The sequence below is a fragment of the Lytechinus pictus genome, chromosome 18, assembly GCF_037042905.1.
Source record: "Lytechinus pictus isolate F3 Inbred chromosome 18, Lp3.0, whole genome shotgun sequence".
NCBI classification, from domain to species: Eukaryota; Metazoa; Echinodermata; class Echinoidea; order Temnopleuroida; family Toxopneustidae; genus Lytechinus; species Lytechinus pictus.
Window position 1 is genome coordinate 22494932 of NC_087262.1, and position 139508 is coordinate 22634439.

At 36.2% G+C, this 139508-nt stretch overlaps 3 protein-coding genes and 2 long non-coding RNA genes across 11 annotated transcripts; 3 read left to right on the plus strand and 2 right to left on the minus strand.

Moving 5' to 3' along the window:
- Window positions 1–1111: 1111 nt before the first annotated feature.
- On the minus strand, window positions 1112–19015 carry LOC129281756 (matrix metalloproteinase-17-like). The gene is made up of 9 exons (XM_064113236.1): window positions 18824–19015; window positions 10452–10575; window positions 9460–9707; window positions 8758–8977; window positions 7691–7849; window positions 5969–6079; window positions 5075–5214; window positions 4461–4602; window positions 1112–3580 (listed from the first exon to the last, which is right to left on the minus strand). The coding sequence occupies exons 2-9, from the start codon at window positions 10534–10536 to the stop codon at window positions 3204–3206; spliced, it is 1482 nt and encodes a 493-aa protein (XP_063969306.1). The 5' UTR covers window positions 10537–10575; window positions 18824–19015; the 3' UTR covers window positions 1112–3203.
- On the plus strand, window positions 12349–17527 carry LOC129280614 (uncharacterized). The gene is made up of 3 exons (XR_010296490.1): window positions 12349–12405; window positions 14798–15199; window positions 15315–17527. It is a non-coding gene; the product is annotated as an uncharacterized LOC129280614 (long non-coding RNA).
- A 15423-nt stretch (window positions 19016–34438) lies between the features above and the next one.
- On the minus strand, window positions 34439–63759 carry LOC129281231 (SH2 domain-containing protein 4B-like). Of its 7 annotated transcripts, none has more exons than XM_064113613.1 (10): window positions 63597–63759; window positions 59586–59779; window positions 58627–58783; window positions 51138–51203; window positions 48359–48614; window positions 47397–47559; window positions 44965–45145; window positions 42986–43116; window positions 41876–42096; window positions 34439–40658 (listed from the first exon to the last, which is right to left on the minus strand). In XM_064113613.1, the coding sequence occupies exons 2-10, from the start codon at window positions 59755–59757 to the stop codon at window positions 40539–40541; spliced, it is 1467 nt and encodes a 488-aa protein (XP_063969683.1). In that variant the 5' UTR covers window positions 59758–59779; window positions 63597–63759; the 3' UTR covers window positions 34439–40538. The 7 variants fall into 7 exon arrangements, with proteins under 7 accessions (XP_063969683.1, XP_063969678.1, XP_063969682.1 ...); XM_064113608.1 differs by having other exon boundaries at window positions 51138–51215; XM_064113612.1 differs by having other exon boundaries at window positions 59586–59809; window positions 63597–63729.
- Window positions 63760–66566: 2807 nt separating this feature from the next.
- On the plus strand, window positions 66567–100803 carry LOC129281359 (probable ATP-dependent RNA helicase DDX46). The gene is made up of 23 exons (XM_064113127.1): window positions 66567–66690; window positions 71054–71335; window positions 74751–74954; window positions 75917–76118; window positions 76674–76877; window positions 78113–78367; window positions 78808–78930; window positions 80596–80764; window positions 81235–81355; window positions 82323–82498; window positions 83319–83440; window positions 84765–84843; window positions 86726–86808; window positions 89439–89603; window positions 91108–91302; window positions 92687–92820; window positions 94863–95025; window positions 95400–95549; window positions 95844–96143; window positions 97508–97684; window positions 98199–98322; window positions 99419–99492; window positions 99983–100803. Exons 1-23 carry the CDS (start codon window positions 66674–66676, stop codon window positions 100028–100030), a joined length of 3567 nt encoding a protein of 1188 aa, XP_063969197.1. The 5' UTR covers window positions 66567–66673; the 3' UTR covers window positions 100031–100803.
- A 3025-nt stretch (window positions 100804–103828) lies between these two features.
- On the plus strand, window positions 103829–108478 carry LOC129269366 (uncharacterized). The gene is made up of 2 exons (XR_010296496.1): window positions 103829–104058; window positions 106422–108478. It is a non-coding gene; the product is annotated as an uncharacterized LOC129269366 (long non-coding RNA).
- Window positions 108479–139508: the final 31030 nt, after the last annotated feature.

The following is a 139508-nucleotide window of genomic DNA, read 5'->3' on the forward strand; positions in this document are numbered from 1 at the left end:
GCATGTGTTCTATCTACATACAGCAACACCCATCCATCTTCTCAGGGCATTCTCCCCTTTTTTTTTCCTTTTTTTCCCTTCTCTTTTTCTGGGGGGGGGGGTGGTGTGGGGAAGGGTGGATATTTTTAGGACGGGTTGTTTTGTCCTTTATCTAACTGTATATTTTTGATAACTTTGTATTTATTTTGTGAGTATTTCCCTCTCAGTTATTGATTTTTTTCTCATTTGATTATCTGTATTTATACTTTGCTATTTTGTTATTTGTTGTGTTATCTATTTTTTGAGGGGCCCACATTGTACAATCATTGCTTTTTAGTGGGTCCCTCCATTTCCATCTTAATTTAATTTCTATTGAAAAATAGTATACTTATCTAAAACCTACAATGTGTTGCACAAATTGTCTAAGTGTTTTTTTTTTTTTTTTCACAACATATGTATCATTATTTTCTTTTTTTGCAACGTATACAAATATTTATGTTTATATATGGTATACAATTCATGTATGTACAATTGATGGAAGTGAAATAAATAAATTTGAATTTGAATTTGAATTTGAATTTGAATTTGACAACTACAAAAAAAATAACAGCACAACGATTCCCATAATAAAAAAGTGTCCGAAAACTAAAAGAAAAAGGGTCATTAAAAATTCTTTCAGGGGCACTGTCGTCACATACATGGGGGGCATAGCCCCAAGAAAACGACAAAGAAAAGGAAAAAAAAAAGAAAACTTGAAAAAGGGGGAAAACTTTGTATGCTCGGTCCACTCACTCGCCACTTTTTTTTATAGAAATTTTGCCACGCACATTTACCATGTACGCCCCAGCATATCATTATAGAGGGGGACCGCCACTTTCACGCCAGTGTCTTCGGTCATAATAGCCTTTATCAAAATATAATAAACTTTAAACAAAAAAACTTAAATCATTTCATAATTGGAACCAAAAGTATGAGACTCGATGAATGAATATGGTTCATCAAATTATTTTATATATAAATATTTTACAGTCGCCATTTGTGCTTTTAAATTGTGTTTGATGTTCACATTTTGTATTGTTGCAATCAATTATGTGCGAAATACGAATAATGCAATGGGTAAAAGTAGAGAAATTGAGTTTTTAAAGTTCTATATTTTATTTCTTCCTCTTGAAACATAAAAATTTGTAGAATAAATCATACATAACAATTAATCAGTGAAAATATATATAGCAAACTATACATGGTTTTTGTTTTTCCATTCAATACTCAGAACATATATATTATTTGAACTTCATAAAGTTACTTTAAAGTTACTTTACATCAATCACTAAAATCAGCTCAAATCTAAATTTCAGATAAGATTTTCGTTGCTTTTTTTTTCTCGAAATTATCAGCTCTTAAGCAAATTTAAAGGTGAAGATATTTCATCTTATTACATCAACCCTACCTCCTAATATCCCCCTCACTGCTGCTACCACATCCCCTTTCAACTACACACATACAAAACACACCACATTCCAAAAAATTAACATTATACAATATAAGAAGAGCTTAATTCCAAAAGGGGCTCAATCCACTTTTGACCAAAACTGCACGTAAAGTTAAACATGTGTACATTTTACATGGGAATCAAATGCACCATATCGCATTGAAAATATTTTGTGGATGATTGGCAAAAAATATTTATAAATTTAGGTTTTATTCCAAAGGAGCTAAATTCAAAAAGAGTAGTTAAATCCACTATGGTCATTTAGGATTTGATTATTTTAAAACACATTATGTTATATGCTTTCAAAGAGTTTTATTTTCATAAATATCGGGCTAATGAATATTTTTTGATATAGCTCCTTTTAAAATAAAACGACGAAAATTCAACTCTTTAGACAAAATAAGAACATTTCCCATTTTCCCTTTTCAATTCACAGTGGACAAACATCAGAAAGGATGTAAAAGATCTAATGCAACATAATGTGTTTCATTTTTATTTCCATATCCATTATTAAACGTGTTTTGAATGTGCAAAGATGGACATCGGACTGAGGTTTTTTTATTCCAAAAAGAGATAAATTCATGGAAACGAAAATAATTTTAAAAAATCTTGAAAATCTCAGATGAAAGCACAGTAAAAATTAAATAGAGTGGATAAGGTAAAGTGGTAAATTAAAAACATTGATTTGCTGAAAAAATACTGTTATAATTATGTGGATTTAGCTCCTTTTGGAATAAATCTCTTCATATAAAGAGGCATAATCAAATTGATTTACCTATAAATTTACATTTTCATAGAGATAGTTCTAATTTCGGACCAGATTTCATAAATGAACACAAATTATCATGCAAAGTGAAATAAGGAAGACTTCATAATAGGTTAATGTGATAATTTATCTCTTTTGTAAGATTTCATTAAAAAAATACTTTTGTCATTCCTTTTGCAAAATGAGGATAGCAATGTATGGTTACTGCGATCATTATGGCCATTAACATTTGAGTCATTATTCTGAGCCCTACTTCATAAGCTATAAGACAGAAGTTGGCTGGTGATCAGGTTTTCACGGAAAAAATACTTTTTTTGTCAAGATCAAATAAATCGTATCGATAATCGTGTCTTGCACACAGATATTTCTCGTGAATTGAATTAAAAGTTGGATTGTTACATTAAAATCGAATTACCAAAATCAAATGATAATTCAGTTTATTCATTGTTTTCTTTCTGTCTTTTTCCACCCCTTTCTGAGGCAAAGTCCATCCCTCTTTTCTCAATTATGCCATATCTTGGACTTCATACTTTGCATGGAAGTAAGCTTAACTTAACTTACTTACCCCTCAGCAACTCTCAAGATGGCTAAGTTATATGTTATTTAAAGACTAAATGATCCAAAAAATTTAACTGAACTTTTAAGATACTTCTCCATTGTCTTAAAAATATATTCCCTTTTTATGAAATTATGAATTTACGATATGGGATACACTTTTTAACTTGTTTACTTTTTTTGTATTATAATGCTTTTAATGTGATCATGCCTCAGTATACTCACCGCAATTCGGCTATGCAACAATGATGGGTTTTTTTAATCAATAAACCAGTTATCTACATGTATCTATCTATCTTTGTGAATTTTGAAATACGTGGACAGATGAAAAAAATATCCTCTGGGTTAAATTCATAATCTTATGATTTCTCACTTTGTTTTTAAATTATATCCCTCTTCAGAAATTATTCCAAATTAATTGAGAACCCATAAGGTATTCAGGAACACGACAACCATGATTGCCACCACGGATGGTAACTCCACAGCTCTTATCCCAGCATTGAACCCGCTGTCGCTTATACCATCAGTCGGATCGCAATCGAACCAATAAACCGCGGTCTCTCTCGGATAAGGCGGCACACTAATCAAAACCTCGGATCTGAAAGGGTGAAGTCGGTAATACTGGGAACCGGAGAACATGTAGGTCTCGGCATCGCTCCAGTGCCATTGGAAAGAGGCGTCGATGGTGCTTGGGAGACCGCGCCACCATGCTGAGAATGTTCTTGGATAGGGGTATTCGCTATCGAGATCGACTCCACCGCCAGGGATAGAGACGCGGTAGTACTCGGTATCTGAAAGTGATAGAAAGGAGTAATTTAGGTACTTGTTCCGATTACCCGTAAATCATGTAAATTGCAAAAGAACCCATATCCCATGGAAAAGGGAAAGCAGCATTACTTTGGAGTTATTCATAACTTAAGTTTGAGCATGAAAAATTTATTATGTTGCTGTGGGCTAATACAAATTATTACCAAATTTACCCTGAGCCTTTCCTATATATAGACTATAAAATTGCATTATTGAACATGGGAGTTTAATTCTCTTCGACTTACAAAGGAAGATGAGAAAGGTTATAATTATTGATATATAGAAAGAAAATAAGAGAATAAAATAAAGACTTAGAAAAGACCGGGGGCATAATAGACAGAGGCAAAGACAAAAATAGGAAAGAAAAAAGTCAAAGTTTTGTTGTTTAGTGATAATAGTGCTTTGTACAGAGATTGCTAGAATTCAATAATAACATTGCAACGAGCATTATGATCGGATATAATACTTTCCTAACGAGATGATTAAAAAATTGCAGTTGCGCATTTTATCACAATTCATCGTTTAAAAAGTAGGATTCAGAAATTTTCATCAATATTCGGTGATTGATATCAATCATATATAATGTTTTCAAAACATTCGTTCCATAATAAAGTTATCGTTTCATCATTCTCCTATTTGTTCGAGATATTTTTTTTCATACCCTCGCATTGGGTATCCCAACCTGTAGTTTAGTATGTGCGGACTGAGGGAAAGCTATTTATTACACTATGTGCAACGATATTTATTGAATAATTTTACTGATGTATATTGTATGCGCAATATTATGTCAGCAACCCGAATGGCCCTTGTTATTTTGATTAAAACTAATAAATTGGAAATTGAAACAAACGTAAATTGTATTACCTTTCACAAAGTAGATTTTATTGTTGGCATGCCAGATGAATGCAGCGGACAAGTCACTCGGTATACCGGGAAACTCGGATTCAATACCTGTCGGATATCCGGAGTCAATGCTTTGGTTTGACATGCGCCAGACTTCACTTCCCTGCAAGGATAAATGATTGAGATGATTATAACACTTCATCCTAAAATAGAATGGAAAATGTCCATATTTCAAGTACTGGGCAAAATAATTAAATTCCACATAAAATATAATCTCACAGCTCGTTTGATAAAAAAAAATTACCTCGATCGTTTAAAATTGCCTAGAATTTGTAAATATTTAAACCACCATCTGGTTTGCCCCTACCTCCAATTTGTTTTTAATAGATAAAATCCAGAAATATCGTGAATCGCCACAAAGGACCTACATTGTCCACGTATTTCTCAGAAAGTGCAATGAATAAATGAGATCTATTTCATTTTTTATCTTTCAAAAATAAAATATTTCTTTTCATCGGTGCATTTACATCTCTTCCATAATGAACATGGCGAATTATTGATTTGATGCTTAACTGATATTTTTCCTCCAGATTTTGTGATAATTATTGCGGTAAAAAAACAATCTTTACTCGTACCTTAAAGACGTATGTTTTTCCAGTGGCCGGGTAGTAGAAAGAAGCATCCGGACCATCGGGTAGTCCGGGAAAGTCTTCTTGGATCCGTTTAGGATATCCGGCATCAATTATGTTACTGGACATTCTATAACAGTAAGTGGCTATAAATATATAAAGAGTATGCATGAATCGATGCAGAGACAAATATAACTTCGGTTTATACCATATGAATTTAGGGGAAGCAGCTGAAGTAATCATCGTATGTAAAGGAGGAAATCATTTCTGTGCACTTTGATGGTTCTAGATTGTTTTTGTCCGTACACTAACATGTTTCACCCACAAAGATAAGAATGGGGAACAATAATGTTCTAATGTTCACTGAAAGTAGACCGCAGTTTTTAATCGAGGATGGAATTGAGGAAAATGTACTTTAGAGTTTTTAATACTGGAATATGCTAAAAATTACACGAATATAATTCTTAATCCTGACCAACATCTATCTCTCTAAGGATTTGGCCAGCATTTAATCTGCCTTTTCGTTTACTAACTTATCTCACTCCACTCTCAATTCCTCTGATTTCAGATAGGAACAATCCAAATCTTATATATATATATATATATATATATATATAATATATATACATTTAATCTGAAATTTTTCCAAATATTTTTTTCAGTGTGTTCCTTTTTCATATTGACTTAACTACCGTCCACCTGGTGACACCTAGTACCTCGGCATATCCGAAAAATGTAGGCCTACCGTGCTGACTGGTAAGATTTATCTTGAAAGGGAGGGACAAGCGCAAATAGTTCGGAATCTTATTGTAAAATTATTCTCTTTTCACATTGAAAGAATGCAAAAGATGAAGAAGAAGAAGAAGAAAAGAAGAAGAAGAAGACATTAATCTATCTCACCGTTGCATAGATAATGTCTGCCATCCTGTGTACTCGTGGCCCATGTTATGGTTACAGGGAAACAATTGGCGCCTGATCCATCAGGCTGCTCAGGATCATTAGCGTTTACGCCTGCAGATGAATGGAAAAAAATCATTAAAAGGGAGAAATGGTGTGGAGCCATGATTGTGTCAAAGGTCAAAATAGTTTTTGTTTTGGCTATTGGACTTTGCACCCAGGATTTTATTTTTTCTGAAGTAGGGTCTTAATTATTTTTTAATGTCAAGAATTGTTTCCCAAAATGTCTGCCAAGAACATCATTTTGTGTAATTGAATATAATTTCTTGATATCAAGATTTCGATTACTTTGAATATCAATAAATGGCATAATTATGATTTAAATATATTTTTTTGCTACACGTATGTCGGTATACGCTGGTTAAAACATTAAGGTGTGGCAGCTTTTTTTTTAGCAAAGCAATAGCATCGTTAATAGAATCGTTAATAGATTTGTGTGCTTAGTAAAATAGGGGGCCGGATCGAGGATCATTCATATTAAATATGATACAATGTTGGCTCTTGGGAGGGCGGGGTGTGGGTGGGTTTAATGTTTCTTATTTGTTATAGGCCTATTCCTTAGTGACCTAATTCTACCGCTCTTCTTTACAGAGATGTTTTTAATTAAATGAAGATTTCTAAATAAGTTGTAAATTACTTGATTTGATTTCACGCAATCCATTTTGGATGAAAGCGTTACTAATAAAACATTTGGAAGAATAAAAATGTAGTTACATAGGCAGAGGCGGATCCAGGATTTTCCAGGGGAGGGGGGGCACATTTTTCCGATGAAAATTTTACGAGCAAATAAAAAAGGGTCCTCACTTTCAAATGGGTGGGGGCACACTTGGGTATAAACAGTATATTTACATTACAATTTTGATTATGGCTCAGAAGGGGGGGGGGGGCACGAGTTGGATGTGCCCCCCTCCTGTATCCGGAAGTGCACAAAGGGATGCGGGGATATATATATACACACCCAGAGTGCGTCCTACAAAAAAGGAAACCCGTGTTCAGAGATAAACCTCACAATTATAAAACATGTTTTACTATGAATTTGATACTTATGGTAAAGAGTGAAATCTCAACTTTAATTCAAGACCAACAGCTTAGAAAATTATTCACGCTAGAGGTTATCAAACAATAAATATTGAGGCCTTTCAGAAACGATTTGTGCAGAAACTCATGTAAGAATCTGAATCGACTCTCATTTCAGGGTCTTAATCAGGGATCAGTGAGAGAAACTTAACAAACGAATACAAAAGAAATGCTTATGAGTCAATCGTCGAAAAAGCACGGTTGTCGTATCTTGAACCATCTTGTCCAAATTTTCTGTGCAACCTGATTTGACATTAAAATTTCAAACTTGTCTTGCTCAATAATGTATGAAGTGTTCGTCGCATATTAGGTATCAAAATGTAGAGGAATAATTGCATTGCATGATGATGTAAATGAAATATCATCATTGATTTGCGTTTGAAAAAAAAATGTGGGAATCCCGGTTTCCTTTTTTCTGAGATGCCCTGTATATACGTCCCCCATGCAGCCTCTTTTTGTCTTTTTGTCACGCCTATAACTATAACAGGGCCTATAATAATCATGATTATGATGCTGCAAGTTCATATTCATATATATATATTAATGTATACAGTCGAGTGTGTAAAGCTTAATGAAATGAATGCGTACCATATATAGCTTGTATACCGGCGATGTCATCACGATCAAGAGCAAAAGTCGCATTGTAACCTAAATAGAAGGGAAACATCACAGCACCCCTAACGTCAGAATGGTCGAGACCCAAGCTGTGTCCGAACTCGTGTGTGGCAACCTGTAACAGGTTTGTTCCTGAAAAAAATGATCAAACTATTTCAAAAGAGGGGTGTATATGTTTATGCGGGTGCTATGGGGCGATCACACATCGGCCGGTTAAGATGGCGGTTCGTGGTGGATCGGCGATTCGCAGTGCTCCACCATCAAAGACCATGGTCATACCGTAATAAACCCTGGTCATCCGTCACTCATAAAACCCCGGAAATAGTGGGGAAATTGCGAAAATATTATCAAAATTAATTTTTCGTAGTGGTTTTAGAGGCTTGAAGTGACCGTGTTCAAACGCACTTCACCGTCTAAAGAAAAGCATCATCCGTGCTTTCATCGCAAGATCCGTAATAATGATGTAGGCCTAATGATCGACACCGTCATAATCCGCCAGTCAGATTTTTTGCTTACCGGATCTACAATGTAAACATAGTAACTACCCGAAAGTGTCGGACTTGACACGGAAGCATCGCGATCTCATGAAGGAGCTATACGATATAATACATACATGTGCATGTGTGTGTGTGAGGGTGCCCTTGTATGTGTGTGTGTATAAAAAAAAACAATGGAAAACTGAACTGTGTCCCCCACCTTTGAGGAGATATTGCAGCCCATGTCAGCACCCCCACTGAAAAAAAATCGTTCCTATATAGGGCCATGTGCCTGTAAGAAGGTCACATGGGTGACCGCCCATGTGATTTTCAAGTAATAAATAAACATTATGTTCAAATACAAGAGATCGATGAAAACGAACGAAAAAAAAGTAGACCTATAGCAAAGGAAAAGGCTGGGTCGTAAAACAATATTATTGAGACAATGTCTCTATATGAAAAACACGATGCTACTGGGGGGGTATAGTTAATATCATTATCGCTATTTCCATTTCCGAAACAACCTTTTCATCGATTGTCTCTTGAAATACAATAATGGTTTACCTGTACTTTGACCATCCGTAAATGTTTCACCGTCATCAAAGTGGGCGTCACCCGCTAGGCTAACTGGGGGAGATGTCGGATAGAATGCATGCGCAAGCGTACCGCCGGGCCCATCGAAAGGACCATTGTCACCGTGTGCGCCCTCTTCGAATGATACTTGGATCTCCGCGTCACTGCCGGTTCCCTCAGTAATATCCAAAGCAGAGGCATCTTCCCAAAACTGTATCAGAAATCGGTAAAAAATAAGATCATATTTTAACGTAGGTATACATTTGCATGATCTGATCACTAAATTTCATAGGAATGTTATTCTTTCGTTATCATAACGGTTCAATTCATTTTGTAAATCATTTTTTGTAAAAAAAAAAAAAAAGCAGTTCTAGTCATAAAAGCGCGGGAGGAATGTTCTCCGTGAGGGGTGCATGATTACGGGTTAAAAAAGAAAACAAAATAAAACAAATGAAGCACCTAATGTGGCAACTTATGGATGTGCCTCTAAACTATAGAATAAAGATTTTCACAATGTAAAGGTTTAATGACGATGATGATCGTGGTGATTGTTGATGATAGTTTTCATCACTGCTGCTACTACTATGATTTTATTATCATTTTCATTATCATAATTTTCATCATCGTCATAATCATCATCATCATCATGTTTATCATCATCCATGATCATATTCATCGTCATGAAAAGCATACCTGGAGTGCATTATTCATAATATTTGTTACGTGATTTCTTCTTAGGTCGTTCGTTCCGTCATTAAGGCGCCACTTGAGTTCGTTCTTTTCCCATTTGTTACCAGTGAGTACGTATCTTTTTCTACGCCTAGCCGCGAGGCTATCCAGCGAACCCGTGTTCGGATCGTTGTCCGGGTTATCCGGGTCGACATCGGATAGTCCGCATCGAGGGGTGTTCATCATGTTGTAGGTTGTATCATCCAAAATTCCTATTATTTTGTTTGAGGACGGATAAAAAATGCACCAAAATATGAAGTACATTGTAATTATAATCAGTGGCAATGGCAGGTCTGTGATCATACGATTGGATTGATGTGTTGAATCTTAATGGGCGCCGGACTTATATGTGGAGCTAAAAGTCGGGTTTAGTAATCGTTGCGTTTTGTATCCCCTTGGGCGGCACCATAACACATTTTATTTTAAAGGGGGGGGGGTAAGAGACATCCTGAACAGGTGGCGGTTTTTTTTCAGTTGAATGACATGGTTATCAATTCGATTATACATTTACACCGTCTATATTTAATTTAGATATTTGTTCTTTCTTCCTTCCCCATATAAAGCTATCATGAATAATAATGATGATATTACCATTGTTATTGTAATCATGATTTATGGTAATTATTCGAATTTGCATTTATCAAAATCAACATAAATCATAACATACATTTACTTTACAATTGAACATAACTGAGAAAATCTAAATTTACAGAATATCCTATTCCAAACAAAAATCCATTTACATATGGTAAAAAAAATATATGCAAATATCTGAGAAATATAATGATAGCAATAAAGAAGAAGATGATGATGATGATAATAATAATAATAATATGTTATTATTATTATTATATGTAATCAACAAAAGTACCATTATATAATTAAGACAAACGTGAAACTATATTTTTGGAAAGGGGGGGGGGGGGTAAATGAAATAATAATGATATGAAACCAACCTGTTACATTAATTTTTACAAACTTCTGGAAGCGTCTAAGCGATGCGCTTTGTACCTCTTGACTAGATGCCAATCCACCTACCATGTCTGAATCTTTAAGGTATCCAAAAGTGTTGAGGAATTTCTGGTTTCGTCGGATAAAAAAGAGATGTCAAAATGAAGAAAAAGTAGTTCTTACTTTGTTACTTTCTTACCCCTGTCAGATTTACGTGAATAAAAAAAATCGTTATGGTCGTCTTTAAGGTTGATGACCTGGTTTGGGGTCAGTGGCGTACCGTGGGTCACGGCATTGGGGGGGGGGCACCAGCAAAAATTTTGAGTCACTTAGTGAGCGCACGAAGCGCGCTCAGTTGCCAGGTATACTGACCTAATAGAGACACTGATTTTAAGGACAATGCCATTGAACGGATAAATGTATCTCACTGGCCAAATAATGCGAGCGCGAAGCGCGAGCTGAACATTTTTGATATTCAGACCTAATTTAAGGGACATTATAATCAAATTTTTGTAATCATAATACGTATATCTGTCTCGCTAAACAATGCGAGCGCGAAGCGCGAGCTGAAAATTTTGTATATATTGAACCCAAACAGGGACATTTTAAGGACTATATTTTAGGAATCCATTAAGAGTACACATATCTCACCATACTAATGCGAGTGCCAAGCGCTTGCTGAAGTTTGTTAGAATAACATCTAAACACATGCATGAAGCACTTTCTTGTAGTCATTGTAATGATTATCATACGCATCTCACTAATCAAATATTGCAAGCGCGAAGCGCGAGCTGAAAATTTAGATAATTCAGACCAGAAGTGGGGGCATTCTAAGGCTTGCTTGTAGGAATTCAGACCATACGTATTTCACTAACCAATTGATGCGAGCGTGAAGCGCGAGCCGAAAAATTTTGATATTCAGATGAGAAAAAGAGACATTTTAAGGACTGATTTTAGGAATTCATGGAGGGCAGACATATTTCACCAATCCACTAATGCGAACGTAATCACGGACAGGAAATGTTTTTTTATTAAGACCTTAACATGGGGCAATCACTTTAAGTAGTCATGAAAAAGAAGCATATGTCACTACATAAAACAATAACTCGAAGTGCGAGGAAATATATTTGGTGTATATAGTTGACTTGAAAACGGGAGGTTTTAGTACAACAGGATTATATATCTCGTTAAGCAGACAATGCGAGCACCAGGAACAATGAAGACATAGGCCCTGGGCAAATTATGTTTCATAAAGTTATGATGAAAAATGTCTGTTATGTAATGTAACATAACATAATTATAATATAATATAACATTATAATGAATGATAATGTCTTCTTTCCTACTACGTTTCTCTTCTTTTCTCCCTCTTTTTCTCCTTTTCCCCGTTTTTTTTTTTTTTTTGGTCAGCCGATTGGGGGGGCACGTGCCCCCCCATGCCCCCCCGTAGTTACGCCACTGTTTGGGGTCACACCTAACCTATATTCGCGGGTCATTTTCTGATCAGTACAATGACCCCATATCTGGACCCGTCAAGCGGGCCTCGCCCCGTCCCCCGCCCCTCACCTACCAACTCATCCACCCCCTTTTCCGTTGCATATCAATATTTTGATTAACGAAAATGGGTCTATATTTTTTGCTTGTCAGACAGTTTTATCGGAAAAATGTTCACCATAAATGACTTTTCTTTGCAAGTCATTTCTTAAAACAAATCTTTCCTGCTTATAGCCTACATCAAAGTGTGTTCTTAATTACAGCGCGTCCCAGAAAAAAATGTCCAGTCAGAGCGCCACGCGTATGCTAATGAGCACGATCGCTGAAATTTATTCAGAATCCCATCCGCCCGAAAATCATCTAGCGGGACTCTCGTAGATCGCGAGATATCACGAGAGTCATGCAGGTCTCGTTCTAATGACGTCATACTCTTCACCCTAAAAGCCAAGATGGAAGAATGCAACCGTAAGTAAATCTTGAAATCTTTAGCTTTATTTTGATATGAAATATGTGGTAATCCAGAAAAAAATTGAACCTGAAATAATGCTTTAGATCTAGGCAATATTTTAGCCGGATCGGAGATCGAATTTTTCATTAGAATGTTGTTTTTTACGTCCTGACCCTCCTCAGAATTTTTGGCTTTCGTGAAGCCTCCGATGTTGTAGAATATATTTCAGTGATGAACATGTGTAAATATCTCTGGGACGCAAAATCTCCTTCGTACTCGTATTTTACGATGAAACTACCTCAAATTTTCCATTTTGTCAACTGCACTGACGCTGATTCTTCTTTTGTACTTGTTTATTTTATTGAGTGATGACGTCAGCCATGGTCTCGCGCGGAGTAACCAACTGGTGGGTCAGTTCCATTAGTGTATTTTTGTGTCTTGTTTAAAAAGCTTGGTGCCCAATTCTCTCACATTGATTGTGCGAGGGCCAAATCATTGCCATGCGAACTTGAAATAAAGATTAGATCTAGTTTGAAATTATTTTGTAATTATTCCATGAGGTTGCAATCTAATTTTGTGCCTTATATTCTGATGCATTTCATCCAAATCAGACTATTATTTGAGACTGAGAGTGAGATGAGATAGAGCTCGAGAGCTGTGAGTGCCTGTGACACTAGTGTCAGTGACATGACACTGTCAACAGTTGTCTAAAAAAAAAGGGAATTGACAGATTGAGATTGACTGACTTCTTGACTAGCCATGAGGCTCCTTGAGAGTAAATATCATTCATTAACGTGTGCTTACCTTCCTTGGAGCCAGGGATTGCATCCCATACATTTGCGTGTACCGCGAAAAAAAAACCAGAAATTTTACGCTCTCGAGATTTCTACTTTCCATATAAGAGAGGTAGATCTAGTCCTAAATCATGTGAATGGGATATACAACTTCATCTCTGACATTTTTACATTTAAACAAGAATTCATTAAAAAGACAGAAAACTTTCAACGATGTTCATGTCACCATCATGTTTTTTTTTTTTTTTGCCAAGGCTACAAAACGCCTATTGAGGAAATGAAGTTGTATCCCATTTACATGATTTAGGTATAGATCTTTTAGAAGGAAAGTAGAAATCTTGGGGAGAGTATGCATTCTGGGTCAGGAGCCTCCTGGCTACAGGTATTCTCTCTAGTTGTCACTTGTCAGTACTAATAGATCTCTATTGTAATTGATTATTGAATTAAAGTTATTAAGTAAATTGAAAATGAATTATGGAAACCTCAATAATAAACCTTGGTTAACAAAGGTGTCATTATAGATTTTTTTTAGAATTCAATTTAATCGTAGAATCTAATGTTAGATCTAAGCTTGATCTACTTTCTTTGAAAATTTAAATTCAAGACTCGGGCAATATACTAATCAAGAAGTTAACGTCCATGGGAACTAATTCATTTACTCATATTTTGTGGACTTTGAATTTTGATGAGACAAAAATACATTTTAGCCCAAGATTTATTCAAGAAAGTTTGCATTTTTCAGGTGACAATCTGACATAGACTCAGATTTGAATTTTATTGCATTTTTAAAAACATGTATCATTACATGATTAATTGTGCAGATGGGTGAGGCCTGAGGGGCCCTGATATGGTGGGGGGGGGGGGGCTTTCATTATCATAACTGCACTTTTTGCTATAAATTTTATTACAAACAGCTAAAACTTACCATCCAATTATGATTTTTTGCATGATCCCAGGCTATGTTCTGCTCAGTCCTCCCCCTTCCCACTCCAAAAAAAAAAAGAAGAAACATTCTGCGGCCTTTGGGTATCCACACAGACAATGTCATTGTACAGATATTTTTAAGAAGTGCCATACTGATACAGCAACGCTTTGATAATTGAATTGTCACACTGCTGATTTTATTTTCTGGGGGAGCAGCAAAATTATTTTTTGATGGAGATGTGTCCCTCAAACCCTGAAATGGGAGTTCAAGAGGGAAACATACATGAACATGTATTTGTTTTTAATATAGTTAGGAAATATGAGCAATATTTTGATAAACTAAAGTATGAATCTATGCATTTTATTTATTGTAAATTACTGAGCCTGCAAATTCTTTTTGCTTTGGGCAAAAATATTACTTGGATGGGCGCTTCTATTGCTATTTCAATAGATTTGTTTGCTATTTTTTCCACCGTGTCCTTCTTCATTAAGTGCTGACAAATTTTTATATGTGAACATTGTAATTTTGCTCTGAGTAAATAAATGATAGGAAGTTAAATGTTATGTTATTACATATTGCAATTATTTTCTTTGTAATGACATTTAACTCTCTGTCCTTTTGTTTTATTGCTTTCCTAGTTTGGAATTTATTTTGTTGTAAAAGCAATCTTTTCTTTTTTTTTCTTTACAGATCACCTTCACATCTGTCTGGATGCCAAGTTCTTTTGATAGGAGACTCAATTGTGCGACACGCTGTTTTTAATGGACCCTTTTCTTCTGAAACTTTGTGCTTTCCAGGGGCTAATGTTACATCGTTAAGATCATCATTCGTCAAATCTTTCAGAATTACTTCGACTTTTCTACAAAGGCTGTTTTCATCCATATAGGAACAAACAATTTAGAACATAGTGTTTGGGAAAAGGATTCCAAAGCATTTCATAATTTGTATATTAGTGTTAGAGAGCAATTTCGGTGTGCAAAGATTATTAACTGTTTGGGATAAAGTACAGATTCCCATATACTATTATCCAGACATTGAATTATATGGCTTTGTTGTATCCAGGGATGATGGGGAAGTACATGTAGCATGCCAGTGGGACACAGATGAAAGTATTGAAAAGATTAAATCAAATGTTTTATATCTCACAAGGGGTTGTTCTTGTGCCAAGAGCAAATGTCATAACCGTTTATGTAAATGTAGAAAAGAGGGTAGATTTTGTGGGCCAGGTTGCCGCTGTAGACAGTGCCAAAATCTTACTGCTGTAGAGAAACTGGCAAGTGATAGCGACTCCAGTGAAGAAGATTCTGATATTGATCATTTTGATTATGATTCTGATTTTGATGAAGTTCCTTGTGATAAAACAAATATCGAAGGTACCATTGAAATCGACATTGATGGTGATTTATCTCTGTTTGAAGATTTGCAGGAAGACTGTTCAGATTATGAGTAGGCATTCTCTGTGTCATGTTCTTGTAGCCCTTTAAAATCATTCATCAGTCATTTAATCAGTCTATTATATGCCAGTATTCATTGGCTGCTGTGAGGGTGAAGTTTGTTACATTGAATCAATTCATGATAGCTATTACTTTTATATTATGTACATGTTTTTTTTAATGGTTATAATTTTTGTTTAAAGAACATTTATAAGAAGGCATGACAGGCAATGTGGAAATGTTGGTGAGCATTTACACATGTTTTTTATGCATGTGATACCTTTTTATTTGTATATCATTAAGTGTCTGCAACATTACACTATTTCCACATTATGCATAACAGAAGAAGTTGAACTATTTTTTTTTTCCACAAGTATGCACATTTTTCATATATTTAACGTACCTTGCCATGTTATGTTTATTCTTGCTTTTTACTGCAATACATATGAGTCAGTGTATGTATACGTTTCTTGCCAGTTCCATTGAGGTCTTGCAGGTCAATCATTTTGGTAGCTGAAATAATAGTTGTCGTAGTTGTATGAAACAAATGTGAAGTTTCTTACGACAATTGTGAGGCTTAAGCAGAATACATGATGGTTACATGTATTTTGTTAGATTGGCTAATTATTTCATTAGCAATATATAGAGGTGCAGTACATGTATTTCCTCTTGAACTTTGACGCAGCTTTTTTCAATATGTGTGTGATTTACAATATCCTATAAAACAGTTGTGTATATTATTATTATTATTTTGCCCTGTTGTTGCTTTGCTTTTGCTACTTATGATTATGATTATGTAAATGTGTAACTTTTTTTGCTTACATACATGTATTGAACCTTTTGTACAAGTTGTCATGATGGTGAGCATTGAACTACCCTTGTTCCTACTTTTACATGTACATTATATATATTTTCATGATCACCTCTTTATAAATTGTTTTTCCTTGTCATTTAGATAGTGCATTGTGGCAGTTTCTTGCAGGTCAATCATTTTGGCAACTCAGATAATAGTTTTTGTAGTTACATGTATATGAAACAAATGATAAGTTTCTTACAGCAATTGTGAGGCTTAAGCTAAATACATGATGGTTACATGTATTTTGTTAGATTGGCTAATTATTTCATTAGCAATATATAGAGGTGCAGTACATGTATTTCCTCTTGAACTTTGACGCAGCTTTTTCAATATGTTTGTGATTTACAATATCCTATAAAACAGTTGTGTATATTATTTTACCCTGCTGTTGCTGTTCCTACTTATGATTATGTAAATGTGTAAATTTTTTGTTTATGTAAATGTGTAAATTTTTTGTTTATATGTTGAAGCACTTGTACAAGTTGTCATGATGGTGAGCATTGAACTACCCTTGTTCCTACTTTTACATGTACATTATGTATATTTTCATGATCACCTTTTTATAAATTGTTTTTTCCTTGCCATTTAGAGAGTGCATAGTGGCAGTTTTAACATCTCATACACATGTTAACAATGGGGACATTATTACAGTTGGTGATACGTATATTGACCCCAGTAATTCCATATATTGTAATATGTATTACCTAGATATACATGTATGTAAACGTATGGCTGAATTATTTCTTTTATGAGGCAGTTTTGATGGCACTGACTTCTGTATACAAAGATTATTTCACTTGTTTCCTGTCATGACTACCAAAGTAATTTCACTGATGACGGGCTTTCCTAAACAATACATTCCTTGTTTATAAAATTGTTTTAACTCATATTTACCTCAACTACTGTCTGCTTGCCAAAGACATTCAGGGAGCATTAGATGTAAAACTGCCTTTATCTTTATTAACATGTTTGATTGTAAAACAAAAACAGTATTCACTTATACTCTCTTCATGTACTTGCCTTGAATGATATTAGGTGCCAAAGTTTTTTGCTTGTATTTATATGTTTTGTAAACATGAGTTTCAAGAGTTTGATGTTGGAAATAAACTCTTTTTTTCTTGTTAAAATTGATCAGATATTGAACATGCTTTCAATTTTTTTTCTTTAGGAATATCCATTTACTATGAGCTAGATTTTGAATTCATGCATTGTATTGCACTGAAGATCTGAATATGAGAATATAGAAGAATAAATGAAGAAAGAAATAGAAAAAAAATCAAGATTTAAAGAAAAAGAAGAGAATATGTGTATGAACTTAAGTTACAGTTACACAACTGTTTAAACACGTTTCTGTGCATGACAAAAAGAAAAGATATGTTCGATTAGAAAGTCGGCTGGATGTGTGAGGAAAATATTACATGTAATATCAAGAGAGAGAGAGACAGACAGAGCAACACTAATAGAGAGGGAGAGAGATGGGTGTTTCCCACGGAGAAAGGTGTTTGAAAATGAATAAAAAAACACAGTAGTGGGACAAGATTTGTGAATATGAGGAATTGAAAATTGAGGAGGAAGACGAGATCTGTTGAACAAATGATATCCAAGTATCCCACTGCACGATGGAATGTAATTGTTCAGAGAAAAGGGTGGATAATGAATCGTGATAAATAGAAATGTACATCGCACCCAGGTGTGGAACCAGGGGGGGGGGACACGTGCTCCCCCCCCCTTGAGAGTATTGAGAGCAACTTGTCTATTTTTTTAAATGTAAACATACCGTAAATACACAAGTGTCCCCCCCCCTTAGAGTGGCAGCAAATATTTTAAATGGGATTATGTGGTTCCTTTACAAGTGAGCCCCCCCCCCCTTTTTTTTTGGGGGGGGGGGGGTTGTTAATTTCAAATGTGGCAAAATGTCAGTCATTTTTGGAGGGAAAACTTTTGCTTGTCAATATTTCCTACGAAATATTTGCCCCCTCCCCTTTTGGAAAATCCTGGATCTGGCCCTGATCACACCCCCCCCCCAAATAAATAAATAAATAAACAGAAATACTAGTGAATAAAACAAAATCAACTAATGGGAGAAAGAAAATTGATAAAATGGATTGATAATGATTTAGAACAGTAAAACAAAACACATGAATTATGGAGGGTGTCTTTGCATTTTTGTATTTTTTATGCTTTTCTAAACTTCCAAGCATGTTGACATTTATTAATTGTTCTATCCATTCTTGTTTGTTTCTGAAAACGGGATGTGTGCATGTATGTAATTCTTTTCAACAAATCTTGGCAACAAAACCGGCCGGGGGGGGGGGGGCAGCATCAATAAGTTAACTAAGTACATACCGGTACATGTAATTCAGAAAACGCAGAATTGCATACATGGGACTGAGTTTATTGATAAAACACAAATACGACTCTACTCACTTAGAATGGCTATAATAATGAATGCAGAGATATAAGGAAATATCCCATAAAATTTCTTGCATTCTTGTCAGTCTTCTATATTGAAAAATCTATCAAAAACAATTTTACGTCTATAAACTTTGTATAAAAGAACAAATACTCTATGAAAGTAGACGACGTTGTTGTTCGGGGTTTCGCTTCGAAAGTCGATGTGTAGAAAGGTCATGACGTACCTGCGATCATGCATTGAATCCATGGAATGCGTTGACCAATCAGATTGCTCTATTTACGTAACTCGTTTGAAGCTCGTTTTGGACAGGCCCTCATAATGACTTGGCGGTATGTTTCCCTGGTTCCTGACTCTCCTCATTAATGAAAAACCATGAGTTATGTCTCATTTTAAAGAGTGATAATTCAGCTTTACAACTGTTATTAAATTTGAAGGACGCAAGAATTATGAAATGGTATTATACGTCGTTAAAGCTGAATGATTTGAATTTTTCCGGGGGCAAAGTTCTAGGGCAGTTTACCTTACTAAGTTAATGAAATATGTCGATAATTATGGTATATATCGAATCCTTGATTCTTCCCCTTTCTATCGATATAATGTTTATGGTTTAAAACAGTAAATTAACCCGGTAAAACGCAGAGAAACTAGACCCTTGCGTTCCTCATTACGTATTCATGAACCGAGCGGTCACGAATACGAGCTGAATAAATACGTGCGAATTAGCTCGCGCGGCGGAGTGACTGTGTCCCTCGAGCATAAGGCTGAATTAATTCCAAAATGTAGTGATAGTATTCTAAATTAAATGTACAGGTTTAGAAAGGTCATTTCATGTTCTAAATTCTATGAAAATTTCATTGGTCTCGCTTCAGCGGTTTTGAACGCATTCTCTGTTTTACGTAACAGTGATGCAGTCCATTCCAAGTTTGCAGCACTGATGTATATCTGCATTGTACTTAGTATGTTAACCCCCATTTTTACATCCAGGATCTGAGCAGGGACAGTTCCCTGATCTATCCAGGCTCATCAAATCATAAGTTGATAATGTTCTGAAGGGCAAGAAACATCCAGAATGAAGTTTGTTTGGGATTGACAGGGAAATCAGCGCAAAAACCTGAAAGAAAATTTGAATGATGGATGAGTACTAAACCTTTTTAAAAGCTGTACAATGAAGGCAAACCACAAGAGTATCGCAATTTGCGATAGCGAACATAACCAGTGGAAATTGATTTTTTTTAAAGAAATACATTTTCAGGGAATTAAGTGTAACTTGACCCCAGTAACTAAATAACAAAAAATAATAATGAAAACGATGCAATTGTTGGAATTAGGCATGAAACAGTCATGACCTGTTGTCTCCATCAGTGTGCATTTCTCATTATCAAATTTGAATTGGACTGCTTTTGCCCGTCTGAACCTATATACGGTTGAGATTTGATGAGCCTTGTTAGATCGTGGATACTTTGGGGGACGCGCTGAATTTTTTTCTGAAGTCTAACTCTCAAGAAATATTTAAAATTTTACGCTTTGATAAAGTCAAATAACTTCTAGTTGTGTTTTACTTGTCGGAAGAAATACATTAAGCTATATACATGAATGTATATCTGATTTTACTTTATTGCGATTGCTTTTGAATAAAAACACCACAAAATAGTCAACGCGATGAAACGAAAGAGCAATGCCAACAGCGATTTGAAAACTGACATATCATTTTGTGCACCACGTGTGATAGACTTGACGCACAATTAAGAATTGTATACAGAAAAAATATTATTAAAAAGAAATGGCAATAATTACGAGTATCTACATATTTATCTCAATATTATAGTTGTCGATGCAATCGATGAATATAGTTGATTTAGAATAAATTGGTTTTTTATAATTATGCTTATTTATTTTTCACACAGGGATCCGTAAAACATATACAATTTCTTGTTAAAGAAGAAAATGCCAATTTAACATTACTGCTCACACATAGATCTTATCTTCTAATTTTTGATCCAGTATAAATGATTTTTTCTCTGGCTGAAAATAAATAGGATCAATAATTGAATATCCAAATCACTAAAATTGATTGAAATCATGGTAAAAATCATGAGAACAATACTTACCATCGCGCCAACTTCATCATCAATCAAATCAGCAGACCACCCGTTTCCAATAAAAGAAGTGATAAAGAAAATCACTCCTAAATTCAGTGTCAAAGTCATTGCCTGTTTAATTTCTACACGTAGTATACTTAGATTTCTATTCAATAGGAACAAAATAGTAGTTGTTCTTTTTTCAAAATCAAATGAAAAGAATTAAAACAATTATTTAGAACATGCACAATTAACACTCTCAAATTATAGTCTCGTCCAATAAGTTATAAACAAGATATATTATTCTTCGATGGGCTCATCAAAACATATCACTAGAGATTGAGAGCCACTGCACTTCTCGCGACTTTTATATAGTTTTTGGAAATATGTATTTTGTCATAGTATAATTAAAATTACAGGCATTCATGACACCTTTTACAAGAACCCACATATCTGCCTTGTTATGACGACGCGTGCAAGTAATCAGGAATAATTAGCTTAAAACAAATAAAGATTTCACTGAGTATTATCTAAAATATGTTTGTAATTGATGGATTAATTATACTACATGGAATGGGCAATGGCAAATGTCCTTTCCGGAAAATCATCTTCGGAAATAGGGTTAAATATGCCATTAATTATGCTCCTTATGTGTAGTGTTAGCAATATTGGAATGTGCAACTTATTGCACCATTTGGGAGATTACACATTCACGCCTTGTAGTTATAGTATGATGATACCATAATTGTACAATTTTGCAGAAATTGTAAGTTGGCAGTCTTGGTGATCACAAGATGATATAGTGGGCCTACCAATTAATATATGTGGTTTAATTCTTTCAGCATAAGTTTGTTGAAGCCTGTCTAAAATTTGGTAAAGGTTTGATGATGTAAATTATATTTGGAGTACATGTTTATCTAGCACTAAAATCTAACAACAGAGGAATCGTCCTCTTTTTGTAACACAAAATTGAAATCACATTTGAGGATAAACTGCCCCCTTATTCGGCAATGCTTTTCTTTTCTTTAAATAGACCCTTTGAATAATGATTTTACACAGAAGCGTCGAGCCTGGAGGGCAGATGGCGATCGCCCCACCGATGAAAATATTGGGGTGGCATATCTTTTTGCCCCCCATAATTCCGGAAGTGCAAAAATATAATAATATTGTAATGCTACACAGAAATCGGCTAATTAACCAAACACAATATAAAATTCGGTTTTTAAATCAATATTACAGTAAAAAATTATGATTCCTTCGCGCGCTCCGCGCGGGAAATGATTCCATTTATCATTGGAACTTTTGTTAAGGTTAATTTACACAGGAAGTTCAATATATAGGCATACAATTATTTCTGCCAATGAATAAACAAGAAAATGGCAAACCCTTTAATGTTTTAATTCCATTTCATCTTGAAATATATAGTATTATTACCTATTTTATATTTTCATTTGTCAATAATGCGCAGGAGAAATGGTAGGTTGGGCAGAACATCAGTAAGTAACTATATGGATGATTTTACGAAATAATGTTTGGATAACTACGTTGTGCAGGCAATCTGAGAATCATCTTGATCGTGAAGTAAAATTGAATCCAACATTTACAATATAATTACATTTTTCCTTTGCATGAACCAAAACCAGTGTCGTAGCCAGGGGGTTCCCTGAGTTCCGCGGAACACTGCCGCTTGCCAACAGCAACAAAAAAGATGGGGGGGGGGGGGGACAAAAAGGAAAAGATTATTATGCCCGCGATTCGAATTTCGTTTTTTTGTTTCAGCGAGATACGCGATTACGTATCCTGATCATGATTACAAAAAGTGCTGAATAAAAAAAATGTTCAGTTCGCGAATTGATAATTTGATTAGCGATTCTTGCAAAGTTAATGGTTTAATTCAAGATGTTGTTAATAGATGATGTACTCTAGCATTATCAGCCATTTCATGCTGTATGGAAAAAAATACTGTTTGGGTTATTACAATATAGAAATACGCAGTTGATATATTGATGACGATCCCCCCATAAAACAGAGAGAGAGAGAGAGAGAGAGAGAGGGGGAGAGAGAGAGAGAGAGGGAGGGGGAGAAAATAATAATAAAAATCTTATAATTAAATCGATTAAAATATTGCTGATGTAATATCGCACAATTCACTCCAACACGTTCTATTTTGTTCCTGGTATATAAAAAATAGAATATGTAGGCTCAGCACCATGGCAAGATGGAATAGAATGTGTGCCAGGAAGTGACGTCACACAAGCCCACCCACTGAATGGTCGCACCTGGATCTTTATGCAAATTCTGACGGTCCCCAGAAAACTGGTATGCATTTGACGATTTACTGTATAGTAAATACATGAGAAATAATCTTAAATAAAACAAGTACCGTATGGTTGTCAACCAGCCGCAGTCTTCATATTCGTGAGTGTGTGTTGAATATGTCGTGAATGTTTTACTTTGTAATTAGTAATTACTTTTTAATTAGTGACAACATTCACACTGTCATTCTTTCAAATTGCACTTTATCATTCTGAAATTTGTTATAAAAAGATTGTAATTTATTCCATATTGTTAAGCTAATTATCAAAATGAAGAGGGTTGAAGTGGATGTGTGTATTTAGAAGAGGGTTGAAGGTGGGTGTGGATGTGTGTATTTAGAAGAGGGTTGAAGTGGATGTGTGTATTTAGAAAAGGGTTGAAGGTGGGTGTGTGGATTTAGAAGAGGGTTGAAGGTGGGTGTGAATGTGTGTATTTAGAAGAGGGTTGAAGTGGGTGTGTGTATTTAGAAGAGGGTTTAAGGTGGGTGTGGATGTGTGTATTTAGACGAGTTTTGAAGTTGGGTGTGGGTGTATGTTTTTAGAAGATGGTTGAAGGTGGGTGTGGATGTTTGTATTTAGACGAGTTTTGAAGGTGGGTGTGGGTGTGTGTATTTAGAGGAGGGTTGAAGGTATGTGTGGATGTGTGTATTTAGAAGAGGGTTTAAGGTGGGTGTGTGTATTCAGAAGAGGGTTGAAGGTGGGTGTGGATGTGTGTATTGAGAAGAGGGTTAAAGGTTGGTGTGTGATGTGTGTATTTAGAAGAGGGTTGAAGATGGATGTGGATGTGTGTATTTAAAAGAGGGCTGGAGGTGGGTGTGGATGTGTGTATTTAGAAGAGGGTTGAAGGTGGGTGTGGATGTATGTATTTAGAAGAGGGTTGAAGTGGATGTGTGTATTTAGAAGAGGGTGGGTGTGGGTGTGTGTATTCAGAAGAGGGTTGAAGGTGTGTGTGAATGTGTGTATTTAGAAGAGGGTTGAAGTGGATGTGTGTATTTAGAAGAGGGTTGAAGGTGGGTGTGGATGTGTGTATTTAGAAAAGGGTTGAAGATGGGTGTGAGTATTTAGAAGAGGGTTGAAGGTGTGTGTGGGTGTGTGGATTTAGAAGAGGGTTGAAGTGGATGTGTGTATTTAGAAGAGGGTTGAAGGTGGATGTGTGTATTTAGAAGAGGGTTGAAGGTGTGTGTGGGTGTGTGGATTTAGAAGAGGGTTGAAGGTATGTGCGAGTATTTAGAAGAGGGTTGAAATGGATGTGTGTATTTAGAAGAGGGTTGAAGGTGGGTGTGTGTATTTAGAAGAGGGTTGAAGGTGGGTGTGGGTGTGTGGATTTAAGAAGAGGGTTGAAGATGGATGTGGATGTGTGTATTTAAAAGAAGGTTTAAGGTGGGTGTGGATGTGTGTATTTAAAAGAGGGCTGTAGGTGGGTGTGGATGTGTGTATTTAGAAGAAGGTTGAAGGTGTGTGTGTGGATGTGTGTGTTTAGAAGAGGGTTGAAGGTGGGTGTGTGTATTTAGAAGAGGGTTGAAGTGGGTGTGTGTATTTAGAAGAGGGTTGAAGGTGGGTGTGGATGTGTGTATTTAGAAGAGGGTTGAAGGTTGAAGTGGGTGTGTGTATTCAGAAGAGGGTTGAAGGTGGGTGTGGATGTGTGTATTTAGACGAGTTTTGAAGGTGGGTGTGTGGATTTAGGTGAGGGTTGAAGGTGGGTGTGGATGTGTGTATTTAGAAGAGGGTTGAAGTGGATGTGTGTATTTAGAAGAGGGTTTAAGGTGGGTGTGGATTTAGAAGAGGGTTGAAGTGGGTGTGTGTATTTAGAAGAGGGTTTAAGGTGGGTGTGGATGTGTGTATTTAAAAGAGGGCTGGAGGTGGGTGTGGATGTGTGTATTTAGAAGAAGGTTGAAGGTGGGTGTGTGGATTTAGAAGAGGGTTGAAGGTGGGTGTGGATGTGTGTATTTAGACGAGTTTTTAAGGTGGGTGTGGGTATGTGGATTTAGAAGAGGGTTGAAGGTGGGTGTGGATGTGTGTATTTAGAAGAGGGTTGAAGGTTGAAGTGGGTGTGTGTATTCAGAAGAGGGTTGAAGGTGGGTGTGGATGTGTGTATTTAGAAGAGGGTGGGTGTGTGGATTAAGAAGAGGGTTGGTGTGGGTTGTGTATTTAGACGAGTTTTGAAGGTGGGTGTGTGGATTTAGGTGAGGGTTGAAGGTGGGTGTGGATGTGTGTATTTAGAAGAGGGTTGAAGTGGATGTGTGTATTTAGAAGAGGGTTGAAGGTGGGTGTGTGGATTTAGAAGAGGGTTGAAGTGGGTGTGTGTATTTAGAAGAGGGTTTAAGGTGGGTGTCGATGTGTGTATTTAGACGAGTTTTGAAGGTGGGTGTGTGGATTTAGGTGAGGGTTGAAGGTGGGTGTGGATGTGTGTATTTAGAAGAGGGTTGAAGGTGGGTGTGGATGTATGTATTAAGAAGAGGGTTGAAGTGGATGTGTGTATTTAGAAGAGGGTGGGTGTGTGTATTTAGAAGAGGGTTGAAGTGGGTGTGTGTATTTAGAAGAGGGTTTAAGGTGGGTGTCGATGTGTGTATTTAGACGAGTTTTGAAGGTGGGTGTGTGGATTTAGGTGAGGGTTGAAGGTGGGTGTGGATGTGTGTATTTAGAAGAGGGTTGAAGGTGGGTGTGGATGTATGTATTTAGAAGAGGGTTGAAGTGGATGTGTGTATTTAGAAGAGGGTGGGTGTGTGTATTTAGAAGAGGGTTGAAGGTGGATGTGGGTGTGTGGATTTAGAAGAGGGTTGAAGGTGGGTGTGGATGTGTGTATTTAGAAGAGGGTTGAAGGTGGGTGTGGGTGTGTGGATTTAGAACAGGGTTGAAGGTGGGTGTGGATGTGTGTATTTAGAAGAGGGTTGAAGGTTGAAGTGGGTGTGTGTATTCAGAAGAGGGTTGAAGGTGGGTGTGGATGTGTGTATTTAGAAGAGGGTGGGTGTGGGTGTGTGGATTAAGAAGAGGGTTGGTGTGGGTTGTGTATTTAGACGAGTTTTGAAGGTGGGTGTGTGGATTTAGGTGAGGGTTGAAGGTGGGTGTGGATGTGTGTATTTAGAAGAGGGTTGAAGTGGATGTGTGTATTTAGAAGAGGGTTGAAGGTGGGTGTGTGGATTTAGAAGAGGGTTGAAGTGGGTGTGTGTATTTAGAAGAGGGTTTAAGGTGGGTGTCGATGTGTGTATTTAGACGAGTTTTGAAGGTGGGTGTGTGGATTTAGGTGAGGGTTGAAGGTGGGTGTGGATGTGTGTATTTAGAAGAGGGTTGAAGGTGGGTGTGGATGTATGTATTTAGAAGAGGGTTGAAGTGGGTGTGTGTATTCAGAAGAGGGTTGAAGGTGGGTGTGGATGTGTGTATTTAGAAGAGGGTGGGTGTGGGTGTGTGGATTAAGAAGAGGGTTGGTGTGGGTTGTGTATTTAGACGAGTTTTGAAGGTGGGTGTGTGGATTTAGGTGAGGGTTGAAGGTGGGTGTGGATGTGTGTATTTAGAAGAGGGTTGAAGTGGATGTGTGTATTTAGAAGAGGGTTGAAGGTGGGTGTGGATTTAGAAGAGGGTTGAAGGTGGGTGTGGATGTGTGTATTTAGAAGAGGGTTGAAGATGGATGTGGATGTGTGTATTTAAAAGAGGGCTGGAGGTGGGTGTGGATGTGTGTATTTAGAAGAGGGTTGAAGGTGGGTGTGGATGTATGTATTTAGAAGAGGGTTGAAGTGGATGTGTGTATTTAGAAGAGGGTGGGTGTGTGTATTTAGAAGAGGGTTGAAGGTGTGTGTGGGTGTGTGGATTTAGAAGAGGGTTGAAGGTATATGCGAGTATTTAGAAGAGGGTTGAAGTGGATGTGTGTATTTAGAAGAGGGATGAAGGTGGGTGTGTGTATTTAGAAGAGGGTTGAAGGTGGGTGTGTGGATTTAAGAAGAGGGTTGAAGATGGATGTGGATGTGTGTATTTAAAAGAAGGTTTAAGGTGGGTGTGGATGTGTGTATTTAAAAGAGGGCTGGAGGTGGGTGTGGATGTGTGTATTTAGAAGAAGGTTGAAGGTGTGTGTGTGGATGTGTGTGTTTAGAAGAGGGTTGAAGGTGGGTGTGTGTATTTAGAAGAGGGTTGAAGTGGGTGCGTGTATTTAGAAGAGGGTTGAAGGTGGGTGTGTGGATTTAGAAGAGGGTTGAAGTGGGTGTGTGTATTTAGAAGAGGGTTTAAGGTGGGTGTCGATGTGTGTATTTAGACGAGTTTTGAAGGTGGGTGTGTGGATTTAGGTGAGGGTTGAAGGTGGGTGTGGATGTGTGTATTTAGAAGAGGGTTGAAGTGGATGTGTGTATTTAGAAGAGGGTTTAAGGTGGGTGTGGATTTAGAAGAGGGTTGAAGGTGGGTGTGGGTGTGTGGATTTAGAAGAGGGTTGAAGATGGATGTGGATGTGTGTATTTAAAAGAAGGTTTAAGGTGGGTGTGGATGTGTGTATTTAAAAGAGGGCTGGAGGTGGGTGTGGATGTGTGTATTTAGAAGAAGGTTGAAGGTGTGTGTGTGGATGTGTGTGTTTAGAAGAGGGTTGAAGGTGGGTGTGTGGATTTAGAAGAGGGTTGAAGTGGGTGTGTGTATTTAGAAGAGGGTTTAAGGTGGGTGTCGATGTGTGTATTTAGACGAGTTTTGAAGGTGGGTGTGTGGATTTAGGTGAGGGTTGAAGGTGGGTGTGGATGTGTGTATTTAGAAGAGGGTTGAAGGTGGGTGTGGATGTATGTATTTAGAAGAGGGTTGAAGTGGATGTGTGTATTTAGAAGAGGGTGGGTGTGTGTATTTAGAAGAGGGTTGAAGGTGGGTGTGGGTGTGTGGATTTAGAAGAGGGTTGAAGGTGGGTGTGGATGTGTGTATTTAGAAGAGGGTTGAAGGTGGGTGTGGGTGTGTGGATTTAGAAGAGGGTTGAAGGTGGGTGTGGATGTGTGTATTTAGAAGAGGGTTGAAGGTTGAAGTGGGTGTGTGTATTCAGAAGAGGGTTGAAGGTGGGTGTGGATGTGTGTATTTAGAAGAGGGTGGGTGTGGGTGTGTGGATTAAGAAGAGGGTTGGTGTGGGTTGTGTATTTAGACGAGTTTTGAAGGTGGGTGTGTGGATTTAGGTGAGGGTTGAAGGTGGGTGTGGATGTGTGTATTTAGAAGAGGGTTGAAGTGGATGTGTGTATTTAGAAGAGGGTTGAAGGTGGGTGTGGATTTAGAAGAGGGTTGAAGGTGGGTGTGGATGTGTGTATTTAGAAGAGGGTTGAAGATGGATGTGGATGTGTGTATTTAAAAGAGGGCTGGAGGTGGGTGTGGATGTGTGTATTTAGAAGAGGGTTGAAGGTGGGTGTGGATGTATGTATTTAGAAGAGGGTTGAAGTGGATGTGTGTATTTAGAAGAGGGTGGGTGTGTGTATTTAGAAGAGGGTTGAAGGTGTGTGTGGGTGTGTGGATTTAGAAGAGGGTTGAAGGTATATGCGAGTATTTAGAAGAGGGTTGAAGTGGATGTGTGTATTTAGAAGAGGGTTGAAGGTGGGTGTGTGTATTTAGAAGAGGGTTGAAGGTGGGTGTGTGGATTTAAGAAGAGGGTTGAAGATGGATGTGGATGTGTGTATTTAAAAGAAGGTTTAAGGTGGGTGTGGATGTGTGTATTTAAAAGAGGGCTGGAGGTGGGTGTGGATGTGTGTATTTAGAAGAAGGTTGAAGGTGTGTGTGTGGATGTGTGTGTTTAGAAGAGGGTTGAAGGTGGGTGTGTGTATTTAGAAGAGGGTTGAAGTGGGTGCGTGTATTTAGAAGAGGGTTGAAGGTGGGTGTGTGGATTTAGAAGAGGGTTGAAGTGGGTGTGTGTATTTAGAAGAGGGTTTAAGGTGGGTGTCGATGTGTGTATTTAGACGAGTTTTGAAGGTGGGTGTGTGGATTTAGGTGAGGGTTGAAGGTGGGTGTGGATGTGTGTATTTAGAAGAGGGTTGAAGTGGATGTGTGTATTTAGAAGAGGGTTTAAGGTGGGTGTGGATTTAGAAGAGGGTTGAAGGTGGGTGTGGGTGTGTGGATTTAGAAGAGGGTTGAAGATGGATGTGGATGTGTGTATTTAAAAGAAGGTTTAAGGTGGGTGTGGATGTGTGTATTTAAAAGAGGGCTGGAGGTGGGTGTGGATGTGTGTATTTAGAAGAAGGTTGAAGGTGTGTGTGTGGATGTGTGTGTTTAGAAGAGGGTTGAAGGTGGGTGTGTGGATTTAGAAGAGGGTTGAAGTGGGTGTGTGTATTTAGAAGAGGGTTTAAGGTGGGTGTGGATGTGTGTATCTAGACGAGTTTTGAAGGTGGGTGTGTGGATTTAGGTGAGGGTTGAAGGTGGGTGTGGATGTGTGTATTTAGAAGAGGGTTTAAGGTGGGTGTGGATTTAGAAGAGGGTTGAAGTGGGTGTGTGTATTTAGAAGAGGGTTTAAGGTGGGTGTGGATGTGTGTATTTAAAAGAGGGCTGGAGGTGGGTGTGGATGTGTGTATTTAGAAGAAGGTTGAAGGTGGGTGTGTGGATTTAGAAGAGGGTTGAAGGTGTGTGTGGATGTGTGTATTTAGACGAGTTTTTAAGGTGGGTGTGGGTGTGTGGATTTAGAAGAGGGTTGAAGGTGGGTGTGGATGTGTGTATTTAGAAGAGGGTTGAAGGTTGAAGTGGGTGTGTGTATTCAGAAGAGGGTTGAAGGTGGGTGTGGATGTGTGTATTTAGAAGAGGGTGGGTGTGGGTGTGTGGATTAAGAAGAGGGTTGGTGTGGGTTGTGTATTTAGAAGAGGGTGGGTGTGGGTGTGTGTATTTAGAAGAGGGTTGAAGGTGGGTGTGAGTATTTAGAAGAGGGTTGAAGGTGTGTGTGGGTGTGTGGATTTAGAAGAGGGTTGAAGTGGATGTGTGTATTTAGAAGAGGGTTGAAGGTGGGTGTGTGTATTTAGAAGAGGGTTGAAGGTGTGTGTGGGTGTGTGGATTTAGAAGAGGGTTGAATGTATGTGCGAGTATTTCGAAGAGGGTTGAAGTGGATGTGTGTATTTAGAAGAGGGTTGAAGGTGGGTGTGTGGATTTAGAAGAGGGTTTAAGGTGGGTGTGTGTATTCAGAAGAGGGTTGAAGGTGTGTGTGGGTGTGTGGATTTAGAAGAGGGTTGAAGGTTAGTGTGTGATGTGTGTATTTAGAAGAGGGTTGAAGAAGGATGTGGATGTGTGTATTTAAAAGAAGGTTTAAGGTGGGTGTGGATGTGTGTATTTAAAAGAGGGCTGGAGGTGGGTGTGGATGTGTGTATTTAGAAGAAGGTTGAAGGTGTGTGTGTGGATGTGTGTGTTTAGAAGAGGGTTGAAGGTGGGTGTGGATGAGTGTATTTAGAAAAAGGTTGAAGGTGTGTGCGTGCGCATGTTCAGAACATGGTTGAAGGGTTGTGTGATTGTTAATTATTGAATGTGGACGGATATGTGTGTTTTGATAAAGTCAGCAAATATGAAATTGAGCAAGAAACAAGGAAAAGGAGTGAACCATGATCAGATTGAGGACTTAATCGGCAAAGAATGCCCCCACTTTCCTGAAAATTGTCCCCCTTTTGATTTTCATCAACATTTGCATGTTTTTCAGTATCATAATGGTGAACTATTGAGAGTTTTTAGCAGGGAGAGGCGCTCTAAGAAGAAATAACATTACATGTATGTAGTTGATGGGACTTAACCCTAAAAGGACTGGGCTAATTGAGATGTATTGAGGACTGGGGGGTGGGGGGGGGGGGGACATGATGCCCCCTTTTGATCTCGGCCGTCGTTCGCGCGATCGTGCCGAAATTTGGCACGCACATTCTCTACCACATAAACTATAAGCCTGTATAAAAAAAATCTGAAAATGATTTTTTGTTTAATTTGAATAAAATATGCAAATTTATTCGTGAAAAACATTATTTTCATATTTAACACCAAATTTCAATTCAATTTTTTTTTTTCCAGATGTCATATAATCTAATTTAAAGGTTTCTACAAAGAAAGATTGCAAAAACCAATTATTTCCTTGAAACATACATCGTGATTTACTCATAATAAAAGTTTGTGAAAACTATCACTAGTAGAATGTTTGTGTTCTGCATCAAATTCGTCCATGTTAACGCGTTAATCGAATAAACACATACAAATTGTCGCCATGTCACATATAGCCAAAACATTCTGAAATAATATGTAAGATATATCACTTTATTTTATCCGAAAGATAACAACGTACATTTACCGGATGCGCATTTTTGATAAAAACAAACTGCGCATGATATTACACCTAGATTGCACATAATTATACATGCAATAGATCAGTGCGATACTCGTCATGATTTGAGGATTAGGTTTGCGTTTGTAGAGTTTGATCTCCTTGCTATTTCCGTGAATTATTAGGGTGCTGAACGCAAATCTACCTGTGGCGATATTCATAAATATACAGTAGGTCTGATGTTTCATGTGCCGTTACCATTTTAAGAATATCTACATGTATATCCCAAAACACAGAAAATGTATGAATAAGACGGTTGAATTGTGGGCGCGTCGTGGTCTAGTGGTTCTGACTCTCACCTTTCAACCAGAGGGTCGTGGGTTCGAATCATGGCCGTGGCGTGTTTTCCTTTAGCAAGAAATGTATCCACACTGTGCTGCACTCAACCCAGGTGAGGTAAATAGGTACCGTCAGAAAATTATTCCTCAAAAAGCTGGATGTGTGCACCCGAATCGGTAGCCTAGCTAGCTTAGCCGGGTAATAATAGCAGGGCCCGCTGGTAGAACAGTTTTCGGAACTGAAGTTGCTACCCTGGGTAAATATACCATTATTATTATTATTACCTGAATCGGTAGCCTAGCTTAGTGTCACAAATATTTAAAAAATTCAGGTAAGATGGAAGATATATCATTGTACGTTATCCGAAAAGGGACATGCATAATTTATCGGGTGGGTATTTTGAATGTAAAATTGAATATATACCGTACATGATAAACATAATCACATGTATATTACATACTTAACACGAGTTACAAAATTGCTGGCCGCAAAAGTCCCTGCCCCCCCCCCAAAGTCACGTGTAGTGCCCGAAAGGATTACATGTGGCTGAAAATAACTCGTTTTAAGTATGTACTTATACATGTTCTGTGTTTTGGGATGTAGATATTCTGATGAAATAACGGCAAATGAAACATCAGACCTACTGTATTCATGAATATCGCCCCTGGTAGATTCGCGTTCAGCACCCTTAATTCACGGAAATAGCAAGGAGATCAAACTCTACAAACGCAAACCTAATCCTCAAATCATGAGTATCGCACTGATCTATTGTATGTATAATTATGTGCAATCTAGGTGTAATATCATGCGCAGTTTGTTTTTATCAAAAATGCGCATCCGCTAAATGTACTTTGTTATCTTTCGGATAACATAAAATGATATATCTTACATCTTATTTCAGAATTTTTTGGCTATATGTGACATGACAATTTGTATGTGTTTATTCGATTAACGCATTAACATGGACGAATTTAATGCAGAACACAAACATTCTACTAGTGATAGTTTTCACAAACTTTTATTTTGAGTAAATCACGATTTTCTGTTTCAAAGTGCCATATATGTGAGTGTAATATTCCAATTTGAAATGTATATTTATTAGACTTATAATTTTTGAAACTCCAAATAAAAATTATCGTATATCAAAGGCAATCAAAAACTTAAACACATTCCGTCAAAATATCAAAATGCGTGATTTTCGAAATTCTTTCAGATTTTACGCTAAACATTATACTTTCACGCAAAAGTGCACTTGGCATCGACCCGTATGTTATTCCTCAGTACCTCCGCACAACTTTAAGCTGGGATGCCAAGAATTGACAAATTTTGCTATCCAATTAAAGTATGAAAACTCGTTTAAGTATGTACTTATATACATGTAATTATGTACATAATGTACGGTATGTTCAATTTTTCATTCAAAATGCGCACCTTGTATAACATACATTTACCACTTTCGGATAACATAAAATGAGATATCTTCCATCTTACTTGAAAATTCTTTTAATATTTGTGGCATTAGGACATTTACTATACATTCGAGAAAAAAAAAAAATTCAAACAATTTAAAGTTTTCACAAACTTTTATTTTGAGAAAATTGCGGTTTTATGTTTCACTGTGCCATATATGCGTGTGTAGTATTCAAATTTGAAATGTGTATTTATGGGACTTATAATTTGAAACTCCAAATAAAAAGAATCGTATATCAAAGGTAATAATTTTTTTTTTACATATCCCGTCAAAATATCAAAATGCGTGATTTTCGACATTCAGATTTTACGCTAAAATTGACACTTTCAGGCAAGTGCGCTTGGCATCCGGCTGTACGCTTTTCCTGGGTATTTCTGCAAGACTTTTAGCTGGGATGCCAAGCATTAGCAAGCATTAACAAATTTAGCCGTCCAAAGTATAAAAAATCGTTTTGGCCGGTCTACTACTATGTATTTCTTTGTTTTTAGAATTTATCTATTTCTGTGTTTTTTCATCTTTTGTTTTTCACTGTTTTTTAAATGGAAATTACTACAGACCATTTAACAACTAAATTAAACCCTAAATTAATTCAGCAGACCAATTAGATAAAAAAATAATCACCCTTTTATTAATTTCATCTCCCTTAGACTTTGTACACAAAGTATAAAAATGAGCCATTTTTGGCATGACATTGTCTTGTAAAAAGACACGTGGCGTCGTGATGCGATACCAGTATGTCGCGAATTTAGTCTCAAAAATTGCACGAGACTTCAAAGAAAAAAGTCATACAATTTTGCGGCGCCATCTTTTTGCGTTCCGGAAATATCGCGCGAAGCGTTGAGGGGGGCCCATGGTGGCCTTCTCTCTTTTTCCAGTCCTTTTAGGGTTGATAGACTTGCTTTGTTGTGTCCCTCACTATTTCATACACTATGCAATGTCTCTATCCACATTACTGTGATCACACAATTCACTGTAACCTAACGTTTTATCTCATTACATGCACTACATGTGTAATAAGGTATTATGTTCTAAATTTGTGTTTAAATAAATGATTGCTGAATTCAATCAGATGAACCCATGCATCATGTTCATCAGGTTATTTACAGATCATACATGACAATAAATAAATACAAAAAATACCAATATCACATCATCAACTTCATCATCCCAGCAATCCTCACACCTACACAATATAACATTACTATATTTTGCAATTAAGTAGACATTCCTTGTTTAATAGAATACAAATTCCAAAATAAGTACTTTGTTTAGCCATCCATGACATGGAAATTAAACAGACAAATCAATAATTCATATTCTCCAAAATAAAAGGTTACAATTAAACAATGATAGTTAATCAAAATCAGTATGGCTCACAGAAATGATTATGTCTACAATTCAAATATGGATAGTACTGGAAAGAAAAGAAAGCATAAAAATCTAACATAAATTAATTTATTCTTATTCTGAAACAAAGAGAAAATTAACCAATTTGAAAATTGGAGAAAAATTACCAATTCAAGGTATATGAAAAGGTTAAGTACATAGTACTGAAACTTTACCATGATACAAAAGAAGGTAAATAATACCATGATATTCTCCATTAAAGTACAAAATAAAATACATCCAAATTGGAATGCAACTATCAGATCTAAATATTATAAGAAATTAACAGAGTAATGACTGAAGAAATATTTTTCAAAAAAAAAATTTATGTCTATAAAATACAGAAAAATACAAAGCATGGCACGCATGGTATGAAATATGAATTTAGCACCATGATGGATAAATATAAGTTCTATCTCTCTTCATATAAAAAAATGCTTAAGATATACCTTACCATTTAACCTATAAAATGATTTGAATTCTTATTACTCTTGATGGGTTAAAGATTTGTATAATTCTTCTGTGAAAAAATATAGGATATAAAGCAATTCAGAATTTCTACTTCATGCTTGAAGTGCAAACTTCAAATATTTCTTTTTATGACATGCAATATTAAACAGAAATAACAACTTCTAATCATCCGGTGCAATACCAAATAACTGTAAGACCTTTGCACATGAACACACAAGGCTAGAGAAAATGGTTTAACAAACATGCTAATCATATGTGCAAATAACCAATGGTTTTAAAACTTGATGTTTTATTTCTGAATTACTAATATTGATAATTACTCTGGTGTCACTCAATAACATTGCCTGGATAATTATTATTTATTATCATTATTATTACTTATGTACTGTGCTTTTCCGAAAATGGCCCAAAGTGCTCACAACAACTAAAGAACACATAAAGTATAGAATGAAATTTGTAATGATGGATACAAATAAATACAAAAGTACATTGCCCTTTAATTGCTATAAACTGATCTAGATATTATAGGAATTATGTTTGCAAGAGAAAGTATAGATGCAGTTTAATCACTGGGCTTCCATAGCTGAGATCGAATTGGATCATTCATTATTTTATAAAAAAAACTGTTTAAAGGCCCTGTCACATCGTTCTGTGCAAGCCTTGCGCGCAACTATTTTTGCTACACGCAGACTGCCTGCAAGTTGTCCGCAGTGACAGTGTCTCACACACAAGAGCACACGCAAGTCTGATTTGTACACAGAAAAGTTTTTAACATGCTAAAAACTGTTGTGGGTGAATTGCGGGTGATTGCCAGCAACTCACCTGCAAGGCTTGCATGGAACCATGTGACAGGGTCTTTAGATTTGGCCCAACAAGGCACACATTCTTGTTTTAAACACAGCTCAGCTACTCATTCATACATATGGTACAAATAACCCCCAAATAACATCTATTATACAGTATTTTGTGAAAACAACCTTCGCTAAAAGACATAAATGAAAATATTTAAGTAAGTGTTCCATTTCTTCTATGCACACATTATCAGATATGTAATAAGAGATTTTTCTGACCAGAACGAGAGCCATCATGACATAATCAAATTGCAATTCACAGTATGTGGTCTGAAGCCATGCACTTTGCAGATTTCAAGATATAATTACGCTTTATCAAGTATGTATATTGAGAAAGAGTCCAATAATAAATTATGTGTAATTACAAGTTTTGTCACAATGGCACTATAAATTCAACAATAGATTATTTTCAGTGCAAGAAAAAATCAATACAAATTGATTCTGATTTTCTGTCTTAAACAGTGTAAAACCACTATTTTAACACAAAACATAAACTGAAGAATTATGACCTGTACATACTACATGTATATCACATATTCATGTCAACAGGTGGGGAATATTCACAGTTATGTACAAACAAAATCATAACTAATAACATAACATCAAATTTCTCACCACTGAATCCATTTTATTACATTAACATGTATTAAAAGGAAGAAATAAAAAGAGACTTGATCGTTGACAACCGAATTGTGTAATTCACATAGGCTTTGCATAGGGACCTCCAAGAGTGGCGCTATGGGGGTGGGGATGGGACAAGGGTCCCTTGAAGGAATTTAGAAATAGGAGGGGAAATTAGAGAGAAAAGGGATAGAAAAACAAAATCAGAATGAAAGCAGAGAAAACAAGGGGGGGGGGGCAGAGATCTGGGTTGTTTGACTCGACATAAATTCAATGCAAATTTTTTTTTCAATTTTCAGTCACCCCCCCAAAAAAAATACCCTGGTGCCAACCCTGGGGATCACCATGATGCATTAGACAATAAGTTAACACTACTAATGTGGTTACAGGAAGTAAAACCTTCTCCTTGTCTGTTAGTTACAAGGCATACTCTTTACTCATATTACCACCACACCATTATCCAAAATCACAACTTTTAGTCAACCCCTTAATATCATAACAATACTATAATTTCTTTACATACCACTAGTACTACCAATGCTTTTTGACATGTATACTACAAAAACATTACAAAATACACACTTTTGTCTTTTTCAAAAATAGTACACTCTCTATCTCTTCATCAGTCAATATCAATCAAGTTTATTAATGTTGCTAGTACTGATAAGGTCAAGGCAACATATCTGTTTGATTGCTATTATGTATGATCTTGAATACATGGTTATAGAATGCTCAACTTTAAGTTTCATAATTACAAAAGCTCCAAAACCAGCTTGGCATTTAACGTGATGGTTCAGAGTATTAAGTTAATTCATCCTTGATCAAACATATATTAATATGATTCATTGGATACTTCTATCATGGCTTTGGCATCTCCATCGCAAACACTGTTTTCTGGGCGCTTGTCACCTTTTCCTCGAGACACACACTGTGCTGGTGTACATTATAAACAATTCCTTGTTTCACCAGGAAAATGAAATGTCATATATTCAAAATTCAACAAATTCAATAAAGTGTGGATAAAATGAAGATACAATTTTTATATACATAATTTAAAAGAATACAAATGGTGAGGGGATATAACGAGGATATCAGAATGTGGAAGAGTTCAAATATTTCCTGTCTCTTTCTCTCAAAAGTAGAAACACAATGACTACCATATAAAGCATCCTTCTCATATAATAATAATAATAACAATAACGGTATATTTACCCAGGGTAGCCACTTCAGTTCCAAAAACTGTTCTCCCAGCGGGCCCTGCTATTGTTATTACCCGGCTAAGCTAGGCTACCTATTCAGGTGCACACAGCTTTTTCAGGAATTACTTCCTGCCGGTACCCATTTACCTCACCTGGGAAACTACGCCATGGCTGGGATTCGAACCCACGACCCTCTGTTTCAAAGTCCGCAGACTAATCCACTGGGCCATGACGCTCCACCATCACTTGCCATGTAAAGTGCGTCCCACAAAATAGGAGACTGGGATTCCCATTTTTTTCTTCCATTTATGGTCTTCCATTTACACCATAATAAAAATTCAACTCGTCTTCTTCATTTCGATACCAAATGTGATATGAATAGTTTACACATAGATGAGCAAGAAGAGTTTAAAAAAATTAATGTCAAAACCAAGTTGTGCAGAAAAATGGGTCAAGATCTGTTCAGGATGCTAGGACATTGCGCAAGGAAGGGATAGGTCATTAGTGAATCTTTTGTTTTCTTTGTTACGTTTCTTTCACTAGTCCCGAAATGAGAGTGGGTGCTGATTCACACGTGACTTTCTGCGAAACTTGTTTCTGACATGCCTCAGACTTTATTGTTTTTACTCTGCAATGCGTAAAATATTCAGTATGTAGTCACACTTAAGAAGAGATTCCATTCTTATGAATGATTAATGTTAATTTCATGATCAAATAATCCAATTATTGAGACATATTACACGAAATATGGGTTTCCTTTTTTGTGGGACGCACTGTATATTCTCCCATCTACACAATTCATGACTTGGAAAAAAGTGAGTTTTCATTGATTTTTCTGGTACAGGATGGGCAGTATCCACCTCCCTTTTATACCAAAATAATGACAATGAACATTTAAATGATTCCTAACAAAATGCCACAAGAAGAAAGAAAAAAGTTCATTTACCAAAAATCAATGATTCATGTAAATGGGAAAATATATATATATGGCAGTTGAGGGTATGTTAATGCTATAAAATAGACATCAATATATTTGGCACATTTCTTAACAATTAGCAGGGACATTCCACAAATAACCTCCATCATACATGATAACAACTGTATCTCTAAGTATATGAGTTAATGAATTGAATGGTTTACTGAATATTAATAAGATTTGAAATTTCTAAGAAAATAGAAACTATTGGGAATAGAATATAAATGCAAGGATGTACAAAAATGTATATAGGGGTATCATATATTCACAAAGGACGGGATAAGAAAATATTTCTTTATCTCTTTGTTTAAAATATTACAATAAATAGATTTCTACATGCTCTTTCCGGAAAATAAGGCTAATCCTAATTCCTAGAATATCCTGGATTTTCTAGTCATACAACGCACTTATTTAGAGTTGAATTTTCATTCTGATAACTTACTATCTTCTTATAATTTAGTGCTGCTCATATTTTTTCTGTATTCCTCCTACGTTCCTATTCAATAATCTACTAAACCCTATGACAGTATTGTATGTATTTTTTTGCGATCATTTACCTTGTCGTATCAATACAACCCAAACTCATTGCAACATTGATATAGTTCACAGATATACACACATCAGTCATTGACAAAATGACTTTTTCATCTCTTTTTTTTGCAGACACTCTGTTTTTATAATTCAAGTTGGTAATACAGTTAAACAAACTTAAAGACATTAATTTTGTGGATCTGATTCTCATTTTGTAATCAGAGAGTCACTTGTTAGAATCCCACCATGGCTTAGTGTCCTTTGGTCAGGCATCAATCTACAATTTGCCACTCTTCACCCAGGTGCTATATGGGTACCCCACAGGATGCAAAAGCCACTGTAGTATGCCTTGCATCTGAATTTTGAAATTCTAACTGATATAGTCCCCAGGGAGTGGAGAAAGTGCATACATTGTGTGCAGGCATGCCAGAATGCAATGACCAGAGTGAAAAGGTGCATACGCAGCTCTTAGTAAAATCCTTGTTATATACAAAGCGCTATATAAAGCTTGATATTATCATTTTTTCATCAAGACCATAGAACAGGTGACTTTGTAGCAATAAGACCATTATACTCGTCGCATGCAAATACGAAAAGCAACGTCAACATCTTCGCAGGTATACATGAGCGATTTCAGCTTCAATTCCAAACAGAGTAAGAGGCACTTTAGAACATGCACCATATAATGCCAAAGTCGGCAACTCCCAACAACCTGCATCCCGTAACCTATCACTCGATCTGTGTACTACAGAAACAAGTATGATCTCTGGTTACCAAGGCTGTAGATACTAATCCATGGTAGTATCTCATTAAGGCACATATTTATTAGGTTATTGTTGTCTATGAGATGCTAAAGAGTTTATTACGGCTCTCTAAATGCTGTTATCAAAGCACTGTAATATGAGTGTGACAGTAAATATGTCCCAACTGGAGCTATATGCATTCCACGTTGTTGGATAAATTTCCCTTTGAACGCTAGTACTGTAATATGATTGGCTAAAACAATGCCTTTATGTTCCAAATACATGTACTGCTACTAAAGTACTGCATTCCAATTTGTTTGGTTAATGTCTTTTTGAATGCTGCTTTCAAAACAGTGCAATATAATTCACTGTTCTGATGTTCAAATGTCCCAATTATTGCTACTACATTCCAATTCATTTGATAAACACCTCTTGAAATGGTCCTACAAAAATATGTTTGGATTACTGTCCCAACTACTGCTTAGGAAGTGCTGCATTCTAAATGGTTAGATATAAAGCCCTTGTGAATACTGTTATCAAAGCGGTGTTTCGTGATTGGCTTGGTTAGAGAAGAGCTCTTGATAGTCGGGTGGATCCGCTGCTTGACCGCAGGGCGTTTGCAAGACTTCTTTCCCCATCTCTGATATTGGCATATGCTGCAGAGATAAGAGCAAGAAAATTACACATGTGTGAAATTATGTATAAGAATTGGAAGCTAGTTAATATAAGCAACATTATACAAGCTTAAAGATATATGAATGTAGTTGCAGTAAATACTTATTTCCTGTGAAAAACTATATAACCAAAGGTTAATTGTCACTATATCATTGACGATCTACATCTGGTACAGTTGCATAAACTTTGTGAAATCATTAAATCTAAGCTGAAAACAATTACACTGAAGATTGCTAACACTGATACACACATGTGGGACACTGAATTTTTATTGATTGTAAAAAGACCAGAGATGTGGCTGGAAGGCCATTCTTATTTTGCGGACTTCCAAACTTTTATGGAATGACAGTTTTTTATATTTGTATGCTAATGGAATGACAGCTGCCAAGACATTCACTAAGTACAGTTATTCCAATGCCTTAGAAATTTTTTTTTTCTAAAACACAATTGCTATGAAATGAAAAGGAACTAACAATATCAGTATACAATGGGTAGAATTTGAGATTATTTCAAGTACAGTGTTCCCCTGGGATGAAGCTCACTAGGTATTTATTTATCAATACTGTGATTAGGTCACTTTTGTATTTTGAGTGTTAGAGTATGGGAAGCAATCTAATTAGTATTTCTAACTCCAACACCAGAAAAAAAAAACAATGAACATCTTTTAAACCAACAGAAAACTTTTTGTAAAGATTATGTAAGCATATACATGAATGTAATCTCACATTAATTGCCTCTAAATTATGGGTACTATTATCATCAATTAATTCATTATTCAGAAGTGGAAATTCATTTTCACGTCAAACTTTCAGTAGTTTGTCACAGAAGCTTGTAACTTATCACTGTTGACAGGGTTTTGATAAATTAATGCCTTGTCTGATCACAATTCTAACAAATTCATTAATTCTTTATAAAGCAAAACAACAACAACAAAGAAACGCAGTACAAAAGGCAAACGGAAATGAATGGCTGGCATATTCAGGGCCCTGTTTCATAAAGACTAGTTTTGATAACAAATAAACAATAACTATAACAAATTTACTACCAGCCATCAGACTGAAGGGCTTCCATTGTTTTCAACTTTAATGCAAATTTGTTATAATAACAAGTTCTATGATACGACCCGGGTTTTTTATTGTAACTTGCTACTTGTTACTTAAGTTTTGTGAGAGAGGGTCCAGATCAATCACCAACTCACCATATGAAACTGGACAAGATCTTCCAGTGAAGCATGGTCCTTTTGGTCTTGGCCAAAGAAACTATACATGCTACCGGATGCATCTATCAAGAAATGTTTCGCCCTTTCCTTGTCCCGATACGAGAGGGCGTATCCCCAGATACGATTGCTGACTCTTATTAGAAAGTGACCTTCACTCCGTGGGTAGAGGAGATATTCTGCTTGCTGTCGTGTGATGATTCCTAGAGTGATCCAAACATTTAAATTATCAGTAACGTGGTAGGTGTCATAGATATCAATTAGGCTAATCAAAGGTCTAATGCTCATCTTGAATGAGACCTCTGTATACAAAATGATGTTCCTATGGTTCCATGACATTTGCTCCAACGACAATTGCTCAGCTATAAATTCAACCCTGGATTTAACACTATATCCTACCCTAACCCTTAAACATCATTACAATTTGTTACTTTTCACAGGCTTTGCCTGCAAAAAAGGCATCCAAGCATATGCATTGCAACAATGTCAATCATTTACTATGACGCATAAATTCGGAATCTGTTCCTCACTACCAATATACGTCTTTTCTAAACAATTTACCATGCTCATATAATAATTTGATCATCAGACATATGAATATTGCTTGTAATGGTCAAAATATCCATGTGACATATTACTATTTATCATTTTGCAATCCCTATTCAAAGCATTTTACAAGTGAAAGTAAATTTATGAGAAATATTTCAAACCATGGCATACTGGAACTAAGTATTAAAACCTAGTGCAAAGACTAGGGGTGTCACATAATTCATATTAAAAAAATAGGTTAGATATTTGCCTACTGGAACCAGGTGATCCCCACGCAAAGCCTAAGGGAATCAAGGGGAGTGTTTTATAAAAGAATTTGTCAGATGCTTTATCCGACAAGTCCTGTTTTATCCGACTATTACCATAGTAATGGTGCTTCTCAGCCAATCAAAATCAATGAAAATTGTTACAACTGACAACTTGTCCGACAAATATTGATGACACGCTCCCCTGAAGCCGACAGATTAACCCATTCATACACGAACCCAGGTGATCCCAGCACAAATCCTCAGTGGTCAATGGGTTAACTTATCCTTATCTTACCATGAAACCAAGGAGCGATCTCTTGGCTGTTCTTGAGAAGTCCTGCCTGTCTTAGACATTCTTCTTTCTGGAACCACTCCACTAAAGATTTGTGGCCGGTGGGCTTGGGGGGTCTTGGCGCTTGTTTCTTCCTGGAAAATATAATAGAAAGAACCAAGTATTTAGAAATAAGTTTCTTATGGAGACATTCCTGTTTTCAATTAGCACAAAAAACACATGGTTTTCAGTGCAAGATCTAGAAGGTGGACTATAAAATTTGTTTTAAAAAAATGTATAATTGTAGAGTTTATTGCACCTTGGAGATAATAAAGGACACTGCCAGGAGAACAATAATCGTTTTAGAGGCATCTCTAATGGACCTGCTGGAACAATAATAAGTTTTGAAAATGTCTCCTATAATATTATATTAAACTCAAGGGCCCGTATTCTGATAGCAGGTTTAACTTAAACTCAGGTTTTAAGTTGTGGTTTAAGTATGGATAGCCAATTGTTACATAAATCACTGACAGTAGAGATATCACACTTCAGCTCATTTGGCTCTCAAATCATTAATAATTGTCTAGGAAGTATAAATAGATGATTGTCTTCACCATCGATGAATCAGGAAAGAGCACAGTAAACATAAGAAACATACAACTTGATCAAAGTTTTGTTACTTTTGGCTTCCCATGCTTAAACCACAACTTTGAACCTGAGTTTAAGTTAAACCTGCTATCAGAATACGGGCCAAGGCTTTCAGTGTTTAATTTGAAGCAGGAATAAAAACAAAAATGTAAACATACTTATACATTTTGGCTATATCCTATAAAACATTCACTTTGAAGAAAATAAAGGACATGGCTCGAGGATCAACCCTCTTGTTAGAGGCATCTCGAAAAGACCATTCAATGGTATGAAATCTTTTATTTTGATTGGCTTTTAAGCACGGTTACCATGGTAGTTACCATTGGATGGCAAATTTACTACTTTACTATTATAGTAACTTTCATGCCAAGTGCCCAGTTTGTACATTCTTAATGGGGATCATATCTGACAAATAATTGACGTATAGCATGATCCTAAAAATACAGGACTGGTATCTCTGTTCCATACCATCCCTTTCATTCTCAAAGGTAGTTTGAGCTTGGGGAATTGATGGTTTTTATACTACAAAACATATTTTCTGAAGAAAATTAAATGTAAGCCTGAATCCAACGCTTGGTATCCTCTGGAAAAAGCGCTATATAAATCCTATTATTATTATTATTATTATTAATAAGTTACATACCTTACAGAGTATCTTATGAGATCATTAGTAATGCAGAATAAATAACTGAAGTAAAGAACGATCATGTAAAATGGGATGATGAGTCAATGTGCATTATACTCTCTTTCTGTTTCGCATGGCACTTGTCTTGAAGGAAGTGATTTTTTTTACCTCAAGTGATTGCTCTGGAGGAACAATGGTCTTGTCTTTTTAGCAAGATCTATTTTGTCTTTTGACTCTTGTCACTGTCAAGATTTATTCTGTAAGATCATTGGTGAAACAAAATAAATGTTTTGAAGTATACAGCAATTTTGTGAAATAGAATTAGTATTCAATGTGCTTGCCTTGAAGGAAGTGATAGTTTCTTTCTACCTCAAGAGATTTCTTTGGAGGGACAATGGTCTTATCTTTGACAAGAGTGACACAAGCCATTTAGTTAGATCATTGGTAAAACAAACAAAATAAATGTTTGAGTATAGATTAATCATGTAAAATAGAAGAAATCAATGTGCTCTAAAACTCTACTCCATCCCTTGGCATGTACCTCAGAGAAAGAGATAGTTTATCCACCTCAGGTGAATATCTCTAAGGGTATAATCATCTTCTCTTTGACAAGATCTATTTTGTGACTAATCATTGACAAGAACAATTATGAAAGATCCCTCATAAATCAAAATAATGATTGAAGCATAGAACAATGGGTTGATTGTTCAATGTGCTTTAAGGTACTTGCCTTGGAGGAAGTGATGGTTTGTCACCCTCAAATGGTTTCTCTGGAGGAACAATCTTCTTGTCTTTGACATCTTGGATGGATACATTGGTCAAGTCTTTGCTCATCCTTGACCTTCTGACCTCCTCCCTGGCTATCCTTGCCCGATGGCTCCTGTTCTTGTCTGCTCTCTTGGATTCTCTTACTGAACATTTAATGGACAATAGATGGGACATGGAAGATTGAGAATGGAGAAGAATTGGGGATAATATGAGGGAAAATGTGATAAAATAACAAAGTGGGGGAAGGATTGGGGAGGGGTAGGGAATCTCTTTTGAGTTAACAATAAATGTATGGTGTAGGCATGAAAAGTGAGTGTTCTAAAAAAACCCAGTAAAATGAGGGGATAAGGACTATTTTAAATTGGGGAAGAAATCATGCAATCTCGTGCATCCTTTCACGAGGTTCCCCACCATTTTATCTGATACATGTAGAATACAAGGTAACTTCTAATGTATTACACAATACAAGCTCTCAACAAGCATTTTGTACAAGGGGAGATGATGCATCTGGACTAAAAGGTGAGCTTAAGAAAGTCTGTATAGCTTTAGTACAAAAAATGTTATATTCTAACCTAATACTTTCTTGAAAGATATCTATCATGGCTTTCTCGGTCCTCAAGAGATTGATTTCCATCTCCTACTATGTAATTCTCCTCTTTCATTTTCAGAATGAACAGAAAACACGATCAATACACATTTAATCTTTCAATCCGAGGGACGTGGGTTTGATTCCAAGCCATGGCATGTTTTCTTTCAGCAAGAAATTTATCCACATTGTGCTGCACTCAACCCAGGTGAGGTAAATGGGTACCGGCAGGAAGTAATTCCTCAAAAAGCTGTGCGCACCAGAATCGGTGGACTAGCTTAGCCGGGGTAATATAGGAGCGCCTTGAGCACCTAGCAAGGTGGATGCTTGCGCTATACAAATCCTATATTATCATCATTATTATTATTATTTATTTATATTCACACTGGACAAAAGTCAACTAACCTTACAAATTAAATTGTTTTCTTTGGTCCACATAAACTTTGATGGCTGCAAAAATTCTCCTTGATAAAATCCACAAGGCAGAAACAACTGTTATCGTAACCGCGAACATTTAAGCACACACACGTGCCTAGACGCGACAGCTTGCCCAGCGTGCCAGCATGATCGCAGTGCAATATCTGTGGTAGCGCTAAGGGTACAAATTCAGAAAAAAATTGGAACAAGGCTGAGAGTTTTCTAAGTACCGCCTATTTGTTCCCTACGCGATTTTTTTCTCTCCAAAATTAGCAGAAATTTGCGATGGGCTAGGCATTTTATCATCAACGTCACTATTCAGTATCGTTATAAATACATGTACCTGTCAAATCCATATCATTACAAATACCTACGTTTCTCCCATAAATCTCATTTTCATTCTTCCTTCCAAGATTTTTTTCTGTACATAAACTTCACAAAGAAAAATATGTGATATATTTACAAGCCAAGCTCTGTTTTAAAATTAATATCAACCACAAACCTGAATATTAATATTGATTTTTCTTGAAATGTTCAAACTTGGTCAACTTTCAGTTTGATCTAATTAACATTTAGTCTAATGAACAGTTGGTCTAAATGTCATTTGGTCTAATGACCAGATGGTCTCAGTAACACTAACAGTAATAGTCTACTTATTACTTTGCACTTTGAAGTGCAAAGTAGCGTTAGACCAAGTGACAACTAGATGAAATGGGTTTAGACTATCTAGACAATTAGACAAAGTGGTAAATGGGCGATTTGAATAAGACCAAATGATCTATTAAAACCCTCTTTACACAAGATGAAGTTCCCTCTACAATGTTGAAATTCAGAATAAAACCTAGGACGCAGTGCCAACTTCTGTTTGATTCCCTCGAAAAATGTGATATTGTCAAGTGCATGCTACTTCCGAGCCATGTCCTTGTGAAGTTCATGTTGTGTTGAAACGGTTCCATGATAGCGTTTGTGTAATAGTAGACAAAATGGTTGTCAATGAGGTAACAAAACATCAGCTCCTGTGACATTTGCTCCAGTCTCAATATCTCTGAGGTCATAGGGTAAGAGATAGGATTGTAATATAGTTTTTGGATCAGAAGAATGTAAACATTAGGAGTAGGGTTTATTTAGTTTTGGAGGTTAGGTTTAATGTTTGGCTCAACATGCAGATTCTCCATTGGAGCAATTGTCGCCGGAGCAAATGTCATGGAACCGTCAATGAACTAGGATTAAACCAAGTAGAATGAGACCGAAAGGTAGGTAGACAAATTGGTTGTATACCAAATGGCAATTTACCGTTACCACTGGACTGCAAAGTTGCACATATAGTAAACTTTCATGCATCAGGGCACTGCCATAGCTAAGATGGAGGGATAAACTGCATTCCTACTCACATTGGACTTCAAACATCTTGTCAGCTTGATATTTCTCCTTCATGCCTGCTTTCCTTTGCTCCTCCCTGATCTTCTTGAGGCTCATGTACAGCTCCTCTCTCCTCACAGCCTCCTCTCTGCTGAGCTGCTCTTCCCGCTCCCTCTGCTCCTTCTCTTTCTGTTCCTGAATAATCAAAGATAAAACATTGGATTCATTCATATTTTTTTGCCCCAATTTTCTCTGCTCAAGTACAAAGAAAAACATTTTTGGTGATATTTTTGGGCTGTCCTTCTGATCCTGTATAAAAAACAAAGAGATTATTTTTGTTTTTCTGGCTCCATCTGACCATTCTCTTACTCCTGTATGAACAAAGAACATTTATGTATAAAATATAAGAAATACTTCCTTGTAATGAGACTAATGAAACACAAATGATTATCAAGCACAGGCTATTATTGCCAAGATAAACTTTATTGTTGAAGTATAACTGAGGAAAAAAAATCACATTGTCAAAATTTGTTTTTCTCTTAAAATATCTGGAGTGGCACTCATGCAACCACTTGCAGATATTACTGGCTAGGAATGTTATCAGCCCTGAAAATTATACATACATCTTCCTCTTGCCCTTGACATCCTTTAGTCACTACCTTCTGTTTGAGACATGACATCACTTGATACATTACTAGTAACTGATCATTAAGGCAACAAGGTCCTTAAAAAGAAGTTTTGAAGTCCAGGTCTTGCATTCCAAAATTTATAGGGCAAGCCACTTTTCTATTGAACATATATTTTTTTCATAAAAAGGGGCACAAATAACATCTGATGCAAATAAGAGGTTTACTGGGGCCAGTAATTAGGGCATCCAAAGCCATAGTATTGGTAGCTTTGAAAGTCTTGTCACCATTAAGACTCTAGCAATTTAATTCCCCCAAAAAAATTATGATTAAACTGGGGAAGTATGGATTTCTTTAAATGATCATACCCTTTCCCTCTTGAGTTGTTCCATCTTCTCCTTCAGTTCTTGCTCCTTCTTCTTCTTCTCTGCCTCCTCCCGGGCCAGCTTCTCCTTCTGGAGACGTAGCTCCTTCAACGAAGCGTATGCCTCCGCTTCTGCTTTCTTTCGTGTCCTCTCCAGCTCTTCTTCTTCCTTCTTCAGTCTTTCCTCTTCCTCCTTCAATTTCTTCTGCTTCTCCTGTTCTTCTTTCTCTTTCTTCTTCATTTCTATTTCTTGTTTTTTCCTGTGGAGAAGGAGTACATTAGGTTTAAAGAGAAACTTTCACTTACATGTAAATAACAATTTTCTTTGATGTCAGAAAAAAAAGCAAAGTGAAAGCTTATATATTGAAATGTACATTAGAAAATTCCATACTTTTTTTAAAAGCATATTTGATCAGACTCTTTATGAAGAGCATTGTCATTTGAAATTTCATTTTTTACCTAGAAACATAGAGCAAGGCAATTAACAGATGAGGAAAGTCATTTTGCACGAAAATGGATACTTTGCAGCCTACTTTTATGAATATTAGACATGCATTACTTTTCAGACACTGATACAGATGTACATGTACATGACAATCAGAAAAGAGCTCTTCTTAAAAAGGTTTTTAATTGCCACAGTCAAACATACATGTATAACATAATAGTATGAAAGAAAACATACAATTATGGAAATTAGGTGTTCTTTTCATAAATTTTAGGCTTTGAAAATGCTAATTGATCACGTGGTAAAAACAAGTCAATGAAAAGCTGTTTGGTACCAAAAAACTAGAATGGAGATGAATAAAGGCCCTTGGCATAAAAATACCACTATGGCAACTTTGCCACGCAGTGGTAACTTGCATGGAATACTTGATTTTGATTGGCTGTTGATCATCGTTACCATTGGATGGCAAAGTTACAATAGTAACTTTCATGCAACAGGACCTTGGTGTTGTTTTGGCTTATACACAGTTTTTAATGAGCTAATGAAAGAACAAACAAAATATTAATCAAACAAAGTAAAATGGAAGCTAAAATGAGGAATTGGTTTAAAAATCTTGAGTTCTGATTGGCTTTTAGAAGTACATACAGTACATGTGTACAGTGAACCCTGTGCCAAATGAAAATTTTGAATTCCAACGAGCATGCAAACAGGCTCTTCTGTCTGCATTGGATAGGGTAGAACAAATGCCACTTCGAGCATGGAGGTAGAATGCTTCAAGCATATGCAAATGAATTCAGTACACCTCTGCTACTCTCTTTCCTTTTTTTAAGCTTCCATCTTCTTTGGTTGATTCTCTTCATTCTTGCATTTTCTCTTTAAAGTACAAGTACAAGTCAACATATTTCAAGCATGTCTTCATTCAGTGCCATTTTTTTATATCCAAATTTGAAACGTGAATTGGTGACATTATGTACAGTAATCTGCATTTATACACATACGGTAAAAGACCAAAAAAATATCTTCATGCAATGATAAGTGAAAAATGTCATGCAAATGTTTGCAAAGTTGTAGCAAGGAGCTTCCAACAGCTCCTTGGTTCTAGAAACAAAACATGAATGCTTCATGAGCCAACAAAGTAAATGCAAAACAAATGACTGGTGATTTCTTGCTAAAATGTGTGAAGTCTGTGGTATGTCAGTCAGTAGAGAATAAATGTTGGTTTGGTACCATGCATACAAATAAACAATCACCTAGAATACAGAAATATATTTGTTTTAATATAGAAATAATCAAATATCAGCAATTCATTTCATGAAATCGGTTCTACAAACATGCATATTGCCTTTTACACATACTTTCCAAATGAGTTTATGTATAAAGGCAGAGATTGCACAAGTCACAGGGGGGGGGGGGTTAACCAATATTGTTTATAATGACTTGGGGCAAGAATCTATAATCTGGAACCAATGCTTTCTTTAAACAATAACATGAGCACTTGGGTTTTGGTATCTAGTGAGCATCTTATCAATTCAGAGAACATGAATTGTAGAAGTGGATAAAAATATTCATTGATTTAAAACAGATTTTTTTTTTCAGAATCAGTTTCCGAAACACATACATGCAAGCTTAAAAAAGGATTGCACATAAGCATAGCATACACCGCAGAAAAGGGGACCGTTTCATGAAAGTCGTCAGCACTGACAAGTTGTCTTTCTCCGACAGTTACCATAGTAACAGTCAGAGGCCAGTGCCTTTCAGCCAATCAAAACTAAGGATTTCACTGAAATTGTCAGTACTGACAATTTAGTCAATGCTGACAACTTTCATGAGACACCCACCTGTTCTAATCATACTTGAAAGTGAAGTGTCAGTTTGAACACAGAAAAGAGAACAGTGGGGGAACTTGAATAGATCTACTATATATTTTGGGGGGATTGACGATTCTGTTCTTGCCGCATATAAGATATAAATATTTCAGAAATGTTTCCCATGAACAAGTTGCAATTTATGAAGATTGCAATTGAGAGTGCAACATTTCCTGGCAATTTAGAGTTAGGAAAAAAAAACCTTTACAGCCTACAAATGGAATAAAATAAAAATCATTATTCAATTCTGTTTTGGTTGAAAACACGGTGGATTGATGTCCTTTTTGTGCAAGTCAGTATGGTGATGAGCAAACACAAACAAAATAAAAATACTGGAATGAATACAACAAAGAGGATTATTTCCAGGAATATCATAACCAATCAATGAAAAATGCAAAATAATACATCCATGCATGGAAGATGCAAGGACACTCAAATAGCCTTGCAGTCTAGAATTAGAATGATTTTCATACATGGAATCTTTGCTTTCCTCGTTGTTGTCCTCTGGCTTTACAGGGGTTGTATTTGCCTTTTCAGTGCTGAAAATAAAGCTACAATAATGTAAATAACAATTTGAACTGATATTCTGATACAAGACACTGCTATCAAAGGGGAAGTTTACCCTGATGGTACAAACAGAAAAAAATAGAGAAAAATATTGGTGAATAAATAATAATAAAATTCCGCATTTATATAGCGCTTAATACATCGGAACGACGTCTCTAAGCGCTTTACAGACATATTATTACCCTGGCCATCGGATCCTTGCATGCCCACATACAATGTATGCACCTTCTCCACTCCCTGGGGAGCATTCCAACAAGAGTTCCAAGACTCAATTGCTAGGCATAATACATATAGGCTTTCACATCCTACCGGGTACCCATTTAACACCTGGGTGGAGAGTGGCAAAGTGTGGATTAACGCCTTGCCAAAGGACGCTAGGCCATGGTGGGATTCGAACACACGACCCTCTGATTACAAGGCGAGAGTCAGAACCGCTACACCACGACGCTTCCACATGTATGAAGGGCATGGTTTGATGAAAATACATAAAAAATAACAGAGTTTAATAAGAATTTTAATATTGAATGAGGTCTTCACTATAAAGGCAGATCCATATAAAGACAACCACTTCAGATACTCTTCGTAATTTGATTATGGACATGTAGTCCCGACTCCCTATCTGATAAAACTTTGTAAATTTTAAATAACAAAATTATTAAACTTGTTCAATGGAAAAATCAGATCACTGACAGTAATAGAAAGAAATATGATTTACATTGTGCAGAGGAAATTGGTGTTTATATGTGTAGACTGTGTCCAATTGATAAGCAGACATACTTTTCACTAGTAATTACTGTGAGTGGTGGTCAAAACCATCATGTTTTTAGCATGCAATTCTAGAGCCAATTTCCTCTATTTCCTGTTTATATCATATACAGTATATATGTTAAATATATAACAATCAACAATAATATTTCACAAGTATGCTGGGAAAATTCCCTTTCCTCATTTATCAAAACTACAGTGTGCAATCACTTTTATCAGATTATGACAATATAAAGCAATTTACATGTAGGTTTGGGAAATTAATGTAATTAACAATCTTTCATGGGCTTTTTTTAAGACAAAAAGAATCTTTGATGTGTGCACAATAATATCAGAGATAGAACTCACATAAATCTGCAACACTAATGAACATACAGGTATGCATATTTCACAAAATGTATGGGGAAAAAAGAGCTCATGTCATTGCAGTTTTCTTTTTTTATTAAAGGGTGACATTTTATTTCATGATACCCATTATCAGGTATGTAAATGAGATTCACCATGAAGTTCAGATTACCATTTCTCATCTAAACATGTGTAAAGTGTATGAGAAGCTGCATCAAAACATAATACAATGGAATATTGAGGCTTCATGATGTACTATACATATAGATGTGAATGACAAAAAAAGCTAAACATTTCAAAACTGTTTCTCATGAGGTCTAAAGGGGGGTGATATAAAACATTTGTGAGCAATTTACAGGGTTGACAATACTGAAGAAAAAAGTGGAGAATGACACAAATTCACACAATGTGCATTATATACATGTACATGCAATGGCCCTTTGCAATGGACAACACATGTACATGTACATGTAGGAATGCAGAATTGATAAATGGCCCAATTGCAAAAGTGTAGATGTATATTTCTATAAAAAGAATACATGTATGTGATTCATTTCTGATAAGGATTTTCATCATGATTCATGATCATTACAAAATGAAAGGTAATTAAAAAACATGCTTCTGTTTATAAATAAAGCATAATTTAATGTGATCGTTTTAAGGTTTCATTTAATAGAATGCATGAAAACAGTGTATACCCTACTACAGCCAAAGGTCTACATTTGGGGTTTCTGCAAGAAAGTCCTTAGTGCAATGTATGAAGAGAAATAAGGGATTGAATGTAACTGGGGAAACTGCAAAATGTTCACAGATGTACATGTATGGTGTATGTAAATATGAGCAATGCATTTCCATTTGAGATTGACTGACCTGATCTACTATGCTACATAGAGGACATGTTCAGATATAAACACAATAGAAATGATAAAAATGTGGTAGCATTTTATTTTCGAAAATACTTTAATTCAAATCATACATGTATAAAAGAAAGCTTTGGAGGCTGAATATAGAAAGTTTGTTGCATAAAGTTTTTATCGATAATATCACAATTTGATTTTGGTCCGAAAGATCATTGTAATCCGTTAATGACAAACAATTATACAGATCAGTAATGTACATTATCCATAGACCATAACCAAGTAATCATTGGTATGAAGCTCAATGAGTTATGACTCATTGAAGAAAAATGCCACAATATTGAATTTAATTTTTTTTTGCACCATTAATAATTGGTTCATATCTGAACAGGCCATATCTTACAGAGGTATTCAAGTCTTGGTGTTCAGATTTAGTGCTGGTGTTATGTTTCAGTGTTCAGGTCATACAGATAAGCTTCGCGTTATGTAACAACTACATGACAATACTACAGTCATCACTCTGATTTTTTTCCTCACTTTTTCACAATATCTGACATGTAAAAAATAGTTTGACAAAAGCAGTTCATGCATACATGTATATGCAAAATAATGATCCAAGCTCATCTCAATATTTGCTAACCACACTTTGATTCACTGAAATAAATTATAATATTCTTCAGAATTTATTCACAAATTTTCCTTTTAAGTATCAATTCTCAGGAATCAGTTCCTCAAATATTTCTGCATTGCAGACAAATCTTTTATTTACATTGTATGACATTCAAAGAGGTTCTAATTTTAGTACGTTGTAAAAGTAACAATCTAGTTCCTCTTTATTAAAGATAAAGAGATTCCCTTTGAGTCATAACATCGAAGGTAATAAAGTATGCATACCGGTAATCTATTCACATACACTGTACATTGTTGTGTTTTTCTAGATAAAATGCACACTGCACATATATTCAGGGCATATTAATATTCATATTATAAGCAAGATATTATTGCTATAAAAATTTGGTAGACTTTTAGAGGAATAACTGTTTGGATTCTCTTTCCAAAACCTATATTTTATTCTGGCTGTAACCATTCTAAACAAACTTTGGCTTTAAAGGGGGTGTCTGAATAAATTCCTAAAATGTACCTTCAAATGGAACACATTGCTTTTGTTTAGCATGCTTTAGACCTGAATTGGTCTTCATATGTTGAATGAAAATTATTCAAGATATTAAATTCATTTATTGTGATAAGACTACTGGTATGTGACAGCCGTTTATTAACCTTTACTATAATTTAAACAAAGGTTGTTGCTCTTTGTTTAATTCGCTCTGGCCAAGTTTCATGGAACCAAATCAGGTCACTCTTCTAAAGGCACATTTCTAAATATATATAACAGCACATTGGGTTCAAATGGCACAAAAAACAATGAATTTCCAATGGTTTATCATAGAGAGACCCAAGTGCATTCAATATGTGTATCTGTCAACGCCAACACTGAAACTTAACACCACAGTGACACCAAACACCAAACTTGATTCCCCTCATGTTTATTGTTTCTTGATATATAATACTTACTGCTCCTGAAGCCTGAGAAATATAATGTAAAAAAGAACAAAAATGAGAGGGTATAATTACTCGTAGAAGTTATTTGAGCTGATGTCTGATGGTAATATTTGACAAACTTTTTTCTATCTGGAATTTTGTTATGAGCTGCGAGGATAGAAAGATATTAAATGTCATGTATGTGTACTTTGTTTGGACTTTCCATGGAGAAACAAATATCTCACTCTATGCTTTGGAATTTTGAATGTGCTTGAAGAGAATAAGGAATTTAGGCCTACATAAAAAACAGTATAGAATTTTAGTGTTTAAGCATGCAGCTATTAAATAGCTCCATGGTTTAAGCTTCACTATCGTACAGTTCAGCATCAAACTTCACTGCTTTAACATTTTTAGCTACAAATGCCCTGTGGTATACAATGCACACATTGCCTATTCCATTTCTGCACTAGGGGAAAACATCTAGGACTCCACTTCATATCAATTTAAAGTTATATCCACAAATAGAAAGTCATGTCTGGCAATGGTTAGGTCTACATTAGCCCATCACCAAAGTGGAAGTTGTGGAAAATAAATTACAGGTCCAAAGTCTATATGAATACACTAAGTATATTAAGAACTGTTTATTATTCCTCTTCTTTAACTTTTATGTCAACTTGATTACAAATTATACTACATAGACATCTCACAAGTGTTTTGTGTGCATATCAGCTTCAAGTGTTACAGTGTATAATGGCAATGTCCTGCATGAACTCATCTGCTACAAGACGACGGTAAATTGCAAATTCATCTATTGCCAACTCGTCCACTCTTTCGTCTATCAACCATTTGGTCCAATAACCATTTGGTCCAATCATCACTTCGTCAAATCACCAGTTCCTCTTTTACCATTTTGTTTCATAACCAGTTGACCTATACAGTGTATTTCATTTTCATTCATTTCACCCAATTAACACTTAGTCTAATTAGAGCAAATGGTATATAGAATAAATGGCTATTGGACCAACTGGTTATTACACAAAATGGTGAGAGGACGAAATGGCAATTAGACCATGTGGATAGTGGAGGAACTGATGGTAGACAAAATGATAGTAGACAAGTTGGCAATTGGACAAATTGGCATTATACCTATTGAAAATAAACCATGTGGACATGTGATCTCTCACCTTGCTTGCCCACTTTATAGGGATTTGTTACAATTTTTGGGACTGGATTTGAATTTATTTTTCAGTTTACACGCCAGTACTTTTATCTACTATTAATATAATAATAATAATAGCTGGATTTATAAAGCACATATAGGGCATTGGTAGAAACTTACATGCACATCCAATTGAAAATCAAGCATCGGTCACAAAATAAATTATAGTGAGCCACTGAAGGAAAGTAGTTGAGTTGTAATTGAACAGAAATCAAATACAAAAAGCGAAGGATTTTGTACTTGATTTTGGGACCAGGGGAATTGAATGTACTCTAGCAATGTGTTTGATATTGTTCTAGCAATGCCCCATTAGTGTCACATGTACAAAAGTAAGTTAAAAAGGGAGCTGCTGCTACATTTATGACTTAATATCTTAATCATTTCACAAAGCATATATACATGTATGTTTCCATTTAATAGATGTAAAGCCTCACAGAGGAAGTAAGGCTTCTGAAGACCTTCATTTGTTGTATCCATTCCTCCTTTTTATTTAAAAGCGAAGGAAGCACCGGAAGTTAACAGTAAACACCATATTACATAATACATCTTTTAAAAGCATACACGGATCAAACAGCCAAACAAGTCATACAGTACATGTATGTTTTAAAATTTTCTCAGTGTCTGGTAACAATGCCCATACATGTATTTTGTGGTTAAATGGGAAGTTTCAGCAGGCTGGAAACTCTGTAGTCTGACGACTCTGACCTGTATTATTTTCTTCACGACAATAGCCAATTCATCATCTGAATAGGCAGACATTTATTTCATAAATCAAGTCTGTTATATTAGGGTTGCAATACAACATGGACAGTATGCAAGGCTCTAAGAGCCACATGTACATATACAGGGATGCTATGGTATTCGTACTACAGAAAGGGCCCCCGTGTGTAAAAAGTCATTCCATATCGCAAAAAATATGTTGAATAAAGAATAACAACTTTTGTCTGAAGAGTGGCATCCTTTGAACATACATATCTCTGTACAATTTTGAAAGGTGACAAGTATAAATAGTGCTGATACTTGCACATTTTCAAGTTTGTGTAATAAATAAAAGTACAGTAGTGTCTCTCAATGTTTCATGTACATAGTATTTCTATCAGTCATTAATGTACTGTAGAAGTCAATCTGCCATTTAATTTCCTGGTTATGGCATTAATTCCATATTACCAGTGGTAAAGTTGTCTAGACATATGTAGGCCCTACACCGGATTTATATACTGCGTACAATGTACTCTGGGAAGTTTCAATAAAAGCAAAACATATCCACATAGTATTGTGTATTTAACATCCAAGTCAAATATGCAATATGAAGTGGGTAAACAGATAAAAGAACTAGATTAAATACTCTCCCTCCAATTTATTTCCTCTTTCTATTCTAATCAATGAATTACCAAGTACCAAGTACCAATTTGTACCAAGAAAAGCCTTCAAAGTTGTACAACAAATTTCCAAAACTTTTAGCAGAGCATCGTACAGAATACTGCACTGTTTTGCACATAGTAGCTGATTTGGGGTCATTTGTAAAAGAGCAAAAAGTTCTGATTAAGGGCAACCTAAAATATCAAACACAAGTTTCAAATGAGTGCTTCCAATTGGTAGAAAATCAGGTTACAATTCAGATATTAGGGTTGCACTATATGTACAGTATCATAAAGGCAATCATTTTTTCCTCGCAATTTCTTGACATTCTCCACCAGGTTGATTCTGGGCCTCCATCTTGGACTAGGTCCCTGTTTCTTTTGTTTGTTTTTATTTCCGTCATAAAAAATGCATAACAATATATACATGTAAATAGATACAAGGAGTAACATATACATACATAATGAAATAAATTCTAAACATTGATTTAAAAAAGAAAAGAGAAATCAATGATTGAAACTTGTTATCAAAGATAGTTAAAAGATAATAAAAAAACACAAGATCAAAATTAAGACAAAAGAAGGTTGGATAACCCATACTCAGCTGCACCAATTATATGTGCGGCTGGTCTTCCATGGGGACCAAATAAAAGAGAGAGAGAGACATAGGGAGAGGAACATGAGAACAGAGAAGAAAAGACAAAAGAGGGAAAGGAAGAAAGAAAAGAAAAGGTAGAAAAAAAAGAAAGAAGGAAAGGAGAAAAAAGAGCTACTCTTCCCATAAACATACGTCACGTGTGTCCTTAACCAGTCTTTGGTGTCATTTACATGTATGGCCAATGATTCTAACTTTCTTTCTACATGCATAACTATCCCTTCCAGTGTAGTTTGTGTTCTACCATGTGCACAAAATATATCTGTCTTCATTGTTTTAAAGATTCTAGTTTCCGCTTTTTTATTAAATTGTCTTTTCCATAATTTCTGAAAACCTGTAAATTCCATTTCAAACTTGATCTAAAATGGAAATTCCATTTTTTTTCCATACATGTAGAAAGTGTACATAGCATAAACATGAATTCCATTCTGCAAATTTATGTAAATTCACAGAATTTTCACATATGAAAAAAACCAAAATGGATTTTTGTTTTGATTTACTGGAACAAGTAAACAGAAAATCACTGTCCCTACCAGATAATCATACTCATCATTCTTCTTTAAATCCACGTTTTGCTTAAACTGTACTTTTCATTGATTATAAACGATGATTTTTACTTTACAAAATGAAGGAAAATGAGTGTGAGTCTCATGTTACCTCTTTTCTTGTGCCTCCTTCTCTGCCAGTGACCTAGCCTTCTCCTTGTTCTCTCGTTCCAGAATATCTTCTATGGTCAGATCATCTTTATGATGCCCCATCACCCACACCCATTCACATCCATCTCGACCCTGAAGCCAAATAACCTTCTTATTGCCTGCAAGAGGGAGAGAAAGAAAAAGATGAACCTACACTGTATGTAGATTGTAGAATTTGTTGTCATTTAAAAAAAATCTCATTTCCATTTTAATCCTTCATTTTTGCGCTTTCTATTTTATCCCCCCTATCTCTCCCATTATTTTTGCCTCCATCCCTCCTTCTTTTCTCCTTCCTCCCCCTCCCCATCTCTCTCCTCATCTTCCACTTTTCTTTCTCTCTCTCCTTTCTCTACCACACATGTCTTTCTTCTCTCCATCTCCCTTCCTTCATTATCCCAGTGTCTCTTACCAATCAAGGCAGTATACCAAAGACAGTATACCAACGAGTAAACTCAGAGCAAATCCAGGCTTACCTCTATGGCCCGAATTCAAAAGTGCTTTTAAAACCATAGTTGCTACAGTTCGCGACCAATATTTCAATTAAATGAATTTGAAATAAACAGTGGCCTCAAACCATAGCAACAAGGATGAATTTAGTGCCCTGAGGTGAAAGCATGAAATCATTATTATACATTTCTAACTTTGAGATAATGGCTTAATTACAATTTTGAATGGGGAAAATTAAGACCTTAGTCAAATTAACTATCATAGAATGATATTGTTGAAATGTTGTACCGAAATTGCTCATTATTGAAAATTTGTCTAGCACCCAAAAATCTATGAAAAAGTGCAGAGTAGATTTACGCAAGAAGCGTTTTTACTTGCAGATTCAAAAGTGTCTCCACTAATGAACAGTTGAAAGATCAAACAAATTATGCTTCACACAGCACTATTACCCAGTTTTACTCTGAAATTATTTACCTTTCTTTGGTACTTTCTTCGGTGGGTCCTTCCTCTCTTTCTCTTCCCTGATCTTGTATCTTCTCACTTGCTCCTCTCTCATCTTGACATAGAGAAGCTCCTTCTGGTGATCAGACAACTCTGCCAGGAGCTCAGGTTCAATGTACATATCCTTCAGTATCTGTTGCAGCATGGTTATTTATAGGTGGGACTATCTATAAAAAAGGAAAAATCCGGGGAAAAATCTGTAAACAAAACAAGAAAGGACATCATAATTTACAGTTTATAATTATGGTTTTAATACAAGCCTTAAATTATGTATAAAAAATGTAAACATGTGGCAAAGATCAAATTTCTGGGGATTTGTCTGCATACCTGTACTACATTTAGTTCAAATTACCATGTAAAATACACTTGTAAACATTACATACAGTACCATTGGTGGGCTGCATGGAAGGATGCATCTACTCAGTGTTGTTTTACAGTAACGGCTGATTAGCTGATTTTTCTCAAACAAGCCAATACATATTTCCTCAGACGATTTGTTGTAAAAGAAATGTTTCTGCAGGTCTCAGAGAAAAACCCATATGTACATGTATGAGGTAGTACTAGTACCTAAACCTATCTACATGTATCCTAAGTTTGATCAGTGCTCTTTGTTTACTTAAAATCTTTTAGGTATGTTGAGAATTCAACCAGTATCTAGGGACTTTGATCAGGGCAAACAAATTATTTTGAAGACTTCCTTTTATTCAGATGATTAATTTGAAATTGTTACATTTATTATATTTTTGGAAGTAATAGAATTTAGTATTCAAGTGTCTCATGTTTGAATTCAGAGGCACAATGAATAGAATATTATTTGGAAGGACCACATAGAAAAATAAATAGTCCTCAGACAATTCAAAATACAAGGCTCTGTCCAAAACCTTGACAGCAAGAGTGACTTCATTTTCAAAATATACAAAACACAATCTGACGATCATTTCTTTTTTCTTTCATAATATTGACTAGGATTAATAAATAAATCCTTAAATGGGAGCTTCTAGGAAAATACCTAAATATTAATCCTGTGATTGTTACTAGTAATGTTCATTGATGGTATCAAACCAACTGAACCGTTTTTATTTTGAATATAGCATCATAAAATAGTTTTTAATCAAGGGGCCTCATTTGCCCCATTTTGATGAGGCAAATACACTGTACTGGTAAGGCACCCTGACAATAATGTTTAATGCTTTAATACTAATATGCAAATGAGATTGATTTGTTCTTATATTTCTATTGGATAACGTAGGTCTACTGTAGACCTAGTATTAGACACCTACTCATGTTTCTACTGCTGCATTAAAGGTAAATGCTAGTTTTGGTAACGATATAAAAATGAGTTCGTACAGAATCCAATGAAATGACCACCAAAGTGTCTGTTTGTATAAATAAAACGCATGTGCCAAAGGATTCTGGAAGAAATTGTGTAATTGCTGAGAAATCAGCAAATAAGCACAGGATTCGGGTAGAGCGTCGGGCCCGACGCTCAAAGCAATAATTATACACTGTCCCACGTGCGCTTATCTGTGTTGGGGAAGTTCAGTCTGAACATTTTTCAGCGTAGATTTCAAGATTTCACAAAGTTCAGTTTATGTAACTGTACCAGATCTAGATCCTCGATGATATACTGATAATTAAGCCTGGTTTTACAGACTTTCTCATGAAATCAGTGTTTACTGCAACTACTGGAATTTCTCTTTAAAAAGATGTGATTAGAATTATGAAAAAGGGGGCCTTATTTACCCACACTCTCCCCTAATTCTATGTACTATCATTCACAATATTCTGCATGATATAAGATTTTTAACTGAGTAAACAATTTTTAACAATTAGCCAAGGGAATTGCTGTGTGCACAGGCCAGTCAAATAAAAGGGGGTGATCAAAACTCTACATTAACAGGAACTTTTTAAAGAAAGAAAATAATACAGTTTTTTGCTTAAAATCATATAGTTGATTTCTCTTAAAATTTTACATTACATGGCCAAGGAAGGCATTCCTGAAATCTGGGTTGCATGAAGTGAGGTGTTCATAAAATTTGTTAAAAGATAAATAGGTTGTAAAATGCAAAATTTTCACATTTTCACAAGTAGTCAGAACATTGGGAGGATTTCAGTACTTTGCGATAAGTTTTATCACAATGTTGACAAATTATTTACTTTTATGAAAAACCAAACAGAACCCACTCATTCAATGAACAAGGTTATGATATAACCTTGTTCTCAGTTATATCTCCATGTGTGGCAAAATAAGGATAGCAATGTTTGGCTTATTTTCTCTTTTTCTTTGGGACAAATGCTTGATTTTTTTACACTGACAGTTTCCATTACACCTATTTGTCATACAACTTGGCCCTTAAGTAAATTTGATTCTTTAAATTATTTTTTTCTTAATTAAAAATAGAGATAAAAAAATGAAAAGTTTCTTGCCATATTATTTTCCACCAATAGAGGGCGTACACAAAAATATGCCCAAAATTCAAGTTTTTTAGCGCTCTAGTGAATACAAAAAATTGTTCCCAAGTTACTTATGAAAAATAAATTGCAACTGTATAGAAATTAGTAATTTTGGTGACAAAAGTGATATTTTAATGATTTTTAAAGTGTGTGCTCTGTACAGCATTGGCATGCCATAGTCTTACCTGTAGATTCCCCACAGGCAGGGTGGTTGCAGTGAACAAGTGACAGGACCCTGGTTTACAGGTCCACCTACTTGCTAACAATTGAGTTTTCCCTTAAGTTGGTTTTTTATACAAACATTTTCTATCAAGTTCACATTTCCAACCCCCCAAAAAAATATTGATTAAAATCAATAAGGTCAGGAAAATTCAAACAAACATAATGCTCAAATTTTCATCAAAATCAGATGTACAATAAGACCACTTGTTCACTGCAACCATCCTGCCTGTGGAGAATCTACAGGTAGGACTATATGGTATGCCAATGCTGTACACAGCACACACTTTAAAAAATCATTAAAATGTCACTTTTGTGACCAAAATTACTCATTTCCATACAGTTGCAATTTATTTTTCAGTAGTAACCAGGAAATAATTTTGTATTCACCTCAGCGCTCAAAAACTTGAATTTTGGGCATATTTTTGTGTACGCCTTCCATTGGTGGAAAGTAATATGGTAAGAAAATTTTCATTTTTCAATCTCTATTTTTAATTAAGAAAAAAATAATTCAAAGAATCAAATTTACTTAAGAGCCAAGTTATATGATGAATAGCTGTAATAAAGGAAACAGACAGTGTAAAAAATCAAGCATTTGTCCAAAAGAAAAAGAGAAAATAAGCCAAACATTGCTACCCATATTTTGCAACAGTCATGGAGATGTAACTGAGAACAAGGTTATAATATATCATAACCTTGTTCATTGAATGAGTGAAGAAGACAAAGTTTTGCTTTTTTCACATAACAGATACATGTATATAAAGAACTTAGCAGTTATTAATTATATGTAGAAATGGTGACAAAATGATATGTGAAAAAAATGTATAGATCTATTACAAATTTACAATTAAAATCAAGTACCATAAATAAAGAGAAGGGGAGAGGAAATGAGCACATTTAAAAGGATAACAAAATTAGTGCAATGAGAAAGAGCAGTGACAGTTTAATCATAATAATGTTCATGAAAACATGTCCATTCTAATGGACACTTCACCTTAACATTCAAATCATATCAATGATCATGTTCAAATTTAAAGTAAGAACTATGAATTGCTTCTACCAAAACATCAACACCACATCAACAGACAACTAGACCGATGTCAACACCCTACCACTGCACTGCTCAGACCAGTCCAACTCAGCGTGCTCTCACATGTGCCTCCCCCGGAAGTCTCGGGTACGGTGTTTCGAAATCGCGCTAAGCTCCCAAGCAATCCAGTAAACAGCGACTCCCGTCAACATTGAATCAAAACAACACCCAAAGAAACACGCTCAATTAATTAACATTCCGGAAATCCAACTTATAATCACCTATTTATAATATTTCCAAGAATGAAGTCGTCGTGTTCAGCATCATCCGTTGAAATTGCTGTGTAATTTACGATGAGTAATGACCTTCTAATTCATAGACAGCCCAGAAAGAAAATGACCTCAATATTATTTCAATGCACTTCCGCATTTTTGTTTTTCAATAGCTTATAGAGAGGGGTCCGCTCCCGCGCCACCGGAGGTGCTAGCTAGGGAAGGGGGGAGGGCTTGGGGATGATCATTCTGAGATAGAATAAGGATGTTGGATGTCATCACCCAGTGATAGAGAAGATGGATTGATATAGCTGTGAGGTTATTTTATTTAACAAAACAAAGAGCCTTTTTTATTAGATTTTGATTTATTTGACCGTCCATCACTATGGAGGAGAGAGGACACGAGAGAGACAGAGAAATAATATATGAAGAAACTCTCCTTGACCCACCATCATGTGTACTCTAAGTCTCTAACAGCAAATCTTGAAGTAAAAATATTAGCTTAAAATAATTTATGGACCAATTTTTAAAAGCCTCTACCTCTTCAGAATATTTTACTCTACAGTGCTGCGAAGTATGACGAATGTGACCTCGAGTTTGATTAAATCGGATAGTGGTGTAGAACTTTTCTTTATCAACAAACACTGACGCATTTTTTTCTGTTTTTAAAAGCACATTTGCTCCAACAAAAGTGTTGATAGTTTAAAAACAGGCACATGATGAACCCCCACTTTTTAATCTTCAGTATACCTTTCTCTACAACCATGCAAAATTTTGTGAAAATGACATGGGTTTTGAACTTTGGATAAAGTGCAGCATTTTTACTTCTTACCTCTATATAAACATATAATTTCAATAGGGGGTACATGTAGGACCTGGTTATCAGGAAATTGTGTTGTTACTCTCTCCAGGCGGATTTTTTAAGAGTGATATTCTTAAAATTTAGAGACTTTGAACGTAAATAAAAAAATAAAAAAATAAAAAAATAAAAATAAAAAAGGTACATGACGGGAGATTTGGTTTTAATGTCAATGCCACAATACGGGGGAACATAGTGACCAGGGAGAAATTTTTTGAAATTAAATCTTGCATTTGGAACACTTTATAAACAAAATTAATGTACATCTCAACATTATCGTTAAATTGATGAATGGAATACTCAACATGCATATAGGCTGCATAAAGAATACGACCCAATGAATACTGCCTAGTATTGTACAGAATAGAGTCAAATAATTCAAACATGTTGCTTCTATCATGGGGCGTGAGCAGGGGGTGATCGCCATGATGAAACTATTGGGAATGCGGCAAACATATAATTTTATCGATTTGCCCCGCCCAATGATTTCTGTATCCATTGCAAAAATGTGTTTGAAAAAAAAAACATTAGAAAGCGCTATAAAACCATCAAACATACTTGACATAAAATACTATTAAACATACAAAATTGAATAATCTTTTCGGCGTGCTTCACATGCAAAATTCTCCATGTCTGCAACAAACATATTTTTCGATTTCATAAATCTTATAGGGCCTTCTAATTTTGATGGTTGCATTGATCAGCTCTTTGAATGTTTTTTCTTTTAGTGCAATCTTCAATTTCATTTTGATTTGCATAAAAGTAATCAATTGCAATAAGTGCATTTTTCATTATCATACATAAATAATTGAGCATTTTCACCACTGACCTATGCCCCTATGTAACTGTGCCTTTTGTTCATATTCATAAATTACGAAAATAATTGTGTTGGTTGGTTGGTTGAGTTTAGTGTAAAGGTGGCGCTATCCATCGATATCCGATGATTTCCGCCAGGCTAAGCGAGAGGGATTCCACCCTCCCCTGTACAGCTCTAGTCATTCGATTTTGCTATTAATTGCACTGTGTGTGAGATATATATTCACCGAGGAAAGGCGTTATGGAATATTCAAATCTTATGAGTATTTTGTTTAAACATCATTTGTTAGATTGAACAGTTGGTACTCGTGCTTGTGTTTCCTTTCATGGATGTGGGTGTTAGTTTATTGGTTTTAATAATGTGTCTTTCAAAAGCATTTATAAGCGCTCCTTACTCCATATCTTCGGTTTATTAAAAAACCGAGTAAAATATAGAAACAGAAGTAGAAAGAAAACTTGTATCTATATGGAATTCCCAATAGAATCTCCAGATATAAATGTTATGTTGTCTTTTTTTTTTTTAATTCTCTTTTTTTTCCTCCCTATTTACATATATATACATTATAATGCGACATACTACTACAAAATCGCCTAAAAATAAGCCTGAATATATACACACAACAACAAAATAGTAACCAGCCTCATATATAGGCATTCACATGTATTAGTACATGCACATATATGTATGTTCATATATTCTCTACAGTTGGTTATAGTTTTCCGCTGCCTTTTATAGGCTAAAATGGCCGGAAAATTTTCTTCTTTGGCGAATAATGTCTTTAGGTTCGGGTTCGTAACTTTCAATTTGCGATAAAGTCGATCCCTTTGTCTGGCATATAAAGGACAAAATAACATGAAATGCTCAATGGTTTCATGTGTTTGACAATTATTACAAAGTCCTGTATCGTGTTTTTTCATTATATAATTATAATAATTTAATCTGCATTTACCAAGACGGAATTGATGCAATATTCGTTCATCTTTCCTGCAAAAACCTTTTATAATACATTTATATTTCACCTCTGGTTGACTGGTTGTATGTTAAAAAGGTGCCTGCCTTTTTCCGTGTTTTGCCATGAACTCTGCCATTCATTTTTATAAAAATCTCACCTTTCACTCAAGTATTCTTGTTTATTTTTGTTAATGTAAACATCAATGACAAAATGTTATTTTTTGAAGCCGCATGTTTTGCTAAAGCGTCTGCTGTGTACGTACATGGGTTTGACTTATTGATTATTGATTGATTATTGATTCTCTTTCTCTCTTTCTTTTTTTTTTTGCAATTGGACGTTTCGGCGATACGCGATATACAATCGAGATAACGCAAAAAAAACGCGTACAAAATACAATTTCGGGTACCGGTACTCGCTGAACTTAATTCCAAAGTCGTTTTTTGTGTAAAAGATAAACAATGCCCAGAGAAAGCCGGTAAGAAAAATTCACTCTTAAAACATATTAAATAATGATTTAATTTTGTCCATCAATATTTGTCAAAATGTTGAGAGCAAGACATCCACTGTCGTTAGGAAGTCCCGATTTCACTGCTGAATACTTGAACAGGCTTCGGTCCCACATACCGTATTTAATGTCACGTTTTGGGTCATGTGGGTCGCCTAATCGGCGCCAATGCACTTACGACCCGGCTGACTATGAGCAGTGGCGTAACAGGCGGGGGGGAAAGCTGCCCCCCCTGGCGGAGCTCACCGGGAAAATTAAAAAAACGGGAAAAAGACAAAAAAGGGGGAGGGAAGGGAAAGGGAAAGGAAAGAAAAAAGGGGAAAGGAAAACCGAAAAGGGAAAAGAAAACTAAGTAAGAAAAAACATAAAAAAGGGAAAACGGAAAGATAACGGGAAAAGCCAAAAGGAAGGAAAAAAGAACAAGTGAGAAAGAACAATTCGCCCCGATATACAAATACATTAGCATGATTAGTAAGACAGGGAAATAAATTAAAGATGACAAAAAGGCAAACAAAAGCGGGAAATAAAGGCAGAATGGAATTAGGCCTAGCCAAAATCTAAATTGGAAAATAAAGAATAGGGACAAGATTAGCCAGGCGGCTTCTACTTCTAGAGAGTAAAAATCATTTACTAACGTAAGGTTAGGCCTACTCTCAATCTCATACGAAGCCAGGCCTTCTATCTCATAGACCCACACAGAGCCAGCCAAAACCTGAAACTTTCACCCCCGAGATTTCTACTTTCCTTCTAAAAGATCTAGCTCTAATTCTAAATCATGTACATGGGATAAAACTTCATTTCCGACATTTCTACGCTCTCGTTGTTATTTTTAAAACCAGAATTCATCCAAAAAATGAAAAAATATTGTGAAAAGACGGAAGAGACTTGCCTGATGTTTACGCCGCCATCTTGTTTCTTATTGTACTTTCCCAACGTTATGCGACGCTCGCGTTGTTGAAAAAAAAATTCTCATTTTTTTGATGAATTCTTGTTTAAAAATAACAACGAGAGCGCAGAAATGTCGGAAATGAAGTTTTATCCCATGTACATGATTTAGGGCTAGATCTTTTAGAAGGAAAGTAGGAATCTTGGGGGTGAAAGTTTCAGGTTTTGGGGTCCTTCGTGTAGGTGAATGAGAAGGAAGACCTGGCTTCATTGAGAGTAAGCCTACGTTAGTAAATGATTTTTACTCTCTAGAAGCCTCCTGGCTACCCTCGCCTCGCTAATTTATGTACTTGAAAAGATCGATGACCAAAAAAAATCTTGTAAGGGGGTAACCCAGGGAGCTCCGGCCTGCGAAGCGGGATGGAGCTCCCTGGGTTAGTAAGGGGGAAGTTTTTTCCGCCAGAAATATCACCGCCGAGATCGCACATGATTGATCTATTGCAAGATGCACTCTACAGGGTACCTCGAGCGATGTTCGTGCAGGCTCCACTCCACTTCACTACCGCTACACTACGCTCCACCTACCCGTACATCGAGACGGTGAACCAGTTGGGATATACCGAGTCACATAGGTGGGATGGAAATCATGTTTATCGTAAAAATTAAAGAAAAAAAATATAACCAGAAAGATGAATAACTTAATATCTTACTTAGACAGGAATAACCGACGTTTCTGGGGATTTATTCAACGATTTCTGACATTTTACTATCATTTCCCATTCACCGACGGTAGTGTGTTAGTGTGAGCTTGTGTTATCACATCCTCCCTTTTGCCGATTAACTGTCCACACTTCGATATGCTTTTTTACATTGAATTTACACTCTAAGGATTTATAAACTACAATATATCAATCTTTCATACATGTATATAATCAATGAATAACTGTCAACGAAATAGATTAAAAGGTATGAAAATGGAACTTTACCGATGTTTACTTGCGACTTGGACACCAGAATCACTCCCAAAATGGCAGCCAAAATATGAGATATATACAAACGAACAGAGAGTGCATCAACAATTTACGAATGTGATATCGATATTGCTTTCGATATTGATTATTATGCGATCTGCTCCACATGCGAGCTAAACCGCTACGATCACAGGTAGCAGACGACATTTGATATATCGAGACATTAACAAGTTAGTAACGATAATGACGTCATTCAAGATGGCAACTTGCAAGAAAAACCGTCAGCTCAGGTGAAAATGTCTTAGATGAAAGATTTCTCGATCATCCAGAGGATTTTTATCAATAACTCCAGTCCAAGGTACGCAATTACTTAAAGTGATTTATATTTCCCCGATAATGGAAACCATGAAACTGCGATCGGTCGCAGGTCAAACCGATCGCGATCGCATGCGATGTTTTGAAATCGGCCGTGAATAATACGTGTGAGGAAAAAGATACTGGCCCAAAATCACCAATTTTGAGGATAACTGGAGGATGGAAACGGAGTGAAGTACGGGTATAGAGTAAGATATTAAGTTATTCATCTTTCTGGTTATATTTTTTTTCTTTAAGTTTTACGATAAACATGATTTCCATCCCACCTTTGTGACTCGGTATATCCAAACTGGTTCACCGTCTCGATGTTCGGGTAGGTGGAGCGTAGTGTAGCGGTAGTGAAGTGGAGTGGAGCCTGCACGAACATCGCTCGAGGTATCTACAGGGGTACAATCACAGAGAGGGAAATAGAGTATTCTTCTGCCCCGCATAGAACTAGACTTGAACGTTAGCAATACAGGGATTGCTTTACAAATTTGAATAGCATTTTTGGTCATAAGAGAAAAGCTCTCAACTAAGTAATGTACAGTCCTTTGTAAAAATATGCTATACAAAGACTTTATGCATAGCAGTCTTTCAAAAATGTGGAGCAAATTGCGATGCGATACCAGGAAAATTAATCCCTGCGATATGCCGCGATGTTGGCTTCAATGCATTATTAACATAACAAGAGAACCAACGTGCCTATACAAATTTTGTGCACATCCACGAGAGCGCTTGTGCGCTTGGTTGGTTGGTTTTAGAGATGATGGCGCTATCCCATCGATATCAATGGAATAGCGGCTATGGCCATGCCTATCTTAGTCAGACATTGCTTCACTGCCTTAGCTTTGCCATAATTATTTTGATATGAACTGAAGTTAGTGACCAAAATTATGCGAACATGCGGCGGACAAATGGATGTGCTGCTGGAGGCATATCTTTTGGTCACTAACTTCAGCTTCCAGACAAAACTACGGCAAAGGCCGAAGTCAATCATGCCAAGTGAAGCGATGTCTGAATGAAAATTATTTGACAATGACGTCAAGAGCTAGCCAAAATACAGCTGTTCCTGATCGGGATATTCTAGAAAGCGATTTGCATTTTGATCTTGAATTGTGATTAAGGGAGACTTGCTATGACATTTTCAAATTTTCTAGAAATTGGCCGACTGCATAAGCGCCCACTAGATCTAATCAGTGTAAATAAAAATAGACTTTCTTAGCTGGAAAATATTTTTCTTTGCTCATTTCAGCAAACTGATTTTAAATAAATATTTCATCTGCGGTCATCCGAACCGTCGTATCACACATACGACGGTGCATACCCATTTCAGAGAAAATCAACTTCAAAGTTTACTATAATTTTCAGACTTAGTTCCCCAGCCTTACAACATATTCATTGCTAGAAAAATGCATGGTTGGAAAGACCAAGACAATTGCTTGACATTGGTATCCTTATTTTTACACAAAACTAAGGATTGGAGAAAATATCGCAAAAGAGCTACATGCTTGTAATTTCTGTTTTAGCGGCTCAGATTTTCCCTGTATAAAAACGCCATAGGGAAAAAGCAATACCTTTTGACTGACCGCGATTTCAATGCGCGTGATCAGTCAAAATGTATCGCTTTTCACGTGCAGAGTCAATGCAGTGCCAGTGGTGATACGACGGTTTGGCTGACCGCACGTATTAAAATAGCGGTCAGTCAAAACGTCGTATCGCTATGCTACAGTACACGTTTTCAATTGGATTTGCACATTTTATTACAAATTTGTATGGCATCACCATGAAAATCCCCTCATATCTCAAAAACTAAAATAAATTGCTGCAAAGAAATTTAGTTATGAATAGAATAGGACTTGTACTTTCATTTTCTGCAAAAATCTCAAAATCAATACAACGGTTCGGATGAATGCCGCCGATTTGTTCTCCGATATCTAAAGTAATTGATCTCCTGTAGTTTAGCCACATCAGACAAGTCAGTTGTCATATCTCTCAGTCTCTTTTTTACGTATTGCTGTCGTTCAAACTTTATTTATATTTTGGTTTGAACTTAACCTCTATGAAAACAATGTTTCTCAATTTAAATGACGTTTAATGAAATGCTATTATCTTTCTTGCAGGCAATATCGCAAGAGGTCACAATCCAAATCCCCCGAAGCTGATGATGACAGCTCCAAGAAGAAACGATCTCCAGAGAGATCAAAGGATAAGGACAAGGAGAAAGAAAGGAGGAGGTCACGTTCCAGGTCTAAGAGCAAAGAAAGGTCACGAAAGTCGCGCAGCAGAGAGAGAGATCGTAGGTCTCGCAGCAAAGAGAGGGAGCGTAGATCGCGCAGCAGAGAGAGAGAACGTGATAGGTCGAGAAGGTCAAGATCCAGAGAAAGAGAAAGAGACAGAAGAAGGTATGAATCCACCTGACATTTGCTCAGTACTGCAAAAAAGTACTCCTGGGGCCCGTTTCGTAAAGCACTTGCAACTGTTGTAACTTTGCCATCATGGCAACTACATGTACCATGGTAATCTTGATTTTGATTGGCTGCTGAGCCCTGTTGCCATGGTAGTTGCCATTATGGCAAAGTTTCAACAGGTGCATGTCCTTTATGAAACGGGTCCCTGATCCTTTCTTTGTTATTAGCCAGAAGACTTATGGTTATTGTTAGGATTATGATTGGGTTGTTGGTACAGAATTGTGTGTGGAATAGGATTGGGGTTCAGGTTAAGATTTATAATTGGTCTGATGTTCCTATTTTATCAAAGGAGCAATTTCCTGACTCAGCAAAGTGTGATTTTCTGTGCAGACTAACACTGCTTCTTGGGATAAAGCAAGAGGGTTATCAATATCTTTGTCATATATTGAGATTACAAGAACATGTTTTTTTTTAATTTTTCGAAATCAAATATAAATTAGTTCAGGAGGTGTTTATGATGTATGCAATTGGTCTTTTGTTCCTATTTCATCATCTGAGCGTTTGATAACAGAGCAATAAATATAATAATTGTTAACAAAAGTGATTCTCTTGGCCGAACAAGGTTGCATCTTTGGAATAGAGAGCTACAATGCAGAGATATAGGGTTCTGTAATATGCTTTTCTCATATTATATTGATGGAATAAGAACAATTACTCCCATATTTTTTAATTGGTTAGTAAATGGTTGTTTCATGATATGTAGTGCAGAGATGCCAACCGTTACGTGTTTGCCGTATTTGTTACGTTTTTTCACCCAAAATACGGCGTTACTTTTTTTCTTTGTAAAATACGTTTTCTTAAAATTTCGATCGTGTACAATATGCATTGTGTTTACTCTAGCTGGGTGTTTAAGGTGAGTGTGCATTACAATACATGTAGGTAGTGCGGTAATGAATTACGCATAAAAATCCCCAATGTGGTGGTGCTTTGTGCAGGGCATAAATTAAGGTATACCATAAAATTAATCGATGGCCAGGCCGTCGATGCCCCTATAACTGGCCGTGATGCCTTTACAAAAAGTGATCAATTCACAGCCAAAAAGGCCGTGCCCTTTTTTTCTACCTGGCCGACGTGCCCTTTTTCAAAACTGGTCATGCCCTTTCTCAGTCAGTGTAAGATTAAAGTTTACAAAGTTCTCCCATATTTCACAAGCAAAAATACAGAAGAGAGAGAGAAAAAAACAAAGTTAAAAACTAACTCTGATCAATTCAAACTGCAAGCCATTTTCCGTGATTTTCTGGGATCTACACACAGACACACACACACACGCAAAGTTAGCATACAGTGTACATGTACCAGCTGCCGCACGTGGCTTGGCCTGCCTGCCTGTGTGGTGTGTGGCAGGCTTGCATGATCGGAGGAGATTTGCAAACTCTGAATCAAAGTGAACAATCTCACATGATTAACAGTTTTTCCAACAAAATAATCACAAAATCGGCAGGACATTTTTATAATTACATATATATGGATCCTCAGATTAATGATTTGGTGATGTAGTCGTAGGAGCAAGTTATCGAGTTTTCATTACTAGATCGGTCTAGTTGTTTCAGCTTTTGTTTTGAGTGAAATCTCGTGTTCGCACCAATAACAAGAAGACAAGACAATGGGAAGAGGGGGGAAGAGAGATGGCGTAATGCCGCGATGTTCATTTTATTAAAGTTTGACAATGTTTCACTTTGAAATTTTATTCGTTTCTAAAACATTTTAGTTTTCTAACAATTTTTAAATATATTATAAAAAAGACAAATATCAGTAAAATTTTTGTTAGATGATTACATTTGTTTTGTTTGCTTGAAGCTTGAATTTTTTTCCTCTTTAATTCTTTCTTCCTTTCTTTATTGCTTTCTTTCGTTCATTTTCTTTCTTTTTTTCTTCATCCTTTCTTCTATCCTTCCTGCTTGCTTTTTTTGTTCTATCTTATTTCAAATCTTTCCTAGCTTTCTTTCCTGATCCTTTCTCTCTCTCTGTTCATTTTTTGTTCTTCCCTTCCTTTTCTTTCCTTTCCTTTTATTTCCTTTCTTCTTTCTTTCCTTATTTTTTTTTTGTGCCCTTCCTCTCCTCTTCTCTTTTCATTCTTTCTGTCATTCCCTCTTTCTTCTTTTCTTTCATTCTTTTCTTGCTTTCACTCTCTTTCGCTTCATTCTTTCCTTCCTTTTCTTTTCCTTTCCCTTATTCTTTCTTATCTTCCTTCCTGATTTTTTCTCTTTCTTTTTCTTTTTCCATTCCTTCTTTCTCCATCTTATCTTTTCTAAATTCCCTTTTCTATTCCATCTATATTTATTTCTTATTATTTCCTAGCTTTCCTTCCTTTTTTCTGTGTTCATTTATTTTCTTCATTCTTTCCTTCTTTACATGTCCCTCATTGTTTTTTTTCTTTCTTTCTTTCTCTTACTTTCCTTCCTTTTTTTGTAATTTTATTTTTTCTTTCATTCTTTCATTTCTTAAAATTGTCTTTGCATCCTTTTCCCTTCCTCTCCCTTTCCTTTTCTTTCTCTCCTATTATTTTCTTTCTTTTTTATTCTTTCCTTCCTCTCTTTCATCCTTTATTTCATTCTTTTTCCTTTTTGCTATTCCCTTTTGCTATTCCCTTCCTTCCTTTCTCCCTCCCTTTCTGTTTTCTTCTTTCTTTTTCTCAAGGAATGAAAGAAAAAAATTATTTCCTTCATTCCTTCATTCATCCTCCATGTTTTTTCTTTTCCTTTTTTCGTTCAAACATTCATTCATCATCCCTTCCTTTCTTTTTCTTTCCTTTTTTTTGTTTTATTTATTTCAAAGAATGAAGAAAACCTTTCTTCTTTCCTTTATTATTTCTTTAATTCATTTTTTCTTTCTTCTTTTATAATTATTTTCAGTGATTCCCTTTTTTATTTTGTGGTACGGTTCGGTCGTTTTGCTTCGTTATATTTTACAAAATACTTTAAAAAAAATCAAAATACTGTTTTTTTCCTCTCAGAATACTGTTTTTGCTTTTTGGAGGTTGGCATCTCTGGTAGTGACAATTGCCCTTTGAAAAATCTGGATTTAATTTAAAACCGGGCTTAAAACTTTACCCTTATCTGATCCTCACATTATTTAAATCCCCAATTTTACTGTTTCCTTCTTCATATATTTTTTTTTCATTTTAGAAAGCTTTAATGGAAATGCAAATTTAGCCAAAACAGATTTCCCATCTCTTGGAAAATTTTTAGTTTTGCATTTTTTTCTATTTCACTAATGTGGAAAATGATCATCCCAAATTCTCTATTGCTTTTACACACTGACTTCTTATATCTGTAATTCCAATAGCCTTTATACAGGGATCACTTAGTTCCAGTAGGCAGAGATTTAATAGTCTTTTATCACATTTCAGAGATAGAAGAAGTCCCCCTCGAAGAGACAGGGATAGAGATCGAGATAGAGACCGCGATAGGGACCGAGACAGGAGATCCAGGCGCTCAAGGAGCAGGGACAGGACCAGGAGACGGAGGTCCAGGTCTCGCACCAGGAGTCCCAAGCGAAACAAGAGAAGTCGGAGCAGGGGTCGGAGGTCACCGTCTGCCGATCGAGCATCTAGGTGGGTTCCTGTCTGGCTTTCCTATCTTTTGAATAGTATACAAATAATGCACGTAAGAGCATGCATGCAGGGCCAAATAATGAATGACGTGCGAGAAGAGCCAATAGATATACCGCACCGAGTTCCGCAGGACCGAGTGCGATATATCCATTTGGCGAGTCGAGCACAGAGTTAATTATTTAGGTCCTCTATGCACAAGAGTGCGTGTATTGTTTGTTCTATACAACCCCCCCTCACCCATGTTACTGAGTTGCCCCCAATGCTATATTTGATCTAAATTCTAGATATTCTAGATAATTCCAGAACTCGCACTATCCTGCACTCTGATGTCAGAGTGCAGGATAAAGCATTTGATATGATGCAGAGTGCAGGATAGTGCATTTTGGATGCAATAGTGCAATTTGCTGAATATCATGTGATCCGACTAGGACCAATCAGATTACAGAACATTCTTGGGAGTTGTATAATTTTGATTACATCATGAAATAGATTATAGTAATACAGTAGGCAAGAATTTTATCTGTTCTATATAATGTTAGTGCCAGGTCGTTTATGCCCATCCAAACTTTTCTTTATTTAAGGTCTGCAATGAATAATAATAATAACGATAATAATGTGGACTTTTAGAGCGTACACACCATCCTAAGGTGCCCATGGTGCTAGCCCAGCAACAGTATTCTTGTTCATAGACATGCTACAAATATGATAAAATCTACAAATTCAACTGGTATCCCATTATAACACTATGCAAAAGTTAAAAATATTTGCTCGTATATACAAGAGCTACAAGGGTTAGCTTTTAACACTCATTCAATAAGTTTCCAAACCCTATCCATTTGTGTCTCAAATTAATAATTATTAGATTCGTATTAATTTATTATAAAAGTTCTTTGTTCCCCCTTTCATTTGATGTATATTTGTGATGGGAATGAAATAAATTTCTTGAATCTGGAATCCTTTAGGTCTCGTTCGAGATCTCCAAACAAGGACAGCAAATCCAGAGGATCATCATCTTCCGCTGTGAAAATGGAAACAGCAGTCAAGGTTGAGGGGAAGGTAGAGACAGAGATGAAGAAGGAAGCGGAAGTAAAGCAAGAGATCAAGATCAAGGAAGAGAAGAAGGATGAGAGTAAGGAGGTCAAGGAAGAGAAAGGATTGGTTTTGGTAAGAAATTGACCTACGTCCTGTAACACAAAGCTTCATGATTTCTCACGAAGCTTTGTACAGTTGATTTGTATACTTGATTGCATTTAATGATCAATGTGATCTCGTGTAAAAATAAGCCCTATAATCAAGCACCAAGCTTTTAGTTAAGTTATGGGGCCCTGGTGATTATAATGATAATGATGTTTGTGATGATAATGATGATGATAACATCAATAAAAACCGCAATAATAATAACAGTGATGATAATACGAGAGATGATGATGATGACAATAACAACGCTGGCGATGATTATGAAAATGATAACTGGGCGTTGTGGTGTGCACCTGTATTCCAAGCTACATGGGGAAGTTAAAAATTTATTGGAGAGGTTCAAGCACTGGTCAATGGTGACGTTAAAGGTCAGTCCTAGATGTGCATGTGATAATCATAATACAATTGATGCACATATGAAAAACTCAATTCCAGATACAGATAAAAGGCATTGTACAAAATGATAATGATAAGTCATTCATGATTATCCTTTGTTTACTTTCTGCACAAACGATAACACAGGAGCAAAGACGACTGGAAGAGGAGATGCAAAAGAGAAGAGAGCGAATCGAGAGATGGAGGATGGAGAGGAAGAAGACTATGGAAGCAGCAGCAGGACCATCCAAGACAGAAGGGGAGGAGGAGAAGGTTGATGCCCCTCCTCAGAAACCAGGCAAGAAGTGGAGTCTGGAGGATGATGCTGATGACGAAGCAGAGGCAGAGGATGTAAGTTCGTAGGTCAATGGGTGATTTCAAGTTCAGTGTTGACCTTTTGGTGTTGGTGTTAGGTCAAATTTTACACGATCATAACACTAAACATTAAATGAAGATGGTCCCAAAAAGTCACTCACTATAGTTGTTGAGATGTCAGTAATGTGATCTGGATCAGTTTTACAAACTCTGAATAAGTTTTGGAGCTAGGGGAAGCCAAATTTCAACACCAACACCAAGGGTGGCACAGGACTTGAAATCACCCAATTGGATTGGACCTCTTTCTTCACTACATTGGGTTGTTTTAAGCAGATAGTAAAAAACATGTTTCTGTCCAAGTACTTTTTGTAAAAAAAAAAAGAAGACAGAGATTTTTCTATATGGCTGTCCTCTTGAGAATTATGTCTTTCCATCCACCCCAAACATAAAATAATGGAGAGGATGTACATATCCATTTTACAAATTTATCAGGATCATAATATAGTAATTTAATAAACTTTTAGTAAACTAAATGGCGTTCCCATGGTTGATATTCCTTATCTTGTATTGCTTATACTGAAATGTATCCTTTCTTGTTTTTTCTTTGCCGAATAAATAATAATAGCAACAACAACAACAATAACAATAATATAAATAGACCAGTGTTACACATGACCTAGATATACAATGCAGTGAGAACATTTTTTATCTTTTTAAAACATACCTGAATAAGAATGTTCTTACAGTATACTATGCCAATTTTGCTTATTACAGAGAAATTACTACTTTTCTGCCAGAATCATTCAGTACATACTAGTTTTTCCTACTTCATGAAACACTTGGATTGTCATTTTGATTTATTATGTCACAATTCATTATATTTTCATTACAACAACTGTGGGTGTTTCACAAAGAAATAAGCCTGAATAATAGTCAAACTTAAGTGGCAATGCGTACATGATATTAAACACCTAATCTCTGAATATGTGGTTATGTGATTAACTTTAGCATGATCTGACCACTGCATGGATGTGTTATATAGCACACGCAACTTTTGATAGAATGGAAGTGTGATTTTTAGTTGGACTTAACTTATTCCGGAACCCCCCCCCTCTATTGTAATGATCACAAAATAAATTGTAAGAGAATCCACTGAAATGACGACCTATGTGTTTTCATGTATCAGTATAAAGCAAGTGCAAATGATCATTAAGAAACACCTCCTAGAGTTTATGATTCTATAATGCACACTTCTATCGGTTATCTTCCAGGAATCTAAAGAAAGTAAGAAGTCACCCCCTGGAAGTCTGGGTAAGGACGACGACGACGAGGAAAAGATGGACGTCGACAAGAAGGAGGATGAGAAGAAGACGGAGGAGGATGACGACGATGACATCGACCCTCTTGATGCTTTCATGATGGGTGTGCAGGCGGAGGTGAAGAAAATTAGCAGTAAGGACAAGAAGACTCCTCCACCGGTTGAGAAGGCAGTAAAAGCCAACAATAATGGAAATGGCACAGGAGAGGTAAGATATAGTTCAGGGATCGTATTTAAGCTAAACTAATTAATGTCGGAGATGTCTTAAAAATCCCAGTTTGCCACTCTATACCAAGGTGTAAATGGTTTTTGACAGGAAACCTTTGTGAGTAATACAGCTTTGTAACCGGGGATAATATCAGAACACAATGACCAATTTTTCAATAGATGTGTACGCAATGTATTCATGTAATATGAAATTATGAATATACAATAGCATTCTTATTATCATCACCATCATTTCAATCATTTCCACCATCACCACCACCACCACCACCACCATCATCATCATCATCATCTTCTTCATCATCATCATCATCATTATCATCATCATTATCGTTGTCTTCATCATCACCATCATCATCATCATCATTAGAATTACTATTACAATTACTAATTTCTCCTTGAAATATTTGTTTTCTTCTTCAGGCCCCTAAGTTCAGCATAGTAACAGGTGTAGTGAAGAAGAAGAGTGTTCCGGTCCCCACACCGGTGGTCACCACACCCAGGAGGAAAGGGGAACTCATGGAGAATGATCAAGATGCCATGGAGGTAGGATGTAAATCAACCTTGTGACTTGTATTCTCAAAGAGGTTTCAAATGTACCATGGTACAAAACCATGATTTGTGCACATAATTATGCTTAATAATAATAATAATAGACAGTTCTTGTATAGCGCATAACACATTATAAATAACGTCTCTATGCGCTTCCAAAGGACTTGGATATTATTACCCTGGCTTTAGCCCCGCAGCCTTTTACAGCGCTGGGGCGTTTCAAGGAATGAATTCCTGCCAGGTACCCATTCACCTCACCTGGGTAGAGTGCAGCACAATGTGGATAAATTTCTTGCTGAAGGAAACTACGCAATGGCTGGGATTTGAACCCACGACCCTCTGTTTCAAAGTCCGGAGACTAATCCACTGGGCCACAACGCTCCACATCTGGGCCACAACGCTCCACGCTTAGTTCATCGCGTACACTATTGGTCCAATTATAAAAGCACGCTTTCAGCAAAGCATGCTGAATTGAAGAGCAATGATACATGAAATCTGCATAAACAATGGTTTTGTACCATGGCACAATTGAAACTTCTTTTCAGAATACGGGCCTCATTGTCTGTCATTAATAACCTTCGTGTGTACCTGTAGTTTACAGAGTGACACAACACTTGCTCTGGCGACGGTTACTCCGCACTTTATTTTGTCTAAGATAGGGTTAGGATTGTAATAGGGTTTTGTGTTAGGTTTAGGATAGGGTATAGTGTTAAATCCATGGTTCAAATTGGTCATTCCATTAGTGCAATTGTCGCCAATGTTGTGGAACCATTTAAAGTTCACTGGCTGAAACAAGCTCTGCTGTAAACAATTAAAGAAAACCCTTACTTCTGGAGCACGTTACATATAACTTGTTATAATAACAAATTTGAAATAACAGTTTATAGCTACTGAAATCCTTCAATTTGAATGGCTGATAGTGAAGTTGTTATAGATATTGTGAAGCTGTCATAACGAGCCTTTATGAAACAGACCTGGGTCATGAGGTTGAAAGAAAGAACTTCCTAAAAATTTGCAGAAAATATTAACTATCACAATGCAAATAAATCTAATATATAGTGTTTATTTATTCATATATTCATTAATTAATTTATTTATTATTTATTTATTTATTTATTATATTTCAAGTCTACTAAGATCACATGCAATGCACACAAAAATATGTGAATGGGACCACACATAAATACCCCCCTTAAATTGACTATTATATTAACAACTAATGCCTTTTTAATCTCCTAATAGTATTCGTCCGGGGAAGAAAGAAAGAGAATACCTTCATGGACACCTTGGCGGCCATTGCCAGATGTACAAGGGCACCTAATTAAAGTGGAATAATATTCATTGCTCTGTTACAGAAGAAGAAATGGACTCTCTGATTTAAAGAATATTTAATGAAAGTGGAATATTATTGACTATTGCCCTTTTATCTCCTGGTAGTATTCTTCTGAGGAAGAAAAAAAAAAGAGTACCCTGATTTACACCATGGCAGCCATTGAGCAGAGAAGAAAGAATCTTTACTGATTTAGAGTACTTCATAAACGTCAAATAGTAATGACTATATGCCATTTTACAGAAGAAGAAGAAAGAGACTTTACTGGTGAATAGTGCTCTTAATGAAGGTGGAATATTATTGACTATTGCCCTTTTATCTCCTTGTAGTATTCCTCTGAGGAAGAAAAAGAGAGTACCCTGATGGACACCATGGCAGCCATTGAGCAGAAGAAGAAGAAAGAATTAGCCAAGGTAGATCATTCTAAGATTGAATATCAACCCTACAGGAAAGATTTCTACATAGAGGTACCGGAGCTTGCCCGTCTTACCCCAGAAGGTGAGGTTTAAGTCTGGAAAACAAGGTTTTTCTTCGCTTAATATCTTGTTATTATTGTGATTTTATGTTAAACACACAACAAAGGGCTTTTCTTGGCAAAAAACCCTATCTGATCTTTAGTGTAAGATTCTTCTGAGGAAGAAAAAAAAACTTGTCCTATTAAAAAAGGGCCTTTTAATAAATATCCTATGAAGTTTGTCTGATGTACATTGATATGAATATTCCAAAAGGTCGAATGACCATGTAGTATCTAAATCAGACCCCCTTTATGTTAGAGCATTGTAAAATAATTAATCTTTGGTTTCTAGTTCCTGTGTAAATTTGCAATGCTCTCAAATTAGTATGTCTTGAGCAGTTTTTAAAGTGAAGTTAAACGACTAAGAATTTATGTCAGACTGAGATGTACAAAAAGTTTTATAATTTCCTGGAACTCTCCTGAATTTCAATTTGCTCTCTTTGTATTTTCACAGAGGTTGACAAGAGACGTTCTGACCTGGAAGGAATCAAGGTCCGTGGTAAAAATTGTCCTAAACCAGTAGACTCCTGGGTGCAGTGCGGTGTCTCCCAGAGAGTCCTCACAGTCCTCAAGAAGTAAGTACTTCCAAGGTTGTCCCTTAATTATAGACCCATTATTCACAACTAGATGTAAATTTCCTTGTGAAAGGTATGTGTTGGTAATATTCATGACTTTGTAACAGTATAAAAGATTAGTTGTGAATTTGTGTGGTAAATACTTGTGACAATATTCATGATTTATGATATAATAATAATAATGATAATACAAATGTTTCAAAGCGCTGCATACTATTACCGCGGCTTTAGCCTGGCTGCCCTGATCAGGCGCTCGAGCATTCAAGGAATTCCTTCCTACCGGGTACCCATTTACTACACCTGGATGGAGAGTGGCAAATGAAGATAAATGCCTTGCCAAAGGATGCGAGTGATGTGGTGTGATATCACTCTGGGAACACCAAGAGTGTATACTTATTTCTAGATAAGCATGAATGATAATAATAGCTTTGTATATCACCTCAAGTCCTCAACTACTCAAATGTGACCAGGTTTCTAACCCACAATGCAATATTCTGAGTTGTGTAGTCTCGAATATAGACCCACCTGAACGATAACACACCAATTCACTATTGAATACATTGATACTGCAATAATTATGTAACTTTGTAGTAAAATAGGTACTTATCTTCTCAAAACATTTTAGTTTCTCTATACAAATATAATCATAAGATTATTCATTGTCTGTATTATCAATTGTTATCTCTAAAGGTGCAGTATAAGACGCTATAAATGCAGAGTAAATCTGAGATCACACTAGTATGCAAATCCCTCACTCGAGTTAGAGGGTCTGAATGGGCAGCCTACAATGACATGTGTGCTGAAGGTCCTCTCTTGCTTGAAGCAACAAGTTTTCTATGTGCTAGTCTTCTGTGAAGACCCATTTGTTTATCAAAGTTTTGATTAAGGTCTGTGCCTGTAGACTAAGATCACACACAGTTTGCTCCCCTTACGATATTGATATTCTTCTTTCCCCTCGATAAACCAGGAATAACTATGAGAAGCCGACACCCATCCAGTGCCAAGCCATCCCGGCGATCATGTCGGGTCGCGACCTCATCGGTATCGCCAAGACCGGGAGCGGGAAGACGATGGCGTTTCTGTTGCCTATGTTTAGACACATTATGGACCAAGACCCTCTTGAGAGTGACGATGGACCTGTCTGTGAGTTTTGGGCCCAGTATTACATAGCATAGAAATTGATTGTAGGATAGATTATTATGATTGATTGCCATGACTAGAATGTACATTTAACCGTTAAAATCAATTGTAAAATCAGTCACAAAGCTTTGTGCTATGGGACCCCGATTATTGGTTAATTAATTCTGGCAATCCTCTTAGATGCAGGAATGCTTATCTTATGCTGTAACTTGAGACATCTAAGGTCAAATCTTTAATCAGTTATTATCACACATTTATGACTTATGGCTAGGAATGTGAAAATTAAATCATGGATTCAAGCAATTTTTCTGTTTGACATGCAAAATACAAACTGTTGTGTAGCTTCGGTACCATGTTCTTGAGTCCTACAAATTTGATTCTGCAAAGACATTTATAGATGTGAAATGCCGTGTCAGCTGCTTTGCACATTGCAGACATATTGCAGAAAACATCAAGGAGTTTTTCTACCATCCACCCCCCCCTTGCAGACCTTTGAGGATTAAAAATTCTTTGAGTAAGTTTTCTTCTCTTCGAATTGATGAATAAACCCCCTTTTCACAATGACTGTTGACCAGCTACTTTATAAACTTCAGACTCAAATTTAGCATTAATTGGAATTCTATAATCAATATTAATGACAATGGTAACATCAATCATTAGCCTGTGAAATCAGTTTCCAGTTTACCATCATTATTAATAATGCTCCGGTGGTTATAACCATTTCTCCTTCTTCGATGGAGTTTCCATTCTCTTATTAACTTGGTTGGTTCCTTGTATGGTTTCAGATGTTAATATTACCATATTTTTTCTTGTCACATTCTAGCTTTGATAATGACTCCTACCAGAGAATTAGCCATGCAGATTTTCAAGGAGTGCAAGAAGTTCACCAAGTCCATGGGTTTGAGGGCGGTATGCGTGTATGGAGGGACAGGCATCAGTGAACAGGTACTAAGATTTTCTGACCAATTGTTTGTTCAGCTAACTGAAATTATTTAGTCATGCAGTCCTTCACGTTTATAATTTCGTGGAGCTCAATAAATCGCTCTCCTTATTTTTTTGAGGAGCTCAATTGAGCTCCTCAGAATCGCTCTCCTTGAGGAGCTCAAATCAATTCAATACAATACATGTATGATAAATTGTAGATTTTTCTTAACATCGTATATGCAATAGCTGTGTAGCTATTAATTAATCTGTGGTGAAACTAGGCCTGGGTCAATACGTTAACAAAATATCGCGCTCCTGAAAATCTACATGCATATGGGACTACAATATTTACCGAGTTTAAATTCAAATCAGAGTCGGGAAAGAGGTGAATATTCTTCATTTCTCTGATAGTTTTCAACTAAATCAAAATAATTTCAAGGAATTATGGAAAATAGATGGCCATTTCATGGATTTAAAGATGTAAAATGTGAAATTTTTGTAATTTTTTTTTTTTTTTTAGGAGCGCGATTTTTTGTTCTCCTTATTTGTTTTTGGAGCGCAGTAGGAGCGCCGGCGCGATCACGCTCCTCAAAACTGAAGGTCTGGTCATGCTTAAATTAAACGAAGATGATGGTGGAGGTGGTGGTGGTGATGGTGGTAATGATGGTAGTTATTGTGAAAATGATGATGATGTTTATGATGTTAATGATGATTTGTATTCACTTTTTTCCAACTATCAGATCGTCTTTGAACAACATCATGATTAAACCTACTTGGCCTATTATCAATATGATGTAATTACCTTTGGGTCCAACCATCACAAGGTCTTATAATTACTTGGTCTATCTGTAACTTAGTCTAATGCCCAAATGATCTAATTTCCACTTCATCTAGTTGATATTTTACATTTTTGTTCATAAACAGTTCATATAACCATATAGACTATAAAGTGGACCAAGTTGATATTAAATGAATTAAGACTAAATCCAAATTAGACAACATGGTAAATGGGGTAAATGGCAGTTGCACAAAATATTAAGTAGACAAACTCGTTGTAGACAAACCAAGACTAGACCATGTGAGATGAGGCCAAATAGAAAGGAGACAAAGTGGGTGTAGATGAAGTGGGATAAGATCAAAATGGCAACTAGACCAAATGGCTGTAGACAAGGTCGCAATTTACCATGATGATGATGGTGGTGGTGGTGGTTTTGGTGGTAATGGTAGTGTTAGTAGTTATGATGATGTGTATGATTAGTGTTCAATTTTTTCTTGCAAGCAATACACTTGTAAACATTGTTGCATTTGTTTTTCTCTCCTTCTCATTTTCCTTCCCCACTTCTAGATTGCTGAGCTGAAGCGTGGAGCAGAGATCATTGTTTGCACTCCAGGAAGAATGATAGACATGCTTGGTGCTAATAATGGTAGGTTGGCAGATTGGTATCACATCTCTCTATAATGACTTAGATTATTAATTCATAACCTTTCATCAGAGAATGATCATGTTTGCAAAATGTTTTTAGGTAATGGTAGCATTCTATGAAAGAAAATATTTTTTTCATGAGATTGTAATCTATTGATTTGTTTATTTAGAACTATTGTGTTACTTTACTATCACAATTTTCTTCCTTTATATCCTTTTGAAAGATTATAGTACCAAATTCAGTTCATTTTTGTATAAATAAGATTGAAATAAGGGTATATAGAATAGAAGTTAGATTTACATGTAACTTTTTTTTTTTTTTTGGGGGGGGCTCTTTCAATTTTTCTACTTACCTTGCCATGGGCCCCAAGGCAAGAATACAGCCAAATAGTCCAAATATGTGATATATGTATGCTTTTTTTAATGATAACTCTGTACAACTTTCCTGTAATCTTATTCTGAGATGTCCATCATTGCCAAAAATCCCTTCTTCAGTACATTGCCACTACATCACAAGAAGCAAAATGAAACTCATGAAATTGTGACTTTGATAGAATAGTAAAAAAAGAAAGAAAAGAGAAATTATGTGTTCTTGAGAATAGTGTCTTGATACACAATTTTATGGATATTGGCACCTACTAATGAAATATTGTTATCGTTTCAGCGCTGGTGTGAAAAGAGTGATGCCCTCATCATGGAAACCTTTTGTCTTCTTAAAAAATAAAATCTGTTTAGTTTATCATTGCACTATTGTAGTTTACTAGCCATAGGAATTTGGAAAGGATGGGTTATTTGGGATTTAGCCAGATAAAAGGTCATCTATACCTCAATTCTTGAAGGAATTTAGGGATCAAATTTTTCAAATAGTACAATTCAGAAAGAATTTAACTGGCTTTTAATGAAAATGAATTAAATATCATATTTGATTAAATCAGAAACAAAGTGGTTGTAGCATATTTAGGTAATATTAAACATTTCTTGTTTTCATTCAATGGTTTTTTAAAACATGCTTTACAAGCCAGTACCGAATAAAAGTTAAAAGTGTCACAAGAAAGCTATTTCATTGCTACTTTTGGTAAACTGCATACACGTTTTGTAGATCTTTCATATTGTATACTCGTATTTTAATGACTGGTTGAAGAAAAATGGAAATGTTATTACGACCTCTGGGTTGAGTCATCCGTTTTAAGGTGTATTTTTAGTAAAACATTAGAGTTGGTATTGGTAATCTTGGCTCTAACTAAGTTCTTATTGTCCACACATGCGAGGAGTAATGTTTCTCTTGCGTTTCCCTCCTGAAATTTAGATGATGGTGATGACATCGATGATGCAGCCGCTTATAAAGGTCAAAGGTTAAGTGCCAAAGGGCACTTACCTGCAGAGGAATAGATCGTCGTCGGAGCTCTTTGGTCATGTGACCTAAAGGCCGGAGCACTTATAATTATGATAAATTGTGAAGTACGATGATTAAGAATGACTAGGTTGAATTAGAATACATTTCCTTTCCTTATGTTTACATATATTCAAATGGAACAACTTTTTGTGATATTTGTGCATTAAAGCATGTCATTGCAATGTAATATATTGATTTCTGAATAAATACCTTGGTAATAGAGTGAGTTAGACTGTTAGATAAATAAGATGTTTAATACTCGTTTAAAAGATTATATATATATATATAATATGGCAAAAGCTCTGCTATTTTTTTGTAGGGGGAAGGGGGTGAGCCCAAACCTTGCATGTTGCGAGATTTTATACTGATGATATATATTTTTTCATTGCATAAATTTCAATTATTACTTGAGGAAGTAGAATAGTATTATAATTTTAATCTTTTTGTATTTCCTTTTATTTCTATCTTTGACATCTGTAAATATTTGCAGGTCGCGTTACAAATCTTCGTCGGTGTACCTACCTTGTCTTGGATGAAGCGGATAGAATGTTTGACATGGGATTTGAACCACAGGTATAGAATAACCACTACATCATGTTGATCATATAGGCAGGGCTCGACATTAGCGGTGGCCCGGTGGCCCGGGGCCACCAAAAATTCACCTCGGGCAACCATTATTGATAAAATGTTAAGTTTTGGTGGCCCGAATCGGGCAACCAATAATTTTCAAAGTAGCGCAATTTTTCTCCCAATTTTGCACGCATTTATCAACTTTCTACAGCTCAAATTGCAAGCCAGTTCGTCATGCGCCCTTTTTGTTGATCTACACACAAATACACACACACAAAGTTTGCATATTAGGCCTACAGCATCCAGCCAGACGCGCCGGCCGGCTGGCGTGAGCTTTGCATGAAGCCACTGCGTACAGCTGTGCTCTAGATCTAGCTCAGCCTATTCAGACTCAGGGAGCTGCGATAAAAAATGTTGCTGCTGAGAAATCTTCCACAGAACTTTGAAAATCTCAGTCAAAGTCACATTTTACACCAATGAAATGCAATTCTACAGTCTACATTACGAAAATCTGGTGTATCCTGATTATTTGCAAGTATTAAGAAGAGGAATTATGACCTCTCTTTTGACTCAAAAAGACCGATTTCCACATGAATTAATACACATAAAACACATAGGCAAGTACATCACAGTCCCACGTGTGCATTTGTATGTATGTTGATACTTGGTTTCTTTCGAAGCTGTGTATTTTCTAGCCAAAAACAAACAGACAGTTTCTTTCTTTCTTGTTTATAAATGACTTCTTAAACCACTCTTGAGAAAGTAAATACTTTGGGAAGGCATTTCATTGATATGAAATGTGATTTTTTCCCCCCAACATTTTGGCAAATATAGGGAAGGACTTTTCTCACACTTTTTTTCCAGATATAATTTTTGCCGTTTTTTTTTTTTTTTCCTTTCATTTTTTTTTGACAGTGGTTAAACCATTTATACCCCTTCCCATTGAATATGCCTGATTAAAAAATATGTTTCTACTGAAAATAAAATAATACAAACTAAAGGATATAAAAATAAAAATGTGCCATTCCCAAAAAGTAAGTGAAAATTATTTGCTTGGCTTTTAATTATATTCCAGTCAGAATAGACTGTTGCCACAGCTGTTAAAAAATATATGTAATGGCTTCTTAATTTTCCCCTTTTCCCCATTTTTTTATTAACTTTGTTTTATTAATTTTTCTTTCTTTTTCTTTTCTTTTTTCTCTCTAATTTTTTTCTTTTCTTTTTTTCCCTGTTCTTTGTTTTTTCTTTCTTCATTTTCTTTCTTTTGTTTTATTTCACTAATTTCTGTTATTATTTTTTTTTTCTTTTTGTAATATACTTTTTGAAAATTATTTTCGTTTGTTTCCCCCTTTTATGCATTGTTCTAATTTTGCAGCATATTTTTCTGTGATTTTCTCCTTCTATAATATGCTGCAAAAGAGAAAACAGAAATAAACTGGATTTGGGGCATGCATATTCTAGGTTTTAGGATTCAAAGAGGAAGGAAGGAAAAACCATTGTTTTGTACATCTATCTGAATTTGCTATGCACTATTTATTTACTTTACCATTATCTCTATACAGAGATTTTAAAAAAAGTCCACACAACCTGCGAACAATACATTTAATTTATTCTCTTTCAATCATTTCATTTTTACAACGATAGAAAATTTATCAATTAGCAAAGTAAAATAACAGCAAACAAGGTTTACATGTATAAAGTAAAAGTAACATAGTGGTAGTGGCTGCAGAATTAATATTTCAGAAGTTTGTTTTATTCATTTTTAATGTTTTTCTTTATATTTTTCGGGCCACTTAACTTTAATATCGGGCCACCAAAAAAAAATTTTTGATGGTTTTGGTGGCCCGAACGGGCCACCACCAAAAAAAGTTAATGTGGAGCCTTGATATAGGTGTTAGATGTAGTTACATAATAATAATAATATGCAACATTTATGTAGCGCTTAATACAATGTTGATGTTTGAAGGTTTGCATGGTGGTATGAACAATGGTGGTTTACGGTACGCCATGTGTAACTGAGATAAAAGTAGATAGAGATTGAAATGAAATGGAAAAGTGAGAAAGTGGAGGATGGGAAGTAGAGTATTCTTTTCAGAATGAGTGAAGTCGTTAAAATTGTAAGCCAGAAGGAGTGAAAAACTAGGTAGTAGGCAGGATGAGAAGTTTGAGTAGAATGCTGGTAAAGTTAGAGGGGTGATAGAGGCTTGAGTAGATGAGAGAAGGCTTTGAGTCGGTAAATGGATCTGTAGAGCAGGAGCGGGAGATGAGATTTGATGTTTCGTGCAGGTTGACTGTCCAGAACATATTTTTGTTATGAATATTCATACCCTAATGTTGTTAGTTGATGCTTACATGTATAAATCTCATTATGACGGGTCGTAGTATAAGTCTTTAGGGGAGAATATAGAAAGCTACATGAAGAATAGATGCCAGGCAGTTGATGAATGACTTTCGAAAATAGGATAAGGGTTTTTTCTGACTTCTTTTGTAAAACGTGAGATCTTTATTTGTTAGGTGCAAGGCAGAAAATGACTTGGTAATGAACATGTATTTGATGGAATGTAAGATTGTTTAAGACATTGCTTTTACTTGGAGAATGACTAGCCAGTGGATATTTCTTCCAAACTTTCCAGGTGATGAAGATTGTAGAGAACATCCGCCCTGATAGGCAGACAGTCTTGTTCTCTGCCACGTTTCCCCGTCAGATGGAAGCATTGGCCAGGAAGATCTTGACCAAGCCTATTGAAGTCCAGGTTGGAGGTCGTAGCGTGGTGTGCTCCGATGTCACCCAGCATGCTGTGAGTTTATGTTTAGAAGGAAGATGGAATTGTATTTGATGGGGAAAATAATTGCTTTGTCAATATTCATTGTGCGTACTAATTTGTAAACTCAGCTTCCTAATAAAAATTGGTTTAGTGAAGAAGTGCTGTGCCACATTTGTAAATATCATGTGTGTATCCAGTGCGCCAGTGATCAACTCTACAGTCTTAATGTCATGTGTGATAATAGGATGACGGCTCACTGTCAATGAACCAATTTATGTTGGATGACTGAGTTCACCAATACTTATGATAGTGAAATGTGTATAGTGATCACCAAAGGCAAGCAAAACTGTGACCTTTATAGACAGGTGGCTACTATAACAGGGGGGTGTTTCACAAAGATTTAATTATGACTTAAAGTCGCACTTAAATGCCTAGTTGTGCACGGTATAAAAGCCATGACCGCATTGGTGAGATCATGCAAAGAGGAAGCGCACTATTGTATATTGATCAATTAGATTGCGCGTTGCATTTCAGATACGCGTCGGCATTTAAGTGCGATTTAAGTCACACTTAAATCTTTGTGAAACACCCCCCAGGTTCTATTATAGCCTCAATTTTTGGTACATGTAGTTACCCCTCAAATGATACTTACGATCCGTGCAAGATGATCAAGGTTCCCTAAAACAAAGGTTAGCGACTGATTGATTAAATGATTTTCATGATTGATTGTAAATTCAAGCAGTCATACAGATTGTTCTTTGACCAATTGCTAAGCATTGTGTAAAGAGCCCCTGATGAAAAAACTTGATAGCAGTGCTTAGATTGGAACAATGCCTCTGAGCAAGCACTAGATATTGATGCTTTATAAATTTCTTGACTAAACTGGAGGATAGTTCTAAAGATATTATGAAAGTGAAGTTGGTCTTCTGGTGTTTTGAATACCATGAAGAGATTTCTTTTTTCATGATTCATCAGCAAGGTTGCTGGACTTTTCCACAACTATGGAGCTGCTCTTCCTGTTATTAAAAAGCAAATAAAAACATAGGCTCGTATTCTGAAGTCAGGTTTAACTTAGACCATGGTCTAACTCTGTGCTAAAATTATGGGAAGCCAAAAGTGTCAACATTTTTATTAAGTTGTATGTTTCTTTTTCAATTCAATTCAATTCAATTCTTTATTCCATTTCCATTCAAAACATAATACAAAATAATATAAAGTAATACAAATCAAGTACAATTTTACAGACGAGCATTCTTACTTCGGAAAACAAGAAACAGTATAATATTGAGCATAAATGTTTACAGTGCTCTTTCCTGATTCATCGTTGGTGAAGACAATGATCTATTTTTACTTTCTAGACAATTATGAATGATTTGAGAGACAAATGAGCTGAAATATGATATCTCTACTGTTAGCGATTTATGTAACAATTGGCTATCCATACTTAAACCACAACTTTAAACCCGAGTTTAAGTTAAACCCGACTTCAGAATATGGGCCATAGAATTTCATTTTCTCATTGTCCTTTATACTGCAGTTGATTCTTGAGGAGGATCAGAAGTTCTTGAAGCTTCTTGAACTGTTGGGTTACTATGACGAAGGACAGATCCTAGTCTTTGTGGAGAAGCAGGAATCTGCAGATCTTCTACTCAAAGATCTAATGAAAGCATCCTACCCATGCCTTGCTTTACACGGTGGTATCGACCAGTATGACAGAGATTCCATCATTCAGGTATCCTTTTTCCCCTGACTTTTTTTTTTTTAAATGATGTACAAGTCAACCCCAGTGGGTTTTTTTTTGGAGAGTTTTTATTAGACCCATCAGGGAGTTATTTTTTCTTTACAAATTTGATTAGCATTTTTGGTCATAAGAGAAAAACTATCAAACTATTTTGGGGCTTACATTGCAATTTGTTCTTCTACTGAAAATCCAAATATTACTTATACTTTGAACTCACATAAATGAAAAACTGCGCACAGATGGATACATGCATTGCTCATTATTTGGCTTTGTGATGTTACAATGGTTATTAGTAGGGGAAGGCGGGGTAAGTTGTGACACTTTTTGCATTTTGCATGTTAGAATTGATATGACTAATAATATTGTAGAAATAAGTACCTAGCCTTTAGAAATGATTCTTGGGAAATATTTTTCACCTATATATAACTTTCTACCCCCACACTGAAAGTCATTGTGACCTTTGAAAAAAACGATGTCAAATGGCTCAACTTGTCCCATCTATGGGGTAAATTGTGCCACCTTCTGGGGTAAGTTGAGCCACAAAAACTATGTACAAAATGTATGCGGGAAGAGCCATCATGTCAATTTTGTATTTTAAGTCTTTTCACTTGCTAATTCTCTATAAATACTAACATCCACTAAAAGTATATGAATTATCATGTGAATTTGCCCCTTTCTGCCTGCATATCAATGGCTTTTTAAGTTTTTTTTTTATTATACATTACCATAAGAATTACTATGGCTCAACTTGCCCCATGTTGGCTGGCTCAAATAACCCCAGTCCAAACTTAATGCGATATTTTCACATCCACAAATTTCTTATGCATCCATCATCTAAAAGACTATGACAAGAATGAGAATCCATACCTGGACTAACAATATTGTTCTTATTTCTTTATTATATTCAAAGATGTGTTCGGGTAAAAAGCACTTATCTATTTCACACCCTTTTTTTACTTTTTTGCTGAAATTTGTATTTTTCCCTCTAAAAAATTACTTTTTGTTTCAAAGTTGAAAACAATGTGGTGGGGTTAGGGGTTATGCAATGGGTCAACAATACATTACACCACCACAATGTCTGACTCATTCATTATTGGCCTGGGGGTGGTGGCTCAACTTGCCCCTATGCTCAACTTACCCCGCCTTCCCCTAAGTATTTTGCTTCAATTTGGCTTGATAAAGTCTAAATACTTAGATGCGATCTGAATACAAGTTTAAGCATTCTGCTTAGCCAAATAAAGTGTGAAGTACTATAATTACTTAATACTTTCAATTGAATACTGGCACAGGGACTTAGGCTAAATTCTCAGTATTTGGAGTGATGTAGGCATAATATTTTTTCGTTTCACTTCATTTTGATTTTATTTTCATTCAGGATTTCAAAGCTGCTAATGTGAAGATCCTTGTTGCAACATCGGTGGCAGCAAGAGGTCTGGATGTGAAGAAACTTGTTCTTGTTATCAACTACGATTGTCCTAATCACTACGAGGATTATGTACACAGAGTTGGGTAAGGGGATAAATATCGGTTTTCATAGATATATTAAGAAATAGTTAGACTACATGGCCTGTATTCTGAAGTCGGGTTTAACTTAAACTCAGGTTTAAAGTTGTGGTTTAAGTATGGGAAGCCAAAAGTATCAAAATTATTTATTAAGTTGTATGTTTCTTATGTTTACTGTGCTCTTTCCTGATTCATCGATGGTGAAGACAATAATCTGTTTATACTTCCTAGACAATTATGAATGATTTGTGAGCCAAATGAGCTGAAGTATGATATCTCTACTGTTAGTGATTTATGTAACAATTGGCTCTCCATACTTAAACCACAACTTTAAACCTGAGTTTAAGTTAAACGACTTCAGAATACGGGCCCATGAATCAAAGGATGGGATGTACCAGTTCTCTTTACAAGGATTCTTTAACCATGGTGTGATTTTGTAAAATGGTCTCGTGTAAACATGGACATAAATTTGTAGTTTTATTGATTCAGTAAACTGCTTGAATAAATTTCAAGAGAGGTAAGATCAATTAAAAGAGAGATGAGATCAATTTTATGAGATTTGATTTGTCCACACATTTTAAAAATTGATTTCAGCTTTTTAGAAAATCACCCTCACGTCATTCAAGCTTAGTAGTTGTATGGTTGGAGGCAAGTTGCAGAAAGAGCCGCAATCAAATGCATCTCCAAAAATCAAACACAAGTTGATTTTCAACCAATCAAAAGCGTGCATTTATAACTTGGTATTTGATTTTGTCCTCTTGGCCCAGGATCAACTGGTTGTCTCTCAATCATTCAGTGATTATAATAATGATAATTACACATGCTAATGAGCACTTATCACTCACTTTATCAGAAGTCTCCAAGGGATCTACAATGATTAAATGCAGAATAGTTATCCCATCTCACAGAGTTTTGATTGATCTGATGAACCTCAACTATGGAACACCAGCAATGCCCACATCTAAAGTGCATGTTTGTTCAATATGTTTTCTAGATGATGTTTTAAATTCATTATTTTCTTGACAATTTGGTGTGTTTACCTTTGTTTAAAAAGGATATTTTGCAAATTTAGAAAAAAAAAACACTGATGGATTTCCATAGAGTTACGATTGATTGGATCAATTGTAACACTTTGTAAGACATGGCACTGGTTTAGCAGTGCAGTTGTTACATGCTTCTGCATTTCCAGGAATAAATTCCTGCCACTTACCTTACCTGGATTGAGTGCAGCACCAAGTGGATTAATTTCTTGTTGCTTTAAAGGGGAATCCAGCCTTGGCCATAAAATGTTATGTTGGGAAGGAGAAAAATAAATTAAACAGAATGGTGAAAGTTTGAAAGAAATCAGACAAGCAATAAGAAAGTTATAGCTGCTTTAAAATTGAGATCACTAATAGTATGTAGATTTCAAATTGGCAACTGGGTAAGTAAATTATGACAAGGGGCAAGGACAACTTTCCCATAGGCCATGTACTTTATTATCAGGGATTTGTGGTTTTCCCTTAAGTACTCATTCCTCTGGGGCAGTAATCTAAATATAACCAAGGTAGTGTATTGTTTAATGTCCTCATGAAAGAAAAATATAATTTGAAATAAAACTTTTGGTAAAAATGACATTTTAGCCATAATATGTATTGGAGTACATGGAAGAGTAGTCCTTGCCTTACATCACTATGACATCCCATATGCGGCCAATTTGAAGTCTCCATGAGTATAGTGATTACCAATATTTACAACTTTTTAAAATTCATAACTTTCTTGTTGTTCGTCTAATATTGTTCAAACTTTCACCTATCAACTTGTCTGATTTTTCTTTTTCTTATAAAAAGTTTTAATTTGGGTTGCATTCCCCTTTAAGAAATAACACCATGGCTGGGATTCCAACCCACGGCCCTCTGACTGAAAGGCAAGCGTCAGAACCACTAGACCAGGACACTACTACTGTTAGTAGGTTTCGGAGGCATTATGCCTCGGGGTTGTCTGTCCGTTCGTATGCTCCATTTTTGTTTATCTTCAATCTTGGCTCCTTGTTATCTTTTGTGCTTCAGGCGCACAGGGAGAGCAGGAAACAAGGGATTCTCCTACACCTTCCTGACCCCTGAGCAGGCCAAGTATGCCGGGGATGTCATCAAGGCCTTTGAGCTGAGTGGTTCCAAGGTACCTGGAGAGCTTACAGAGATGTGGAGCTTCTACTGTAATCAACAAAAATCTGTGAGTAGTAGATTCAGAAGGCATCCTTTCAACCATAAATTTTCTAACATTTTTTAGAATATTGATTGCATCTGATGTCGATTGGATATTTGAAAGAAAGGAAATATTTTAATATGCAATATTATTGCATCTCATAGTAATATGTCCAACAAATTTAAGATTTCCTCATGGAGCTTAAGAAGGATTTAGCATCACATTCCTATCCTGGCAATTCACAGTATTAAAAAAAATCTAAAGAACTTTAATTCTGCTGCTTGATTTCTGCTATCAAATATTTTAGATTATATTATTGATTTTATGTCAGAATGTGGACTTTAGCAATTTATCATTAGTTTTGAGTTTCATTGTGTAATATTCTTATTTTATATCTATAGGAAGGCAAAGAGGTGATTAGGAATAGTGGTTTCAGCGGAAAAGGTTTCAAGTTTGATGATACCGAGAGAGAACTTGCCAATGAGAAGAAGAAGCTTCAGAAAGCTGCTCTTGGTCTTCAAGATTCCGATGATGAAGATGCCGGCATGGATGTAAGAATAATCTTTATTATGCAACAATTTGATATCTGTTGAGATGTGATCTAGTTATGAAGAATTATTGTAATGGAGATTTAGGTTTTGTTAATGATTTTTTCAAAATATCTCTCTTGTGACTTGTATAACTAATCCTGATTGAAATGAATAAGCTTCATGTTGATGAATAATTGCATGTTTTAAACAATTTAACCTGATTCACACTCAAAACACCTAACAGTAAGATCATTGTTCAAGACATATCGTTGAATGCAAAAACTACTTGTATGCTTTACTTTCATTTATCTGCAGATCGACGAGAAGATCGAAACCATGTTTGCATCGAAGCGACGCGTCAAGGACGTCACGGCGGACGAAATGCCCGTCATCCAGCAACCCCAAGTGAATCCTGCCACACCCCAGCAACCGGGCGTGGTACCGGGCGGGGCCGCTGCTGTACCCGCTGGGGCCAACCAGGCCATGTTGAGCCTGGCTAAGCGGATGGCCGCAAAGATCAATAAGAATTTGGAGAGCGAGAGGAGCGTGGATATGATACAGCAGGCTACCCAAGCTGTGATGAAAGGCGCTACGCTTGGGCAACCTTCTGTATCCGTAAGTTATTCAATTCATTTATTTGACATCCTTTAAAAAACACATGTACAAGGTTAAAGCTAAATGATAGTAGTTGCAGTAAAACACTTATTTTGTGAGAAAGTCTGTAAAACCAAGGTTAAGTAAGACTATATCATCGTGGATCTAGATCTGGTACAGTTACATAAACTGAACTTTGTGAAATCATAAAATCTAAGCTGAAATACGATCACACTGAAAATCGCCAACACAGATAGGCACACGTGGGACAGTGTATTATTATTGCTGGAATAAAGACCTGACGGAAGTGACCGAATCCGCGCTTATTTTGCTTATTTCTCAGCAATTACACAATTTCTTCCAGAATCCTTTGGCACATATTTTTTATTCATACAAACAGACACTTGGGTGGTCATTATATTAGATTCTGTAAAAAGTCATTTTGAGATCGTTACCAGAACTGGAATTTATCTTTAATATGATACAGCAACAAAAAGAGTAAAAGAATTTAAATCACAGTATAAGCAATAGAAAAATAGTAGAAACGTAAAAGAAATGAAAAGAAAATGTAGCGGATGTAGGAAGTAAGAAAGGCCATCCACCTGTCAAAGCCGACTCCCTTGATTACTACATTATCTTACAATTAAAAACACAAATAGAATAATGCCAAATATGATAACCGACACAAACAATACCGAAATCAACCCCCTCTCCTTTTGACAGGAGTTTGAATTATATTTTAATTATAAGTAGATGATTGTTGGTTTTGTTTCAATCTACGTTTTAATGATGAGAATGTAACAGATGATTTTAAAGTATCGGGCAGTTTATTCCATATGTTTGATTTAGGGAGTAACATGGAGATTAAAAAAAAAAGAGAAAGGGGTATAAGAATGAGTTTACAGTATGGAGCTGATGTGAGGGTGTGGAGCTGGAAATTATGGGCACTGAGAGAGTAGGAGAGATATAGAGATTGACAAAGAATAATAGAAGTAGATTGGAAGTGTGGGAGAGGTGTTTGAGAGACAGAGGTTAGGGAGGGAGAGCAGAAGAAAAAGTAATACAGATATCTTTACAAGTGTAGAGAATAACATACACTGGATACTCTTTTTCTGATCCCCAGTGATATGATTCTTGGCTTACGTGGAGGAAGCGGTGCAAACAGTAAAAGAGAGAGGGAGAGAGATGGGGGTATCAGATTTTACCTTCAGTTGTATTTTATAAAGCACAATAATTCAGCAATTCAGCTGTTAAACTGTTTTTTCTTAATCTTGAAATATTGAAGACTTCAAGGAAATGCTTAATGTTGAATAAATGGTCTGATGACGTATTGATAAAGCTGCACTTGTCTATCACTTTTTATTTACCGATTACCTTTGACACAGGCATTCACGAGGGCCGAGCAGCTGGCAGGTAAACTCAATGCCAAACTCAACTACATTCCAAAGATTAACGAAGAAGAGAAGGAGGAGGAGCAGCCCAAACCAACTTTCAGGAAATATGAGGAGGAATTGGAAATCAATGACTTCCCACAGACTGCCAGGTGGAAGGTCACATCAAAGGTAATGTATGGGACTGAATGTTCAAGTTCATAGGCTGTGATGTTTATGTATGCGACTTACTGGATAGTTATTGTTAAATTCATCTCATGTTCATGATCTATTCTGTGATGCCATATGCCTTTTAAAAGTGCACTGTGGCAACTCAAAGGCACCCATCTTAAAATGTTTAACTTATTTATGTGATATTGGATTGTTTTTATTCAAATTGTAATATTGGTGATACGATTTCTATTCCTCACATGACTATGCACCATGTCCACTCCCTGTGGAACATTCCTTCCATTCAAAACCGATCATACTGCAGGAATATTCATGGCAAGTACAAATAAATCACATTAGATTTTATCATCCTAAAACATATGAATATATGCTCAGTGTGGCAAGCATACAGTTATAATGTCTTGCATAGTGACTCAAGAACACCAATGGGATCGAACCATGAATCTCAAGGTCTAGAGTCATGAGACTTGTCCACTAATCTATGTCTCATTTTGTCCTTTGTACTTTTTTGTAGGAGAACCTTGCCCAGATCCAAGACTACAGTGAAGCAGGGATCACCATCAGAGGCACCTACTTCCCACCAGGCAAGGAACCTAAGGAAGGAGAAGGAGAAAGAAAGCTCTATCTGGCCATCGAAAGTAAGATTCCCTACCTTCCATCCTTACCATTGGCTTCTATTCTGAGCTCTGGTTTAAAGAGTTTAAAGAGATATGGCAGTTGTGGTAATGATCTAAACATGAATTCAAACAGAATTGAATAAAATGACTACTCAAATGGTTGTGTGTATAAATTTTAAAAAATGTGCCTAATGGCTCTGGAAGAAACGTGTACTTGCTGAGTAATGAGCAAAATAAACTCAAAAATTTTATCAAATGTCTGGTGTTTTGCCAAGCAATATTAATACACTGTCCCACATATGCTTTTCTGTGTTACTGATTTTTAGTGTTGTCAGTTTTCAGCTAAGATTTCATGATTTCACAAAGATAATTTTATGTTAATGTACCAGATCTAGATCTATGATGATAAGGTGACAATTAACCTTGATTTTAAAGACTTTCTCATGAAATAATTGTGTACATTCTTTTACCTTTAAACTGTGGTATTAAGTTGTGGTTCAATTATAGATATAAATCTCTAAAAGTACAGGTTCAATATCTCAGGACACTTGACACTCAAATCAATCATCCCTGTTGGATAATAATAACTCAACTTGTTTTCTTCATCATTAAAGCATGAAGAAAGAGCAAGGTAAAAATGAGAAACAAACAATGTAAACAAACTTTTGACACTTCCGGCTTCCCATAATTTAATCACAGAATTAGATCATGGTCTAAGTTAAACCAAGCTTCAGAATAGGGGCTATTATGTTCATGTTTTATTTATATAGACTTCATGACATGTTTTGTTCTGTGATGCCAAATGCCTCTAAGAAATGTGTAGTGCTAACTTGATTGCTCTCATAAAGTTACAGCTGATCAAACGTAAGTCAATTACTTATCGTAGTCCTATTCCTCAAATTATTCTGGTCCAGAAGGCTCTTTCTCAACCCAAATCCTACTGCTTATCTTCAGAAAATCAAAGCAGGAACAATACTGCCTTACTTTGGCAAGTGACACACTTCTCCTTGTTGAATTTTTAATGTATTTGTATTTTACAAATCATACAACAGATTAGGTTGAACTTTTTTAAGAAAACAAGTCCATGCTTCTTCCAATCCTTTATCATCCTTTACAGGTGTCAGTGAAAGAGCTGTTTCTAAGGCCAAGGCAGAGATCACAAGATTAGTCAAGGATGAACTAGTCAGATTGGTAAAAATACAAAATGAATATTAGACCCTCTACAATGAAGTGACCTCTAGGTTAACAATATGATTTCCTTGGAATTCCACATTGTTCAGAATGAGAGATCCTGAGCTTTAAAATTATGTTAACTTACTTTTTTGACCCTCTATCATGAAAAATTCTCTAGTTTGAAAATGTCTTTCTTTCTTATTCAACATAGTTCAGAATGGTGAAAATTAAATCATGGATCTGTATCTTATTCTCACAGTATAAAGAAATTTTGAAATGCATGAAGAAGTATGTTCATTACAACTCAAAGAAAATATCAGAATGAACATATCTTTTGCGGACCATATATTTTACTCTTAAATTTGAAAAAAAAATAATAATATGAACTAGGAAATACAGATACCCTGGATTTGTTTGCATTAATTCCCATTTTGTTGTTGTTAAATACACCAATTGATTTAAATTACACATAATATATTTACTTTGCAATTATTTTGTTTTCTTTCAGCAAAACTCCTATCAACCTACCAACAAAGGAAGATACAAGGTTCTTTGAGATACAACTCATCTCTATCTATGTCATCTTCTCCAGTGGATAATAAGATCATCCCCCAAACTGTGTATTTCATCCACTTGCTAGCAATGTCTTCATTTCATTTGAAGAATCAAGCATTTCATCTTGTCTCCGGCTGCTACTTTGTTTCATAGGACAATAATTACTGTTCTTGCATAGTACTTCTCAAATTACCCATTTTCAGTTCTGCTGAAGTTACCATTATGCAGTTTAGGAATAACCCTTTAACAGTTTAAAAGACTTGTCCTTGACTTCTTTTGAAACAAACTCTGTACTTATTTGTATTGAAAAAAAGGAATCAATGAGTGAAAGACATTAAAATTGAGAAAAAATATATATCAGGAATACATTTTTTCTAATGAATGCATGAAGTTAAGTACCTTAATCATTGATTTTTATTGATACACCTTTTGGGTTAGGGATGAGATTTCAATGTATTTATACAGATGTATAATAATTAAGTGTTTATTTGACAGTTTGTTAATGTCCCGAGAAATGAGTTCTGAAGAATTCAAGCCATTGATATCATATCATTATTCTATGGCACTGTGCCCTTTATTGTGTTACTATTTTCACAAGCCATACCAACAGACAGGGGGAAAAAAAAGAGATACAATCATTTAAAGTTTGGCTTTTGCTTTGTGTCTATTTTTTAGGGCTAAATGTTGCAGTTTGATTTAATGTTTGGTTCTATGATAGTATATTATCTGAGGAATCAAGTCAGACCATTAAAGATTTTAAACATTTGTCAGATTATATTCATTCAAGTATTTAGTTAAATATAATATATATTTTATATATGTATATAAAATATATATTTCTAAAAAATGTCATCAATTATACATTTGTTTGGGACTCCTCGTGAAAATAGTGATAACCTCTTTGTGCAGTTTCATTGATTTAATTTCTGATTTCTTTGAAAATCAACAAGGGGTTCATTAAAACTCAGTGAAGATCTCTGAAATGAAGAAATCACCATTCAAGTAATGTATGGGTCCTTTTAAAATGAAAGGTAGTGGCAAGTAATCTTCACATTGCAGTTTTCATTTTCGTGGATTGAAATGGGGAGAAATAATAGCTTGAAATTTCTTTTTATACAATCATTTAGATTTTGAAAGTATGCTCAGAGTATGTCAAGCAGATCAAGTTTAAGATCCCTTATTTCAACCTTTAATTCCATGCTTGGAATTATGTTGCTGTAAATGAATTGTAAATAATTTCTCTCCACTCTGCTTGAACATGACTAGTTATTTGTTTCTATCATGTATGAAATCTCTTATTATGTAAGTGAGAAGGAGTTGGGAATCTACAAGTGGAAACTTGAAAGAGAAAAAATATTATTTATAGAAGGGGTAAAGATGATGAGTGTTAAAATGGTTATGGGTGATGATAGCCATAAGAAGATGAAAGAGTGGGACGAATTTGGGGATGATAGAGATGAAATATATCAGAATCAATATATGAGAGAGATAATGAAAAACAATAATATTCCACATTTATACAGCGCTTAACACATCAGAACGACGTCTCTAAGCGCTTTACAGATATATTTTTACCCCGGTCATCGGATTCATGCATGCCCGCATGCAATGTATGCACCTTCTCCACTCCCTGGGGAGCATTCCAACAAGAGTTCCAAGACTCAATTGCTAGGCATACTACATAGGCTTTCGCATCTTACCGGGTACCCATTTAACACCTGGGTGGAGAGTTGCAAATTGTAGATTGACGCCTTGCCAAAGGATGCTAGGCCATGGTGGGATTCGAACACACGACCCTCTGATTACAAGGCGAGAGTCAGAACCGCTACACCACAGCGCTTCCACAGAGAGAGTTCACTCCAACAAAATGGTTGGGTTAATGGTAAAAGACAGTAGTTGCAGTAAACAATTATTTCATGAGAAAAAGTCTTTTAATAAAATCAAGGTTAATTGTCAAAATATTATCATACATCAAGATCTGGTACATTAATGTAAACTTATCTTTGTAAAATCATGAAATCTTAGCTCCGAAAAGACCTGACATTTGCTGAATTCCGTGTTTATTTTGCTCATTTCTCAGCAATTACAAATTTTATTCCTGAGCTATTTGACCCTTTTTTTTATACATACAAACACTTTGGTCGTAATTTCATTGGATTCTGTCCTACCTACATATTTCTCTCTTTTTCCCTTCCAATATATTTCTCTTTTATCATTTGATATATTTTTAATTACCTTTCCCATATATTCTTCTTTACTTCCTTCCTATGTATTTATCACTGCTCATTGCTATACATTTCTCATCTCTAGTTCTCTTTAATCATTCCCATATCTACTCACACTTCTCTTCCCTATATTCCTATATATATCTCACTCATCTATATTTATTCTGAGTTTTCTCCTTTTATAAATTTCACTGTCTTTACTCTCTATATCATCCTCTTTTCCACATTTTTAAAGATAAATACCAGTTGTGGTAACGATCTCAAAATGAGTTCGAACAGAATCCAATGAAATTACGACCAAAGTGTTTGTATGTATAAAAAAAAGGGTCAAATAGCTCAGGAATAAAATTTGTAATTGCTGAGAAATAAAGCGAGACGTATAAAAAGATAAAAGAGAAATATATAGGAAGGGGAAAGAGAGAAGTATGTTGGAAGGGGAAAAAATAGACATGTAGGTACGGAAAAGAGGAATGGGAAAGGTAAAGAAAAACATATGATAAGGTAATAGAGAGAAATACATAGTAAGGGAAAAGAGAGACATATAGGAAGGGGAAAGGATAGATGTAAGAAGAGTGATAAGGGGAGTGGAAAAAGTGACTTGGATATCAAGGGAAAGAAATATATAGGTAGGGAAACAGAAAGGAAGTTGAACTGAAAAAAAAACATAAAGGAAGAGAAAAGAGAAACATAGGGAGCGAAAATAAAAATATGCAGGAAGGCAATATAGAGAAATAGGAATAGAAAAGAGACATAGCGATTCTTGATGATGATGATGATCATCAAGAATCGCTATTCTTGTATAGCGCCGGTATCTGCCTCTGCTTATATATAACGATATTACATTCTGCATGTTTGACGCAGATGAGATAACGGAGACAAAGAGGTAATGCATTGTAGTTCCAACAAAGTTTATTTCCAAGTATTATATATATAAATGTGTAAAGTTATACATGTACAACAGCTTTGGCAACTCTTTTATTTAAATATTGTAAAGAAATGGATGAAGAGAACAATGGTAGGTGTAGCTTAAATCAAGGTTCCCCAGAGCTATCTACCCTTTGGAAAAATTGGTGATGCCGAAAAAATGTCTATATATATATATATATATGAAGGGAAGTTCTAGAAATATAAAAGAAAGGGAAATAAGCATAAAATTTAAGGATTAAGGGAACAGATAAATATATGTAGGAGGGGAGAGAAAATGCAGGAACAGAAAGGAGTGTGGTAAAGGAGAGAGAGAGTAGTCGCCAAGGTCAAGGATGATGCCCTATAATGTAAGCCGAATAGATAAATCTCTTACTCCAAAAGTTTTTAAGAATTCCTTCATTCCTGATCCTAACCCACCCCTGCAACGTATTGGAATGGATGTGTAGAAGGGTCGGTATGTTTTATTTGCATCATTAACGGAAACAAAAAGAAAATATTCCACATGACTTCACTCATTGCACTTGGTATTTCAGGTCAGGCGCATTCCTTATTCGCTGACCAATCAATACTCTTGTAATAACAGTGAATGAAATGCAATTAGCCAATCAGATTCTGTGTACAAAGTGAATCACATTCAGGCGCCCCGACCAACGAATTGTTAACTAGGTAGAAGGATTATAAAGGCCGCTGATTGGCTCCTCCGGTGCGAGCCGGCGGCCATCTTGGATAGCGCATGAACCTAGCTTCCGATCGTACCGGTACGTGCTTTACCATGTTTACAATGAAAGATATCATCATCATCCTTCAAAATGCCTTCTTGTGCCGCAATCAACTGTACTAATCGACTCGTGAAAGGGTCAGGAAAAACATTTCACAAGTAAGTGGTACTTTAATCACAAATAATCGATAAAATAAGAGTTTAAAGATAGGTTTTAGTCGTTTTGTATTCACGCATCGCGCATTGCACGCCAGTAGTAGTCAGTACTGACCTTCGGTCCCATCCGTTATGTTTTGTGTTTGTGTGAATATTATCAAGTGACACTGAAGAGGGAGAGCTCGAGAGAGATTCTCCCTGGCCTGGGTGGGTGGCCTGGCCCTGTGCGTGTGAAAGTGATGAACATAATTAGAATGAATACTGGTTGTGTCATGTTCAAATAAATAATGTTTGTTTAACATGTTTAACCCAGCCCAGGCCATGTCATGCATGTGCATGACGATGATGTGGAGCTCCGGGTCCCAAGCGTGTCACTCAGACTGAGCGCAGGACTCGTCCTCCTAGGCTTAGAAGAAGTTAGACTCTTAGTCTTGTCCTTAGTTTACTTCAATACTTAGCCATGGCAGTGGGTACTCTCCAAGAGTCCAAATGGGGTAGAATGGGGTCACAATAGCACCCCAAATAAAAAGGAAAAAATGAATTATGCACTTACCTACGTAACCTAGATTATTATGGATGACGTCTATCGTGACACAGAAACCTGACATCGAGGCACAAACTGGACCCCCAAAAAGGAAAAGTTCTGTCTCGTTCGTTCTTCTTTCAAAAATGAAAACAAAATGGCTGATCGATACCGAGAACGTAGGCAACATAGAGGTCTAAGGTCCAGTTTGTGCCTCGATGTTAGGATTCTTTGTCACGATATACCGTAGTCGTGAGCCTTGAGGTCGCAATGATGATGACTTTGAAAAATAATGACATATACTTCTTCATCATTAACGTCTTGACACTCTTCGGTTAGACGCATAAGACTAGAGAAAGACCAAAAGATGGATTTCCCTAGGAAATCCATCTTTGGATACAAAAATTATGTGAAGTTTATGAATTTTATTGACTTGCACCTTCTATAATATTTTTTAAAACCTTCCTATGCCTAATGCGTAGGAAGGTGTTAAAATCAATGAAATTCATAAACTTCACGTAATTTTTCTCTCCAATGGAGAGAAATTTCCTAGGGAAATCCATCTTTGTTTTGGTCCTTCTCTTATGCATCTAATGGAAGAGTGTCAAGACGTCAATGATGAAGAAGTATATGTCATTATTTTTTTAAGTCATCATCCTTGCGTCCTCAAGATTAGTCACAATAGACCTTCATGATTCATCCATATTATCGAGCCAAGTGCATAATTTATTTTCTCCAATTTTATTTGGAGTGCTATTGCGAATTTGCGACCCCATTCTACCCCATTTTGGAGAGTACCCATGTCTGCCTTATATTTCATGGACAAGTCCCGCGTTTGTTGTGATGTAACTAGCCAGGATGCTCCTACTAGACTAGAGATTATTAAACTTTTTAAGTCATACCACTGACGTGCTTAATTTCCACGGAGCCAGGAATGGCATGCCATTGCACTACATATACCGTCATTTTTTCCACGATTAAACTAAACTTACGTAGTCAAAATCAAAACTTTTCTTAAGGGTTTTGAGTCCAAACTTATGTAAATCAGCTACAATATATTTTACCCCCCCCCCCCGCACGCACTAAATGGTGCGTGTATTTATTCAAATAAAGTGTTAAATTAAAAAAAAAAAATATTAGAACAGGAGCGTTTACTCACAGTCTGTTATTGTTGCCGTTATGTCTTCTTTGTTATGTAGCCTAGATACCGGTGCGTATAGAGGGCGGCAAAATTATGAGTGGTGCTAGATATAAAATGCATGCATTTGCCGATAAATATGAATCTCACCTCGATGCTAAATTGTCCTGCACGCTAGACCAGTTGAAGTGCCATTTAGCATCGAGGTAAGATTCATTATCTTTATCGGCAAGTGCACACATTTCTTATTTAGCACCGCTCATGATTTTGCCGCCCTCTGAACGTGTCTGGAAGCTAAGCTACATAACAAAGAAAACATGACTGCAACAATAACAGACTGAGTAAACACTCCTGTTCTAGTATTATTTTTTAAAAATTTAACACTTCATTTGAATAAATATTAGTGCGTTCGGGGAGTTAAACTACTTGTAAAAATACATGTAAATTTGGGCTCAAAACCCTAGAGAAAAGTTTCGATTTTGATTAAGTTATATGCGAAAATGGCGGTGCGTGTAGTGCAATGGTATGCCATCCCTGGTTCCGTGGAGATTACACGCGTCAGTGGTTTGACTTTAATCTCTAGGAGCCTCCTGGCTAGTTGTGACCACTCACACTAGTGTGAGGTTAGTACTTTATTTTATTTTATCTGCCAAATACATTAAAAAGTGATTAAATCATTTTATTTTGTTCTCTATCCATTTTTAGATTTCCCAAAGCTGGTTCAGCCCATCTAAAGGAATGGCTGGTCAAGATGAAAAGAGACAAGTGGACACCGAGCAAGTATGCCAACCTGTGCTCAGACCACCAGCACAGAATGTCTGTCCATTCAAACACCAATAGTGTGCATGTCTCACACAAATTTGTAAATATGTAGCCTTAATGGTGTTGCATTATTAAAACATTGACTTTCCTTATCATTGCAATGTTAATTGTTGTTATCCATTCAGGCTGATGAATGATCTTAACAAGAAAACTTAAAGACTTGATCATGTGTATAGTACCGTAATGTGTATTCAAAACATGCCTTTATTAGTGTTGCAATATAAACATTTCATTGGACTCTTTCTTTATCATTACAATATGAACTATTACCAGGTATATCCGTCTGGACTGATGGTTTTATCAAGACAACTAGCACAAAATGTCTGTCCGTTCAAGCACCATGAATTCTAGTAGAGTGTGCATGTCTCACACAAAATTGGAAATTTATAGCATAAGCCTTGATCATGTGTTCAGTGCCAAAATTTCTATTCAAAACTTGCCTTGATAGTGTTGCAATATTTACATTTCATTTGACTCTTTCATTATTGCAATATCAATACATGTACTTATTGATAATCCAAAAGAATTTTATCAAGACAGCTAGCACAAGATGTCTAACCATTCAAGCACCGTGTATTCAAGTATAGTGTGCATGTCTCACACAAAATTGTAAATTTATAGCTTAAGCCTTGATCATGTGTTCAGTGCCAAAATATCTATTCAAAACTTGCCTTAATAGTGTTGCAATATTTTGTCTCTTTCATTATTGCATTATGAATACATATAATTGTTGATGATTAAAAAATAAATGTCATGTGTACGGGTAAATGCCATGTCATTTATTTTGTATGCTACCTAGTGCTAGAGAAATAATATATTTTCAGGGTTATTCTAAATCTGCAACACATTTTCTTTTTGTGTTTTAAATAAAGAAATTCTTTATTTTGATGAAAATTTGAAAGCAGCTAAATGTATTAGTCTATACATACCTTGAAATGTACATGTATATGTTCACTATTTTTTAAGTAATACATGTACATATTCCACGCTTGAAAAATATGTGAACAAGTAGAGGCAAATCTGACGAACAAAACACTGAAATTATATAAGTATTGGAAGAGGAATACAACCACAGAAATTATACATGTACAGCCCACCTATTGCATATTCTTCATGGCATGCAAAAAGCTGTTTTCAGAAAAAGTTGCCAAAATTTGGAATTCAATAACTCAATTATTTTTTCTAATCACATTTTCATTTAGATTTCTTGTGATTAGTGCTCATTAATTAGATATCATTTTTATATTTTGAAGTACTGTTGCACCTGTAGGCAGATGCTCCCCATTTGCATACTAACCAGGATGTACTGTACCTATAATTGTTTATGATGGAAAGTGAATTTTTTTCAGTGTTTTACAATCTATGTTTTGTTTGATTTTTCTTTTATTTAACTGATTTTACTGGTGGGATAAGTTTAAATATGTTCCAAGTTTAAAGGAAACTACAGTATACTCTACGTGCACAATAATACACACATGTACTTCCGAATCCTTGTACTCCTATGTTGATTCTATCATACGATATTCAATATTTGCTCAAACTCATACTAGTACAGCATACATATAACATGCTGTGAAATTTTGGATAGGTACAGTATGCGAATTAAATATAGATGTTTTTACACTTCTCGATGAACGGTATTCCTTAATGATTTTATGCAGTTAATTGACACAAATAAGTTGATTTTATTGCTGTAACTGCATGAAGTTCAGCTTCAGATTGGTTTTTTGTAAAGATTACGTTTGGCTTATGGACGACTTGTGATCTTGTGGAGTCAACTCATTTCCTGAAAATATACATGTATTGTACACCACTTCAGTACTATTTTGTTTGTGTGCTGTTCTGCAGTATATTTATCTATCATTTCTTGTATTTTTAACAAGAATCTTTATCACATTTCTTATTGCCACAGCTCAGAAATAAATATTGTTCACATCAAACTCTTGAAACCATGGAATCAATTTTTTATGTCATTAACTGACTTGCTCATATTGACATTTATTATTAGCAAATAGAAAAAAAGGCAGAAGAGGAGAAAGATATTAAAAACATAAGGAGGTAGTGAGAAAGGCAGAATTGGAAAGAGAATTGGATTCTCCGAGCAAAGTGAGCGAATACAAATTCAGCACTTAACGAAGAGAAAGAGATGGGTGAAAAGAACTGGCAGAAGTGAGAGAGAGAGAAATCAAGAGGAGAGGGGGCAGAAATAATTGCCAAGATTTATTGGATGACATGAGAGGGAGAGGGGGATAAAGAGAGAAGTTGGGCAGAAGCAATGTTGGATAAAACTAAAGAAAGAGAATGGGGACATTCAAGAGAAAAAGGGGCAAGAATAATTTCCAAGAGCCATTAGATGGCTATAGAGGGAAGAAGGATAAATGGAGAGGGTGCATGGGCAGAAAATTTGTGATAAAAATAAAGGAGGAGAATCAAGAGAAAAAGGGAAGAAAAAAATTACCAAGAACAGACAGATATAGCTAGTAGAGAGGGGGCAGAAGAGCTGTTAGATAGAAGCATGAAAGGGGAAGGCAGAAAAAACTAACAAGTGGCAAATAGAAGAGAGAGAAAAAATAATAATCAAAATTAAATGCCCGTTTCATGATGAATAAATTCACAATTTCAATTCAGCAAAGTGCTCTAGCTGTGAACGCATACAGTAGACGCCCGGGATCTTTGCTCTACACAAGATGGCGGCGTGTGCGCTCGAGCGGGGCCATCGTGGTGTGTGTACGGTGAATGACAACAATCCTTCTACGTGTATTATATTTCTGTGGCCCCGACTTAGTCTACAACTGTAGACCCACATCTGCAGTGTGTGTATCACAGCTGATTCAAGGAGTCTGCATAGCAGACTAGGACTACTATAGCCTGCAGATCTGGGTCTACAACATGTTTGACCAATGTACACGAAACGTGTACACAAGGCGGAGCTTGTTGAAACCCTCCGTTGCCAGTAGATACCATGATTGACAGCAGATTTGTGGAAGTAGGGGCAAGAGAGGGATTAGGATCCAGCTGTTCAGACCATTTCTTATCTTGTGGAATTTAAACAAATAGGGTATACTCCTCTTTCACTTTTGGGGCTTGCTACATACACATAGGATCCATATACATGCATAGATACATATATGAATGTACTTGAGTAGTCAGGAGATGGAATGGTTTGGATGATAGGTCCATGATGATACATAAGTCTGTAATAGCTCATGGTTATAATAGCATAGGGCATATTTTGAAACATTTTTTGTTACAGCAAGGAACGTGTATGGAACTAATACAGTACATGTATATGAATGTGTAGAAGATGCCCTGATCACCCCCCCCCCGGGTCTTTTATAAGTGACATGGAATAAACCTTGTCTTTTTCTCTCTTTCTCTTCCTTTCTTTCTTTTTTCCTCTTTTCATTCTTCTTGATTTTTTTTTCTTTTCCTCTTTTCTTCTCTTTTGTTTTCTTTCTTTTTTCTCTCTTCTTTTTCTCTTTATATCTTCCTTTCCTTTCTTCCTTTTTCTTTCTTTCATTCATTCATTTTTTCCTTCCTTTTTTTTCATTTTTATATCTTTCTCTCTCTCTCTCTTTCTTTCTTTCATTCTTTCCCTTCCTCCTCCTTTCTTATTTTTTCTAATTTTATTTTCATTTTTATTTCATTTGCTCTCTCATTCTTCTTCCTTTCCTCCAATGTCCTGTTTTTTTTAATGTTATTTATCATCCTACGTGTATCTTTATCATTTCTACAATATAATGGAACTGATTGATTAAAGGACAAGTCCACCCCAACAAAACTTGATTTGAATAAAAAGAGAAAAATTCAACAAGCATAACACTGAAAATTTCATCAAAATCGGATGTAAAATAAGAAAGTTATGACATTTAAAAGTTTCGCTTCATTTCACAAAACAGTTTGATATGCACATCTCGGTCGGTATGCAAATGAGGGAACTGATGACATCACTCACTCACTATTTCTTTTGTATTTTATTATATGAAATGTGAAATATTTTTATTTTCTTGTCATTGTCATGGTGAATGAAGTTTCATTCCTCCCTGAACACGTTTAACATTTTATGCTTCAGGCAAAGAGGTCCCAATCATCAAATTCGTAAAAATTGAAATATTGTGTAATTCAAACAATAAAAAACAAAATAAATATTGAGTGAGTGACATCATCGACTCTCTCATTTGGATGTAACTGGCTCGTTCATATAACTATTTTGTTAAAAATAAGCGAAACTTGGAAATGTCATAACTTTCTTATTTTACATCCGATTTTGATGAAATTTTCAGCATTGTGCTTGTCTGATCTTTCTCTATTGATTCAAATCAACATTTTTCTGAGGTAGACTTGACCTTTAATGAACCAAACCGTTTTCTAAAGTACAAAATAAGAAATTATATGAAATTTTAGCGTGCAACATTAACCTTATGTACTACTCACATAAGATATGACTTGTTCTCCTTTCTTATACCCTCTTTATTTCTTCCCCTTCCTTTCCTTCTTGTTATCTTTTCTTTCTCTTTCTCTTTTTCTCTTTTCTTCTTTTCCGTTCCTTCTTCTTACATCTTAATAAATTAAGTTTTGTTTGCCCTGCCATTAGCATTTAGTTTCACATTTTCTTTATAATTCTATTCTTTCGACTTCAATGTTTCCTTCTTCATTTAGCCTATTGTGAATGTTTTGATGTTTTGTTTTATGGCTAATATCAAATAAAGATAAATTATATATATTTCATTTACAGATGAGATTCAGACATCCCCATTGCACATGAAATACAGGGGCCGCGGAAGCGGGGGGGGGGGGGGGGTGACCCCACTTTCAAAGCCGTGTACATAATCGTAAAAATGACCATATGATTGTGATTTTTTGCGTCATCAGCCCCCCCCCCCCTACTTTGAAAACCATTTCCACGGCCCCTGAAATATACACTGTTCATCATCACACCGGACACCTCGGGCCCACCCTGGATCTGCCTATGAAATGCATTTTTTTTTAGAAGAAGTAGCATACACTACAGAAGTGGCGTACCTAGGATTTTCCACAGGAGGGGAAAATTTGCCTGCCAAAAAATTTGACAAGCAAAAAAAAAAAGAAAGAAAAGGTCCTCAATCGAAAATAAAGGTTTTCGTACCAGAAAAAATATTGACATGCTAAAAAAAAGAAAAAGGCCTTCAAGTTTGTCAGGGGGGGGGGGCAATAAAGGTCTTTCAAGCTCGTCAGGGGGGGGGGGGCCGGGGGCAGGGATATGTCTTTTGTATGGGTTGTGGCTCGTCAGGGGGGGGGGGAGATTGCCCCCCCCCCCCTCCGTAGGTACGCTAGTGCACTACAGCCAATATAACTGGTAAGTACATATTTAACAGACAACAACAAAAAATACCTACTTTCCACAATTCAAATCCAACAAATTAATATTTTGAAACAAAATAATTATCCTTCAAAGCAATGGGGCATAGTACATGTAAGCAGTTTGCACTAATGAGTAAAGCATCAAGGCATATAGCTCCCGGGCATACCAATATGCAACTTTCACATCTTTGGCATCGACATTGCATATGTTGACAAAGCTAATTGTTTTCATATTCAGTTCATTCAGCAATATTGGCTGATTTAAATCACATTGATTTTAATCGCGATTTAAATCGCGATTTAAATCACTGTGATCATTTTTTTTCAAATCATTGATTTAAAGGTCATATCCACCCCAGAAAAAAAAGAGTTTAATTGAATAAACATAGAGAAAAATCAAACAAGAATAACGCTGGAAACTACATCAAAATCGGATGTAAAATAGTTTATGATAACATTTTAAAGTTTCGCTTATTTTTCACAAAACAGATGGGTGTTTTATAAAGCTGTTCGTAAGTTAAGAGCGACTTTAAGAACGATATGAGATCCTTTCTTGTGGTAAATTGTATATACATTGGCGATGGTTTATCGCGTAAGAAGTGTTCACCAGTCGTTCTTTAAGTCGCTCTTAACTTGTGAACAGCTTTATGAAACGGCCCCCAGTTATAATGACAATTCAGTGATATGAAAATTAGAGAGTCGATGATGTCACTCACTCACTATTGCTTCTGCATTTTTACTGTTTGAATTATACAACATTTCAATTTTTACGAATTTAACAAATAGGACCCTCTTGTTTGAACTACAAAATGTTAAAACAATGTAATCCCACATGGTCAGGGAGGAATGATTTTTTTTTCATAAAAATATTTCATATTTCACATAATAAAATACAAAAAAAAAATGAGTGATGTCATCGCCCTAATTTGCATACCGACAAGGATTTGCATTTAACCACGGTTTTGTGAAATTAAGCAAAAATTTTAAACGTCATTACTTTCTTCTTTTAGATCGGATTTTGATGAAATTTTCAGCGTTATGCTTGTCTGATTTTCTCTTACTATTCAAAGCAGCTTTTTGTTGGGGTGCATGACTTTTCCTTTAAATCACTTCCATTGAAACATGTACAAATTATTTGGGATTTTTTTATTGTTTGTGGCAGTTTTACTTTTTAAATTAAAAAGAGAAAGATTTTACCAACTTTATATCATGAGAACAGGAATAAATCCTTCATATCTACTCAGAACAATTGAAATCAAATCAATGAAATCAAGTCAATCTTGCAAAACCAAAGATGAACATGTAGCCTACATTATATGCGACCCCTACTCAACTTGTATGTATGAGTAGACTTTGTTAATAGTAAAACAAATTTCTTGTTTCTTTATGTCAAAATTCAAAAGTGTTTTAGAGGGCAGTTTTCAAGAAAGTAAAGGAACTCTGAACTTATTAGGCTGAATCTCAACATGATAGATTTTTGCCAGGATGGGTTATAACCATGGATCCTATACTAGAAAAAGCCTGTTCAGACATTCTGAGTAGGATTGTGCTTCATTCAGCCAGTTCACTGAAAAAGGTTCAGTAATTAAGTACATGTACATTTATTTTAAAATATGTATGAATGTTCTTGGCAAAGGGCACTAACATGCTTGACTAAATCATAACAACTATACATTTTAGTGCCCTTTGCCAAAATGATTTATGTTTGTACATTTTTAAGTGAATATTTTGAATTGAGTACAATAAAAGTAAAAATCGGCAACGTCCCTGCTTACCCAATACACCGATATTTTAACATTTCTATTCCTTTACATGTTCCTGTATTCAAATAAATAGGCCGACACAGTAGTATAAGGGAACCCGTTTTCTTATTTTAGCAAAACTGCTGCTAAAATACTAGTTTTCCAGTTTATTGTAAACGAAATCATTTAAATCAACTTGAAAGTTTGTCAAAACTTTGCAAGCCAATGCTTTGAAACAGTCAAATAGTTCCAACTATGGCTCAAAGAAGAACTTAAAGGAATTGTCCAGGCTGGAGAAATTATGATACATGTATCAATAAATAAAGTAAAATTCACAGAGTAAAATACTGAAATTTGATCAAAATCGGATAACAAATAACAAAGTTATTGAATTTTAAAGATTTCTTTTCGATTATTCCGGTAAAACATTTCTAGGCATGTCTTCATGAATATCCGTTAGTTGGGCTTATGATGGCATATCTCCACTTGTTCTTTTGATTATGATTATGTGAAATTAGGTTTATTAAAAAGGAATTTACCAAGAACTAAAAACAATTGAATTGGCAACTAATTAAGTACATTAGTTATATATTGCCGCAACTTATTTCATCATAATGGAGACACATTATTTACACATGTATAAAAAAAATGAAACAATTATGATTTCATGTTATAAGAAAAAGGAAAGAGGGGATGTGACATCATCAACCCACCAAATGAACATTCATGACGATGTAAATATAACTGTTTTCACAAAATACTGATAAACTTTAAAATACAATAACTTTGTTATTTGTCATCCAATTTTGGTGAAATTTTCATCATTTTACTTTATTTATTTAGATCTGAATATTTTCAGCCCGGTCCATTCCTTTAAGGTTGATACAAACAAAAATAAATGCAGTCGGTCAAAGCTTTGAAAGCCAATGCTTTGAAACAGTCGTTCCAACTGTGGCTCAAAGAACAACTTGGGGTTGAAACAAACAAAAGATAAATGCAGTTTTCTTTAACGTGTATGATCTTCAATCCTTGACCTGAAAATAAAATTTAAAAAATATATCTCTTTGGAGAACTTGAATCTCTGAGTCATGGAATTCTTCCAAATAAACTGATCCTCATTAAATACCAAGAGCTTTGAAAATGAGCACCAACTTTGCATGTTTGCAGCATTAGCTGTACCAAGACAGTTCCTTTGAACCAATAAGTAGAAGCTCTCTACATGTACTTTAGACACAGCAGAAAATGTCAGCTTCTTTATGGCTTTAATATTTTCTATAAATTATATTTTGACTGGATTTGATTATGAAATAGTTAAGAATAATTTTGGTGGTGAAATGCATAATTTTTAAATTGATGTCAGTGTGAAGGGTTATATTTTGGGTGTTTGCACTTTGTTAAAAAAAATTTGTTAGAAAAAATCAGATTGAAATTTAAAAAAATCTGATTTAAATCAAATAGATCCGATTTAGGTTTATATAAAAAAATTGCCAACTTACAATCGTGAAATTTAAGATTTTCATTTTGTAAACTATCATATTTAATATTTAAGTTCTGAATTTTATGAGAATGGTGTTTTTGAGTTTGATATTTTGGGTTTTAAGTACCATATGATAAATGTTTTAAAGGGGAATCCAGCCTTGGCCATAAAATGTTGTGATGGGAAGGAGAAAAATAAATTAAACAGAATGGTGAAAGTTTGAAAGAAATCCGACAAGCAATAAGAAAGTTAAAGCTGCTTTAAAATTGAGATCACTAATACTATGTAGATTTCAAATTGGCAACTGGGTAAGTAAATTATGACAAGGGGCAAGGACAACTTTCCCATAGGCCATGTACTTTATTATCAGGGATTTGTGGTTTTCTTCTAAGTACCCATTCCCCTGGGGCAGTAATCTAAATATAACCCAGGTAGTATATTGTTTTATGTCCTCATGAAAGAAAAATATGATTTGAAATAAGACTTTTGGGAAAAATGACATTTTAGCCATAATATGTATTGGAGTACATGAAAGAGTAGTCCTTGCCTTACATCACTAGGATATCCCATATGCGGCCAATTTGAAGTCTCCATGGGTATAGTGATTACCAATATTTACAACTTTAAAAAATTCATAACTTTCTTATTGTTTGTCCAATATTATTCAAACTTTCACCTATCAACTTGTCTGATTTTTCCTTTCCTTATAAAAACAAGTTTTTATTTGGGTTGGATTCCCCTTTAAGGAATACTGGTTTAATTTACAAACTTAAGCTTAGTTTGCTTCATAAAAATCTGATAACTTTATACCATTCCATGATTTTCTCTTATTTAAAATATTGCAATACCAATGTAACCTCATATAAATTGGACTCAATATTCAAAAGAAATGTTTAAGAATAATTACCTATTCTAATAGCACCATCCGCACCTTTATTTAATAAGCGAGAACTCACAATATTTATCTATAAGTTCAAGAAGAGGTAGTTAATTGTTACCCATGTAGTTTTCAGATCTTTTTCAATGCAATAATCAAGTTCATAACCATAATACCCGTTCTTCCAATAAATTTCATTTATGGTCTATTAGGTCTATAGTCACGAAGCTGAGTTATGTAGGTCCCAAACAATGGAATGAGATTCCCCAAATAATAACTAATTCACAATTTATATATTCTTTTAGAAAACAGTATTCAAATTTTCTAGTAAATTATTATTAATTCTCACACATGATATCAATGCATACTTGTAACGTATCTACCCCCTCAACTCGTGTTTTTTTCTCCTTTTTATATACACTATTAACTATAATGATATGATATTCTGTTTTGTATTAATGTTGTTTTGTTTTTACTATGTTTTGGCGAGCCTCACATGTTTCTTATTACCTTCGTGGGAAGCCACGCAATTTATAATCACATTATTTGATGTTTCCTTGTATTTTTATCCTATTTGCGAAATAAAGATTGAATTGAATTGAATATATATATAGAGCTATGATAAAACCATCCACTATTTTGGGCCATGGAGCAAGGTTTTGGCCATACATGCAGCTGCTCAGTGGAATGTCATATGTAAACACTGTCTGATGGCCTGAGCGAGGGTATTACATAATAACCCTGCTCATGGCTCTGTGGTTGAAGTAGGGGATTATCTATACTCCTCAGTGGTCATAAAATTTGGTTTACAGACAGATGAAGTTATCCAATGAAAGCTCTCTGAAATTTTGGGTGGGTGGGACTTATTTTGACCGTGGGAACAAGATTTCCAAAGAAGAAGCAGACTCTGAAATGGCTCGCTTCGCTCGCCCTTTCAGGCTGGTTTGCTTCGCAAACCAGCTGCAGATCCCACTTCACGAGCCATTCAGAGTCTGCATAGCAGACTAGCCCCGACTATAGACGACGACTCTGAATCCTCGTCATGTGACTTTCATAAACAACAACATCGCGAATACGAGTACAGTAGGATACTTTTGCAATACCAGTCAACGTGTAATCGTGAAACCATACGGTAAATTACCATTTTATTAAACCTTCATGCTTCGATCATGTGAAAATGGCTTTAATTCATCGACTTTTCCAACATTCCCGTGAAAAGAGGCGCTCCACTTGGGGATGCGGAGCTTCAAGGAAGGAGAATTTAGAGTAAGTAGACGGAGATCTATCTAGAAAAATCAGCGTGCATGCTCAGCTCAGCATAAACTCAAGCCAAGCCTAAATAACGTTAGAGCTCGAGCTCTGCTCTGCGGCCGGAGCGCGGAGCCGGAGGCGCGGCGGCGGAGCTGAGCTGAGATCGAGATGCATCTCACTTTCTCATCGGGGCCGGGGGAAAGATGAGTGAAAATTATATCACTGATCATTAGTTAAATATTAAGCATAAAACACAATTCTACCTTGCTTTTTCTCCTCCATAATCATGACAATCTTTGTTCTAGTTGAATAATGGTAGACTCCCAATTTATTTAATTGTGAATGTGATCCCAATTTCCTTTTCCAGACCAGAGGCAGAGGATGATTTTTGAAGAAAAAAAAAACGCTTTCATTTCCAGAAAGACCCCAGAAATCTCATAATATTATTAATGTTAGACAGCCATTTAGTATGCAATGCAGTGTTATAAAAAGGGCAGAGAGAGGGAGAGTTGAGAGATTATTATTATGGGGATATTTAACCCAGAGAGCTCCCGTCCGCGCAGCGGGCGGGAGCCCAGAAGCTCACAGTGTATTCTACCATTGCCACCGGACAAGGGTGATTTATGGTCTAAATATTTCTCCAAATGAATTGTGAAAACAAAAAGTGTACAATTACCACGATTATATGGATGAAGGTCTAGCGAGTGGCAGATTCCTGACATCTGAGCACAGTCTGGAACCTCAAAAAAACGAAAAGTTCTCTGCTTCTACCCCGTCTCGATCGGCCATTTTTGTTAAAAATCGTAACAAAACGGCCGATCGAGACTGGGTAGAAGGAGAGAACTTTTGGTTTTTTTGAGGTTCCAGACTGTGCTCAGATGTCAGGAATCTGCCACTCGCTAGACCTTCATCCATATAATCGTGGTAATTGTACACTTTTTGTTTTCACAATTCATTTGGAGAAATATTTAGACCATAAATCACCCTTGTTCGGTGGCAATGGTAGAATACACTGTGAGCTTCTGGGCTCCCGCCCGCTGCGCGGGCGGGAGCTCTCTGGGTTAGGGGATATTATGACATATCATTGCTTGATCTTAATAAAGCTTATTGTATTGTCTTTCTGCTGATGCCCACAATCAAAGTGTTGATTATTTTGGCAAAGGATGAAGGTTCAGGTTCAAAGTTTATTTCACTATTTCTAAGTCTAGTAGTGACATGTATGTAGTATGTACTGGTCAACAGAAATGGTCTTGATTCTATGAAATCTGTCTTGTGAAAACAAATTATTATTCTGTTTTGGTCAGACTCACAGCACAGATTATTTGAACTTCTTGAAAATTTTGATTTTATTTGTTTTACTGCAGATCACCAGAAGTGCTGGTTTCTCACAAATGGTAAGTTAAATATGTGATTTCACACAAATGCATTAATTATTTTTTGTAATTTCCATCCAGTAATTCATGGCTTCATTCTCCAGGATATTCTTTGATTAATTTAAACTCAAATTCAAGGTTCATTTGATAGAGTTAAGAGTTTATAAGAACAAGAGTTATAATGACACTACTGAAAAACCTTAAAAAACAGCCCAGCAGTTGTGATGCCAATTAATAGGCCTTCTTATATCAATTAAAACTTGAATTGTTGTTGTTGTTGTTGTTCGTTTTGGGCCTGTTTCACGCCCTAGTAGTCTCCTCGGTAGACACTTAGTGTTGAGAACTCAAAGGTAGAAAAACTGCTAGGTAATTGTTTTGTTGGCTATTTTGGCTAGATGTTAGCGCTGGTGGATGAGACAAATGCTACCACCGATGCTCTAATAATAGATTGCATTTGCTTGGTCATTGCAGGGTTGAAGCCCAGGAGGGTGACCACCGAGATCTCTCTGAGATGGTATGGAGTGTTAGTTTTGCTGTATCCTATCTCTATGGTCTGTATCGTCTTCAGTCTACTGGACTCATAGAGTGAACAGTGGAGAAGGACATGCTCTATAGTTTCCCTGTCTCTGTTGCAACTGCAGTTAGGTGAAGGGTGGTTGTGAGGGAAAATTCTGTGCATATTGTCATTGAGTTTGGTATGTCCTGTGAGCATCCTATTCAGCTTCACTTCTGTGGATCTTGGGAGAGAGCTGTGTGCATTCTTCCTGGCAACTGTGGGCTGGAGTTGGTATGTCCATCTTCCTTTTGTAGATCTGTCCCATCGTCGTTGCCACAGCTTCTCAGTGTTCTTACGGATAATCTTGGCACTTTCCTTGTGCAGAGTAATTTCAGAAGCTAATGATGATGAGCTTGCAGCTTCCAAAGCAGCATCCTTGGCTAGTTGGTCAGCAAGTTCATTTCCCATGATATTTGCATGCCCAGCGATCCATGTGATGGTGACAGTAGTGCCTCTACTTCTTAGAAGAGTGATGTTTTTATTAGTGCGAGATACAACCTCTGGGAACGATGAAGAGTGGAGAGAACTGGTCATGGCCATGACAGCACTTTGACAGTCAGTGAGAATGTGCACTACCTGATCGACTAGGGCTGGTTTCTTCAGGGTGACATGTTCCACAGCTGTTTCTATGGCGACCATTTCAGCATGAAAGCTACTCGAATTTCTAGCAACAGGCTTGCCGATGCAGGTTGGTATGCAGTTCAGTCCTGTCCAGTAGATGACAATGCCTGCTCCGCAAGGACCTGGGTTCGACAATGCAGACCCATCTGTGAAGATGATAGTATCGGTATTGAGACTTAGAATGAAATCAGTCGCCAACTTCAGAGCCTGGTCCTTCTGCTCACTACTTCTGTCTCTACTATTTCCAAGGTTTCTCCACTCAATGCGAACCTCTTCCATTCTGCACGAGAGGATGTCAGACATATCTTCGATAGGTTGGGAGCCAGGATCGTTTACCTGTAGGCTGACATTCAGATCTTTAAGGGCCCTGGTCATCAAGCAGAGAGGGGTGCTTCTGGGTCCACGTGAGAATGCTGGATCACCCAAGAGACTTTGGACTAATACCCTGAAGTTATCTGTTTCTTCCTTACTAAGAATGTACTGGCACAAGGTTCTCGCAAGTATTTCACGTAGTCTTATGTCAAGAGGAAGAGTGTGAGACATTACTTCCACAGCATCAGAAGAGCAGTGAACAAAGGTCCCTGTGGCCATTCGAAGCGCAAGATTTTGAACTCTTTCCAGCGCCGAGATGGACCTGACTGTACACCATACAGGGTAGGCAAACTCCAGGTGCGGTCGAATACATGCCGAGTACAATAGAAGCATGAGTTCCATGCTGGCACCAGCAGTGTGTGATGTTAAGGCAGAGATCTTGCAAAGTGCTCTCATGGCTTTTGAAGCTGTTGTTTCAACCTGACTACTGAAACGCAGATTCTCGTCCAAGATGACACCCAGACATCTGCACTCATTTACTTGGGTGAGGCGATTGCTGCCCATGTGTACTGCAATGTCCTTGTGACCTCTTTTACTGAAGCACATGACATTAGTCTTTGAGGTGTTGACCGAGAAACGCCAGGTATTGCACCACTTTTCTAGCTGTTGCAACTTGACTTCCAGATTCGCAACCGCAGTATGCAGGCAGTTGCTTGTCTCCCATAGGGTGATATCATCAGCATACTTGATGTGATTGCCTAGATGTGGAGAAACATCATTGATTGCAATGATGAAAAGGATCGGAGCAATGACCGAACCCTGAGGAACGCCTACACTTGTCTCTTGCCAATCTGTTCTGACAGTGTTAACAAGGCATCTGCAGTATCTGTCTCTGAAAAAACTGGAGATAGACAACAACAGTCTCCCAGAGATACCGGCTTTGGCCAGTTTAGAGAGGACTGCTTCTCTCCATACGTTGTCGAAGGCACCTTCAAGGTCGATCAGAACAGCAGCAGTGTCGTGGTTGTGTTTGAAACCACTCAGTATAGGGAGAGTCATACTGAGCAAAGCTTGAGTGATGTCGCGTCCCTGTAGGTATGCAAACTGTTCATGTTCAAAGAAGGCCTGTTCATGTAGGGCTGCCAACAGTCTTCTGGTAATGACCCTTTCATATAGTTTGCCAACAACAGAGGTAAGTCCTAGTGGGCGATAGGATTTCTCAGTATGGTACGACTCTTTGCCTGGTTTTGGTATGAATATTTTGTTTTCTCTTTTCCAGATCTTGGGTATCTTCCCCGTCTTCCAGCAAAGCTGAAACAGTTGAAGGAGATAGCGTTTCATTGACAATCCGGCAAACTTGATTAACTTAGGATGAATTTCGTCAGGTCCTGGGCTACTGTTTGACTTCATTAGTGACAGAGCGACAGCAATCTCAGCAGATGTCAGGTCTGAGTTGTAATTCTTCGCTGAGGCACTTGCGTCAGTAACCAAGGCAGTGGATTCATGTTCTATTGTATTCTGAACAGAATTATTAATCTCATTGAACCATATATCATCAAATCTGCCTGGGGTGATGGTTTTCATGATATGAACTTTCTTCAGTCGCTCAGCTATATCTACATCATTGAAATCGTAGTCGTCATCGTCTCTTTCAAGGGGCTGGACAGGAGCAGAGGTACTTCCATTCAGTAATTTGTTGATAGTTCTCCATGGGTCCTCACAATTCTCTTTTAGTTGCTCGCATTTCTCAAGCTGCCACTCTTGAAAGGCCTTCTTGTACTCTACCATGAACTTTGATACATTTCCTTGATGGATAGTAAAGTTGTTAGGTGTTCTCCTCCTCTTGTACGTCTTCTTGGAGAGCTTGCAAAGCTTAAGGAGCTCAGACATTTTAGAATTCCAGAAAGGCTTGCTATGTCTACATATCCTTTTTCGAGGAATCTTCTCAGCTGCCAGGGTTTGTATTGTATCTGTGAAATCTTTGCAAGCTTGGTCAGGATCTGTCATCTCTGTCAGTGATCTTCCCAGATCCTCAAGTTTATTTGACACTGCATCTTCCCATGCGGTCCAGTCAACATCAGCCAGGGATAGATGACTTCTGACTTGAAGGGAATCTCCCATGGTCTTCAAGGTAATCAAAATGGGAAAGTGGTCAGACCAAATCGCATTTTTCTTATCGACTTGCCAAGTTATGAGATTTGGGTTGCATCTGGCTGAGAGGGCGAGGTCTATAGCACTCAGATTGCCACTGAAGTCCCGAGTTGGAGTCCCGTCGTTGTGCAGATGAAGACCATATTTCAGCATGATGTCTTCCAATTTTGAGCCACGAGACCATGCTCTATCATGCCTGACCCTATGATCTATGTGCCAAGTTTCCCATGTGTAGCTCCTAGCATTGAAGTCGCCTGTTAGGAGAATAGGTCCAGAGGTTTTGTTAAAGACCTTCTCCAGATTGGTGTCAAGCTTTTTTAAATAAGTAGGATTGCTGTCTGGTCGAATGTATATGGAGCCAATAGTATACATGGTGTTGCCAATTTCCGCCTGGACCCAGATACCTTCAAAATTGTCAACTTCTAGATCCTTCCTTCTGACTATCTTGACTCCAGGCCTAGGGAGGCATGCTACTCCACCATAGTTATCTTGACTGCTGTTCCTACACATATTATCGCATTTCCAGTTCTTAAATTTTATCACATCTTGTGTGTTCCACGTTTCAGAAAGGAGAGCAATGCTAATGTTTCGTTTGTCAACATACGTTTTGAGGTAAGGTTGTGAGGTGTTCAAGCTACGAATGTTGGCTTGCAAGACATTGAACTGCATGTTGATTTGTCCGTAACTCTCTTTCAATTCTACTGTGCAGAATACGTTTGTACACAGGGCAACGTACACTGTCAGATGGATGGCCTTCAACATTGCAGTTGATGCAAAAACTGCGGGTGCATCGTGTTGTTTGATCATGAGCTCTCCCGCAGTCCACGCAACTTTGTTCCCTTTTGCAGAATCTAGCAAGGTGACCGAAGAGCTGGCAGTTGTAGCAACGAATTATTCTGTACTTTCTCAGAGGCTCACAGCGATAGAGTTCCTGTTAAATTTCCAAACCTTCCTGCAGTAAAGTATCAACTGCAGAACAAGATGAAAGGAAGATCTTAATGATTGGCATACGACGTTGAGAGCGATGATTACGAAGGGCGTACACTGAAGGCTTCTCACCAGTCTTCTTTTCTATCGCTGCTTCAATTTTGTCTAAGCAGGTATAAGGTTTCACACCTCTGCATACCACAGCATGTCGACCTTGAGTGCCAGGAGGGTGAGGGAAGATGTTGCCTTTACCAAAGGAATCTGAAGGCCAAGGCTTGAGAGCTTCCTGATAGTCAATCTTTGATTTACAATGAAGAGCTATTCCACCGGCTGGCAGAGAATAGGCAAAAGTAATGTTCAGATTTGGCTTAACTCTATGAATTTCTTTGCTAATTCTGCGACTATCATTAAAAGGTGAGGGAGCAGAAAGTCCATCTAATATCACAATATAGCTTGAAGAGGTTGGTTTTTGTTCTGCTTCACCTTGCGAGAGATATTCTGAAAGATTTGGAGGGTCTTCCGGTACTCCTTGGGTCTCTGCCTTGGTCTGAGAAACAGGTTGGGGGTTGTTGAGAGATTCCGCTGTCTCGTCCTCCTTTATTCCACAACTGGTATTTATCAGCTTATTGGTCAGAGTTCTCAAAACCTTGTGTATTTCAACGTTTTTGATACTCTTGATTACACAGATAGAGCATCTATACTTGCGCCCACGTCTGGTAACAGTTTTCCATTCACTCTCATCAAGCTCTGTACATTTTGAGTGCCACCACTGATGGCAGAACGAGCATTCAATCCAATCTGTTTAACAGCTAGAACTGTCCAGGTCTTTATTACAAGGGCATTTGCTTTTCACGTCAGTTGAAGACAAAATTTCCACATCTACAGAATTCCTGGATGGGCAAACATTTTCCTCATCCTTCTGTTTTCCTTTTGTTTGTTTCTTCCTTTTTCTGGGTGAGGTTAGTTTTACGGGTGACACATTACTGTCAAGCTTGGAGGGAAGTTTGGGAACATGTTAAAGTGATCAAAATAGTGATGTAAAACAAACCCTGCAATTTAAAGACGAAGTCCACCCCAGTTAAAGGCTGATTTGAATCGATAGAGGTAAATATGCAAAATTTAGTGACATGCAAATGAGAAAGTCGATGATATCCCCCACTCACTATTTCTTTTGTTTTTTATTGTTTGAATTTAAGAATGTTTCATTTTTTACAGATTCCATTCAGAGAGGAATAAAACTTTGTTTCACATGACAATGAGAAAATGAGAATATTTCATGTAGTAATATACTAAAGAAGAAGTGAGAAGGCCTGTGATGTCATTACTCCCCTCATTTGCAATTGACCCGGATGTGCCTAAAACTGTTTTGTAGAATTAAGCGAAGCTTGAAATTGTCATAACCTTCTCATTTTACATGTGACTTTGATGAAATTTTCAGTGAACATTATGCTTTTTGGATTTTCTGTTTTTATTCAAATCAATTTTTTATTGGGGTGGACTTGTCTTTTAAGTGGTTGCATAAAAAAGTGGGATTCTGAACACCATTGATGAAGCATTTATCTATTTCATTGCATGGGCTCTTACCGCTCTATGAGTTCATTGAAGCAATAAAAGTCTCCACAGGTTATAAAGAATCAAACCCCTTTTTTCGTAAAAATGGAGGATTTCACTCGTTCAGCAGTCTGGATGGATTTCCCATTCCCAATCTCTGGGCTCTTTTGTGCTCTTTCGGGTAGTCCAGTCAAGCTTTCAATTTAGTTTTCTTACCTCCCACATGGAAGTATTGCCTCAATGCATGCTATCCAATAGACATTGTATTTTCAGAGGATGAAATGGTTTATTTTGGATTTATTTTTGATTCATCAAGCATTCTTCAGCAGGTTTGTCTGTGTCCCTATTTCCTCAAGCATGAAATGTATGATGAAATGGAGCATCAATTAATGATATCTTAAAGATATATTTTGATGTGTACTTCTCATGAAAAACATCCTATATGACTATGATGTATGTAAAAAGGGTGATACATGTACCTGTATTCCAGGACTTGGCTCAGAGAAGGTGTACATGTATTATAATAAAAGAAAAACAGGAAAAAGAATGTTCACTGAAAGCAAATCACTCAAATTATTACTTTATAACCAACCTTGAATTGTGGACATAGAGCTACATGTAATTCTGATCATTGGATCAGATAAAAGGCATGATAATCCCTACCCACACAACCATCATGTGACTTCACGGTACAAAGAGCTTTCATAATAACACTCTCAGACAATAAAGGAGTTCACAGGAAGTTTGTTTACTCTTTGAGACGAATTTAAACATCAAATAAAATGTGACCTGAAAGTGTTCTGTACTAGTTTTACAATGTTTCAATCTAATGTGTCAGTGTCAGAGCTACAAGACGGAAGGGGTTATCTTTACTTGCAGTAATTGGGTCTTTTTTTTGGGTATTTAGGTCACTTTTCTATAGGGTAGGCATTTAGTAATTACTGCACAAAAAGGAAAAATGAAAGGCGAATGAATGATTTGGTCACAATCATACCCTTGGTGGCCATGAATTGTTTAGCCCTGTATAATCCAATTCAAGCTGGGCGCTGTCGGGCGAGTAAACCATGATTATGTGTTCCTTTGTGTAGTATAATAATGCCTTAAAATTTTGTCTAAAACTTTCATTATACAGTTACAGGTATTGTTGATTATAAATACGTGTAGGCCTACGCTAGGGAAACGTGTAGATATCATAATTCTATCCGACAAATGAATATATATATTTTCAATAAATTTAATCTTTTCATTTTATAGGAGATGGTGAAATTGTTGATGTCTTTTTCTTCAGTGAACCTGATCTTTGTCATGTCTGATAAATGAAAAAAAAACACAACCCCCCTAGACATCTGTATACATGTACTTGGCTTTACACTACGAGTGTTTAATAGAGAGTAAACTAGCAAACTATTTACACATGTTGTCATGTGGTATAGACTTGGTACAGACTGATGGGATTTATTGGATTAGTTTCAAGGCAAACTGTCTTTTACAGGGATTATCCCACTCACATGACTATTGAAAGTAGTGGTAACAATTTAATGCAAATGAATAACAGAATCCAACTACTGTAAATGACCACCAAGATGTACAAATCAACAAATTATTCTGGCAAGGCTTTTCAATGAAATCCAAGCCCCCCCCCCCCCCCGGCCATGGCCCGTGGATGCTTTATGGATAGGCCTCAATGCCCCTATCATTGCATTGTCCTCTGATATTTTTGTGCCCTTTTAAATTTTTCCCATTTGTGCTATATAATAAAAAAAACGTGCCCCATAGAAATGTGGTCTTGCCCAGTTGCCGTAAAGATATCCAAACTAAAGTCCGAGATGCTCTTGATATACATGTACCATACTATAGCGAAATAAGCATAGCATTTTGTTGATAATAGACAGCCCTTTTCTAAGTTTCATATGATCCTTCATAACCTTGTGTACACTAGTCTACATGATAATTTAATAGTTATATCATTATTTTACAATGCTTGACTAATAATTCACCTTGATTTTATGAAAGACCTTTTATTTGTGCTGTCTGCGAGTATAGTGCATGTGTACGTACATGTAGATGTGTACTTTATGCTTGAAAGCTTTTCGGCTTTTGTCTTGATTTGGTTTTGAATAACAGGTGCATACTGCAGTAACTACACACCAATGCACATAGTAAACTTGTAAAACTTTTCTTTTGCTTGCATTTCACAGACTTTGTTTACAGGAAATGTCACATGGGGAATCTTGAATATGATTCAATGGTTCAAGGCCATAATTATAGTTTACTGAAGCATATTCAAAAGTTTGCTTTACACTGTGTTGTTGGAATCCTTAAACTGAGTTTTAATTTTTTTCATAAAGAAATCAGACTTATCAAAACATTTGTGTGGAATTTTGAGGATGATAATGGAAATGATAAATGTTTTACATTGGTGTAATGAAATAAGAAACATTTTAAGTGCTCATGAGTTCAAAGGATCATGCCCAGTTCCTGCTATGACTTCTTGCATCAATTGACGTATGTCCTGTAATAGTTTCATGATTTTCTGGTTGCCTCTTGAGAGTTGAGGACAGAGGTTAGTTTTTCTATTTTCAGAATCCTGTTGGTATAAGATCACTCCTTTTTATAAGAATTGATTCATGTGAGATTTGGAGAGCATTTGGTGAAGAGTTTTGCCATTGATTTTCACTGATCAAAAACAATTTAGAGACAGTGATTTTCCTTTTAAAAAAATGGTCTTTTCCATTTCTGAAAATCTTGATCTAAAAATGGAAATTATGTTTTGTCACTGAAAATATAGACAGCAAAAACCTGAATTCCGTGTTGCAAAGGTGAATTCCATGATTTTCTGCATGAAAAGAATGAGAACCAAACAGATTGTCTGTTTCTTTTACCGGTAAGACGAAAAATCACTGTCCCTAATAATACTACAGGTACACTGTACACATGTACATGTATTTATAAGCTAGCTACTGAAATTCTCGGCATTTGATTGGCTGAGAGCAAATTAGTCAATGAAAACCACGAACAAAACTTTGGGAAATGCTCCCCAAAACTCTATATTTTGAAAATGCTGTTCTTCCTCTTTCACTGGATTCTTAATGTACATGTAGGAAAGTGCAATGTCAACCTGTATTAAAGACTGTTTTGAGTAAGTATGAGACAGAATGTGATCGTGTGAAATCTATACGCTGAAAGGATATCTTTTGTGAGACAAATAAAATGGAAGGTTATTTCCTTCCTTTTGGATGCATTTCTTAGGGATTCTGACCGATGGATAATGGGATGTACTACTTCTTTAGTATTGATTTTCATTTTAATAACTTGGGAGTGTAATCATGCACAACATCATGCAATTTAAAAGGTCACATAGTTCTGTTGATCATGGACATTTAATTTTTGAAATGCATTGGTTAAAACATTTTCTGTTTTAGATAGAGAAGAAACGGTTTATGGTTATGATGGTGTTTTTAAAAATGTAATTGTCTTATGTATCAATGAGGCTTGTTGGTATTTTTTTATACATCATTCTGATAGGCTTGAAGCCTATAGTTGCATTTTATACTGCAAGCAAAGATTTTAATCAAAGGCCTATTACTTCTACTTTTTACTTGGCTTAAAATCTGAGACCATGCAGGCCTATCGGATGTATTGTATATGTAGTAAACATCAGTACATACATTACACGTACACGAAGGTCTATTCTTAAGAACTCTTGACTAATCTTTACCTATTTTTGCTACTACATGTAGATTTGAAATACGGTTACGTTTAACCTCAGTTCCAAACAATATGTTCTTACGATTGTTTACTGTATTACAGGATTTAGAGGAAAACTACAACTGCCAATGTACACACCCACAAAATAAGGGTATTCATTGGCATTAATCACAGACATTCCCAGCCAAAGGAATTGTTTTGATGAGTCAGAAAAGCATGAGGAATGATCACAAGATGTGTCGTAATCACCACAACTCGCCATGCTGTGCCAACTTTCGTCATCGTACGGTCCTGGAATCGGGTGTCTTGTTATGACGAGGAAGGAAGAAATCATTTGTATTGCTTATTATCTGTATCATGCGGTTGATCCCATCGGGAGGGTTGATCGGAAGTCTAAATCTTCTTCAGTGAAATATGGGATTTTTTTTTACTCGGCTTTATAATATCTCTATGTCATTGTAATCCAATTTTTTACATCTTTTTAAAGGCTATAGCAAAAATTAACTGATGAGAAGAGTCCATGATTGATGTAAAAAAAGTTTCCATTTATAGTGTGTTGACCTTTTTATTGCTAAACTACATAGAGTTGATCAGGAAAAGAAAGCAAAATGAAAGTAAAATATGACTTTGCCTTTGTTCTGAATTGCTTACACTGGTGTTACTCACAGATGAAGTTATGAATATTGATACACAGGACAATGGACTGGCCTACAATTATATTTCTATTCGCGTTTATTTGATTTGTTGGTTTTTGTTTCACTTTAGTTTAATCTGTTTGAACAGCACTCCCGAAAACAGTGTGCGTTTGCTTTTCGGTGAAAGGAAAGGTTTAGCTTGGCTCATCAAGCATACAGTGTAGCTTTATTTATTTAATCTTTATGTGTTCTGTTTGTGTGTTGCCTTTCACCACATAAAAGCAGCACTCACTCCACGTTATATAGTTCACAAGATTTTTTCCTCCGTGAGTCAGAGATATGTGACACCCAGTCACTTGATTTCTTCTAAAAGGCAGTTGTAGCTTTCAGGACTGGTAACTTTGTCCAAGATTTAAAGTTAAAATCACATTTCCAGCCATTATTGTAATCGTGATTGCAAACCTTTAAAGACATAATGTAGGCCTACTTGTACATTTACTCACACTCAGAGAGAGGAATCGGCTGGGCTTTTAGAATCAAGGACAGAAAAGTGGAAATTTATGCATTGAGATTTAACAGCATTAGAATTTTAAGTGTACCACCGTACCAGTAAAGAATTCTTTTTGATACTACATGTACGTACAGTCGTACACTGTACATGTACACATAGACTCTGTTCTCGTTACGCTTTTTAAAACTAGTTAACTGGAAACCGGTTCAGGAAACCAGTTTGAAAGATCGCTTTGCTATCGTTCCCATTTGATCACCGAAAGTGGTTTTCAAAATCACTTCACGTAAAGCGATCTTGTTGCTATGGGAATGCTGTCAGTGGGGTGACACGTTTCTGGCGAAATTCGAAACCGCATCGTAGGCATTCTACACACAGTGTAGAGTAGTGCGCTAAAAATGTGCAAAGATCGCTTCCTGAAGAATGGTTGTGTCCTCACTTACGCTAAAACCAGTTTAACGAGGCAAAGTGATCTTGAAAACTACATCGCGAGGAGGTTTTATGATCCGGTTTGGAAGATCGCTTCAACCTTTCTCATTACATGTTAAACTAGTTTTAGGAAGGTAGTGAGAACGGTGTCATACATTTTCTTTCTGTCCTAGACAAACTGCTTTGTTTCATGCAAAACTAGCTGGGTGCTCTCACTCTGCAGCTGACGAACCACAGCTTACTTTTAAGAGAACTTTAAAGTGGCTCCCATTTTGTTTGTCTCTCAGGGATCGTAAATTTCATTCTGTCCAGTGTCCAAACTGATTTTTTTCTACATTTGATGAGAATACACAATGGGAAGATTTTGGCTTGACCTACATGTACATGTAGGCCTATCTAGACTGTTTGGAACATTGAATATCCGTTTTCTTTAAGTCTTGGTTGTTCCTTTAAAAAAAATAAAGATTTGCATTTCTTGAAATGACTTTTTTTGCAAAGTGCAAACTTTAAATTCATGCCAAGCTTGCAGGAGAGGCGCAATTTTGGCAATGCCATGGTCCCCATCTTTTCCGGGGAAAATGTGCATAGATCTGTGCCAACAATTTGTCGTACATTTTCTTTCATTTGCACCTTAAATCTATCTCAGACCCTCATGGGGAATGTTATGTTTGTGTTTACAATTACATGTAGCTTTGCACACTCCATATTAAAGAAACCTCAATCTGTTGATGCTTATATGTACATGTGCTTGTGCATACATGTGATTTGATTTGCTGTTGTCCATCTACATACATACCCAATAAAATGGTCCTACATGTATTAGGGTGCGTTTATCCGCCACTTTTTTACCCTATAATCATGATTCGAATCATGATTCAAATCATGATTCTGCAGAATCACGATTGCGTTTAGTCGAAATTGAATATAATCATGATTAGAATCACAAACATGAAACACGAAAAAAGGGGCGTTTGGAAAGACGTTTCTGCAGAATCACGTACGAAAATGTTCGAATAAACGATATCGTGATTTGAATCATGATTATATGACCTCACTGTGTCGGGCTACGGCTTTCGGTTTGACTCTTGCCAAGCTCAAGGCTCTCTATGTGCACATTGTATGTACATGATTACTCTGCATGCATTTCTTGTCATGTTCAAATTCTGTGTTGGTCTTCGCATCGTCCACTACTTTTCATTTTTTGGTCATGTCTTCAACTTCAAGTTCTAGTAAATGAATTAACTGGACAGACAATGATCTCAGTTGTTGTTGAGTATAGAGTGTCAATATTAAATTGGATATACGCTGAAATTCACTTCCGAACACCATTTTGGATTAACTAACAAGATGATTTATAGAAGCATATGGACCCTATATGATAGAAGTAAACTTAGGTTGAATTCTGGAAGCAAAATATTTTTCGAGAGCCGAAACACGTGCGAAAATCTTCCTCTGTCAAACTGCGCACTAGTGATGCGCACTGGATTGGCCCGAATCTGAGGAGAAACAGCTTTGGAATGAAGGTCGTCTAAACGCTGATTCTGTGATATCGTGATTCATGTTTGTGTTTTGAATCATGATTCAAATCATGATTCAAATCATGATTCTGGCTTGAGGTCGCATAAACGCAGCCTTAGAAGAACACTATTAATTTGTAGCCTTTGTTAAATTTCCCTTCATTGCATGGTCAGTGCACCTAACTATTCCAGGAATTTATTGACCAGTGCTATTGTATGTTGTAAATGTAAATGACTACCGGTGTGCATGTAATGTACATGTACCATAAAGGGGGATGTGGTACATTGTACATTGTAGTTCTTGTTGAAATTTGATTTATTTATTTTCGTGTATTGCATTCATGGTTAGAAATATATATTCTATCGGCTGGACTGAAATTTGATAGAATTATATTTATAGGAATCAATGAAAAACACTATGAGCAGGTACATGTAATTACCATACGTTTATGGTATTTAATTACATTGAATACCATACATGTTCCTTAAAAAACCACCCTTATTCAATGTTTTTTATCAGTGTACACCATCGTATCGTTAGAAACCAAGTCATGTGATGCCCGATTCGTATTGATTTCAGAATTTCCTACAACGTAAACCTAACACTGGCACCCTGCCAACGCACACTGATATTGCTGTGAGGAGTGCAATATGGGGCTTGTAAATATGACCTCCAGTTTATAGGTCTGACTTCCAGGCTACATTGAGTTCAGTCAGGAACATTTTATAGTATATAGTCTGATTATTTTTTTTCCTTCTTGAATTGTCCCTTTGATTGTTGTTCTTTCTAGCAGTGATAGGCCTACATGTTCTATAAAGTGAAACGTACAACAAAATCGATCAAAATTGTCAGTATGTACAATGATTCATTATCATTTTTCTCTATTCTCATTATAATCATATATTCCTCAAGTAATTTCAAGATGAAGTGATGGTTCTACAAGGTGTTCGCTATAAAAGGCTGTGGGAGCCACAGACACTGTATTTACTGTACTCAGACGACCTCTACACAGAACATTCCACATACATGGTACCTTTACCAGATATTATTGAATTCAATTAAAAAATTGGCAATTAAAAGGAAATATGTCAGACCCACAACTATGGAACAAATTTCCGCTTGACATTCTGAATTCAACAACTTTACATAATTTCAAACTAAAATTAAAAATCTATTTATTCCAGTAGTATGTACAGCATCTGGGAAGCTCTTGCAGCGCAATAGAATACACAGAAGTATTTTTTGAACTATATAAATGCATTTTATTATTATTCAGATAAAAGCTGGATGGAATAATTAATATTTCAAATTTTTTATCCACGTGTCAAGACATAAGATGCAGTACCAGCAGGCTTACATTAATTGCATACAATGTAAGCCTACACTTGATGTCCTCTTTGGCAGATGAGTGCTGACACATCACAGACCCCTATTAAACCGAATTTCCTACCCGATACCAGTCTCGGGGCGCCTCAAGACTTGCTTCCAAAAAGTTGACCTAAATTTTCTACCCCCTATTATACTGGAATTGTAACGAGTCTTGGGGTACCCCGAGACAGCTTTCTGTGCATTAACTCCGAATTACAAAGCTGTTCGAGTTAGGTTAGGCAGGGCGCCAAGCGCGCTGTATTTGTTGTTTGGATAATCGGTCCATGTGTAGTGCATCACGCGAACCTGTCTCGGACAGGTTTGCGTTTACACCGAATCCAAAGACTGGTCTCGGAACATGTCGCGAGGTGGTCCGAGATAGGTTTGCTCAGAAGGGGTCTCGGGTAGGTTTGTGCATTTACACCGGGTTAGAAACCTGCCCGAGACTGATTGGGGTGCCCCAAGACTTAATAGGAAATCTGGTGTAACAGGGGTCTGATACTTATACATGTATGAAATGTGGTAAACTGGTTTCATAAGCAAGTAGGCCCCTCACATGTCGGCTAACACATGTATCAGGTGATTCTGGTCCAAAGTCCTAGACACCACGTGCTATGCATTGTGAGGCTGTACCATCAGATAAGTATGATAATGAAATCTTGATGAATACTTGGGAACAGACATGATAGTCTTGTCTAAACAGACATGTTTCTCTGAAGTTATTATGATAATAATAATATTCCGCATTTATATAGCGCCTAACACATCGAAACGACGTCTCTAAGCGCTTTACAGATATATTATTACCCCGGTCATCGGAGCCTTGCATGCCCGCATACAATGTATGCACCTTCTCCACTCCCTGGGGAGCATTCCAATAAGAGTTCCAAGACTCAATTGCTAGGCATACTACATAGGCTTTCGCATCCTACCGGGTACCCATTTAACACCTGGGTGGAGAGTGGCAAATTGTGGATTGACGCCTTGCCAAAGGAAGCTAGGCCATGGCGGGATTCGAACACACGACCCTCTGATTACAAGGCGAGAGTCAGAACCGCTACACCACGGCGCTTCCACCCTTGCAAGAAGGCAATGATTACTTTACTTGAAAATCTCCTGACATGGCACCAGTTTTTATATTCGTTAGGCCTACATGTTTTATACAAATGTTCAGTGTACATGTACATGTTATTATACCACCATCGCCATTCTACATGTAGTGCATAAGAGCCCATCTTCATAAGGGTATAATGCAAATAATTAGGTTTTCTTGCAACCATCTATTTGCAGTCCCTCAGAATAAATTGAGGAAAAAATGCTTGATTGAATTAGAAGCCCCTTTTCTTTGATTTATATGAGTATTGCATGCAACTGGTGAATCTGTCCTTCATTAATTCTCTGCCAGTTGTCTTTGGGCAAAGACTACTCATCAGACATTGTGATCTTCTCTTATCTTGTGTTTTCCCAGTTTTCAGCGCATGATCTTTGTTGACATTGTGGGCTTGCTCCTGGCAAGTGCAGCAGAAGAGTTCATATATGCTTTTCACACTGCATTTCCTTCACCCCATACTATCTTTTTTTTTGGTTTCACACTGTCTTTATTAAACCCATACTTTTTTCTTAGCCGGGGTTAAAGTGATTGGTTAACATTGGTTTGACTTTTAAAAAATCTGAGCTAGAAGGTCACACTTGTCACCTGTGTCTGTGATATGTTACAAAAATGAAGCCCAGAAAAAATTGCGTTCGAAAATAATTATTTAGTGCTTCAAAAATTGAAATATAAAGTGACCGAAAACACCATCTTAATTTCATCCGATACACTTATGTGTACTATTTAGGTGTCTATAAGACGCCTATTTACTGAATCGGGGTTTGCCTTGTAGTTTTAGCTTTTCATTCTCAATAATGGTTGTTTTCAGGGTTTATTAGTTCTAATACATGCACTTGTACACATGTTTCATCTTGGTTTTGGAAATTTTTAAATCGGCTGCTCACAAAGTTAAACAATACCTTTAACGCCTTTATTAACCCCGAACTATTTGCACAGCTCATGAATATTGATGATTTTGCCACACAGAGCGTGATTAACATCAATTTAGACTTCTGTGATTGGCTAATGCTTAGCCCCACTTTTCCTTAGCCTCGTTTTGTTTTTGTTCACCAGGTGAATCATCATACACTAGTCAAAATGAACCGCAATGGAGTCAGATTGATAATTCGTGCTACATCCTTGGACATTCTAGGCGCATTCTAAATATTCTGACTGCATTCTGAGTGCATTCGAAATATTTTTGTCATTTCTTTTGACTGTCCCGAAGGTTTTGGTCATTTTCAAAACATTCGAGGGGTATTTTCGAATGGTGTTCGAAGTAGATTTAAATGACCGACTGGTGGTCGAACAATAGTCCTTTCATTCAGGCCAATTCTGCTTGATTCGGAATAAGTGTGATGGGGGCTTAAGACATAGTATGAAACTGAAGTGGGCTAAGCTTAACCCGGGAAATTGGTGGGCTAAGACCCCCAATGACCCCCCTGAGCCCCACCAATTTCCCGGAGTTAAGGAAAATATGTGTAGTGTGAAAACCATATTACTGGGTATCAGAATTTAAATTTCTGCCCTCATTTGTGTCCATGTACATGTACATGTACATGTATGTCATTATTGAAATTAGCACAACTCATTATCATTTCATAATGCTCTATATGAGGCGGTACAGCCTTGTGAAGTAGTCCTTATCAAAGAAAAAATAAACACCGTGTTAAAAAATAATGTCATTGACCCGTATACTGAAGTCAGGTTTAACTTAAATTCAGGTTTAAAGTTGTGGTTTAAGTATGGATAGCCAATTGTTTCATAAATCACTAACAGTAGAGATATCATACCTTAGCTCATTTGGCTCTCAAATCATTCATAATTGTCTCGGAAGTATAAATAGATGATTGTCTTCACCATCGATGAACCAGGAAAGAGCACAGTAAACATAAGAAACATACAACTTCATTAAAACTTTGATACTTTTGGCTTCCCATACTTAAACCACAACTTTAAACCTGACTTCAGAATACGGGCCATTGTGTTAATGTAATTGCTGATATTGATAAAAGACAGGTCTGCAATGTATTGCTCTCTCAGTCTTGATTTTATGATTGGTCAGTAATAATCTGAGTTATAGTATCATAAAGAAATACATATCAGAGAAATTTAACTAATTTGGCTTGAATTAAAATCGTTTTAATACTCAACAATCAACATGGACTCAAATAATTGCAGGAAAAATAGAATGCAGTCCCTTAATGTTAATCATAATATTCATTTGATGATAATGAAAATAAATAATTGGGTTCTTTCCAGAGAAAAACACTTCATGATGCTGTTATGTTTTTTTTTTTTGAGTTGAAGTGGCATTTCGCTTTATTTCTTTGTTTATTTACGTATCTCCCCCTCTTTTTTGTGAATCGAGGAAGAGTGGTCTTACTTTATAAAATGGATGTAGCAAAATGCTGATGTTCCAGTGATTGGCGGTCACTCACTTCCATTGACGACAAAGGAAATGGCCCTAATCGCAATTACTGGCCTAAAATCAGCCTGAACCCAGCCATCTGGGTTGACTCACGGGGCTTTAGAGGCATTAGCGCAAGTCTATTGGTTCCTGCCGATTAAATTTAAAGAGGGCGCCAACACCCATTTAGCCGATCGTTCGATCTAATGGTAGAAGTGTAAAGGATCAGGGGAGCATTTCATGAAGAGATTTGTCAGTGATTTCCAGTGACCGATTTTCTCTCAGCCAATCAGATGCAAGGATTTCCAGTAGCTTATAAGTTATAACATTTGTCACTGAAAATCACCGAGTATTTGATTCATGAAGTTCTCCTTTGTGACTGTGAGTCTTAATATTAGCCTTATGCACAAAGTTGGACCAAACAAGTGCGTTTCCAGGGCTTCTAACACCCATCTTTAGGCCCACGCATTTGTTTTTATGTGTTCTTGACACCACAAAAAACCAGACCCAGACTGTCTTGATTCCCATGAGCTTTAGCCAGTCTAAACAAAACAATGTTATCAGTATGGGTCAGAGGCAGTGTATTCATTGTGTCTGATCCTGATCACGCCCTATGTCATGTGACAGTTTGAAAACTTGACAATCGGATAAGGATGTTTCCTGTAACCTGCTTGGGTGCTATGGTCACATGTGGAGTCCATCAACCTCTGTGGCACAGATAGTTCGATCATACTCAAACTATTAAAGGTGGATAGTTGTTTTCATGGTCTTTCAATGAGGGTGGAGCTACATGTATATGAAGATCCATGCTATGAGAGAAAGTTACTTTATCTGGTATCCTAATTCAGATTTCCATATAACATACAGAATTCATGTTCATATTAATGAAGATGAGAGTTTCAATGAGCGCTATCCCACCGCTGCCACCAATAAAGCTACAACACATTTCATACAACCAAGCATATTAGCAGCACACAGCTACATGTACCCTGATTGGATGCTCGAAACATTAAAGCATTCCTGCCTACTGGGTACCCATTCATTACACCTAAATGGAAAGAAGCAAATGTAGATAAATGCCTTGCCAAAAGGCGAGAGTGCTTTAAATCAGAGTCTAGCATAAAATTGTATCATCAGTTCATCACCTTGACTTTGTTTATGATAGTGCATTCATCTGAATGGAGAGTGGCACATGTGGGTAAAATTACAACTACCAAAAAAAAATTCTAACTACCGGTAATCTAAGCATTGCATCCTGAATTTTAAATTAAAAAAAAAATCAATTCACATGTCAGACAATGCCTTGATTTTCAAAATAAGTGATTTTAGGTATTGGGACAACAAAAATCTGTTCAACTTGGGCAAAATGCATGTTAAAATATGGCCTGTTTCATATACTCTGGTCTGAAATAATGCTTTTAGTTTGACTTCGATGATAGTTTGAGTAATGGAAGATGGAGTCTCCTGTACTTGATTCTAACAGCACATACATTATAGGTACACTCTAGCCCTAAATTTGGCAGTCAAAACAAGGAAATAATGTCTGAAACCTTCAGCTAATAGTTTGCCTTGATTTATGGTGTCCTCAAAGAGCGAATTGGAACACATTTCCTCTTGTGAAAGAGTCTAGATCGAAGTAAACAAGCCCACATTGGTTGTTTTCCACCAGCCCAGGTGGGTCTTTGATGAAGTTTGTAAGTTATGAATGACTTTATGACCGACTGGTGGCCCTTTCTTGTATAAAATGATATAGGCCTACACCAGATATCCATACATGTAGGTGTTGATTTAGTTCCTAAGAAAGGGTTACCATTCGTTCACAAAGTTGCTCGTAAATACAGGTATGAGCAGCTTTGTGTTTCTATTAAAAATAAAATTAAAATTGCTTGCATTGGGTGAATTTGCCAAATAAGAAATACACTAGGAAGATATTTTGAAAACTTTGCAGATAGGTCCATTGATCGCAAATGGAGCTTCACAACAGGATCCTAGCTTGTTAAAGATTACTTGTACAGTAGAAGTATACAGCTTTTGATTATTTGATTACAATTTCGTAAAACTAAGTATGTATCTACTTCATTTGGTTGAAGTTAGAAATCTTTTTTTTTCTACTGCACAAAAGCCAATATTTCTGCAAATATATTTGAAAATCATGCAGTATCCACTTGTCACAAGTTGGAATGTACATATTTGTATGTTCATGATTTTCCCATTTTGTACACTGCAATGGCCACCAAAAGTGTAACTCTTAGTAATGTTGGACACACGAAATTCAGCAAAAATATATATTTGTAATTTACCACAGAAATTTCCTGCCCACAGAATGGTTACTTCATGTGTTTGTTTAAGAAAATATATGAAAAGCACATGATGTGCTGGTGTTATCACATTTGTGAAATCGACCTTTCCCTTTGCAACATATTTATATTTGCTCTATTCTTTGCATTAGCTAAATTTGTTTGAATTGAAGCATCCATTATGATAAGCGCGGTTCTATTTCATATTCATCTGCCTTGGATGTGAATTATCCCACCAAAGTACAGATGTGACCTACATGCAATATTTGTACATACATGTACTTGTTTTATTTCATGGTATTGATAAGATTTCCTGCTCTTTTTTGTTCCTTTTTTACTATTTGTTTTATTATTTTTTTAATAGAACATAGATCTGAACAACTGGTTACGTGTAGGCTTACATGTTTTTACAGTACCGTATATATATACTCACTTCCATCTAACACACAAAGTCATTACAATAACAGATGAAATGAATGTTTATTAATTGTTTTGGGGGGAATTGTGTTGCAATACCTGTCCATGAATGCAGGCCAACAAGTGCATTTTCCCAATGTCAGATTTTCAAATGTAAAAATGTTTGCAAAAATAAAACCATTTAAAATAAAAGTCCCTGGGCTAAATGTACACGTACTTGAACTTACAATAAAGAAACTTATAATTCTAGCTATTATTACAAATATGAAATGCAGTTTATTTATTTTTTGTCCTGTTCAGTAGATAAAGATTTCAAATGAGACTTTGGGAAAAATATGTCCCTAATTTTCAGACACACGCCGCAAGGCAATTTGACTGTCACAGTTGGAGATTAAGCAGCGCGCGACAATGG

Bases quoted from the DNA above. Each gene is read 5' to 3' on its own strand.
- LOC129281231 (XM_064113608.1), bottom strand. From the start codon at position 59,757: ATGCTGCAACAGATACTGAAGGATATGTACATTGAACCTGAGCTCCTG. The intron at 45,146-47,396 runs GTGAGTAGGAAT...TTAAATGTTCAG, and splicing joins CAAGATGTTTGAAGTCCAAT to TAAGAGAATCCAAGAGAGCA. The intron at 40,659-41,875 runs GTGAGTTGGTGA...TTATCTCTGCAG, and splicing joins ATCTTGTCCAGTTTCATATG to CATATGCCAATATCAGAGAT.
- LOC129281756 (XM_064113236.1), bottom strand. From the start codon at position 10,536: ATGGTAGGTGGATTGGCATCTAGTCAAGAGGTACAAAGCGCATCGCTT. The intron at 6,080-7,690 runs GTACGCATTCAT...ATTCATCTGCAG, and splicing joins CGGTATACAAGCTATATATG to GCGTAAACGCTAATGATCCT. The intron at 4,603-5,074 runs GTACGAGTAAAG...TTATCCTTGCAG, and splicing joins GAAAAACATACGTCTTTAAG to GGAAGTGAAGTCTGGCGCAT.
- LOC129281359 (XM_064113127.1), top strand. The intron at 81,356-82,322 runs GTAAGTACTTCC...TCGATAAACCAG, and splicing joins GTCCTCACAGTCCTCAAGAA to GAATAACTATGAGAAGCCGA. The intron at 95,550-95,843 runs GTAAGAATAATC...ATTTATCTGCAG, and splicing joins ATGAAGATGCCGGCATGGAT to ATCGACGAGAAGATCGAAAC.